Below are 144179 nucleotides of genomic sequence, written 5' to 3'. Positions count from 1 at the left end.
TGTGGTGCGTGGCACCAGTGTCAAGGACCCAGCTATTGTTGGAGGAGCTGGGCTCAGCAGTAACATTGTGTGCTTGTGGCCAAGAATGCTGGAAGTGTGGTTTGGGTTTAGATCGGCAGACTTTAGCACTATGACCGACTTTGTCACACAATTGACAAATTATTTTGGGTTGCCCATAATGGTGATTTGCACGACCAGTGTTGGAGAATGAATGTGTATGGTTGGGGTAGAAGTGTCCTTGGGAAACAGAGTTACGGTTTTGGCCTTGATTTCCCGGAAAATTTGGTTGGCCATAATTTTGGCTGATCCTATTGTTGGAATGAAAGTTTTTGTGGCGATTTCCATGGCCATTATTGTTGCCCCGTTGAGAGAGTTGAGCAGTGATTGGAGTTGCAGTCTTCTTGTGTTCACCATGACTAATAGTGAGCTCTTCATCCAGTAACTTGACATAGAGATCTTCAAAACTAATGGTGGAATCACGAACTCGGATTGCTGCAGTGAGTTCTTTGAATTCTCCATCAAGGCCATTAAGTGTATGTGCTATGACTTCCTCATTGCTCAAGTTGTGACCGATTAAGGCCAAATCATCAATGATACTTTTGATTTTTGTCATGTATTCAGCAACAGTAGAGCCAGCTTTTGTTGTCCGCATCAAGGTGGATAAAAGTGTGAGCATTCTGGTATTTGAACGATTAGCATAGCTTGTTTCAAGTGTTTTCCAAGCCTCTGCCGAAGTTTTGCAGTTGTTGATAATAAGACCGACGGAACTGTGAATGGTGGCTTGAATACCCAAGATCACAAGTCGATCCTGTCGAAGCCAATGTTTGTGACTTGCATCTGTTGATGGTGGACAGGGACGTGAGCCATCAACATATCCAAGAAGATCATAACCAAATAGTAAGTTGGTCATTTGAGACTTCCATGAGGAGTAATTTCCTCCTCCTTTGGATAATTTGAAGGGAATTTGGGATAAGGCATTGAGAGAGATCAACAGATCACCAGTGGCAACTGAGAAACTTGGTATTGTGGTGATTTGAGGAGGGGTCACTGAGTGATTTTCTGAGGTCATGATGTTCGAGTTTTTCGGTGAAGATGGGCTGGACATCGAGTTGAATATTGGAGAAGGGAGGTAAGATGGAGTGAGATAGTTGATAAACGGAGAAGAAATTGGGGGATCAGCTGTTCTAGAGACAGCCAGGCTTCGATACCATATAGAGAAAGATTATTTCGTATATTATGGACTTGATTTCATTCACAGGACATTTACATGAATATATACAGAGCTCATTGTCCTATAATTATGGACATAGATTTTGCCTATAAAAGTGATACAATCAGTATTGAATATGTGCTACAATCACGGTAGTTGACTTTGTTAGAGATGAGATATATCAGTTGCTTTGATACGCTTGATAGCAGCCTTCATTGACCACATTCATCACGGTCATCAATGTGCTTTAATATGCTTGATGGCAATCTCCATTAATCACGGTCTAACATACCATTCATCACGGTCATCAATGTGCTTTAGTATGCTTGATAGCAATCTCCATTAATCACGGTCTAACAATTACTAATTTCACCATCCTAGTTGAATAAATTTGTTGTTTTAATAAATAAAAACAAATTAATAAAAAAAAAAGAGGTAACAATATCTCGATCAGTACATATAGTTGGTGAGAGGGAGACACCTCCATGCGGATGTGGGACGTGAAACACACTGAGCCAGATAACCAGCTGAGCTAGGCCAAATCTAACCAAGTCAACTTTCTAGCGGCACCATTTGTGCTTCATTAAATAAAGGAAATATATCCCATAATTCCTTCAATAACATATTCCCTTTTAACCTAATTAGACTCCAATAATGCACTAGGTCACTTCCATAGTGAGTTCTAGAGCCAATAAAAGCAGTTGAATTATTTTGGAATCAATATTGTTATATTAACTTGTTAATTTACTCTATTAATTGTTTTTTCTTTTTTTTATTCCCTTCCTTTTTTAAAATTAAAAAAATCAAAAAGCGGATTCATTGTTTTAACAATTTTTGTGCACAAAACTCACTTAATGGGCGAAGTCAAGACAAGCATGATGTCAAGAGACCTGTCAAATAAATCATAATAGTTGTCGATGTAATTTTCTGCGCAACCTGACACGTCGACACCTGATCCCAAGGAGTGATGTGGATGACAAACCTCGGTATCTGCAACAACAAGAACAGGCGGCCCTTCGTGGCCCGAGGACGCTCCAACACTTAAGTAAAAAAATTTCAAAGAGGGAATCAAAGAGTTTAAGTAATGCATTTTCAGTGTGCAAGTAATGAATTTTCAGTGTGTAACTCGTTCAAGTCTGATATTTCTTTAATAGGTGTTGTGGAGTGTGTTAGTTGGGATCTCTTATATCCAATTTTGTTTGATCTCGTCATTTAAATTTGAATTGCATATAACAATTCTTCTTCATCTTTATTGGTTAATTTGAATCATTTGACTTTGAATCCTTTTGAATTTGAGTCCTCCTGGATTAAGACGAGGAAGTTTCTCGAGGCCAAGGACGGAGCCAAGAATTCATGTTAGGGGGACTGTTAAAAGTTGACGGGGATACGGGGGCAGCGCCTCCGGAATTTTGTTTAGACTACTTACATTATACCTATTTAATTGACAACATAGATTATTAAAATTAGTTGATTAGGCATTTAGGCTTACTGTTAGTTGAGAGTGTTGAGACGAACTTAAGAAGCAACACGGTTACACACTTGCACCAGCGAAGGAGAGTAGATACGAAGTGTGTTTTTATTTAGGTGGCTAAGTGTATATTTAAGTATGAACTTGAATATAATTGTATATAAGTGTATTTTTATTTATTTATGTATAATTATATAAGTATATATCTATATATGTATGCATGTATGCATGCATGGATGTATGTATATAGATGTGTGTGTATACGTGTGCGTGTATATATATGTATGTATATATACATAATTACTAAACATTTGAGGGGGACTACAGCCTAGTGTAGTCCCCCTAAATCCGCCCTTGCTCGAGGCTTTATTGTTCTCTTGCCACCTATTGTGTTGACAAAATATGGAATTTTTATCTATCCACAACAATTTTAATTTACAGGAACTTTCTAGTTCTCAAATAAATTATAGTCGTTTTTTTAAGCCAATCACAGATTCATAGGCTAATATAGGTTTCATTTTGTAATACAAAAATAGTTTCTGCATTCACATGGGATTTGACGAGATCGGATGTATAGATGAACCTTCTTTTATTGTGTAATTAGGGCCCGCAATGATTTTGAGAATTATCATGCTGGGTTCAGAAGTAACGTACTATACATGTCTAATTTGTCGAGTAATATTTTATGAAAGCATATATGGTAGAAGTGGACAAATTTTGGCTGTATATAATTTATTCCAATCTTTAATAGGATCTATGTTCAAATATTAATTAGATCCTGGTGTTTTTTATTTGTAATATCCTTCAATCCTTTCAAATCATTATAATATTATTTCTGTAATTGTTTGATTATATTATTTATGAATTAATTTGTTGAGTTTCATGATCATCATCAATTCATTAAATTGAGTAATAATCTAGATACTCTTCTCATCTTATGTTGCTTTTCAAGTGTTGTTGATATTTAGTGTATATATAGATTTTGTTCTCAATTCGGAGTGATTAAGATGTATTTGACACATTTTAAGTAAATTACGTGATGAACTTCTTCATGTGGAACTAAATTGTTAGGCTAAATTGTTAGGCGAGATGAACCATTTTACTCTTTTAAACCACTTTCTCATCATTTGTGATCACTCATTTGCCACCATCGTATAAGTAAACATTGATGAACTCTTTTGCCCAAATTTGATTATTATTGTAAAATATTGTCCGCTTTTTCCAAGTACAAGTCTAAGCCATCATAGAACTTCCAGGACCCTCCAGTGCTCATACTTTTAAAATGCGTCTTACTAAATCAAGAAAAGTACTCATGAACTTATAAACTGCACATTAGATCTTTATTTTATCAATGAGAAAATTTTCTCAATTGATCAATTATCATTGTCTAAAATATCATATATCTTAAAAATTTAAATTATTCATATGGATGGCTATGTGTGTGAATTGATCAATGCTAATACCATCCGGAAACATCATTAATTTATCTTAAAAACTAGTGGATTGGATATCTCCAATAGTGTCACCATGTTGAATTGGTTGGGTAGTCAAAAATATATTTTCCCAAATTGACTTTGATTTGTGCTCTAGTGGACAAGTGTTGATTATAGATAAACCAAACTCAATCTGGTCATATGGACTCCTTCATGCATAGCTTCATTACAAGTCTCAGTTGCGGCTACTGGTTTGAATTGAATGTGATCTCTCATTCAAAGATAAATATTGATGTAAAAGAGAAAAAAGAAAATCAACATATATAATAGAATCAACGTTGACCTTTCAAATGCCACCCTTTTGGACAGCTATGGAAAAGAAATCAATATCAATTTCATTCAACATGGTCCAGCAATAATATTGGCTTGCATCAAAATCATTTTCGGTATTTAAGGAAGCTGCTAGCTGGCTAACTTAATTCAAACAACACAGCTACACACACACATATATATATATATAGAGAGAGAGAGTTGTGTACCAAAGCAAGAAAGTTTTTGGTTAGGTTTGTAAATGGACCATTCTTTCTATAACTTTTAACATTTCTTGTTCAACTACGACTCTATTAAAAAATAGAAGGAGGAAGATTATAAGTAATTAGTTTCTCTTCAAACGATTTGACAATTAATCAGAAGCTGGGGTTCACATTCCTCAAACTTTGTGTTGGTTTTGTTTGAGAATATGAAGCGGAGTCTGTCAAATAAAGAGAAATCCTACGTTGACTTGTTGACCATTATGCGGAGTTGCGTGATTGGACTTGGACGTGGATTAAAAGTCAACTCAAAGGACCGAACAACGACACCGTCCGTGTTAACAGTCTGTCGTGTCATCAAATAACGGCTACACATGTTTTTTTTGGATACCTAAAATGTTGGGTGTTTGGTCACGGACGGATTGGATGTATGCGTGACCTGGGAGGGTTTATTCCAACAAACAAAAGCTCAGGTGCACCGACAAATGTGTATATATTGTAGGGACAAATTGCTACAATCGTTGAAATGTCAACTTTTATCTTCGTGGGCTCCGTCTGCAACTTTAAATCCTGCAAACGTCACAACAAGAACAACCGTAAAAACTCCCTAACCGGTTTGGGTGGTGCCGGTCGTGGAGGCTCCAACGATCAAGTTAGTGTTTATCGGAGATGGAAGACCGGCTATGGTTTTAGTGTTTTGTCTGAGTGTATTTAGTGAAGGTTTGGAAAAGTATTGTTCTTTCTATTCTCTAGGTTAGAAATTGTTTGATCCCCCGCATATGGGAGAAGGGGGTATTTATAAGAAAAGGAGGATCAACCTCGGGAATTGTGTGTTCATTCCACCTGTCCCATTGGACTAGATTGTATAGAATATATGTTCGAAAGTCCATTATCTCGGTTGTGACAGGGTCGATAGACAAATAATGAGATAAGGTTACAATATAAATGATTATGACAGGTGTCGATTGGGGTATGGATAAGATTGTAGGCGGTAATTAATGAATAGATATTTATACGAAAGAATGTCATACCTTGGGATTTGAAGTTGTCATATCCACAAATATCGGTGGTAACCTGAATTGGTTGGAACTCCTTTACAAAGGAAGTAGTTCATGAAGTGGCGCTCGGACGTGCGAACGCCCTCGCTATGTTGGTGCCACCATACAACTGCCAATACAGTAAAGATACCTTGAAACCTAGTTCCTGTTGTTAGGAAAAGATTACTGTGAACATGATAAAGTAAGTAGGCCAAAAGGCATTAGCCGCAAGTGTCAGATATGGTGTTAGACATGGTGTCAGACAAGTTGGCATGGCTATAACTTTACTTAGCTATGATGTAAATGTTATACATGGGCCTTATATTGGATAGGCCTAACTATAGCGGTTAGGCCTGTGGACTCAAATAGTCTAACTAAATTTGCCGTTACATGACTCAGTGGGGTCACACCATTTTTGGCAACTACAATTGTCCCCCCACTCTCTAAGCATGAAAACGACTTCATCTTGGAGAGTAGTGCGTGGTGTATTCCTGCAAAGAACAAGGAATGATTGAGTAAGTACAACCTGAAATGGAATGTGTAACACAGATAGCCCAACATGACGTATATATGAAACATATCATGAAGAGGCGTGTATAGCCTAGTACGACTTCGTTTGTTTGATGATGGTGAGATACAACTTCGTTTGTTTGAAGCTGGTGAGATACAACGTTGTTTGTTTGAAGTTGTATGGTGCACAACCTCGTTTGTTTGAGGTTGGCAAAGTACACAACCTCGTTTGTTTGAGGTTGGTAAGGCGCAACTTCGTTTGTTTGAAGTCGCGAGTAGCCAGCATGGGCGTTAGCGTAGAAGCTAGATTTGGAGTAATAGCTGTGGCCGGAATTGGCGTTAGCACAATGACTGAAATGAAGTTATAGTGGTGGCCCGAATAGGCGCTAGCATGTTAGCTATCTGATGAAACCGAACTTTGTTTGTCTAGAGATGACCATACATAACCTCATATGCTTGGAGGTATTCACAACTGAATGTAGGCGATTGTAATGTTCAATATATGCAAAGAAGGAAGACTCAATGATATATACATGAGTCACAGCATGATCAATTAATTAAGAAATTTATGAAAACGCAAGTGAATTAACAAACGTCTTTAGCTAAAATCAACTCCTTTGGCCATGTAAAGGCGTGCATAGCCCTGCTTTAAACTCAGAAAACATTAGTTCATTTCAAACAATAAAAAGGAATATAATAGATGGGTAGTCGTTTGTATACTTCCTTAAAAGAACGACTATTTATATCAAAGGTAACACTGTATAGACGCCATCTTACTGAGGTAAAAATGAATACTGAAGATAAATATTAAAGGGAATAATTCGTACCACGTGTCTAGGCGAAATGACAGGTATTTAATGCACCTGACGTACACAGTAATAATTTGAATTTTACAGCCAGCGTTTCTTGGGGAGCACATTTCGGAAATCGTGCGTCATGATGATTTAGGGGTATCCCGGGAAACGTGCAATTTTCAAATTGAAAAACTGAAAAATTTAATCCACGTCCAAACTACTTGAATAAGAAATTCTCAGTCATAATTCATCAAAAGCTTCCTAGATTTTACGAAGTCAAAGAGGGAAAAATCACCACGCGTGCCGTATCAACTGAAGGTAACCTTTGTTTCTTTTTGCTTCAGATTTAGATTTCTATAGAATGGCACGGTCTAGCAATCGCAAACCAGAGAATGAAGAAGTGTCCGGAAGAGGTAGGGTTTTCGCTAGGAAAGCAAGAGACAAAAGGGAAACTAGTGTAAATTACTCATAGACCGGATTAGAAGGACAAGGTTCAGGTGATGAAGAAAATGAATTCGTCGATCATGCAAGTAAAGTTAGAAGTTCAGAGAGGAATGGCCACATTAAAGGTCCTTTGATACCAAAAGCCTTAAACCCCAAATCGGTGTTAGCGTTGAGCGACGTGGATTTTCTTAGAAGAGAATACAAAATCCATCCATCTATTGAGATTAGGCCTGGGGCCAATACAGAAGGGGTGGATCATCTAGTCCTTGGATGGTCACCATTTTATCTACTATCGATCAAAATAAGGCTCAGATTTCCCATCCCAGGTTTACTTACAGATGCATGCAGAGTGTGGAGTATATCTCCAAGCCAATGGATGCCAAACAGCCTCAGAATTTTATTGAGCGCACAATGCTTGGCTGAAAAAGAAGGTCTGGAGTTCGGGACTAGAGAATTGGTGATAGTATACTATGCCAAAGAAAGTGGGCCTGGTAGATATTCCTTGGTGTGACGGAAAGGTAGACAAGACCTGATTCTTGAAACTGTCTCCAATGACCATATTGGTGGCTGGAAAGACAAATACATATTCTCTAGGGGCGCCCTGGTATATGGGCTCCATGGAGACATAAATTTGAATTGGACTAAAGCTGATAGCAAGTTTCCTTCCCCCCATATTTGTAAGTAAGTGTTACTGAATCTTATGCGTCGTTTCTCTGTAGTGTCACGAAAGTTTTTGACCAAGTGGGATACAAGTCTGGACGTGCTCAATCGAGATGGTACATTCTACAGCTTAGGTGAACAAGAGATTGTACAAGAATATCTTAACAGATTATAATTTGAAGAAATCTGTACTTTGGAGATATATATGTAAGTTCATTTGAATGCACAAAGAGATGCTTCATTGTCCCCTATTGGTATACTCAGTTCGTTTAAGCGTATTTTCCTCCTTCCTTATATACAGGTGATGAGATGTTTGATAAAGTGTTTGCTAATATTACTGATGCGGACGACCTATACGAGGCCCTGATGCAAGATGCTGAACAGATGAAGAAAAACCAAGGACCTTTGGAGGGGGATTTGCTGCAGCTAAACGTGCTGCTGAGGCATCGAAAGCTAAAAAGGCAGGTGCAAAAAGAAAATCAACAGAAGAACATTCGAAGCGGAGATCGAAAAGGAAGGAGGATTCCATCGACAAAGGAAAAGGAAAAATCATTGAAGTTAGTAAGAAGTCAACACTAGAAGTGGCGACTCCAAACGTTGGCACTGGAACAGAAGTTCTCAAAAAGCTCCTTCATGATGCAATAGCGTCTAGTCCGAGAGGCCGGGGTGGCGTTCCTACCATGACTGCCATGTCAACTTCTGCTGCAATAATTTTAGATGAGGAGACAGATGAAGACGAAGTGGTTGCAATCCCTTTGACCAGACTGTTTTCTAAAGTCGGAACTACAAGGGTAGTTTCTACTGAGCCAGAAGAGGTGATCGGGGTGGAAGATCGTGGGGATTTTGACCCAATAATCGCTGATGTTATTGAAACAGTCTTAGAGACGGGAGTTGCCCCAGGAGGAACTGTGGCCAGTGGCTCAAGGAGAACTACCGTCAATTCATAATCAAGAAGAGGATACTGGCAGAAGAGAAGAGGATATACAACCTAGGCTCAGGTTGGACGTCACGGGGAGTGAAATGGAAGAAATTTCTATGTGGGTCCACAAATCGTTGACGGTTACTTCTGCCCCTGTGCTGCCACATATGTATCAGGAAGTTTTTCTTCCCTGAAGACGCTAGGAAACTGGATGCCATGCCTTTGCCTAGTCAATTCAACTACGCAGTGGCGCATTGGTTTACTGTAAGTTTGGTTTATTTATTTTTAGTACTCTACATGTTTTAACGAAAACTTTTAAACAACTATACATCGTAAAGAACTTATTTTGCCTCTTCTGCCCTCTGATAGGCTCTGCATGGAGTATTGTGGTCAGCAGAGAATACAATTGACAATTTGGCCAGGGAAAGAGCTGAAAAGGAAAAGCTAGAGGGCATGGTAAAATCTCTAGAAACCAATATGTCCAGTGCCAATACCTCATATGAAGAACTGAGGCTTCAGCTGGTTGGAGAAAAAAATAAGAATTCGAACATGTCTGCTCAAATCATGAATCTGGAAGGGAAATTAAAAGAAGCAGATGAACAGCTATTGCACTCAACTGAGTCGTTGAGTGCACTAGAGAGGAAAATAAGTGATGATAAGTACAAGGCCAACCAGTTTGAATCAAGGATTACTCAGGCGACCAGAGAAGCACAGTACCTCAAAGAATGCTGGGAAGGAGTCACCAAGCAATTGGAAAGTGCTGAAAGCAAAGTAAAAACAATGGAATCTCAGATGCACAAACAGCCGAAAAGGTTGAGATGGCCAGAAAGATGAAAGAAAATTACATCATTAAAATAGGGGCCATGGGGGGTGTTGGATAGGCTATGGAAAGGTTCAAGTTATTAACCCAGTACAAAAATAATGAGCATCATAACTGGGATGTGGACTTGCTGCTCAAGAAGGCTGTAGTGGTGCTAGAAAACTATCAGCCTAACCAAAAGTGGGTTATTGATGAAGAAGAGCCTGAAGAGACTGATGAAGTAGAAGAATTGGCGCCACAAGAGATTGCACCTTTAGAGAGCAACATAACTCCTCCTGCAGAGCAACTGCCTGTAGATACCATTGAATCGCCAACACTGGGAAGCACTGACGCTCCTTCTGCCCCTAACGCCGTAAGAGGAGAATCTCCAACTGGACCCTTGATCCTCGGGATTGAAGCCCCAGCTCCTCAGCCAGAAACTACGGAAGAAACTGTTCATCCTTTGATTTAATTCCCAATTATTTGTAGCAACAGTCTGACATTTCGCACTTCACTTTATCTCAATTTTTCACTACAAACAATTATAGGTACTTTTTACTTTTGTTTGATCCTTTTTACGTATCTTAAAATTGCTTATAACTGCGATTTAGATGTTTACATATATTTTGCTAGACCACCCTATTCTTGTCCCCCAGTTTGAGTTGGATTTTTAGGACATAACTCTAAAAATCCAATTTAAACTTTTATAGTTTACTTGTGGGTATACTAGTTTTGTGAAGATGGGACGTTTACTTTCCATCATAACCAAGTTAATGTGTATGGCAGTGTGTATCTTCGAATACAGTATCAAATCTTGACTGATTTAGACTCTAAGAGTTGAATGTTAGTGCAATGTGGCATCGGGAAATTCGATAATAATGCCAAGTGGCCCCTAACACTATGGGTCGGACTTAAAAGGAAAATAAATCGCAAGACTTTCACAATTACAGTTACACAAGAATACTATATATATACGAGAAGGAATCCCTGCACGAACTACAAGGATGTCCAGGAAGTTCAAAAGCAAAAGTTCGTCATACTGATGCTTATGGTCAAGCCGCATTGTCAGACCAGGCAAACCCCATGCTGGTTGTCTATCACTGACAATGGACTTGCCCATGAGTGCCTGTATAACGATGCAAAAGACACCATAATTTCATTGCTGAAAATATATGGAGGGAACATTATGCCAGCTCTGTTGGTCTGGCTTCATTCCAAGTCCTGACATACCCCATGTTGGTGGCCTGCTACTGGAAATGAACCAGCCCAACCACACTTTTATAATGGAACAAGATCAACGCGGCCACACACGTTGGCATACTATGATTTGGCGGTGGTACACTGAAACTTTTTACATATCTTAGATATTTATTAACGTATATTAATTGTTGGTACGCTGGCATATCTTCGATTATTGCAATGAGTTAAATCCAGTTTTAATGTTGGTATTTTCGAGAAGACGGGAATGTGAGATTTTTCCCTATATAAAGACTCATTTAGATTGAAAAAGAGATCAATCCTACTGAAACTATATCTCTACTATCGCAGAATGGCAGCCTCTCAAAGTTTTGTTAACTCTCCATCAGACTCTGACGACTTCAAAGATGTGAGTTCTTATCTCCCTCTAGACTACTGGAATCCTCAAGAGTATATTGTTGATTTGAAGGGAGAATTGAAAGAAGTCTACAAAGATATGGAAGATCATGAAGATAAGATCACAGAGCTTATTAAAGCTCTGCAAACTGCAGGGAGCACTTTGTCAAAACTACATGAACTCGCAGAAACGCGAGCCATGGAGTAGGACATACCGAAACATCAAGACTCTCTCCTTAATCTCTCTGTTTTGATTAAGGAGACTGTAGAAAAAAATAAACGAAAGTCTAAATATATGGTCTTGAAAGTTTTATGTAATAAACTTTATTTTTAATAAAATTATAACTTTTGTTAACATTATTTTTATACTATTTATTGTCGTGCATACTGCTTTGCTACGATTATTTTTATTTAAACTCCACACTATGATGAAAAGTATAGCAAAATTCAAAGAGGATAACAATGAAATTTCATTAAATCACAATAATGAAAATTCATCAATTAAAAAAGACTTATCTGTAACGATGGCGCTTCTAAAGTTTTGGCGCCTAAATGCCTTGTTGAGTTGTGAAACTCTATTTTGCTCAAGTCCTGCACTCAAAAGAACAATCAAAGGTAGTCGATGGGACTCCCATCGACACTCCGATGCTTAAATTAGTCCATATATTATAAACACATATATTACGATGGATTGTACATTTAGAACATGAAAAGCATTTTAAAGAAAATCAAACAAAAGTCATAACAGCATGAAGACAAAAAGTCAGAGTTTTAGGAATCGTACAACTTTAAATGAATGGCGTTCCCAAGGATGCAAGATGGCTTCACGCTTTCCTTGCGTAGCTTATAGGCGCCATTTCCTAACACTCTGTCAATTTGGACCCAACTTCCCAGCGTTCAACTCCCTGGTATTCTCAAAAACCTTTCGAAGCACCCTATCTTCTTCTTTAAATGTCTGAGTTCGAACATTTTTATTGAAGTATCTTGATACTTTGTCATTATAAGCCGCTGTTCTTGTGAGCACCCGGTCTCTAAATTCATCAATTGTATCCAACTGATCATTTAACTCCTACCAATTCCACTATTCATTTGTCCACTGGAATCTTGCAGATGGAAGCCCAACTTCAACGGGTATAACTGCCTCAGATCCATAAGCAAGAGAAAAAGGCGTTTCTCCTGTAGGCATCCGCGAAGTTGTTCTGTAAGACCACAACACCCTAGGTGATTCATCAGCCCAAGCTCCTTTGGTTTTCTCCAAACGCTTCTCCAGGGTTTTGATCAAGGTTTTGTTGGATGTTTCCGCTTGATCGTTACACTGTGGATGTCTTCGTGTTGCGAAATCCACTCTTATTCCCCAATTTAAGCAGAACTCCTGAAATTTATGACTAGCGAACTGTGGCCCATTATCTGTGACAATCTCCTTGGGCACTCCAAATCTGCAAATGATATTCTTCCAGACAAACTTCTTGACGTCGACATCCTTAATCAATGAATAAGACTCAGCTTCTATCCATTTGGTGAAGTAGTCTGTCATTGCCAAAAAGTATTGTCGTTGACCTGACACTTTAGGTAAGGGGCCAACTATATCCATCCCCCGTTTCATGAAAGGCTAAGGCGCAACAATTGGAGTGAGTCCCTTGGGAGGCATATTAGGAATCTGAGCAAATCTATGGCATTTGTCGCATCGCTTCACATAATCAATTACGTCTGACCTCATCGTTGGCCAATAGTACCCAGTTGTTAATGCACGATGAGTCAAACTCCTACCACTAGAATGGTTGTCGCATTCCCCTTCGTGTAACTCTGTGAGTATATACTGAGCTTGCATTGGATCTACACACCGTAGTAAAGGACCTGAAAAGACCTTTTGTATAACAGCCCATCATACACTGTGTACCATGCTGCTTTAGCGACTAGGCGTCTTGATTCATTCTTCTCTATCGGTAGAATACCGTCAACCAGATACTGAATGAACGGAGTCATCCATGTTTGGTCCGAGCTAACTGGGAGGACTTCACTGTTGTTATGATCTTCTGAACCCTTCTGGCTTTTGATCAATGGCCATTTCAAATGTACCAGAGGAATCGTCTGTCCCTGCGTTGTTTGAATTGACGACCCCAGGTTGGCTAGAGCGTCTGCATACGAATTTTCCACACGCGGAATCTGAGTTATAAAAAACTCTACGAACGCCAATTGCAGTTCTTTCACTAACTTCAAGTAGCAAGTCATCGTGAGATCTTTGGCTTGGTAAGAACCAAGAGACTGATTCACTATCAGCTGTGAATCCGAGTGAACCTTCAAACTTGCTACTCCGAGCTCCTTAGCCAACATCAGGCCAATGATCAGAGCTTCATACTCTGCTTCATTGTTGGTTGCATGGAAGCCACATCTAACTGCTCGTTGAATCACACTTCCTTCTGGGGAAATCAACATAATTCCCAGACCATTGTCTCTTACATTACTAGAACCATCTACATATAGAGTCCAAACCTTGGCAGCTTACTTTGTCATGCAAAGTAGTTCTTTGTCTGCTTCTGGCTGTATCGATGGAGCAAAGTCGGCTATAAAGTCTGCCAATACCTATGACTTTATCTCTGTTCTTGGTTGATACGAAATTTCATACTCATTAAGCTCTACTGCCCACTTGATTATCCTTCCAGAAAGCTCAGGTTTGTGCAAAATGCTTCTTAGAGGGAAGTTACTCACCACTGTAATTGAGTGACATTGAAAATACGGCCTCAACTTCCTGGCTGCAACCACCAAAGCTAAAGCAAACTTCTCCAGTAGACCATACGGAGTCTCGACGTCCAGTAAACTCTTACTTACGCAATACACCGGTAATTGATTCTTTTCTTCTTCCCTGATCAAAACTGCACTAACTGCTACTTCAGAAACAGCCAAGTATATGTACAATTGCTCCTCGGTTTTTGGTTTAGACAATAAAGGAGGGGAAGTAAGATAGGCTTTCAACTGATTAAAGGCATTCTCGCACTCAGGCATCCATTCGTAGTTAACAGATTTCCTCAAGGTGGAGAAAAAATGACAACATTTATCAGATGACCTGGAGATAAAACGACTGAGCGCCGTTACCCTCCCATTAAGTCTCTGAATGTCCTTGATGCCAGTTGGAGAAGGGATATTCAGAATGGATCAAATCTGATTTGGGTTGGCCTCAATTCCTCGCTTCATGACCATGTACGCTAGAAACTTTCCAGATGTCATTCCAAAGGAACACTTGGTGGGGTTCAACTTCATATTATATTTGATCAGCAGATCAAATGCTTGTTGGAGATGTTCGAGATGTTGGTCAGCAACCAAGGACTTCACCAACATATCATCGATGTATACCTCCATAGTGTCCCCCAGATATTTTGAGAACATCTTGTTCACCAATTGTTGGTACGTTGCTCCGGCATTTTTCAATCGAAAGGGCATCACTTTATAGCAATAGATCCCCCTTTCAGTTATGAAGGTCGTCTTCTCTTGATCCTCCGGGTGCATCAAGATCTGGTTGTATCCTGAAAAAGTGTCCATAAAACTCAACAACTAGTGTCCAGCTGTCGCATGGACCATCATGTCAATATGTGGCAGCGGGAATGGATCTTTCGGGCAAGCTTTGTTCCAGTCTGTGAATTCGATGCAGACTCTCCACTTGTCATTCTTCTTTTTCACAACAACGACGTTGGCTAGCCAGTCAGGGTACTGTACCTCCACTACAGACCCATTGTCAAACAGTTTCTGAACTTCTTTGTTAATCACTATGTTTTGTGCAGCAGCGAATTTCCTTCTCTTCTGCTTAACAGGAGGATATTCAGGATTAACTTTAAGCTGATGCATTACGACCTCATGGTCTATCCTAGTCATATCAGCATGGCTCCATGCAAAACAATCGTAATATTGTGACAAAAACTGGATCAATCTTTCTCGTGGATGAACAGGCAGCTGCACTCTAATCAGGACTTTATGATCTGGAAAGTCAGGATGGATCTGTACCTCATCAAGCTTCTCCATCCCTGGCTCCTCTGGCTCCAAACCGGAAACCTGGTTCTGTAGCTGCTATGAGGACTCATTCTTGCTTCTTATAGTGGTTTTGTAGCAACTCCTAGAAGAGTGTTGATCCCAACGCTACCATTGGTGGGGTAACGTAGGACTTGGTGATAAGTGGAGGGTACGGCCCTTACGGCATGCAACCAAGGGCATCCCAGAATAGCATTATAGGCAGAAGGTGAATCCACAATTGAAAACTTAGTCTGTTTGTTTAACCCTAGGGCATAGATGGGTAACACAACCTCACCCAATGAATGGCTCACCTCACAATTGAACCCAATGAGTGTTGTCAACTTCCGCAGTATCAAGGTCTCATCTAGACCCATCCTTTTATTTGCGGCCACAAACAATACATTGGCTGAACTTCCTTTATCAATCAAAATTCGTTTCAGATTAATGTTAACAACCTGAAGCATAAGCACCAAAGCATCATAGTGCGGATGTAGGAGTTGGGTAGCCTCGTCATTAGCAAAGACCATCACTTGGTTAGTGAAAGTCCCTATAGATCGTGCCATTCTAGAGGCTGGATTCACCGCTTCTTTCTCATGCTTCTTAGCAGAGGTATGAGAAAGCCCACTTATCTCAGATCCTCCAGAGATTACACAGTAAGTTTGAGTGGCCAGTGGTGGCTGTGGTAAAGCCTCGAGTCATCAACTTTTCTCTTTTCCCAGATGGCCCTGCCTCATTCGGATAGTAACTCCCTCAGATGACCTTTCTTCAGTAGGTAATCCATCTCATACCTGAGGCCTTGGCAGTCAGGAGTGGTGTGCCCAATATCTTGGTGAAAATCGTACCACTTCTTAGGGTCTTTCCACCCTTCAATTTCCTTCTCAGGCGGCCACTTCACTTCATTGCCCATCTTCTTCAAGACTTGCACAACCTCGACTTAATGTATCCAAAGAGGATACTCAGGGTAATTTTTTGCATAATCTGATGGTCCCGACTTGCGGGGGTGCCAATGGCGGATTGCTCCTTCTTAAGGCGCTTATCTTCGCGCTTCTCTTCTCTAGGAGGATTGGATGGTTTTCTCCTTGCATCCTCCTGCCACCGAACAAGCACAGTGGCTTTAACAAGAGCTTCTTCATAGCTCCTTACGTCACACTTTGTGAGTTCTTCGTGAAACTCCCCATCTGGGAGTAGGCAACTCTGGAGTGCTTGAATAGCAGTCCCTGGATCACAGTAAGGTATGTATACCTTCTCCGTATTGAACCTAGCCAGGAAATCACGGAGAGATTCTCATACTCTTTGTGGCAGTCGATATAAGTCATTAGAACACTTATGGATCTTCCGACTGCTCAAGAACTGTATCATGAACGTCTCGATTAGCTTCTCGAAAGAAGCGATACTGTCGTTTGGTAGGTTGATGTACCAACGCAAAGCAGGACCAGTAAGAGTTTATCCGAAGCCTTTGCACATGCACGTCTCATGCATTCCATATGGTATAGCGATCACACCCATCTTTAATTTGTAATGGGCTACATGGTCCTTGGGGTCATCAATTCCATTGTACAACTTCATACTCGGCACACTGAACCTATGCGGTAAATCCGTTTGGTATATACTGTCAACAAACGGCGACCCCATATAGTAATTAGCGTTGATCTTGGCCAAGGTGGGAGGTGCTTTAGTTAACTTGTCTATATCTTCCCTCAACTCAATAATCTGTTTCGCCATAGTTGCCTGAGCAACAGAAGCTATAGTGGGACCTGTGAAAGGTGTGGCAGGAAAACGTGGTGGCTGTGGAGGCCTACTTCTTGGAGAATTTGTCAAATCTACGGAAGAATCCCTATCAACATTTTGCTGGATCTCTTCCGTCGCGGGATTTTTACCCTTTGAAGTGGAAACATCATATCCCCAGGGGGTGGTCTCGGGAATGGTCCCAGGAATGAATTGGGAATGAATTGGGTATTTAAAGGGTAGGCCAAAGGATTTCTAGGTGGTGTTAATTCAAGGTGGGGGAAAGGTGGAATTTGGACTGAAACAGGATCCTGACCTTGGGAAGTATTTTGATTTCTTAGTTGTAACATCTCTTCGAGTAGCGTTGCATTATCGTTAGCCATTTACTCTAAGCGCGCATCCATATGCTCTTTATTCTTAGAGATGTCTTCTCTCATAGCTTGCATGAATTCAATCAGTTGTTTGTTGGTGGCTTCATTGTTATCAGCCATAATTGGAACTTGTTGCGAAATCTTTTTGATTAAATGCTTGCAAAAGTCCCCCTATCTGGCCCGCCATGTTGTAGGGACAAATTGCTACAATCGTTGAAAGATCAACTTTTGTCTTCGTGGGGTCCGTTTGCAACTTTAAATCCTGCAAACGTCACAACAAGAACAATCGTAAAAGCTCCTAACCGGTTTGGGTGGTGCAGGTCGTGGAGGCTCCGATGATCAAGTTAGTATTTATCGGAGATGGAAGACCGGCTATGGTTTTAGTGTTTTGTCTGAGTGTATTTAGTGAAGGTTTGGAAAAGTATTGTTCTTTTTGTTCTCTAGGTAAGAAATTGCTCAATCCCCCCGCATATGGTAGAAGGGGGTATTTATAAGAAAAGGAGGATTGACCTCGGGAATTGTGTGTTCATTCCACTTGTCCCATTGGACTAGATTGTATAGAATATATGTACGAAAGTCTATTATCTCGGTTGTGTCAGGGTCGATAGACAAATAATGAGATTCGATTACAATATGAAATGATTACGACAGGTGTCGATTGGGGTATGGATAAGATTGTAGGCGGTAATTAATGAATAGATATTTATACGAAAGAATGTCACACCTTGGGATATGAAGTTGTCATATCCACAAATGTCGATGGTAACCTGAATTGATTGGAACTCCTTTACAAAGGAAGTAGTTCATGAAGTGGCGCTCGGACGTGCGAACGCCCTCGCTATGTTGGCGCCGCCATACAGTCGCCAATACAATAAAGATACCTTGAAACCTAGTTCCTGTTGTTAGGAAAAGGTTACTGTGAACATGATAAAGTAAGTAGGCCAAAAAGCATTAGCCGTAAGTGTCAGATATGGTGTCAGACAAGTTGGCATGGCTATAACTTTATTTAGCTATGATGTAAAGGTTATACATGGGCCTTATATTAGCTGGGCCTAACTGTAACGGTTAGGCCTGTGGACTCAAATAGTCTAACTAAATTTGTCGTTACATGACTCGGTGGGGTCACACCACTTTTGACAACTACATATATGATATATTGATATTAAGTATGGCATGTGCGAGGGATATCCTGACCAGTTATGAAATGCAGGGACCCAATTTTATTTTATGGGACCCAGTGAGATTGATGAATGAAAATATGATCATTGGGAGGGTCATTGATAATAAAAACATTATAGAGTAGAGTTTGCACTTGTACGAATTGATAATACCCAATTTTATTCTTAACTTCAACTCTACTCTTTGACCATCTTCAATAATGAGGAAACAAGACTGAAATCATAATCTTCACTCTTAATAAAATTAACAAATTCAATCTCACAGTTTGTAGGAATGATAATCTGATTGTGAGATTCTTCACCCGCATAATATTTAGTTGAACTTGAATCTTCCTCAAACAAAACTTGATTTTCAAGAGCAATAGTGTCAATGACCTCAACAATTCCAATATCAAGTTAAATAAAAAAAAAATTCTTGAATTTCATCAATAAATGCTCCTTTATCCTCCAAATTCTCAACTTGTTATGATTTTGTTGTCCACAGAATTATCATACTCTTCAATTTTAAAACCGTCTTCATGAATTGGATGCTCTTCAGATGCTTGTGAAATTGGATCGATGATAACTTCTTGAACTTGCAAAGTTTCTTGATTCGTTTCAAATAATTTCCCATTCTCATCAGACTTTGAGTAATAGTTATCAAGAATATCACATGTTTGACATTTTTCTCTTCCATGATTTTCAAATAATGAAAATATTTTTCCAAATCAAACAACCAATTCAAATAATACCCGATTTTTTGCTTTTTCAAGTAAGCGATATCATTGTAATTACGAACCTGAATCATATATATTCTTTGCTCCGAAACATATGAATCAACAGGTTGGTTTTGTGTAATATCACGAACAACGTACTCATTGATTGATTGATTCTGGTTGACTTTGAGTTGATTAAGCATATCTTTAATCTCCTCCAACGACTCCCGAAAATCATTCACCTCTCGTCTAACAACTATAGAGTTTCTTCCTCCTTTGTTGTTAGCCATCTTGAGAGGTGAAATCCAGCTTCGATACAAACTGACGTGATGCTGAAGAACTAATCGATTGACTAGCTAGTTCTTAACTAAACCAACATAACTTAACTTGGAATCCACCAAGAAAATTGAGAGAAATCTCAAAGATATTATTAATTCATTAATCATTCTTCCCTATAAGTAAACAATACGAATCATGTCCTACATCACTAAGTCCCATCTTTCTCCATTTGAGGTACATATACCCTTTTGAAGAAGCTCAATTCTTTTATAATCTTACATTGGCCCCCTCAAAAAAATAATTCTGAATTAAGCAAGGAAGATTGATTTAGAGATTGTTATTACTACACTTTATACGATTCTCTCACTCTTTTCTCCAAAGTATCAATCATTGCATGTGATCCTGTTAACATAAAACTAGCTTAGGTAGTAATGTGCTTTGCACTCATATACCTAGGCAGTGACTAGACACTTATATAGCTCATTTTGTACAAAACGCACGTTTTCAATATTTGATTCCTCCTTGTATTATTATTATTATCATATATTATAAAAACAAATCAAAACCTCTTTCTTACTGCTGAAATAATTTACAAAGCCCCAAGGCCCAATTATGTGTTTGGATTGGGCAACCAACTTAAAGGCCCAAGATGGGCCTCACCATCTGGACTGAGACCATGTCTACTTGGGTACACATAGTGTTTCCACACTAGTTTCGATTCATTACGCATAATTGGTTAATACACCTTATTTATTTTCTAATTTGAGTTTCCTAAAAAATCCTTTTATATATATTAATTATATAACATTAAATTTCCTAAACTACTCTTCCTCCACTCATATATATTTACCTTTAACAACCAATAAACAATTTATCTTTTTTTCTGTTCTCTTCCCTCACAGAAGAACAAAATTAATAGTAGATAAAAACTCCTATGAATCCCCCACCTCGCTACACCTCATCGATCATTTCCTTTTTCTATCATTCCCTACTAGACCAATCTTCTTAAAACTTTAAAATCTACTCCATCATATGACAATTATTGTTACAAGCCATAGATGAATATGATCATATTTAAACGGAATGACAAAGCAGATAAGAGATACAAGAGTCAGTTTTACTCATCACCCCAAGCATCATCTCTCAATTTTTGACTCGTAGTAATGCGATTCTTTCTTGTTTCTTCCTGGGTTTTTAGTTCTCGGGAGCCAAAAGGTGATAAGACAACTTCAATCGCATTCTTGGGCAATCAACCTTTGAGTAGTTGTCGTTTAGAATAAGAGAAGATGAGAGGGGAATAGAGGTGATGAGAGGATGACTAGTTCTATAAGAATTTAATTAAAATTATTAAAGTTATAGTGTTTAATTTAATCTAATTGTATTGAGCAAAAAATATGAGTATAAAAGAGTAAACAAGTTTAATTTTTAATCTAACCGTATTGAGCATAAAATATGGGTGTAAAGAGTAAACAGGTTTTTAGATAATTTCATATAAAGATATTTTGGTGAAGTTAAATATTTTTTAAAAAAGTATGTGTAGTGAGTCAAAACTCGTGTGCGAATAACAGTTCCCAAGAAAAAATTCACAAGGCCCAATGTCGTGATTGGATTCGGCAAACGCCAACCATTGGCCCTGCTGTCTGAACCAAGACCAATAGACCATGTCATAAGCCCTATTGTCTCCATTTTGTTTGAAGTTTTGCCCAATCTACAAGCCTAATGCGTGCTGCTACCTTCAGCGGGTTCAGTTGGTACTTGGTTGGGATGAAAGTTCGATTCAGCATAGTAACTCCCTTCATTTTTTTTTTTCCCTAAAAGCAAATGTGCTTTTAACAATTATGTGGTAACTGCCCATTTTCTGTATAAACAGCTATATGTCTATATAAACAATAGAATTAGAATTCTCGTCATATAAACAAAATAATATAATATTTTAATACCTTATAAAATTCAATTCAACTTATACTGTATGTCAAAAGAGATAAATACCGAATGACCTCTTTACTTTTAAAAATGGTCGATCAAACCCCTATACTTCGTTTCAGACTAAATAAACCCTTGTACTTTGAATGTTGGGCTAAACAAGACCCTCTAACTCATTTTCATTATAACGGCACTGATGTAGCAAATGTGACTTGTTTGATTATTTATGTTTGCTGACATAGATAACATGTGTCTTAAACCAATAAACTCATGACACCTCATTTTAAATTTTGACATAAAGTTAATAATAGATATACCACAACTTTTTTAATATTTTAATTCAATTATCTATTTCCTTTCTCTCTCATATGTAGTTTAAACCTCTTTCAACCTAACCATAGCACAGAGTAACAGAAATGGAGAAAGAGATCACAGGGAATACAGAAGGGAAATGGCGAAGAATGAGCTCTTCATTTGCATCAATCAATTCAAGTCTACCTACAGAATATGCAGAACAACTAATATGTACACTGATGATCACCAACTTAACTACTATCGACCAATCACACAATGACACGTATACTATTCTGTTATACTTAACAAACTAATACCATTGGCAATAAATGCCACTTAAGCACGTAATAGCACTTAACAGATTTAACTAACTCAAGGTTCATAACAATTCTTCCCCTCTTGAGAACTTCCTTATCCACAAGGAATTGATTCGTAAGATTCAAAGTGGAAAATCATGTAACTTGCTAGCAAATTCTTCGTAATCTTCCCTAGTAGCATTCTCCACTAACTGATCTTTCCAATCAACTAGTAATTGAGTTCCTACTACATTGCCTTTCTTGTACACACGTCATTGCAATATTTTCAGAGGAACCAAGACTAATTCTGTATCACTAACAGATAGTAAGGCAAATGTAGGAACGACAGTTGGACCCAATTGTTTCTTTGAACAGCTCACATGGAAGACATGATGAACTTTGGAACCATCTGGAAGCTTAATCTTTTAAGCAACTGAACCAATTCTTTCAAGCACCTCATAAGGTCCATAAAACCGTAGATGCAGCTTAGTGATAGAGTGAGATGCCAAAGACGAGATGTAGTAACCGGTTTTCGTCCGGCCAAAAAAAAATACAAAAATAAAAAAAATAAAAAATATATAAAATATATTAAAAAATAACAAAAAAATAACAAAAAAAATAAAAAAAGAAAAGTGGCCGAAAGTGGCCGAAAGTGGAAAAGAAAAAGGAGAAGAAATGAGAGAAAAGGTAGGGGAGAAAGAGAGAAAAAGTAGGGGGAAATTGGGTAAATAAAAAAGAAAAAAAGAAGAAAAGGAGGAGGAGGAGAGAAAAGGGGGGAGAGATCGGGAGAGAAGGGGGGGACGAAAGGAGCTAAGACGTAAATCGGGATTCATCCTCCTAAGAAGGTAGTTATCCATCCCTCTGAATCTGATTTCATTTCTTTGTGGTGCCTTGATTCTAGTTTATATTGGTTGGCTTCCATGACTGTGACAGTAAAAAAGCTTGCCCATATGTTCATCCTTCCTCAAACTCTATGTTTCTGATGATACCGTTTCTGAAGATACTTGTGAATCCATTTCTGCAAGTTTTTGAAAATATGTTTGTTATGCCCATGTGTGTGTAGTTCTATGTCATTATGCTTAGTTCGGGTTCATAGTGTGAGTACGTGCGTATGTGTTTATTATCTGGTGATGATGAATGATCGAAACTCTGTCTCATGTATGTGATATACTAATTTGAGTTTGATTTTAACTTGTCCGTGCGTTGCTAGAACATCTATGGCTAATCTTGAATGAAATATGGCCTTTGTTATTTTTTGATCTGAGCATGTATCTGTGAATGTATATATATATGGGTTTGTGTCCGTGTGTATGTATATATATATATATGGTGGGGGATGTATGAATTTGTTTGTTTGTGTGTATATATTATATGCCGTGTGTGGTGTATATATATATATTGTGTTTGAGTGTATATATTATATTTACGGTGTCTGTGTGTGTATATATATGTTGTATGTGTATATATGCATTTGTCAGTGTATGTATATGTGTAGATACCGTGGGTCTGTGTGTGCATATTTAATGTGTTATATATGTATGTATGAGCATGTATGTATATACTGTATATATGTTTATATGTATATAAATCTTCAAAATGGGCTTGGTTTGATATTATATTTGGATACTTATTGACCCATTTTTGTGTTTACTTGTTGGGCTTGGATCGGGCTTGTGACCGCATGGGCCGAAGGGCAACTTAGAGGATTTGGGCCGGATTTGAGCAATGGGTCTCGTGGGCAACATCCCAATTGTTGTATAATATTTTATATTTGTCTTGTGTACATAATTGTAAAGAGTAAGCCTTGTAATTGGATAAAAAATAGTGGATGTAAAAATAGAAATGCATACATAAATATGTTAGGGTGTTAGAAGCATATAGATATTAGGAGATGATTTTGTGAATGATGATTGCATTAGAATGCATGCTTAGGACTTTGATTTCTCACATTATGCCATGTCTTAGATGCATGTTAGGATTGTTTAAATGCCATGAAAATAAATGCAATGCGTTAGTCATTGGATTAATCCAAGCCGTCTCACATTAATAAAACACATCAAGATTAAATTATGGAATCCTTATGTTTTCTTTAAATACCAAAGAGCCTTCAAGATATTGGGGTTCCATTGGCATTCATTGAAAACATTTGGATTTCGTGGATCCTGAAAGCAAATGTGTTTTTAGGGATTAGGAGAATTTATTTACGGACTCAACGGTGGGTTTAAAGATATTTGACCCATTCAATGAGCCATAAATAGATTCTTTCTTTTCTCATGAAGAACATAATTGTGAGTAAGACTTAAATTGAATATTCCTTGATTGTGGGCCCTTTTGGTACATCAACCAAGTCCTCAAGAGTCCCTTCTTCCCCAAATATCCAAACCCACTCCAAGTGCTACCTTATCCAATCTTTGGCCAAGCCGGGAATGACCCCTATGATCCCGTGCACCTTGTTCTCCAAACCACTCCAAGTGGATTTTTCATTTACATTCCAATAAAGACCCATCAAAATGAGATTTTCAAAAACAAATTAGAGCCAAATAGGAAAACATTCAAAGGTAACCGTTTTCGGGAGTTGTGGGGTGCCTAACACCTTCCCCATGCTCAATAGACCCCCTTGCCCATTTTTCTCGTAGACCAGAACGGATGTCCAATTGCATCCTAAAAATCAATTGGTGGCGACTTCATTGTTTTTCAAGCCGGTTGCTTCAGCTGGCGACTTCACTGGGGACATCTGGTTGTTGTACCAAAGGGGTCGGGCCTTGTTGTCTTGTTGTTTTTCTATTTGGTTGATTTGTTTATTTTGTTGTACATGTTTCTTTCAACATTTTTGAAGAATCTAACGTGTTTGTTCATGATTGTAGATAAAATAACAGGTTTTTGGTTTCATAAAATTTGAGGGTTTGTTGAGGATATGGTATGATTCCCCCGCACACACATCACTATTCACATGCACACAAATGGCCCATAAAAACCGGGTCCTACTAGTGATTAGTGAGGGTTGATCTTTGCTTTTGATGGATTTTGTCCTCACGTAAGCAAGGAAAGACATCCTCCTGGATTGACGTCCCTTCAAGATATTGGGGGATGGGTTCCACTTCCAGATATGGGGTGTGAACTAACCTGATCCAGTGGCCTCTCGCGTAGCCGCGTTATAGTTAGATATGCCACCCAAATGCACATTACATAACCCTAGATCCGGTTCGAGACCTTCAGAAATTGGTAGGAACCTGATTTTGTTAGGAACAATGGGGGATTCTCCTATCCTTAACTCTATTTATTTCCTGTACATTTAAATACCATGTACCTTTATTCCTCATTTACATGTTTATATGTATTTGATACATACCTGTATGTATATATTCATCAAACCATACATGTACATGTCTTATACACTTGCCATGTATATATTAGCCTAGGTTATGGTACTTGTACACTTGTTAATTGCCATACGTGTCCATATATGCTTGCATGTTTGTTCATACATATCTTATATTCATCCTTTTCATGCCCCATGCATTCACTAGGCACATTCTTTGCAATTGGACAAGAGGATGTTTGCGGAAGCAGTGATAGGAACCAGTGACATAAGACGAGACAACCCGTGGGAAACTAGAGATGTGTTGGAAAAATTGCAGGCAGAACTCGGAGATAGTTTAAAAAACGATCTACCATTGGGAATTGTTCGGAAGACACAGTTTCAAGAACAGGCACCACCGGGGTTAGCACAGTTTTGGGAGGCACAAAGTAATGAAGCGCGCAATAATTTTGGGAAAATTTACGGACGTATTGGGCATCTATTAACTGTCAAAACACCGGTAACTCTTCTTCAGGCTGCTATGCATTTCTGGGACCCTGCATATCGCTGCTTTACTTTCAATACAACAGATTTGTCTCCTTTATTAGAAGAATATGGTCAGTTGTTGGGATATGATCCACATGTGAACAAGGTTTATAATCCGGAGGAAGTTACTGATGGAAGGAAGATTGTTCACCGTCTTTTACAGATAGAGCATACCAGGACTCCTGGAAAGGATAAAGGTAATATTTGGGTGTTTCCAATTGACAGGCTTATGGGTTTCGCTCAAGGGAGGTTTGCAACTCCAGAAGGGCAGATGGCTTTTGCCCTTGCAGTGTATGGAGCAGTGTTATTTCCTTGTGCAGGAGGATATGTAGAAAAGAACGTGATTAAATTGGTTCACCTTGTCAAGTATGGTACCAATCCAATACCTGCAATGTTATGCGAGACAATCCGGTCCCTTGATCATTGTCGCATTCAAGGAGAAGGCAGCTTTCGGGGGTGTTCGCAATTATTAGGACTCTGGTTGGTGAGTCACTTAAAATACCCAAAAAGAATTGGAGCTCCGATGATTGTATTTGAAGATCATACCCGGATGCTTAGAGATCCCATTCAGAATTTCAAGATGGCCGAGATGCAATCTAATGTACCAGCTGTTGACGTGTGGAGACAATTCCTAGAGGAGTTAGAACAGAAGGAGACATTTGATCGAGCAACATGGTACAAGCCCAAAGGTTTGCTTTACAGATGTGGTAATTACAACTGGGTGCCTTTGGTGGGACCATGGGGAGGCACCAGTCAAGCACCTGCAATGTTCTTGCGTCAAGAGGCTGGCAATTTATGTACACCAATTACACATGGCTTGTGGGAGTTTGAATTCGCGCATGGGGATGAGAAGGCGAAACGTATGTCTTACCAAGTGTTAGAAGCATGGAAAAGGACCCACATAATGGAGCGCGGAAGGCTTACTGCAGACCCGGAAGGGAAATATCGATATGTGCAATGGCTCCGAGGAAGGAAGAAGACTATCACCCAGTGTCATAGCTTTGTTAGCATGAAAAAGAAAGAGACGATACCTGGTGGAAATGAAAATTCAGGTCTGGAAATACCATCAAATGAGCTTGATGAAGCAGTAGACACCTTGATTGCCGAAGAGGTAGAAATAGCTCAGAATTCCTGGAGAGAAAAGTATAACAGATATAAGAACAAATGCAAAAAACTGAAAAAGAAGGTCCAGGGGGAGAGGGAAGCCCGAGAAGTGGAAAAAGGACAGTTTGATACACTGAAGGAAAAGATCTCGAAGCTACAGAAGAAAATGAAGAAAAGAAAAGAGAAAGATGCAGCAAAACATTGTAGGACACAAGCAGAATTTCAAGAAATGCAGGAGCATATTCAGAGGCTAAATGAAGAACTGGCATCTCGGAAGGAGGACGCTTATCAAATGTATGTAGACAGAGAAGAGCAAAGAAGAATAGAAGCTGAGAAGAATAGATTAACAGATCAGATGAATGAGATGCTTGAAGAGAACAGAATGATTATTTTCATTCAATGCTGGAGGAGGTCCAACAGGAGCAGACAAGTACCAAATTCAAAGTAAGGTTGATGATGAGTCGCTTGATGACCCTATCAGAATGGGCTGAGGTTTATGAACGACGTCTGCAGAAGTTGAGTTCCAATCCTATTTTGGAAATGCCAGAGTTGACACAGATATGGGCATTTTTGAAAAATTTGAAAAGTGACTTACAGGAGCTTCAGAGGAGGTTGAATGCAATCCAAGCAGGAGGTGCTGTTATGGTTGAAATTCCGGTTGTTCAAGTGGACTGAATCTGATGTTTCTTCTTGTATGCTTTGAATGAATGAAATGAATAAAAGAAGACAATCTTGTTCTCTTGTCCAATTACAAAGAAATCTAGGAAGCACATAAACTCACAATCATGCATATGCATAGTTAACAGATCTGATTAACTAATAAATGTTTCTTTCATCATGAAGGTGGCACATAAAAAAGAAAAAACACCAATTCATTCATATCACCGTCATCCTTATCGCACCAGATTACAGTTGCGAATTGCTAGAACAATGGAGAACGAACAGCAGAAAGAGCTGATCCAGAAGCAGAGCCAGGAAATTACAGATCTGAAAGAACAAATGGCTATGTTGATTACTCAGATGTCGCAGCTTATGAAAGGAAAAGCAGTTGCAGAAAGTTCAGCACAGAAAGGAGAGCCCATGCTTCAGCTTTATGACAACGCGGTAAAGAACTTCTCAGGAAGTGCGCCGGTAGTTGGGCCAGCCCGGGATGGTGGATTTCCATCACTGGATTGCCAGCAGAAAACATATGTCATGCCCGTAGAGGCTAAAGGGGAGCAAGGAAGAGGTCTTACTATGGAGCAATACAAAAAGATGGAAAAATGGATGAATTCAATGGAAGGATTTGGGCCTGTTGGCGCTTTAAGTCCCTATAAGTTATGTTTGGTGAAGGATTTGATCATTCCTCCTGATTTCAAGCTTCCGGCTTTTACTCTCTTTGATGGTACTGGAATCCCTCTAGATCATCTGACCATGTATTGTCGGAGGATGCAGCCATATGTTCATGATGAAAAGATATTGATTCACTTTTTCCAGGAAAGTTTGACGGGGAGTGCAACTCGGTGGTTTACAAGCTTAGATCCGTCTTCTGTTGAGACTTGGGAGGATCTGGCTAACTTATTCCTTAAGAAGTATGAGCATAACATGGAGAAGGTCCCTACCATCTATGATCTTCAGGGTACTGTCATGAAGGAAGGAGAAAGTTTTCGGGATTGGGCCCAGAGATGGAGAGACTTAGCATCCCAGATGCACCCTCCATTGGCGGAACAAGATCTGGTTAATGCATTCATTGACGCACTTCGAGAGCCTTATACTTCAAAAATTGCTGGAGGGGGGCATGCAGGTTTAGGAGAAATGATCCGAGCAGGGGAACGTATTGAGAGATGCATGCAAAGAGGAAATATTAGCGTTAGCGTCCCGATGCTTGAGAAGCCAGAGTATCAGAAGGGAGGGAAGATGAAGAAGAAGGAAAACGAGGTGCATACCGTTAATTATAGCAGCAATCCCACTTATGGGTCTCCCACTTCTGATTACAGGCCGCGAAGCAATGCTCCTAGGCTGTCGAGTCCATATAACCACTACCCAAACTCAAATTCCTACCTGCCACCTCAGTATTCTTATCGACCACCACAACAGACTTACCAACCACCACAACAGACTTACCAATCACCTCAACAAGCTTACCGGCCACCTCACCAAAATTACCAACCACCTCAGCAAGCGTACCAACCACCCCGCCAAAATTACCGAAACTTTGAAAATAATCCCAAGCCCCAAAGGCAGATAGAACAGTTCGCTTCGATACCGATGACTTATGCCCAATGTTATGACAAGTTATTGTCAAATGCAGCTATTGCACCTATCCCGGGAGGGAAACCCCAGAATCCACCTTACCCCCCTTGGTATAACCCTGAGGTGACATGTGCCTATCACGGAGAGTCGCCTGGACATTCAATTGAAAATTGTCTGGCCTTCAAGAAGATTGTGCAAAATATGGTCAATTCTGGATGGTTGAATTTTGATGGGATCAGGAAGCCCGATGTAACCACTAATCCTCTGCCAGACCATGGCAATGGAGGTACCAATGCTGTTGAGGATTCGGATGACTTTAGGAGGAAAATTGCGGAGGTAACTATGTCTCTGAGTTTGGTGCTGGGTGCTTTGGAAAATGAAGGACTTATTAAAAGAGAGGAGTTGGACTTGGCGTTAAGATACGATGGTTATGATGAGTTGAAGACTTGTGAATTTCACAAAGGAGTTGAGGGACATTCTCTGGAGAATTGTTTTCAATTTCAAGCAAAGGTGCAAGATTTGATTGATAGCAAGAAAGTAGTATTTGGTGTGAAGTCAGGGTGCCTGAATGCAGTCAATGTTATTAGGGATGAATTCTATAAAGGACCAAGGCCTGGTGGGAGGACGAAGCCAATTGTTTTGCAGTACTTTTTAGAAGATCAACCGTTTGTCAAAAGTCCACATTCTTCAAAGCCTTCTTACGTGAGTGATAAGGCTGTTCCGTGGGTATACGAGAAAAATGATCTTGAGGTTGCTGTGGATAACATCTCAGGGGTGAGTAGGATAACCCGAACTGGACGGGTTTATTCTCGAGAGGAGTCAGGTGACCCAATGTCAGGAGCGGAAGCTGAAAGGAAAAGGAAGGGCAAGGACGTTGTAGGAGCGGAAGAGAATTTGAAAGATTTGAAGAAAGATCATATTGTATGTGAGGAAATTAAGAAAGCAGTGACTGATGTAGAAATTCAGGAGTTTCTGAAGATTGTCCGTCAAAGCGAGTATATGATTGTAGACCAGTTGAAAAAGACCCCGGCAAAGATTTCCATCTTAGAATTAATCATGAGTTCGGAGCCACACCGTAAAGTGTTGTTGAGAATGTTGAATCAGGCCTATGTGCCAGAAAAGATACCAACAGAATCTTTTGACGGGATCATCGGAAATGTGCTCGCAACTCACTTATTATCATTTACTGAAGAGGAGATTCCAGATGAGGGGATGGGCCATAACAAAGCGTTGCACATTTCGGCCATGTGTAGGGGTTTTGAAGTGGCAAGTATTTTGATCGACAATGGATCGTCGTTGAATATCCTACCAAAGGAGACTTTTGATAGGCTGCCAATTGACAGATCATATTTGAAGCAAGTACTAGTGGTGGCTAAAGCCTTTGATGGAACCAAGAAGGAGATAATGGGGGAGATCGAGGTCCCTTTGGAGATCGCAAATGTTACATTCAATGTCCCCTTTATGGTGATGGATATATCGCCGACTTACAGTTGCCTATTAGGTAGGCCGTGGATCCATACTGCTGGTGCTGTACCATCGTCTTTACATCAGAATCTCAAATTTGCTCACGGAGGAAGAGTCTACATTGTTAAAGGCCAGTCGGAATGGATGGTGGCTAGCGTTTCAAACTCACTCCATATCGATGCGCCCCTGCAGGGGATTGAAAGCTCCTTCCAGTCCCTTGAAATTGCTACTGCCAGTTTTGTGAAGGAGGAGCAGCTTCTGATGCAGCCCCGTTTATCAAAAGTGGCTAAGTTTATTGGAAGAATTATGTTGAAGATGGGATTCCGACCAGGAGGAGGTTTAGGTAAAGAGGAGCAGGGGATAAAGAAGCCAATAGCTGTATTGAAACAGGCTGAGCGCTGGGGGCTTGGGTATAAGCCCAGTAGAACTGATAAGGTCCAGGCCCAAGCTGAGAAACAGGCAAGGCGGATCGCTCGTTTTGAGGGTCGAGAGCTGAATATTCTGAAAAGGTCAATTCCTTGGTTGTATGACAGTTTCGTGTTTGGAGATTTCTTGGAAAAGGTCAATCCGCTCAATGCAGGGGCAATTCTAGGAAAATTGACCCTTAATTTTCCCATTGATCAAGTTGAAAGGAGTCTAGCTGGGGCGAATTTTGAAGAGCTGTGTGAGCAGTTGGAAGATTTTCATGTTGCTGCTATAGAGGAAGATCCGAACTTTGCTGCTGAGCCTTATTTTGTCATTCCTCGGCCTCCAGGTTTTGGGCTCAACAACTGGACCAGTTTTGAACTGCCAGTCTCGATCAACAGCCTTCAAGAGTAATCTCCATATGCACTATGATCTGTGGTCTAGCTCACGGCCACTGATTGGGTTTTTGTAATGAGCATGCCTTTACTTTATCTTTTGATGAATTCGCATAGTATGGCCTTCGCATATTCTCATGTTTCGGATGATTCTGCTATGCTTATCATAAATAAAAATCTTTGTTCAAAATTCTCACATCTGTTCACCTTATTTCATACATCACTTCTAAAAATTCAAATCTCACACATTCCCTTTCAACAGGACTGAAATTGATGATAATAAAAAAGATGAACCGAATGAACCAGATTTTGGGGCACCCATTAACAATGTTGAATCTGATTCCGACACTGAGGATGAATTTGAGATATCGCCAGAAATGTCGAGACAAGTTAATCAAGAAGAAAAGATAATTCAGCCACACCAAGAAATTACTGAGGTTGTTAACTTGGGAACTGAAGATCAGGAAAAAGAGGCTAGGATCGGTGCAGCTTTTGAAGAAGGAGATAGAGACAAATTGATAGGTTTGCTACATGAATATCAGGGTGTTTTTGCATGGTCATATCAGGATATGCCAGGACTTGATACAAACATAGTGGTCCATAAATTGCCATTAAAACCCGATTGTCTGCCAGTGAAGCAAAAGTTGAGAAGATTGAAGCCGGAGATGCTTTTGAAGATTAGAGATGAAGTAAAAAAGTAGTTTGATGCAGGATTCCTTGCTGTAGCAAAATACCCCAAATGGGTCGCAAATATCGTACCAGTCCCGAAAAAGGATGGTAAAGTTCGGATGTGTGTGGATTACAGGGATCTTAATCGGGCGAGCCCGAAAGATAACTTTCCTTTACCCCAAATTGACATATTAGTAGACAATACTGCTAAACATTTCGCGTTCTCCTTCATGGATGGATTCTCAGGATATAACCAGATCAAGATGGCACCGGAAGATCAGGAGAAAACTACTTTCATCACTTTATGGGGTACCTTTTGTTACAAAGTCATGCCATTTGGTCTCAAAAATGCGGGAGCTACTTATCAGCGAGCAATGGTTACTCTGTTTCATGATATGATACATAAAGAGATTGAGGTGTATGTGGATGACATGATTGCTAAGTCAAAGGAGGATGAAGATCACGTGATTAACCTGGAGAAGTTGTTCAAGAGGTTGAGAAGGCACCAATTGAAGTTGAATCCCTCGAAATGCACATTTGGGGCAACCTCAGGGAAGTTGTTGGGTTTTATTGTCAGTAGGAGAGGTATTGAAGTAGACCCGGATAAAGTGAAGGCGATTATAGAGATGCCGGCCCCTCGTACCGAGAAAGAAGTCAGAGGTTTCTTGGGCAGACTCAATTACATTGCAAGATTCATTTCACAGTTGACAACTACGTGTGAGCCAATTTTTAAGTTACTTCGGAAGAATAACCCATCGGAATGGAATGATGAATGTCAAAGTGCCTTTGAGAGAATTAAACAGTATTTACAAAATCCACCGGTCTTGATGCCTCCGGTTGTTGGGAAACCACTTATTCTCTACCTGACTATATCGGACAATTCGATGGGGTGTATGTTAGGGCAGCACGATTCATCAGGGAGGATAGAGCATGCAATCTACTACTTGAGCAAGAAATTCACTAGTTGTGAGACAAACTACTCCATGTTGGAGAAGACTTGTTGTTCATTGGCATGGGTTGCGCATAGGCTCAGGCAATATATGTTGTATCACACTACTTGGTTGATCTCGAGGATGGACCCAATCAAGTATATTTTTGAAAAACCATCTCTTTCGGGGAGGATTGCAAAATGGCAGATGTTGTTGTCAGAATACGATATTTTGTATGTTGCTCAGAAGGCAGTGAAGGGAAGTGCAATAGCAGATTACTTAGCAGAACAGGCGATTGATGACTCTCAGCCTATGAATCCAGGGTTCCCAGATGGAGAAATCTTTTCCTTAGAAATGGAGAGCCGGAAAGATATGGACGGATGGGTTATGTTGTTTGATGGCGCTTCTAATATCGTTGGTAATGGGATTGGGGCTGTGCTTATTTCTCCAGAGGGAAAAGTTACCCCGTTTACTGCTAAGCTTTATTTCAACGGTACCAATAATGTGTCTGAGTATGAGGCCTGTGCCATGGGAATTCAAGCTGCTATTGATGTTGGGATTAAAAAGCTTCAGGTTTATGGTGACTCTCAATTGGTGATCAGGCAATTGTGTGACGAATGGGAAACCAGGGATGCCAAGTTAGTCCCGTATTATCAACACATCAAAAAGTTAATCAAATTTTTTGACTGTGTGGAATTTAATCATATTCCAAGAGAAGAAAACCAGATGGTAGATGCTTTGGCCACTTTGGCAGCCATGTTTGGTTTGGACCCTCGAGGAGAAGTGGAGGTTATCAAGATTGAGAAACGTGAAATTCAGGCGCACTGTTTGAATATAGTAGCAGAACCTGATGGCAAACCCTGGTATTATGATGTAAAACAGTATTTGGAGAAAGGAGAATACCCTCCAGAGGCCTCAGATAATGACAAATGCACCATCCGAAGACTCTCAAGCTCTTTTTTCTTGGATAAAAATGTATTGTATAAGAGAAGCTCGGGATTTGTGCTTCTTCGATGCGTGGATACTGATGAAGCCAAGCAGATTATGGAAGAGATTCATGAAGGAATATGTGGTACTCATTCAGGTGGGTATTCAATGGCCAGGAAGATATTGCGAGCAGGCTACTATTGGCTTACCATGGAAAGAGATTGTATTAACTATGCGATCAGATGCCATAAGTGCCAGATTTATGCTGATAAAACTCATGTCCCAGTGAACCCTCTGCGGGTATTAGCAGCACCTTGGCCCTTTTCAATGTGGGGTATCGATGTTATTGGCCCTATCGAGCCCAAAGCTTCCAACGGACATCGTTTCATCCTGGTTGCAATTGATTATTTTACAAAGTGGGTGGAAGCAAATTCTTATGCTAAAGTGACAAGTAACGTTATCGCCCGATTCTTGAGAAAAGATATTGTATGTCGCTATGGGGTTCCCGAAAGGATCATTACTGACAATGGCACGAATTTCAACAGCAAGATAGTAAATGGTTTATGCGAGCAGTTCAAGATCAAGCATCATAATTCATCTCCTTATCGTCCCAAGATGAACGGGGCTGTTGAGGCGGCTAACAAAAATATCAAGAAAATCATCCAGAAGATGACAGAGAATTACAAAGATTGGCATGAAAAACTTCCTTTCGCTTTATATGGGTACCGAACTTCGGTGCGTACATCCACTGGTGAAAGTCCTTTTGCTTTAGTATATGGGACAGAGGCGGTCCTTCCCATTGAAGTAGAAATCCCTTCGCTAAGAGTAGCGATGGAGGCCAACTTGGAGGAGACGGAGTGGGTCCGAGCCCGTTATGAACATCTAAATTTTATTGAGGAGAGAAGATTAGGGGCACTTTGTAGAGGACAACTTTATCAAAGACGAATGATAAGAGCACATCACAAGAGGGTGCGCCCTCGTTGTTTCAGAGAAGGGGATTTAGTGCTAAAGATGATTCAGCCACCTCAAAAAGATCACCGTGGAAAATGGACTCCTACCTACGAGGGACCATATGTGGTGAAGAAAACATTCTCTGGTGGAGCAGTAATTTTGACAAGGATGGATGGAGATGATTTGCCTCACCCAGTAAATGTTGAGGTTCTCAGGCAGTATTATGCTTAAAAAAAAAAAAAAAAAAAAAAAAAAAAAAAACCCGCTAGAGTGAAAACCCGAAAGGGCGCTCTAGGCAAAAATTAGGGACAAAATAAGAAAAATCCCGCTAGAGTGAAAGCCTGAAAAGGCGCTCTAGGCAAAAATTAGGGACAACAAGAACTTTTATTGGAGTGAAAACCCTCACGGGTACTCTAATTATGGCTGCAAGAAAGGAGGTCGAGACATGAGTCTGTTGGTTGTTAACTTGTCTTGCATTGACATTGGTGCGGAGTACAGAATCGACCTCGTAGTTGCCAGATTGGAGGACAGTTATTTGGGCAAGCACCCAAAACTGGGGCAGTTCTCGGGATGCTCTTTAGGCTATCATTTGTTTGTTCGTTAAACAGAATGAGAAGTTTGTTGGCAAAAATGGAGGACTCAGAGACAGTCTCAGACGAGTCAGATTTGATCATTGTTAATTGGGTGCACACCAAAACTGGGGCAGTTTTGGTGGAATCTTTGAATTATTACATATTTCATCTTGGAGAAGTTGGGTTTGTCCCTTCTTCCTTTGACTTCTCTACATTCTTGTACATACCTTTGTCAATCGGCACTCGTCCTTTCAATAAAAATGGTGAAGAAATTCATTTCTGTAGTTTTGTCACTTGTGGCATCTGTTTTCCATACCCCAACTCCATTCTCAATCCATGTTCCAAAAAGTTTATCACCTGCATTCATTAATTGACATGCATGGCTATACTATTGAATTTATCACTGATAAAGTTTTGACAGGAAATGTGGAATATGCATTAGGACATTACTCTTGCTAGGAATTTGATTGGATTTTGGCATCCTAAGTTGGAAAGGATTTGAATAAAAGATTTGAAGCCGAGGTAAGCATTAGCAGGAAAGGGAAGATCATAATCATGTGACGCGCACAACGAAATGAAAATAAATCCAGATGAATTGGCAGCCTTGAGCTCAAAAGTGGGCACACATGCAGAGAAGAAAAGAGATAGCTGAAGAGTTGAGTTTGGGAATGAGCGAGAGCCTTTGCTAATCAGCATAGAGAAGATACATCGAAAATCCAGAATCAGAAAATCAAACCCTACAAAGAAGCAGATTTGTTCTAGCAATTCGCAACTGTACGCGTGACTAAGGACGGCAAAGCCTTGAGAGAGCATGCATTCACTCATTAATGAGACATTCATATTTGAGCAAAATAGGTCATTACATGCATCATTTTTGCATATGGTTTGTCCTCTTTGTATTATGGCAGGTTTATGCAGAAGGTACAGCTTGGACGTAGTCATTCTCCTCAAATCAAAGCATATCATCTGCTCGAAACATCTTTCTGTCAAGGTGAGATTACAAAAACTCCCAAATACCTTTTCTCAAAAAAAAAAAAAACAAAAAAAAAAAAACAAAAAAAAAACAAAAAAAAAAAAAAAACAAAAATAGAAGATCCTTTTTCAGCCAAGCCGGGAATGGCTACAGTGATCCCGAGCAATTTTTCTCAAACAAAAAAGCATTGGCCAAGCCGGGGATGGCCCTATGATCCCGTGCACATTGTCTTTTTCAATTTACAAAACCCACTCCAAGTGGGATTTCATTCAAGCATTGGCCAAGCCGGGGATGGCCCTATGATCCCGTGCACACTGTTTTTTAAATTACAAAACCCACTCCAAGTGGGATTTCATTCAAGCATTGGCCAAGCCGGGGATGGCCCTATGATCCCGTGCACATTGTCTTTTTCAATTTACAAAACCCACTCCAGGTGGGATTTCATTCAAGCATTGGCCAAGCCGGGGATGGCCCTATGATCCCGTGCACATTGTCTTTTTCAATTTACAAAACCCACTCCAAGTGGGATTTCATTCAAGCATTGGCCAAGCCGGGGATGGCCCTATGATCCTGTGCACATTGTCTTTTTCAATTTACAACACCCACTCCAAGTGGGATTTCATTCAAGCATTGGCCAAGCCGGGAATGGCCCCAATGATCCCGAGCACATTGTCTTTTTTAATTTACAACACCCACTCCAAGTGGGATTTCATTCAAGCATTGGCCAAGCCGGGAATGGCCCCAATGATCCCGAGCACACTGTTTTTTCAATTTACAAAACCCACTCCAAGTGGGATTTCATTCAAGCATTGGCCAAGCCGGGGATGGCCCTATGATCCCGTGCACATTGTCTTTTTCAATTTACAAAACCCACTCCAAGTGGGATTTCATTCAAGCATTGGCCAAGCCGGGGATGGCCCTATGATCCCGTGCACATTGTCTTTTTCAATTTACAAAACTCACTCCAAGTGGGATTTCATTCAAGCATTGGCCAAGCCGGGGATGGCCCTATGATCCCGTGCACACTGTTTTTTTCAATTTACAAAACCCACTCCAAGTGGGATTTCATTCAAGTATCGGCCAAGCCGGGAATGGCCCCAATGATCCCGAGCACTTTTTCAGTCAAGCCGGGAATGGCTACAGTGATCCCGAGCATCTTTCCTTATCCTTTCCGTACGAAATTCGGTTAACTACACCTTTGTCTGCCTTTTATTTCATAAAAGACATACAAAGGGGGGCAGCTTTAGTAACCGGTTTTCGTCCGGCCAAAAAAAAATACAAAAATAAAAAAAATAAAAAATATATAAAATATATTAAAAAATAACAAAAAAATAACAAAAAAAATAAAAAAAGAAAAGTGGCCGAAAGTGGCCGAAAGTGGAAAAGAAAAAGGAGAAGAAATGAGAGAAAAGGTAGGGGAGAAAGAGAGAAAAAGTAGGGGGAAATTGGGTAAATAAAAAAGAAAAAAAGAAGAAAAGGAGGAGGAGGAGAGAAAAGGGGGGGGAGATCGGGAGAGAAGGGGGGGACGAAAGGAGCTAAGACGTAAATCGGGATTCATCCTCCTAAGAAGGTAGTTATCCATCCCTCTGAATCTGATTTCATTTATTTGTGGTGCCTTGATTCTAGTTTATATTGGTTGGCTTCCATGACTGTGACAGTAAAAAAGCTTGCCCATATGTTCATCCTTCCTCAAGCTCTATGTTTCTGATGATACCGTTTCTGAAGATACTTGTGAATCCATTTCTGCAAGTTTTTGAAAATATGTTTGTTATGCCCATGTGTGTGTAGTTCTATGTCATTATGCTTAGTTCAGGTTCATAGTGTGAGTACGTGCGTATGTGTTTATCATCTGGTGATGATGAATGATCGAAACTCTGTCTCCTGTATGTGATATACTAATTTGAGTTTGATTTTAACTTGTCCGTGCGTTGCTAGAACATCTATGGCTAATCTTGAATGAAATATGGCCTTTGTTATTTTTTGATCTGAGCATGTATCTGTGAATGTATATATATATGGGTTTGTGTCCGTGTGTATGTATATATATATATATGGTGGGGGATGTATGAATTTGTTTGTTTGTGTGTATATATTATATGCCGTGTGTGGTGTATATATATATATTGTGTTTGAGTGTATATATTATATTTACGGTGTCTGTGTGTGTATATATATGTTGTATGTGTATATATGCATTTGTCAGTGTATGTATATGTGTAGATACCGTGGGTCTGTGTGTGCATATTTAATGTGTTATATATGTATGTATGAGCATGTATGTATATACTGTATATATGTTTATATGTATATAAATCTTCAAAATGGGCTTGGTTTGATATTATATTTGGATACTTATTGACCCATTTTTGTGTTTACTTGTTGGGCTTGGATCGGGCTTGTGACCGCATGGGCCGAAGGGCAACTTAGAGGATTTGGGCCGGATTTGAGCAATGGGTCTCGTGGGCAACATCCCAATTGTTGTATAATATTTTATATTTGTCTTGTGTACATAATTGTAAAGAGTAAGCCTTGTAATTGGATAAAAAATAGTGGATGTAAAAATAGAAATGCATACATAAATATGTTAGGGTGTTAGAAGCATATAGATATTAGGAGATGATTTTGTGAATGATGATTGCATTAGAATGCATGCTTAGGACTTTGATTTCTCACATTATGCCATGTCTTAGATGCATGTTAGGATTGTTTAAATGCCATGAAAATAAATGCAATGCGTTAGTCATTGGATTAATCCAAGCCGTCTCACATTAATAAAACACATCAAGATTAAATTATGGAATCCTTATGTTTTCTTTAAATACCAAAGAGCCTTCAAGATATTGGGGTTCCATTGGCATTCATTGAAAACATTTGGATTTCGTGGATCCTGAAAGCAAATGTGTTTTTAGGGATTAGGAGAATTTATTTACGGACTCAACGGTGGGTTTAAAGATATTTGACCCATTCAATGAGCCATAAATAGATTCTTTCTTTTCTCATGAAGAACATAATTGTGAGTAAGACTTAAATTGAATATTCCTTGATTGTGGGCCCTTTTGGTACATCAACCAAGTCCTCAAGAGTCCCTTCTTCCCCAAATATCCAAACCCACTCCAAGTGCTACCTTATCCAATCTTTGGCCAAGCCGGGAATGACCCCTATGATCCCGTGCACCTTGTTCTCCAAACCACTCCAAGTGGATTTTTCATTTACATTCCAATAAAGACCCATCAAAATGAGATTTTCAAAAACAAATTAGAGCCAAATAGGAAAACATTCAAAGGTAACCGTTTTCGGGAGTTGTGGGGTGCCTAACACCTTCCCCATGCTCAATAGACCCCCTTGCCCATTTTTCTCGTAGACCAGAACGGATGTCCAATTGCATCCTAAAAATCAATTGGTGGCGACTTCATTGTTTTTCAAGCCGGTTGCTTCACGAGACTTGGTAAGGCAAGAGCTTCTGGTAAACTAATTACCCTTCTTAAGCTCTCTATCAGTGCAATGCTTGTTTGCCTGGTTAGGCATCCTTTCTCGAGATAACTGAAGCTTATGCTTTAATACAACAAGCGTATTATCCCTCTCCAATAGAGCATGCTCCAAGACAGCTAATTTTTGTTAATCCTAACTCATAACTAGAAATGTATGGTGGAGTATATCCATATAATAATTCAAAGGGTGAAACCTTGGTAGCTGTATGATAAGATGTATTTAAGCTCCATTTGCCCAAGGAAACCAATCCAACCATTTCTTAGGCCGAGAATCAGTGAAGCACCTCAAAATCAATGTTATCAAAACCGACCCAGGCTGTCGATCGGATCGGTTGAACCGGTGCTTTTTGGTGAGGTCGGGCCAATTCTGTTGTTTAACCGAGCAAACAATTGGACCATGAGAAATCATCCAAAACCGTATGGCCCGTAGGTTTAACCTCTAACCTGGAGGCCCACACGAGTCTACGAGCCTCATTTTTTACGGCTTCGTTTTAAGTGGCAAAGGTACGATACTCTCTTACTACTTTTATAACAAAACTTCCCATTTCAACTTTCAAGTTTCTTCGATGTGGATGTGGGATTTTTCCCCTTTTCAAATTCTTGTAAGTTGCAACATATCACGCCGCGGGTCCTATATAACTCTGCCATTTTTCAAACTTTCGAGGATTAACACTGTTAAAAGTTCCTATCCCTAATTTGATTAATCTATTTTTTCGGAAAATCTATTTTTTTTTCAAAATAATAACTTTCAGATGATCTCATAGATATTATTTATAATGCACATATGATCATACTTTGTTTACAATCTTTGATTACAATAGAAAAACTTTGTCTAGAATATAATGGTTACATATTTTAATAAATATATAAAAATAAATTAAATAATTTTTAAAAAATAAGTAGTTCAACCTTTGACCCTTCGGGCCAACTGGTTGAACCTTCAAAATTCATCCTCGCAGGTCGATGCACGGGTCGGTTCTGATAAGAGTGTCTCAAATAGGTCTCCAAGCACCTATTGACAACCTCAATCTATCCATCACTCTAGGGATGGTATCTAGAGCTCATGCATAACCTAATACCTTGCAATTTAAAGAACTCCTTTCAAAATGCACTCAAGAAAATATGATCTCTCTCATCAAACGAGATGTGTGTAGTTTGAGAGCACAAAATTACTAATTCGAGAGTGCCTTACTAAAAAAATACTTAAAATTTGTAGTGTCAAGTGAGAAAAACAAGAGATAGAAGACAAACACCATAATGAGAGTGTTTCTATTAGACATAATGAAAATAACACATCATTGGAATGCCATGGGATTTTTATTGGGAATACATCGTGAATCGTATGAAAGAACGTACTTTACAAGCTAAAATCAACTAATAGCTGCAGAGGCTACAATCATGGATGCTTGAAAAGGAAATAACTGGGCTAAAAACTAGTTGACTAGAGTCATGCTAATGTAAAGGATAAAGTTCAGAGACGTGGAATCTGTGTTTGACGCGGGGTGGCTGCAAATCTTGCTTCTTCTTCTCTTTATAGTTTTCTTGGTCTTCATGGTGGTCATCATCTCCTGTTCTTTAAGTATGATCTTGATACATCCTTTCATGATAGATCATAAGAAAATATCTGCTTGCTTGTTGTTTGGGTTACTATACCAAATTCCCTATAACCGTCATATCTTCAAGCTATGTGGATCATGGTGATGGATCGAGATCGTGGTCTTTCTTCTTGGAGACTGTTGCAGCATTGAGAATATGTAACTCATTCCACTTCCCTAGAATATAGGCTTCATACTTCTTGTTGATGAAAAGAGGCTAACAGGTGTCATTCTTGACCGCTTTTGGTTGCTAAACGTTTAAATATGGCTTGACCCTCAAATGTATGAAGAAGTCAGTTCTGGACTCTGTCGTCGTGCAATTGCTGAATATGTGTCTGAGATAATTTAGGAGCTTATGGGCTTTAACTCCGTAATTTCCTGAATGTCTTTGAACTTATTCAGCTAAAATATCTCTCGTTTGATAACAAACTACTTCAAAAATAGAAGAAACTATTTTGAGAATGAATCCCCTGAATTTTAGCGATTTCGGACAAAACTCCTTTAGAGAATCTTGATTTCCAACTATTGATCCTAGAATTTCAGCTCAAATAAAATCAAATTCTGTACAAAATGAACAAACGGTTAATGTAAAACCTCTTTGCCCTCACCACGTGTCCTCTAGTGATTGGATTATACTTTTCATTAATAGGCCCCATGCTGCCACTGTCAATTGATTACTAGAGGTTACTTTGGGTGCAAATAATAACATAAAATGGTTGGTGTACATGACAATTTGGGGGAGCACGATTCTACATCAAAATATATGTATTCTCATATATTCATGTTCATGAATCTATACGTCACAACTAATATAATAAAATAAAAAAATAATGATCACTAATTTCTTTCCAGTGTAGATAAATGTTCTACCATAATGAACCAGAAGTGATAGGGATCCCAGTAAAAAGTATCTCAGTCATCCGAGTTTTTTTTGGTTTTAGCATCCGTACTTTTTTTATTAGGTATTTGTCTCCGGTTTGTAATTTATTAGGGATATAGCACCGTGCCGCTGTTACAAACAGCGACAACTATTTGTCTTTAGTGATGCCGCTATTTCTAACAACGTCATATATTTGTTTTTAGTGGTGCCGCAGTTACAAACCACGGCACCCCTTTGTTTTTATAAAAGCTGCTTCTTTAAACAACGGCTGCATTTTAAGAACAAATAAGCCGCTGGTTTTAACAGCGCACTAGTGTGCTGCTATTGCAAACCGCGGCACACGTTTAAAACAAAATCATGCAAACAACGGCATTAGGGCTTCATTTTACCCAAAACCACCAGCACCAGCAGCCGCGCCGTACACCCACCGACTATCACTCCATCGTTGACTGCTTGTGCCGACCTCTCCACCGCTGCCGCCGTCGACCGCAGCTCCACCTCCGGACGTCTATTCCGCACTTCCAACTCTACCCAGGTAACATGATCTATATGTTCTCATCAAATGTATGGTATATGCACAAAATATTTTTATGGTTTCCTACATTGTTCATCTTATGGTTTTCCTCCATTTTTAGGGATATTGTTTTGATGGTAGTGAAAAATAATTTAGAAGAGGAGAATGTGTAATTGGTGGTATGTCTTTGTAGTTCTTGACATTTAACTTTCGAGCAATAATAATTTAGAACCTGAGAAAAGTCGAACACATGTGAAGTTATATAGTATTGGACACCAAATGAAGCTTTTGATTTGTATGGAGTCATTGATTTGTCTGAAAAATGTGTCAGGTCTCAATCACTGGAAGATTAAAACTTTGTATTTATGTGTGTATATGATGCTTGACAAAAGAAATGGTCATTTTTAATAATAATTATGTAGGGTGGTCGGTGGCATTGAAGACAAAATAGTATATATGTTGGAATCATAAGACAAAAGGAGGACAAGATTGGCCCACCAATTTCAAATGTTTTTTTTACCTGTAGTCCCTTATATTAGGCTGAAGTTAAAGGAATAACATAATTTAATAAATTTACATATGTTATTCTTATATAGTTGTTTTGTATGGCACGCACACGTGGAGGTCGTTCAACATCTCGAGCCATACCTACGGTCACGAGCAGCCATAATCCTGGCCCAGTAGATGGATCTGTTTTGTATATGCAGGCTGGTCATAGATCAAAGGATGTTTGGAATGGGCAGGTAAGAGGACTTGGAGCATAATGTTCATTTTTTTTATAATTTAACTCTATTATGATTTATTTAATTATATATATATATATATATTTAGGATGATGGTAGACGAGCTATCGCGTTTAGGCATTTGCTTTGGGATTTAGACGAACGTGTTAGGCAATTTGTGATCGAGGCAGGTTTTTATGGGATCACCCAGATTGGTCATATCAGGCTTGATCATGGACTACTTACGACATTAGTTGAACGATGGAGGCGCGAGACGCACACATTTCATCTTCGTTGTGGTGAGATGACAGTCACTCTTCAGGATGTAGGTTTGCTATTAGGGTTGAGAGTGGATGGTCGTGCTGTCATTGGACATGTGATTGAGCAATGGGATGACGTCATGCAGCGACTATTGGGTCCGGTCCCTCCACGTACGCAGCGACAGGGTGCCTCTGTTCGATTGTCGTGGCTTTCTGATAATGTTGGTCATCACAGTCCACCTTTCGATGGAGCTGGAGATGATGTATTACGACAGTATGCTCGCACCTATATTTGAGCCATGTTTGGGAGTTTGTTGTTCACGAGCACAAATGGCGATAGTGTTTCACTTCACTATCTACCGCTATTGGAGGACTTACAGCAAACTAGTACTTATAGCTGGGGAGCAGCCGTTGTAGCAGTTTTATATCGAGATCTTTGTCGAACTTCAATGAGTGGAGCAAGAGGGATGTGTGGATGTGCAATGTTACTACAGGTTAGTATTACTTATTACATTTCAAAGTTATTTTCATAATTTTATTTGTCGTTATGTTCGTAAATTTTATGCGTGACACTTTATATATTTTGTAGTTATGGTCGTGGGAGCGACTACATCTATGTTGTCCAGAGATTGTTAGGCATGTCGTACATGGACTCGACGAACCTTTGCCTCCTCTAGGTGCTATCTGGAGTGAGGACCGGACTTTCAAGAATAATCCCACCACTGTGGTTTTGTTTGCTAGGGTTAAACTTGATAGTCAGGGGCCTCATCAGGTAATATCCATAATTTATGATAATTGGTAAGTATATAAAAACTTGTGGGGTATATATCTTATTCTTATTTTATGTGACAGGTTGTCTGGATGCCATACACACAGGAACGACTTCCTACGGCGCCACAGGTGTGTGTTGAGGGATTTCATATTTGGGCGTCGGTCGTACCGCTCATATGCTATGAGATAGTTGAGCGTCATTTCCCTGATCGTGTCATGCGACAGTTTGGACTATTTCAGCATATTCCAGAGCAAGTGGATACGAGTGCTACTTTGCACGAGATGAGTAGGAGAGGGCGGAGCGATGTGAATTGGGCTGACGAGCATGCAGCGTGGGTACAACAGTGGGACCAGCGACATGACCTAGTCGTACAGGAGCACATCGCAAACTTAGGTTTGATGACTATATGCAGTGGTATATAGCTATCACACGCATATTCATCAGTCCTCCAACAGAAACTCCAGTAATTCCACGGCTAGAGTACGAGCCTCACATTAGTAGGCTACATCGAGTTGTAAGTATTTAAGGAATTTATTGTTTATGCATTTTTTCATATATTTTATGGTTTTCTAATTAACTATTATTCATATGTAGGCTCATTTTGCAGCGGAGAGGGCTAGGATTGCTAGTGCTGCTATGGCTAATGCTATTTCTGATGCCACTTCTGTTATAGCACATGGTTGGTTCACGACATGTCGAGATATTCTAGATGTGCTAGGAGAGGGACATCGTCTTCACCAGCCAGTAGATCCAGTAAAGCCTGCACGTTGTGCTAGAGTGAGAGGAGGACGGGCACGCAGACGAGGTCGGGCTCGGTCATCACAACACAGTCAATATGAGGTTGGTTCATATTCTGGTGCTGGTCCATCTTCTGCATCAGCTCCATCTTCCACCCCAACCATCTGGAGTCCGAGTACTAGGCGGAGGACGGGGCGCTAGAGTCATTATGTTTATATTACTACGTATTTTAGTTTGAAAAAATGTTAGCATAACAATATTATCTTAAAATGCTTAACTTCTAAACTAGTCATCCATTATGTTTATATTATTACATATTTTATTTCGACTCATTACAGACTATATGCATAAACATAGTGGTCTTTCCGACACATCAACCAATATTCTTCTTTCCTGATCGTTGCTTTGCCATTAGTTTCACAATCGCATCTCCTGATCATCCTCTTGCAGAAGATTCGACAACTTATAAGGAAAAAAAATTAATTATAAAATAAAATAATACACAACTAAAATCTCATATTTAATTACTTGTTACCTCAAAATGTTCCGTGTAGTCGTTGGGGATAATTGCAGGAGTACGATATGCATTGTCATCATTGTCTTCACTCAAGTCAACAGCATGGTGGCGCACATAAAGATGAACTTCTCCATGTGCTGCACCAACGATTGCCATATCATAATAGTCAACTTCATCTATAAGGTCAACAAGACCAGGCGAAATAGGTTGACCATGTCTAAGATATTTCGACTGCGAAAATACAATATTAATATTAAGCCCATTTTCCATATAATGTCAATAATCTACTTTGCTCCATTCCTCAATTTTATGAATCTTGATGATATCCACTGACCCAAATTTGTATTCGCGATTATTGTTGACCATGAAACCACCATGGTGAACAATAACTGTGAACGAGGTCGAAAAAATTCCATCCTACACAATACAAAGTACATAGTCAAATAGCTATCAAATTAAAAACATAACTACTTCAAATTACATTGTCAAATTACAAACATATTTTACACGTACATAGTCAAATAGCTATCAAATTAAAAACATAACTACTTCAACCCTTGGATTCGTGTGATTTCCTGTTATGTCCTATTTGACCACAGACACTACATTTGTAGTGTGAACTTCTTTCACGCATATCCATCTCATTAGTCAATCGTGTTGATCTTGGCCAACCCTTTGCTGATCGTCAAAGTTCCATGTCTGGTGTTAGCAATGGCCCATTATATATGGGCCACCCCATTTCATCTGGTATTGGATGGAGAGTCGGTGCATAGGAAGCCAGGTATGAAACGGAAGTGAAGTACACTCCACATACTGCTCATATTCTACGTGGTTTGCGTAACAACAATCAATAACATGCGAACATGGACGATGATACAACATCCACATGTTGCATGAACAACTCTGTTCTTCAGCTTGATCCCCAATTTGGACTGTATGACTTCGTGTACCTTGTAGATTAACTTCAGTTCGATGAACACTCGTGGAAACTTGAAATGTCGGCGAAGCATGATTGAATTGTCATACCTGATGCCGCTTGGATATGTGAACTTCTCGCAATATAGCTCTCATCATTTTCTCTAGTCATTCTTTACCTTCACACAAATTTTGATCTGCTGTGATCCTCCTTGTCACAAAGTAGTTATTTTATCGATAGAAAGTGAATTGCATAAGAGCAGTGACAGGTAAAAACCGACCTCCTTTTAAGACATTGTTAAAAATTTCTGACATGTTGGTAGTCATGTTACCATATCGATGTCCATCATCATATGATAATGCCCATCTTTCTTTCTCTTCTTTGTCGAGATAATGCCATGCTTCGGCATTTAGTTCTTTCAAGTTTGTCATCCAAAAATCAAACTTCTCTCGAGATTTCTCTCTACCCATAATATTCACGATGGATTTCAAATCAGAATATTTGAACTTTGTCATGACATTGCTGGCTAAATGTCGGATACAATATCTGTGGAATGCGAATGGCTCAGGCCATTGCTCTCGCATTGCGCGTTTGATACTGGGATGTCGATCGGACAACACGTATATACCTCGACGATCAGTAACATACGCACAGATACAATTTATGAACCATGGTCAGTTCCGATTATTTTCTGCATCGATTATTTTCTGCATCGACCAAAGCATAACATAATGGGAACAACCCATTATCTGCATCAAATGCAACTGCTATCAGCAACTTCCCCTTATACTTTCCATATAGGTGCGTGCCATCAATGCTGATCAATGGACGACACTACTGAAACCCTTCAATACATGGCCTAAAAGCCCAAAACACACGTCCAAATGTAGCTACTAAGTTGTTAGAATTCTTATGCTTGAACAAAACAACCGTGCCTGGATTCGACATCTTTAAAGCTTCAAAGAACTTAGGCAGTACAGCATAGGATGCCTCAAACGATCCAAATAACTTCTCCATTGCTTTCTGTTTTGCCATCCAAGCCTTGTAATAAGATACTTCATGCTTCAATTGTGTGGTTGCAAAGGCTTGTACATCAGCAACACTAATCTTCAAATCAGCTCGAACAATAGACAAAACCGCACTCCCCAAATAATCAGAATCCGGTTGTCGATGTCCTTGTGTTAAAGAGACATTTGTGCATGTATGTGGCTTTTTTAACACAGTTATCATCCACATTTTTATTGACTCCTTCGCCCTCGCTCGAAGATACCATCTGCAAGTCTTGTCCTTCACGCATTTTAATTGAATAATTTCTATATTAGAACGCTGAGTCTTATATTGGTAGTAGTTCTCTATATGCCACGCTTTCACCGCATTAAGCAGTTCTGCCTTATTCTCGAACACTTGCTTGACTTCTAAGTCACCTTCAGTCCCCTGATTAACATAATCCCAATCCGTGCATACTGCATCATCAAAATTAACATCTCCAAATTCAGGTATTTGTGGCACCATGTGAGTATGAAGACCAACATTTTCTGCAGTGTCACCAACAACATCATCATCCTCATTCTCAACGTCACTAGCATCAGATTCTATGTAACGTTCCTCATCTTCAACCTCAACATCGTTGTTCGCAACCGCCTCCTCAAAATGATCGGTGTTTTCACTACCACACATTTCTGGGATCAACGTGACATTAACATCCGGCAATTGATGTTGTGAAAAAGAACTTCCACCAGTTGTCTGGGTACAATCAACCCAAGGAGCAGATTGACTGTAATCGTACTCATATTCATATGGAAAATCTTGATTTCTCCGTGAAGTCATTAACACCTTCGTATTACAATATTTTTATACAAATTAAAATAATCAAGTTAATATTCCAATTAAAATAATTAATCAAGATAACAATAACAATTAATCAACAATATTTATAAACAAACTACACTAATAACAACATTAACAAAATAAAATAATCAAGTAAATATTTACAAAAATAAATAGTTTTAATATTGTAATTAAATTAATGACGACAACATTAACAAATCAAAACTATTTTTACATACAAAATACACTAATCAAGACAACATTAACAAATCAAAACTATTTTTACATACAAACTACACTAATCAAGTCAACATTAACAAATCAAAACTATTTTTACATAAAAACTACACTAATCAAAACTATTTTTACATAAAAACTACACTAATCAAGTCAACATTAACATATTTAAACAATTATATTATTCCAACTACACTAATGACGACAACATTAACAAATCAAATCTACTTTTACATACAAAATAAAATAATCAACTCAACATTAACAAATATTTTAATATACATAATTAAAAAATTTAAACATAATATAAGATAAGATATGTACCAAAAACCGATTGCAAGTATAAATCAACAAAAAATTATTACCGTTTAACTGCTCGACGGTTATTGAAAACCACTGAACTCAAACACTCCTTTCTTCTTTGTATGACTTCTTTTGTTTGTGCGTATCAGAGAGTGCCTCTGGTTTGGTTTATAGACAAAATAAGCCGCTGTTCAAAATTGCGTCATTTCTTAGGATTCCTTGATGCCGCTGTCTTCAACAGCGACATTTCCTTGGATTCTAGAAAACCGCTACTGCTAAAAGCAACACCTTGATGCCGTTGTTGAGATATGAGGTGCCGCTGTTCAGATCTCATTATGCCGTGGTTTTAAACAGCGGCTAAAGCTATTTACACAGTGCCGTTGTTAGAAATAGCGGCATCACTAAAGACAAATAGTTGCCGTTGTTTGTAACAGTGGCACGGTGCTATATCCCTAATAAATTACAAACCGGAGACAAATACCCAATAAAAAAAACGTACGGATGCTAAACCAAAAAAAGCTCCAGTCATCCCAGTAGTGGATGTGTCACTTTCTGAATCACCAGGTTTTGTGGGTCCTTACACTTACTTCAATTAAGGGACAAGATCCACTATTGGGATGATTGTGATGCTTTTTACTGGGATCCCTAACAAAATATTCTATGTAGATTTGTAGGGTGATTTAGTCGTTTGATCTAAAGATTTTTATAATTTTTATAATTTTGTTTTTATGTGAAAGGATTAGGGCACTCCACAATTAGTTTCAAATTGTAGAGTATACAATTGAAATCCAATGGCTTGAGAGATGTACCACATCACACCACATTTTTGTTTTTTCATTTTTAAAATTTGTATGACTTTTTATTCACCATTGGATATGAATTATAGACTCTAAGAAATTGTGGAGTCCCCAAATCCATGGATTTACCTCAAACGCATATTTTTTATGTTTGGCACATCCACAAGCAGCAATGACCCATCAAATCTCAAACATGATGGCCACATGAGTTTGATTTCTCGCAATACTTTGTGGTCATTCGTTGGATTTTGGCTAAACTTATAATGTCGTAATATCGTCAGGTGATAATTTTTATGCATCGAGATCTAAGTTTAGGCCCCTATAAGATGCTTAAGGAGTAAGTTTGCATAGTATCGTTCTCCGTGAAAAAAAATTACGGTGTTCACAAGACAACTGTATAAATGTACGCGTACACATATTTGACTCTCTTTTGGACTCATGCAATTCAACACATATGACTTCTCTCTAGAGGTATTGACTTATCCGTTTGGTTACCTCTAACCCTCATCAGCTGACCCTTTTTTGCCCTTATAGATATTCTTGCACGAGCTGAAGTGATTGTGGTCCCTGAATGGGCTTTCCATCCTCTCAAAGAGGTAGCCTGAGATTGGGAGCACAATGTATTTGACGATACATTCCGTACCTTGCTAAAAAACCGATCCTTGTTTACCAACCACACATTGTATAACCAAATCCAATTCTCTCTCGATATGTTCCTCAAAAAATCCGATTCGTGCGGATTCTTTCCCCAACTAACGAAGAGATCTTGGCGGAATTGCCACATATGAAATTGAGCACAATTTTTCAAAGAAATAGCCCACTTCTTTCTCGAGAAGAGATGGGAAACATGCTCAATCTCATTTGATTGAATAGTTAATGAAAAAGAGTAATTAAGGCTATTAATTATAGAAAGGGGAAACTGCATAGAAATATGGGGGGGGGGAGAGAAGAAGTGTATGAGCACAACATGAATATGAATTCAAAACATACATAAAAAATTGAGACGATGTCAGCTGCAGATCGTATACATGTATACAAACACACATATATATGAGGAATTCTCATATGCACATTGCACACTTAAAATACGTACTTATGTTTTCACTATTGATTTGAAATATATGGGTCTCATTTATCATTTCACTCATCCACACCCTTAAAAAGTGGTGCGTATTTTAAGTGTGCAAATTAGGTGCGTATAGGAGAATTCTCATATATATATATATATATATATATATATATATATATATATATATATAATCTTGATTGATAATGAGATATTGTCAGTCAACTATCTACTAATCAATCAATTTCATTTGCCAACCAATTAGCGCGTGGTGTTTGGGTAGCAAGATAGCAATAACTTAGCTCATCTTACTATGAAGATAAGAAGCATGTGCAAAGATCTTAGTGTATATATTGTGTTTTTTTCACATTATTAAAGTCTAGCTCCAATTTATAGCTCCTATATAGGCAATTGCACTTTGTGTCTTGTGAGAGTTCAATTTTTTTGTAGTGAGACAATCATATATAAAACACATGACTATAATTCATGTATGCACACCGAAAAATACACAATGGTTCTGAAATCATGCGTGTCAGCCATCAAGAATTACATAAAATCAAAATAAGAATCGAACTCATGACATTTAAAAATGTTGGACTCTCTATCAAACCTTAGGTCAAGTATGAGTAAATATTCCAAATATTTAAATATTAGCACTCTCTCCAACACCCTGATCAAGTAATAGGAAATCACTTTATTAAAAAATAATAGGAAATCAATACAATAATTAGCCTAATTTGGGCCCCCATCTCTTATGTTTTCAATTATGAGAACATTTAAAGCTTGGTCAATTACTACTACTTTCAACCCAATAGCGTAACATACCCTATATACATTTTTCGAATTAATGGGAAGCATTATACATCCATAAAATAAACATCCATAAACTTATATAAACATGTGGCATGCCTATGTGGCTTATTTAATAAAGTTTTTTTTTTTTTTTAATCTATGTGGTATGTCTTTTTTGCTTGCCACATAGATTATGTAAGTTTATGGATAAAAAAATTATGGATATATATCATTTTGGCGAATTAATTAGCACACTTTCAACAAAATCGCTCTTAATTTTTTTTTCTTTGTAATGAGGATATCTAAGAGTATCTGCACCAGTTTATCTATCACTATTCAAGTTAACTAAAATAAGTAACCTCTAGATAATTTTAGGTGATTTGATGTAGACCATATTTTTGATTAATTCTCCATATTTATACTCTATTTTAGGGGAAAAAAATGTTTAAATAATATGATGTGGATACTGGATTACCTTGACTATCCCCTTTTCAAGTACAACTCAATTTAACTTAATTCTTGAATCAAGATCCACTATGATTTTCTAGTAATCAAAATATACCCATTGCAGTTGAATACAGTAGTTTGGCTTTTGTCGTGTCATACGTTTGCAGATAGATTCCATCCTTCTTTGTCTTTGGAATAGTTACAATTCTGTTTGGTTGCCAAGAAACTATGACCAAAAAAAGAAAGTACAACGTAAAAAAAGAAAGAACAACATAAAATCCACTGTCTGACATTACCAAACATGTTGTTAACCCCACACAGCAGCTGAAGAAAATATATTCACACAACATATATATTTCTTTCTCTTACGTTTTCCATTACAGAACAAACCCAAATGAAGATCTAACAAAAAAAAATAGTACAAGAAGGAGGTGAAGGAGAGAGATCTTTTAATTTAATTTAAATGAAAATGGAGCGAGCGCGATTACAAGTACCCATGGAAGAGAAGCTATTGAAAGAGACACCCATAACAGGAACAGCAAAAGTGGACTCCGTAAACAATCTTTGATGGAATGTCTCAACACTTGCTCCAGCGGGCACCATGTCCTTGATAATTCCTTGATAATATTCCTTAATCTTCTTTACCATGCAATTGTACCTCAATTTCAACCACCTTAGCCTCAACCTCCTCAACACCCTTACCAAGATTGGACCCCTCCTCGCCTTTTGTCCACCTAGCCGCACCGTCTGTATTTTAGGCCGTCGGAGATGTACCCTCCGCCCTGTCGGCTGCCGGAAAGTGGTGATTAGTTGTTGGGTTTCCGGTGAAATTTTGGTTTTCAAACCCATGTGTATTTTATCGGACAAAGAGTAGGATAATGTGAAGATAAATGTGTTGGACACAAGTTGGAGGGTTATGGGGATTTATATAAGAGTTGAGTTGAGGCATCTTTGCGTATTTGGGCCCTCAATGAGAGTTTTGATGTGTTGGATCCAATAGAGTCCCACTACATACCTATGGTGTGTACGTGGCCATTGCACCGTCCATTAATTACATTTTTTTAAATCAAGAATGACACTGTAGTTTCTCATTTGATGAGAGGGTTAGTTGAGTCAAAATCCAGTGTATGCCCACAAAAATATTATTTTTCAGTGGAAATCGAATTCATGAACTTTCAAATCCATATAGTTTGATCTTATAGAGATCGACCATTCGTCTATCACTCAAATGATTGATTCAAAAATGGGTCCGTTAGTTAAACCAACAAGTGTCATATGCCCCCATATCTTATAAATTCCAATTCATTAATTAAAAGTGGGTGGCAAAATTAGTGGGATTTGCCACACAATAAGCATTGCAAAGTACATAGAAATAGGGACAAAATTGAATTATTGAACTTGTTTTGTTTGGGAGGATTCGGAGCAAGTGTTGGGAGGACGTTAATGAACATAAATGTTTTTGTAGATAAGAAAAAGACACATATGGCAATGCTTTAGATGATGTTCAAATTACTTTGAAAGCGCTGTACTTGACAGATAGGCTACTCTGTCTTCTTCCTTTGTGTTTAATGACCAGGCAGATGCTTGTGCTACACATGATCTATCCATGTGATATGCATCTTTTATTTCATTTTCACAAGATACAGACAGTATCTGCTGGGTCCACCTCTCAAGAAACTGGTTCTACAAATTTAGCAAACTAGTAAGCGTGTATTATTGAAGCTTGTTACATCAACAAAATGATTGCAGGTGCAGGGGTAGAAAAAATGTCTCGAGCATCAGGCGCTAAGGCGTTGAAGTAACCCATGTCATATTCTCAGGAAAACTCGAACGACCTTCAACAAAAGGGTATTTGCATATAAAATTGACATGAACAACAATTTTGCAGTTTTCCAGAACTTATTTGATATCGTTATTAGTTCCTACTCATGTATCCGACCCAACTCATGCCAAGTATTCATGTGTAACATATATAACTCCCATATCCTTTCGACTTACATTCATTTAAGGAAATGAGGACTAATCAACCCTGCAATCTCAAAAAACTTAACCCTATTTTCCGTCTAAAATCTTCTTCAGTTTCTCATCATAAATTAAATCTTCGTGTTTTCAGACAATTCTAGCCTGCAAAATGCCAAATAAAAAATCCAATTAGTTCTAAAATTTCCCATCATAACATAGCTAATCTATTTATTACATCACTAATGCAGAATAATTGAATAAAAAAACAAATTACAAATATATAGTGATGACATATAAAATCAGATGCCTCCTCGAGGGATCAAGAAGTCACCGTTATGTATCTGCACAAGAAAAAATGTAAGCTTTGAGGTTCTAGGGTGTACCTCAAGGGGATGCTCCGATGCTTACGTAAGCTTGGTGGATAATAAGACTATTGAGATTATTGGTACTTAGATCTCTCTCTTTAATTAGTAGTGAATGGTGAGAGTGTCAAAGAGATTTGCTTGGGTGGAGATCCATTTTATATAAATTTTGAATTATTGATTCTGTAATGCACCGTATTTTGTGGGTCCGTTAAAACGGACAAGTGTCTTTAGTAGTAATATCCATTTAGCCATATAGTATTATAGAGGTTATAATTGTAAACTTGGAAATATTAAAATAAAATAGATTTAATCATAAGAATATTCAATAGAATAAGTAATGGCAGAAATGTAATTATGCAAGTGGCAGAAATAGTAAATACTGAAAAGTAAGCGTCATAATAGTCTTTAAAAAAAAAATCAAAACCTAAACCTACAGTGCACGACCGGACCCCTCCCTCACTCTCTTTTCTTCTTTTCTTCTCAATTCCCTATGCAGCCGTGGCCCCTCTTCCCCACCATCACCACAATTGTTCAACTGCAGTCACCTTGCATGCTACCTCCGGTCACCGGACAACCACCGTCTTTCGGTAAGAAACAACCCACAACCTTTATTTACTTCAATGAGTTCTAAACCAAGAGACTTTCTTTGAACATTTTGGGTCTTGCAACAAAGGGGAATTTGACACTTGAATCTCTTTCTTTTTGTCTATTAGGAACTATTTTTGAAGGTCTCTACAAGTTGGTAAGAACTATGATCCAATTAGATACAAGTTTAATTGGAAATTTGTTAGATTACAATTTTAGGGTATTTGAACCAATTTGGGGCTTTTGTCAAATTGATACTAGCTTTGATAAATTAAGTTATGATATGTTATTTTTCATTAGGTTGGCTCATTGGATAGTACTTGGAGATTATTGCTTAATCTTATGAAGTTTATGTCTACAAGAGGTAGGGAAACTACCATCCTCTTGATAATTCTTTGTATGTCTTGTATTTAATCATTGTAGGGGAAACTTTTATCCTCTTTGATAATTTCTTCTATGCCTTGTGTTAATTCATTGTAGGAATTTTATAAATTCTTAAATTTCTTGTTCCTACAATTGTTTGATTGTTGTCCATGGATAATTGTTGGCCTCTATTATTCTTTGTCTTCCTCCATGGATATGTTCTTGTGGCCTAGTCCGTTATTGTGGCTTAGTCCGTTATTGTGGCTCTAGATCATCCTGCACTTATCATATTTTACAATGAGTTTTTGTAAGAAAGATATTGCATAAAGGATTTTAATTGCATTAATTTTTTTTGATGCATTAAAGGGGATTTTTTTTATTTCATTCAAAGCCACTAATTTATGGTAAATTGTTTGAGATACAATTTGTAGTTAAAGTAAGTTATTGTAATGATATAGAAATTATATCATTTGTTGAATTGTAAATGTTTTGAATTGTTTTGTAAATGTGACATATATTGAGCCAAGTTTTGTGGACAATTGTTGGTTGTGTTGTTGTATCACATTGTTTGGTGTGGGGTGTACAACCCACTACCGGTTTAGGTGTCCGAATATCCTTGTTGTTTGGGAGTACACTTTCCTTAAATGGATCCTCCCTTATGTGTGATTATGACCTTACGTGTACTGGTATACACTTGGTTAACAAGTGTTTCGGCATTCGGTGTGCCTCAATTGTTCCACTTCTTGTTTTAAATATATATGATATTTAAATGTATATATATGTTGTAAATTGCATTCAAATCATGATGCATATTGGTTATTGTACCTTGCAATTGTTTATCCATATTCTTATTTTTATGTGTCATGTTTATTTTCTATGGCACTTTGAGCGCTGTGAATCTTTATAGGGGTTCGAATCTAGTACGGTTCCTTCTGGTATTATAGTTCTATTTCTCATTGTTTATTGTTCTAATTTTATTTCCCTACTGAGCCTTCCGCTCATCCCTTTCTTTTCTTTTCCTTCTTTCCCCCTCAGGTTAGAAGGATGTTCAGGATTGATTGCCGGAGGCGTGACAGTGCAGTGTAGTCCGCGTCTATTAGATTTATATTTCGTGTCTTTATTAGGATTTAGACTTGTTAAACTATTGAAATTTGACATATTTCTCAGTCACCATTGACTTGAGCTATTTTGGTTCCGCCGAGGTCTAGTATTTTTATTTTATTGGATGTTTTGCTACTTTCTTTTGAGATTGACCATTGAGGTCTTTAATTATCTGATAGTATGAAACCGTATTTTCTGGAGGCTTAGTGTCTTTTGAGTCCACTTTAGGACAATTGTTGATTTGTGTGTAGGTTGACGCTCATCGTACTACAATGTTGCGCCACGTTCGTCAAATTTTGTACGTGTGTTTTCTATCTCACAACGATATATTCCCTTTGATTGCGAATGCAATTTGGGGGGGGGGGGGGGGTGAATCACATATAGATCTCGTATAGATTTCCTTCCTGTTTAATTGATTAGTACTCCTAGATATCCCAATGTCTTTTGGTCACCTGGGGATCTCGGGATCATGCCTGTTAAGCGTACCGAGGAGAGGAGTATGGGCGGATGTGACATTTGGGTTGGCAATGATGCTTCCCAATCCAATATCCACTTCTTCAGTCTATATGCTGACACGTGTCAGTATCTCATTGAAGGGGTATTTTTGGTATTATCATGTAATAAATATCAAAATCCAAGACCTACAAACCTACAACGTTAGAGCAATTGCGATGGTCCCATTTTGTTGGGCCAGTAAAAACCAATATTGGGTCCCACCTCTATTACATAAAAAGTCAAGTCAAACACGTCTCTCAATACAACCACATCAACAAAACACATCTCCCAATATAGCCACATCAACAAAACACAAATTCCTATACATTTTTCCTTCCCACCCAATATGGAGGCCTACAAATTCTCATTCCCTCCATATTGTCCACAATAAAACTACACCAAAACACAATCTTCCAATACAACCACATCAGCAAAACACATCTCCCAATACAGCCACATCAGCAAAACACAAAACCCCATACATATTTGTTGACCCAGACAAAATAATACCATTGCAAGTGCTCTTACTGTAGGTGCTATTGAAAGGTGCTATTAGAGGTTCTAACGCTATGTTTGGTTAGTCGTGGAAACGGAAACTGGAATGAGAACAGGAATGAGAATGGGAATGGGAATGGGAGTGGGAATTCCAAGAATTCCGATGTTTGGTTGGTGAAAGAATTGTGGCAAGAATACTATGTTCCATTGTTTGGTACGTAGGAATTCATTGAGGAATAGGAATGGGAATAATGGGCAAAATACCATATTATCCCTTATGTTTGTATCTCTACCGAGTCTATTTTACAACACCCAATTGCCTTAACAAAATAATGAAAGATTTATTTTTGTCTCTGATTTTATGTCATCTATAATATAGCAATCAAGTTTACAAAGACCAAATAAGCTATACTATTTAAACAAATATCACAATATCAAAGTAAATTAAACTGACACTATTTAAATCCATAAACTGAGATCCTTTAAGCTAAGTCATTGATATTTCATAAACAAACAACAATATATGAACCTGCAGACATCAAAAAAATTCATAAACTGAGTCACTTGGCCATAGCCAAGAACACATTCATTTCTAAAAATAGATAATCCTTCACAAAATAACATGTTTCTAGTGATATGTTAAAGGTACATCGATAGGAAATAGTTAAGAGCATAATGCTCTCATAAAATTACAACAAAAGGTAGTTTATCTCCATAATGATCTCATAACATCACCACACAAAAGCATTTTATCACAGCATCTCAATACAACTTTTAATAAATGCTCCTCTTTCTTCAATAGGCAGACTGAAGAACATTGACACCAGTGTCTTATCCCCTCCCATCTTAATTCCAACTGTGAAGCGTTCATGGCTGGATAGCCCCACCAAAGTACGTAGTTCATCAAAGAACTTATCTCTTCTATCCTCTGATCTCTTCTCAGTGCCAATTGCCTCACTAAGCTCATGAGTGGCCTTCTCTATCTGCTTTTCCAATGCATCAACAACCTCTCGTATCGCGTCAATAACATTTGTATTGTTATTGGATTTCCTTTTCTTGTTCCTCGTTGAGTTTCCATCACTTTGCATGCCAAACTCACTTGGAGAAGCATTTGTATCTCCTTGAGTCGCTGACATTCCCCCTGGTGAATGAGAGGCACCAGCCCTAGCAGCGGACATTGAGACATCCATTCCTTGCATCTCATTAAACCAAGACACATCAGGTACATACCCAGCATCATCATCATAGTGTAATGCCTCTTCAGCTCTTATGTCTTCAACCATATCTAAAGGATCTTGGGCGTTTCTTCCATTGACCCTATCTTTACCATAAATGGTGCATAGTGCTTCAAAATGGGGGATCTCCTTATTTCTGAAGTTAGCTGCCCTTTTGTGACGCTGCATATAAATGTCATATAAAAATTGTTAGAACACAGTTTTAAAGTAAATTTGTAAATTCATATAGTAGCATACTAACCTTTATATTCTCCTCCCAAACAGGAGCTTCAGCAACAATACACCTATTTATGGGATCCCAACCAAATCCATTAGTGTTGGGGCCATACACCATGTCATAAACTATTGAGAAGTCTTTCTTCAATGTTTTTAGCCTTGACTCGATGTGAGGCTTGGCCTTTATATCTGTTTCAGGTATCTTATCTTTTATGGCTTTCTCCAAAGCACCCAAGTAACCAGTCTTAAACTCATTATCAGCATTGTAAGTTCCACCATTGTAAATATCCAGCAAAGCATTGACAAGGATAGTATCCTCATCTTCAGTCCACATATGTTGTACTTTTGCTTTTTTAGACATAGCTTTAGATGCAGCCATTAAGGAAAAATTCATTAATAACTAACATAAAATGAACATAAGCATAATAATTAACAAAACCATATGAACAAGCTAACATTCAATACATTTAAACCAATATTTATACTAAACAGTAAACATATAATCTTCAACTCCCTTGCCTTGAGGTCATCCATTCATTAAACATTTGAGTAGCCATTGAATTTCTCCAATTGCTCCACTAGTCACTTGGTTCAATTGAAGAAATTGGTTGGCTAGAATGGTTTACTGTTGATGAGATTTGATCTAGCAATGGTTCCATTGGATCATCAATCATTTGTCTCCTAATTAGATTATGTAGGAGACAACATGCGATGATTATCCTATTTTGTATCTTAGTGGGATAGAAAGAGGGACTACGAAGAATTACCCAACGCAATTTCAGCAACCCAAAACACCTCTCAATTACATTCCTTGCGGATGCATGCTTCATGTTAAAAAGCTCTTGAGGTGTGACTGGTTGATGGCCATGTCTCCAATCATTGAGATGATATCTTTGCCCCCTAAATGGAGCTAAAAAGCCCTCACAGTTGGTATATCCAGCATCAACAAGGTAGTAAGAACCTAGGTATAAATGTTTACTGTTGTGAGATCTATAGAGTTTCTGATTTATTTAAGTAATTTGCAAACTTAATGCATTCTCACCGTGTGGTACTTTTAAACCATTGGGTCTGCTCACAGCATCACGAAGCACCCTACCATCAACTACAGAACCCTCCCAACCAGGGAGAACATAGATAAAATTCATATTGGATCCACACACACCAAGGACATTAGTCGCAATTTCACCTTTACGATTGCGGTACCTAGCTTTATCCTCTGTCGATACTCTTACCTTGATTATGTTCCGTCTAAAGCACCCAAACAATTCTACAAAGCAAAAAAAAAATCAAAAAAATTGCTAGGGATAAATTACTTGAGTAGGATTAAATGTGCTTATCATTTTAAATTACCTGAAACCATTTCCATTTTGAATCTGTTGAGTTTGGTAGCACAGATACAAGCTTTTTTAATAGCTCTCCATGTAGACAAATGCTAGCATCCAAAACCCTCTTAAAATACCTACTAATCGTCTCACTAGACCTCTTAAATCTAAATTGAATAATCCTATTCTTCACATGATGAGACAGGATGTGCAAAAAAATTGCAACTTGTTCATCTACCAACATGTTTTTTGTTGGTTTTAGACCTCCAAAATTCTCTAACATAGAACACAAATTTCCAAAAGCCTCCCTATTCATTCTTAGTTGTGCAATGCATGTATTGTCACTTTCGTAAACTAGATTTTTAAGGTGTTCCCTTTGAAATGCAAAACCCAATACATAAGACCTATCTCTTGGTCTTATGATATGGAGTGATGTTGCAATACAAAAAAGATAGAAAATTAGGTCAATCGAAGAAAGAATTTGGTTCCAAAGGGACAATGCAGCAACCAAGTTGTTCTTTCGCATCATACGAGCCATCACTGCATTATAATACATATAAGTATATATAATGAAGCCTAAACACTAGTATAGAAACAATAAACAAAAAGCTAATATTCACAACAATTTTGATATTTGGTATATATGTACTTGTTATACTAAACAGTCTAAAATAAACAAAACAAGAAGGCATATATACGAGAAACACAAAGACATATATACGAATAATGTTCAATCCTTCCATCATCCCTTTATTGAATACTCAACATAATCAAATCAAGTAAAGATCATGGCTTAGAATGAATTCCACACAAAACGATAAAAAATTAAATAGCAGAACACGAAGGCATATATACGATTGTCATAGAAAAATCATATTTGAGAAAGACAATCATACCTTAAGGGCGATATATGCACACGGATGGATTTCTCGATGGGTTTGTTGATCTACACAGATGGAAGGATTAGAATATTAGGACTCACAAATCGATAGATGATTACAAGTATAATTGCATGTGAAACCTTTTAACAATAGAGAAGAAGATCGAAAAGATAAAGAATCGATGAAGATCGAAGACATGGTTGTACCTGTGAGCAAGGATGAAGAGCGACCGTCTCTGTTCAAGGGTGAGGAGCGACTATCTCTGTTCTCAAAGGAAAATCACGATAGATACATTCCTAGGTTAAATGAATGGACGGTTGTGATTTCATCGATCCAAGGGTTACAAATTGTTCAAAGGGCCAAAATTGTCATTTTACTTACAAACTGAATTCCCATTTAGCCCGGAATTGTGGGTTCCTTACATAGAGGTGGGAACCTCAAGTTCCTGCTAGGAATGGAATATGGCATTCCATTCCAATATCTATTGTGTAACCAAAAACAGGAATTTGACTGGAATGGGAATTGAGCATTCCCGTTCCGGCAGGAACTGCCCAACCAAACATAGCGTAAGAGCATCATTAAAAGAGCATATGAACAAGGACTATAAACAAAAAATATCAAAACATCAATAGGAAAACTATATCAGTTGTCATCCCTGATAAAATTATCAAATTTCATTCACCTCGAAAAGGGAGGAGAAGAGGAGGATAAGAGATTATCGAGATGATGACATGGAAGAAAGGAAGGCAACGAGAAGAGAGGAATCTCCTCATGACCAAGAAAGAGAAGCTACTGGCATGATTAATGTCATCATAGAAGGACTGACAATTGGAAAAGAAATTGCCTTAGGCCGAAGAGCGTATGCTCGGATGACCCAACAAGAGAATCCCACAAGGCAAATACCTGAGAAAGAGAGAGGAGAACATCACTTTCTCAGAGAAGGATGCAGAGGATGTCTAGGTTCCCCATGATGATGCATTAGTAGTAGAAGTCAATATTGCCAACTTCAGCGTTTCAAGGATCTTTGTAGAAATAGTAGTGATACATACATCATTTTCTACAAAGTATTCAAGGAGATGAATATCTCTGAGACTCGCTATAATACCCAGATTTTTTCTGGGTCATTTTTGTTAAATATTATTTCTTTCTTCTTTACATGTATATACATTATCTTATTTCTATTTGATTCAATTTGTACACTCAAATTTTTATTGAATAAATTCAAAATCAATAAAAAATAAGTCTAAGCCCATTTAATTTTAAGCAAGCTCAATTCGCAAAGAAACCTACCCAAAGTCCAATCCTCAAACAAACTCCAATTCCTAAATAAAAAATACCACAGCCCAATTAAAAAAAATACCCAAAGCTCAATTTAACTCAACCCAACCCAACCTATGTCAAGAGCCCAAATCCTAGCATCTCACAAAAACCCAAGCCCAAAAAGTTCAAGAACTCGCAACCTAAAACCCTAGAAAAGTCTCCAACCAAAGATATAAAAGAGGGGTTGGGGTCAAAAAAGGTGGGGACAAAAAAATAGGAGAGGGTAGTGGCAGCACACAGGGAGCAATTAATTAGAGAGATAGATTTTTGGGAAAGAAAAGAAAAACTAGAAGAGAGGAGAGAAATGGCTGAGCAAAGGAGAGAAGAAAAGAAAAGAGAGAAAGAAGGAAAGAAAAGAGGAAGAAAGGAAGAAGGTAGAGATAATACTTTCTCTATCCTTATTTTAAACAAAGCCTTCCCCATTTCATTTTTGGTTCTTGCTAAAGGGTGTTCATCCAAGATAGAAAATCTCATAAACAAGTGCCTCCCCTCTTCGAGAGATTCTGTCTCCTTGTTGAGAGGAGATTCTAGGCTTTGATTTGGTGAACTCTATTGTTGGACATGTTGAGCTCCCTCTTATGCATATTGCCATTTCATTTCTTTTTTCGTTTCATTCTTCATAATTTTGTTATTGACAATTTTTGAGAATCACTCTATTTGCATTGGAAAACTATTCTTCCCCTTTTGATTTGTGAGAAAACACCATGAGCAAGGATTTTTTGAGCTGTTTCTAGGGTGTTTCTGGACATTTTCTGGGCACTTTCTGGGCATGTTTCTGGACTGTTTTTGGGCTATTTCTGGGATGTTTTTGGGCAATTTTCTTGGTAGTTTATTTGACTCATTTCTGGAATGTTTTTGGGCCCACTTTAGTCTTCATTTGGACTGCATTTTAGAGCTAATTTTAGACTGCTTTACAACCTGCTTTGGGTTGTTTTTTGAGCTGGATTTCATATCTATATTGGGGCAATTCCAGACCAATTTTGGGTAGGGGTGTCCATTCGGTTTTCGGTTCGATTTTTAATCATAACTGAAATGTCCGAATCGATTCGGTTATGATATTTTAGAATCCATAACAGAACCATATATGTTCAGATAACCAAACCATAATAACCATATTTTTCGGATCGGATATCGGTTTTCAGTTTTTGAAGAAATGAAAAAGGTATGAATAAATCTCAAATAGAGTAAGAAAATAAGTCATGATCCATTCCAACTCCATCTAACAAAGTTTAATAAAAATTCATGATAATGATAATAAATATATTATGTCATCATAATTAAAGAAAAATAAATTTACAAGACCGAGAGAAATAATATGATCAAGAAAAGAAAAGAAACATACGTGAAGATGTCTCCCCACTTTCGCTTTAGCAATAATCAATCTTAATTTATATAAATTTTAAAATGATAAAGTCACCATGAGTTTCAACTATCTTAATTTATAATTTGTGTAATGATTAGGTTAATTGATATCTAAATTTATAATTTGTTATGAAGATATAATCAGAATTTTACAAAAACTACTTTGTCTACCATAGTCTCATATTCCAATATGTAACTTATATATATATATATATAAAATCTAATTTAATATATATTTATATAATATATATAATATAATATATAATATATCATATATGATATATTAATATATTAATATTATTCGGTTTTTTCAATTATAACCACACCTTAACCAAAAAAACCATAACCATAAAAATATCCAAACATTTACTAAAATCATAACCATATCCGAAACCATAACCGAAAAACTAAATCCGAAAATCGAATAACCACAGTTACGGATCAGTTTCTCGGTTGCGGATCGATTGTGGACACCCCTAATTTTGGGCTTTTTCTGGGTAGCAATCTGGACTTTTTTTAATGCTGGTATTGGAACCAGTTTTGGACCTATTTTAGACTCTTTTTTGGGCTTGTGTTGGGTCTAAATTAACCTTACTAGCAAGTGTACTAGTCGGCGACTACAGCACAATGATAAGCAAGGGTCGAATCCACAGGGACGATGTTATGTTTAATCCAAATGTATATTTGTATGTATATATGGACAATGCAATCAAAAGTAAAATTCAACTCAAGATTGTTTGGTTTGGTAATTCAACTAAAACAAGCAAAGAGCAAAGTGTTTTTGGTATTTTCTTAGAATTAGGATGCAACTAATGCAAATGAGATGATTTAACAAATATGAGATGAACACCAAGGCTTCGGAATCCCCCTTGGGAAATGACTTGGAATGACATAAATTCACACACATATTTGCTAATTCGGGCATAACGAATCCGTACCTAAGTCGGTTTTAGCGCACTTAAGCCAAATCTCCCTAAAATCAATTACTAGCCATCTTATTGGTCTAGGTCGGATATTCCTAAATACATTCTAGCCATCTTATTGGTCTAAACATGCATAGGAATTTATGGAGTTCTATGGAGATTAGGATTCATACAAAATTGTCACCTAATTAAAGGGAGACACATTCATAATCAAGTGTTTCAAGAAGCATAATCTACTTGACATATTATTGTCTAAGCAAATTCTCCAAACAATTTCATCCAAAAACCTAAAGTGTTGGCCAAACACCACAAGCATGAAGAAATTGCAATCAAACATAGAAACACAAGATTTATACCCAAATCAACTCATATATATGTAAATCAAGTCATAAACAAAGTCATCAAACCCAAGGCTTCATCCTAGCCTTGGCACAAGAGATTTAGTTACACATAATGAGAGAAAAACACAAAAGGAGAGATGAGAAAATCATGAATAAACCCAATTAGTTGAGTAGATCCAAGTTGAGCTGAAGAATCTCTCCTCCTAGCTCCAATAATCGCCTTCCCCCTCTCGTTTCGCTCCCCAGAAAATCAGTTCTAGGTTAAAAAGTGTCCTGCGGCTCGGCAAGTTCGCGAATTAAAACATACCAAAAAACTGTCTTGTGCGCCTAGGCGCGTTGTTTCACGCCTAGGCGCACCACGCCTAGGCGCACGCCTAGGCGCAATCCTAGGCGTGCACAACTTCAAATTCACGCCCAACTCGCTGGACTGGGCGTGCACAAGTGATACTGGGCGTGCACAAATATTGCGCCTAGGCGTGGAATGATTCCAAAATCTCCATACGACGTCCGATTTGCACGATTTTAGCGTCTACGGAAAGCTTGAGATGTCTAGTTTCCAATGCCTTTTATTTCGCTTGATTCCGATAACGTGACAAAAAGTTATAAGTATTTGAACACACGAAGGTCGGTGGACATTTTCTTCAGTTCAGCCCTTTTTTCATCACTTTTCATCCAAACCGCAATCAACCTATCAGAAATACAAATCAAAATATAAATACACTCATTATTTATCAAAAGAAAGCTTAAGAGGGGGATATTTCTACCAAAAACAATAGGTATTATCATACCTATCAAACACCCCACACTTAAACCTTACTTGTCCTCAAGTAAAACTAAACAAAGTACATCTACCAACTAACATCCTAACTCACTAACGCAGGAATCGCGATTGCATTTAGCATATGCAACAAGCCGTTAAACCCCTAGGTGTCCCTAGTGGAGGAGTTTTGTCTCCTGAGGGCTTACAAGAACGACACCCACAAACGTTTCAAGATAACTCAAATCAAACATATGTGAGGGAAATTGCTAGAATCGAAACAATATACATCAATGCCATGCAATCAAAAAGATGTGGAGACCCCACACTTCATCCAAACATATACTCAGTGAAGATTATCCGTCTACTCAATCACTTCATCTAAATTAAGTGCATGCAAAGAAGAAATGTATAAATATTTGGCTTCCAAAAGTTCATAGGCGCCAAACATAGTCACATTCTAAGAATTCCAAGAACAGTCAAGTAGTAATACCAAGGCACTTTTATTTATGTACATACTTCTCTTCTTCTTCTTCTTCTTTTTTTTTTTTATTATTTTTTTTTTATTTATTTTTTTTTATTTTCATCTTACTAGGCCCGTGCAATGCTCACTCCTTTAAGCTTTCTAGTCAACCCATGTAACAAGTTCTCAACCAATGACTCCCAACCAGTTGGTTTAGGGCATTATGTGATAAAGCACACCTCGGATCAATCACTCGAGTTGAAAAGGCTTCGAAGTTAAGCTAGCCTAGTATGTTCATCAAGATTGTCTTACCTTTTTACGCGAAACTCGAGTTGGTTAGACAAGAGCCCCGGTTACTCAGCAAGATCACAAGAGCGGAACATGCTTTTATTCATCATCAATTTTATTTTTTTTTATTTATTTTTTTTTAACATGCATGTAATTAACTAGTGCCAAGAATATAACTAACATGGTGTTCTAGATCATCTTAGAGAAAGTCCACATCCAACATCTATTCACCCAAGTCATACCCCACAAGCACACATTCTTGTGCAGGTGAATTACAGTGATTGTGCAATAGAGTAGACGTCAAGCATATAGAAGGATATGATGGGTTCCACAAACCAAGATTAGCTGCATTTCAATATAGCACTCAATTCAACAGAAAATTCCCATAAATATGCAAGATTCAAGCACTAAAATTTTTTTTTTTAAAAATTTTCAATTTCTTTGTTTTTTTTTTTTTTTTTAAATTCAGCTACTACAAAAATCATGTGAAATTTTGCACAAGATAATCCATATGCAGTCCACCACCCCACACTTTAAAGAATGCATTGTCCTCAATGCAAAACATAACAATGTAATAATGCACTAAAAAGAGGACAAGTTGAAACAATACAACCTGGGGGTTGGAGTCATGCATCGAGTGGATTGGGGTGCTGGCCTGGCCACAATTCTTCAATGTCTATATGCACCCTCCTCTTGTCTTCAGCTAGACGAGATCCACCACTTTGCAGTGGCTCAATAAATAGGGCACAAACATCCTTCTTTGATGTGCCCATCAAAAAGATTCTATCTCTAAATTCCTTTGGCCCTCTTGGTTGAAATTGTAGTTTTCCATGCCAATGGAAGAGATATTTTGAGTAGAGGGGAAGCTTCTTCAATGATCTTGCAATGTAGCTCTCCATGCTTTGTTGAAGCTTCCATTTTTTCTTTGTTGGCAAAATTTCCTCCAGGATTTGCATTATGGAAGCACTGAGATTTACATTAGGCTCCTCAACTCCAATAAAGTCAATGAATTGTGCTTCAAATGGTGATAGCACCTGATTGTGGAGTATGTTATCCTCATGCCTCTCTACAAAGTTATCACATTCTTCCTCCACCTTATCATCATGCTTGTTCTCCAAATCTTCAGCTTTCAAATTTTTTTCAAAATCGACAAGAGCTTTCTCTTCTATATCTTGCTCAACCCATGTAGGTCCACTAATTTCTTGTTCGATTGAAACTATCTCACATTCTGCAGCTAATGGAGAATTTTTTGATTCTTCTAAATCCATGCCCTCCTTCATTGGTGGATCCATCTCCGAAAGTGAAGTGAGAAGCATTATCTCATACTCCTCTTCATCCACATAATTATACTCAACTTTTCCTCTAAGCTCCAACTCTTTGCCACTGCTTAATGTAACTGCTTGAGTTGTCTCACATATACATTCCCCCTCACTTGTTTTCATCATAGGTTGGTAAAGTTGATTCTTGCTTGATACCATCCTATGCGTTGCCTCTTCTAAAGTTTGGGTACTCGCATTTAAGGAATCGAGTATGTCATCCAAAGATGACTCATGTCTTTGCTCAAGCGGTGGTGGTGAAGCCCATTGACACATCTCCTCTCTACAAGCTTGAGTGTTTTCTTTCAACTTTTGGGTACTCGTAACCAATGCATTTAGTACGTCTTGTAGAGATGAGTCTTGTGCTTGCTCAAGCAATGGTGGTGGTCCTGCTTGTGTAGGAACAAATTGATGCTGGTAGTTGTTCCATAGGAATTGAGGTCGTTCACACCTTCCAGAGTTATAAGTGTTGGAGAAGGAGTTGCATGGTGGATATGGGGCATGGTTAGGAGGAGTTGTCCTTGCATTATATCCTTGCAAATATAAGCTCGACCCATAAAAACCTGCTCCCTGATAAGCACATGGTGGAGGATATTCCATCTCGAAGCATATGCCAACAAAAGCAAAATTAGTTAACAAATATTATGTACAAGTATTATGTACAAACAAAGGAAAAGAAAAAAAAAAATTATGGACAAATAATAAAAATGGATCAAACGTAAGCTACCATCCCCGGCAACGGCGCCATAAACTTGTTGGGTCTAAATTAACCTTACTAGCAAGTGTACTAGTCGGCGACTACAGCACAATGATAAGCAAGGGTCGAATCCACAGGGACGATGTTATGTTTAATCCAAATGTATATTTGTATGTATATATGGACAATGCAATCAAAAGTAAAATTCAACTCAAGATTGTTTGGTTTGGTAATTCAACTAAAACAAGCAAAGAGCAAAGTGTTTTTGGTATTTTCTTAGAATTAGGATGCAACTAATGCAAATGAGATGATTTAACAAATATGAGATGAACACCAAGGCTTCGGAATCCCCCTTGGGAAATGACTTGGAATGACATAAATTCACACACATATTTGCTAATTCGGGCATAACGAATCCGTACCTAAGTCGGTTTTAGCGCACTTAAGCCAAATCTCCCTAAAATCAATTACTAGCCATCTTATTGGTCTAGGTCGGATATTCCTAAATACATTCTAGCCATCTTATTGGTCTAAACATGCATAGGAATTTATGGAGTTCTATGGAGATTAGGATTCATACAAAATTGTCACCTAATTAAAGGGAGACACATTCATAATCAAGTGTTTCAAGAAGCATAATCTACTTGACATATTATTGTCTAAGCAAATTCTCCAAACAATTTCATCCAAAAACCTAAAGTGTTGGCCAAACACCACAAGCATGAAGAAATTGCAATCAAACATAGAAACACAAGATTTATACCCAAATCAACTCATATATATGTAAATCAAGTCATAAACAAAGTCATCAAACCCAAGGCTTCATCCTAGCCTTGGCACAAGAGATTTAGTTACACATAATGAGAGAAAAACACAAAAGGAGAGATGAGAAAATCATGAATAAACCCAATTAGTTGAGTAGATCCAAGTTGAGCTGAAGAATCTCTCCTCCTAGCTCCAATAATCGCCTTCCCCCTCTCGTTTCGCTCCCCAGAAAATCAGTTCTAGGTTAAAAAGTGTCCTGCGGCTCGGCAAGTTCGCGAATTAAAACATACCAAAAAACTATCTTGTGCGCCTAGGCGCGTTGTATTCACGCCTAGGCGCACCACGCCTAGGCGCACGCCTAGGCGCACGCCTAGGCGCAATCCTAGGCGTGCACAACTTCAAATTCACGCCCAACTCGCTGGACTGGGCGTGCACAAGTGATACTGGGCGTGCACAAATATTGCGCCTAGGCGTGGAATGATTCCAAAATCTCCATACGACGTCCGATTTGCACGATTTTAGCGTCTACGGAAAGCTTGAGATGTCTAGTTTCCAATGCCTTTTATTTCGCTTGATTCCGATAACGTGACAAAAAGTTATAAGTATTTGAACACACGAAGGTCGGTGGACATTTTCTTCAGTTCAGCCCTTTTTTCATCACTTTTCATCCAAACCGCAATCAACCTATCAGAAATACAAATCAAAACATAAATACACTCATTATTTATCAAAAGAAAGCTTAAGAGGGGGATATTTCTACCAAAAACAATAGGTATTATCATACCTATCAGCTTGCTTTTCATCTCCTATTTGTTTTTTTTTTTGGGCCAACACTTGATTTTATGTATTTGTTTTATTTTCTAAATCGGGATAGCTATCACCTCGAGACACAAATGGTTTTAACCACCCACTCGCGAAAAAAGGCTTTAATCTTAAAATTGTTATTGTTAATTTCAAAAGTGGGACATTAAATATTATTTTTGATCCTCCCCTTTTTCAATAAAATTACGCAACCCAGCGTACTTATTCTTCAAGGGATTATGTCCCCGTGTAGAAGGAACTGTCTTTTCTAAAAAACCCTCATTCTCAAAAAAATCAAAAATATCTTGTCGCAAGCTCGCGTACTCCTTCTTCGAGAGATTTTGTCCTCGTGTAGACAGAGTTCTTTCAAAAAATCATTTTTTCTTAAATTCTCATAAATATTTTCATTAGCCCTTGTTCAAGTTTTGGTAACCGTGCAAAAGGGTATCGTGGGGTGCTAACACCTTCCTTATGCACAATCGATCCTTGGACCCAATTCTCAAAATGGCATATCGATATTTTAATAGGTGACCAATTGTACCTCTAAAACAATTGGTGGCGACTTCATTGTTTTTTGTAAGTCTACACACGTCGCGATTTCGATTGCGACACTCGTCTCAATCCATCAATAACTCCACTATATGATTTCATAGCAGTTGATGTTATATATCAACCCATCACCTTGAAAAAAATTACCTAAAGACCAAGATGTTCATGATAGATCTTTTTGTGGTCAACGTCAAGACCCCATACAAGACCATCATCGGCAGGCCTCTCCTTCACAAGGCCCGAGTAGTGGTCTCGACTTACCATCTAAAGATGAAGTTCCCTATCGACAAGGGAGTGGAAGAAGTAAATGGTGATCAAAAGGAAGCCCCTCATGTTTACTTTAATGATCTCAAAAAAGACGAAGAGAGCCTTACATCCCTCCATCTCAGGCTTTGATCTCAGTAGCCAAAAAGACGCAATCATATTAAATACAAGCAATGATGACACCTTCACCTCCACCAATCATGACTAGGGTAAAAGGTGTTTGGGCATATGTTAGTATCCAAATAGCCTCCTCCAAGATCTTGACACGTGGCAAGTTATACCAAGCTCCCTCCAAGTCAATGGAGTATCTCAGTTACCGATCAAAGTGGAACCAAGGAGCCCAATCAAGGAGTAGACATCCAAAGAGATAACATAGGGCATGGTAACCGAGGAGAAAGCATCTCGACATGACTGAGAGATCCCCTCAATGTAATACCAAGCATAGCCCATTGATAATGCACGGTGATCAAACACTATCACTACAAGAAAGGGTCGATTTTGTGACAGAATTTAGTGACGAAATATTTTTCATCGCTAAATTAACTATTAGCGATGGATTTTAGACAAGGTCCGTCCTCCATCTCAAAAGTCAACTTAACAGCTGACCAAGTCAGCGACAAAATTAGAGATGAAAATTTCCGTGGCGAATACATTCTGTCTCGAATTTCGTGGCAAAATTAAGCACCAAATCCCGCTAATTTTTGTGATGGATTTGAGATGGATATTTTCCACGGATTAGTGATGGACAACATTCCTTCACTAAACATCCGTACATGATCTAAGTTTTTTGTTAGAGATGATACGATTTAGCGATGGAAAAGAAATTTCATTGCTAATTTAGTGACGGAAATATCTTTCTGTCACTAAATTAACTACGAAAATTTTTTTTGTCACTAAATCATATTTTCTCTGATAGGAGCCTTGTTTAGGTACGGATGTTAGCTATTCTGTCACTAAATTAGTGGCGGAATAGCTTTTCTGTCACTAAATCTCATTTACTAATAGGCTTGCCATGCTTTATGTCAACTAGGAGCCTAAATCACATACAGATGTTTAGTAACGAAAAAGTTTTTCTGTCACTAAATCTCGTTTACCAATAGGCTACCAAGCTTTATGTCAACTAGGAGCCTGATTCAGTTACGGATGTTTAGTGATGGAAAAAAATTTTCGTCCCTAAATTAGTGACAGAATAGCTTTTTCGGCACTAAATCTCGTTTACCAATAGACTACCAGGCTTTATGTCAACTAGGAGCCTGGTTCAAGTACGGATGTTTAGCGATGGAAAAGCTTTTTTGTCACTAAATTAGCGACGGAATAGCTTTTCCGTCACTAACTCGTTTACCAATAGGTCTGTCAGGCTTTATGTCAACTCATGGAAAGTTTTATATCATTGAAAATAGTGACGGAATTCCACTTTCATCGCTAGTTTACTACAAAAAAAGAGTTCTTCCTTATTTACCATCATTCTCGTCTTACCCATCTCTCGTTTATCATTCTCTCCTCTCCTTTTTTTGTTTCATCTGCTTCATTATCTCTTAATTTCCATTTTTTCCATTCACATTTGGTATTCTAGTTGTGATGGACGTACTTGAATCTCGTACATGGATGTACAAGAGAGTTGGACCCAATCGGATGGGAATAACTGAAGAGTTCTTGGCGGGGGTTGAGGAGTTCATTGCTTATGCAAGTGCAAATAATTCATAATTTCAAAATATAGGAACAATAAGGTGTCCATGTGCTAATTGCAAATGCACAAGATATCGGATGTTGAATGAAATAAGGATGCACTTATACAAAAAAGATTTTTAGCTTGGATATCACTGCTGGACAAGTCACAGTGAACAACTGTCGTACAATCCCACTATTGCAGCCAAAAAATGTTCAAGCGGATGCTACAAATTATTACTGGGAAGGCAATGATGTAACTGATTTCAATCAATACAAGAAAATGGTAATAGACGCTACTAGACCGTCAGTTGGGGATGAGATCGTACAAGGAGATAGTTGGAATCAACAGTTTGTGCCAGAACCTCCGAATTCAGTGGCTCAAAGTTTCTTTGACATGTTGTATGTTGCCCAAGCACCACTGTGGGACGGATGTAATTCACACTCAGAATTGTCAGCTTCTATGAGGCTTTTAAGCATTAAAGCTTACTACAATATACCGGGGTTGTTTCAATGAAGTCATTCATCTCATGAAAGAGACCATGCCTGCAGATAATAGGATGTCTGCAAATTTCTATCAAACCCAAAAGTTGATGTCCAAACTCAGACTTAGGTGTCAACGAATCGACTGTTCTACAAATGATTGTATGATGTACTATAAAGACGATGTGGTGCAGGTTTTACGAGGGGGATCGTTATGCAGCTCGGAGAATCAGATGTGAAAATTTCAAGGAGATTTTGGTTAACCGTATGTGGTACCTGCCACTGACTCCCAAGCTGTATAGGCTTTATAGTTTGACAGTTACAGTGAAGGAGATGTGGTGGCATTATGAGCATCGATATGAGCCTAAAATTATGTGTCATCCATATGATGGAGAAGCATGGAAAAACTTTGATCGAACATATCTAGATTTTGCCTCAGAATCGCGAAATATAAGATTGGGTCTCTGTGTAGATGGTTTTACCCCTTTCGATCAATCTGGCAAGAACTATTCTTATTGACCTATGATATTACCTCCTTGTAATTTATCTCATAGGATGTGCATGAAAAGGGAGTTTATGTTCCTAACAATAATCATTCCGGATCCTCATAATCCGAAGAGTAGGATAAATGTCTATCTCCAACCCTTGATTGACGAGCTCAATCACTTGTGGTCTGAGGATGCGATAACCTACGATGTCTCCATGAGAGACAATTTTGTTATGCGAGCTGTATTGATGTTGACTATCAATGACTTTTCTGCCTATGATCTGTTGTCCGGATGGATGACACAGGGGAAGTTGGCATGTCCTTACTGTATGGAGCGTTCAAAGGCGTTTACCTTGGAAAATGATAGGAAAAATTGATGGTTTGATTGTCACAAACAATTTTTTGAACATTCGTTTAGGCATAACAATGATGCATTTTCCAAGAATCTAGTGGAGATATCACAGCCTCCTCCACGTTTGTCTGGAGAAGAAGTGTTGGCACGAGTTTGGAACTTTCCAGAGATCACTAAGACAGGCCCATTAAAATTATCGGGATATGGCCAAGAACATAATTGGACCAAGAAGAACATCTTCTGGGACCTGCTTATTGGCACAACAATTTGATACGGCATAACCTCGATATCATGCATATTGAGAAGAATGTTTTCAATAACGTTTTCGATATATGTATGGACGTTAAGGGAAAGGCGAAAGATAATGCTAAGGCGTGACCGGATCTTCCTCAATATTATAAACGCAGAGCTTTAGAGTTGGTGGAGTATGGAAATGGAAAATTCTTCAAACCAAAAGCACAATATTGTCTCAACATGGAGCAAAAAATGGCTGTGTGTGCTTGGGTCTCCAGTTTAAGGTTGCCAAAAGATTATGGATCCAACCTAAGTAGGTGCGTGGACATGGGAAGGAAGTTGTTTGGGATGAAAAGTCACGACTGTCATGTTTTCATGCAGCGCCTACTTCCAATGGCATTTTGAACACTGTCCGAGCCTATTTGAGCTGCCCTTATTGAGCCTAGTAACTTTTTTAAAGATATATGCTCGACTAAGCTTTGAGGGAATCAATTGAGCATCATAGAGGATAACATTCATGTGATCCTTTGTAAATTGGAGCGTATATTCTCTCCATCTTTCTTCGACTTTTGGGAACATCTCCAGGTACATCTATCGTTCGAAACAAGGATGGGTGGGCCGGTGCAATATAGATGGATGTATCCTTTTGAAAGGTATTCTTTTCCGTGGCTATTCAAATTAGCCATGGAATTAGCCTTTGAGGTTGGCATTTTTATAAAACCAAGAGCCTTTGAGGTTGGCATTTTTGTTACTGGGTAAGGATGCTTTTCTTTTAGAGGATGCTGATGGCTTGGAATTCCCTTTGGCTATAGATGAGTTCTTGAAGATTGACTCACCAAAGGATTAAGGCAAACTATGTCTTTTACTATTTGTTTCTTTTGAATGCATTCCATGTCTATTATGATTTCTTTATTTCTTGGTTCTATTTATGTGACAATGGCTTTCACTGGGTGATTGATTCCACTTAGGGACTGATAGGTATGATAATACCTATTATTTTTGATAGAAATCTCCCCCTCTTAGGCTTCCTTTTGATAAATAATGAGTGTATTTATGTGTTGATTTGTATTTTGATAGGTTGATTGCGGTTTGGATGAAAAGCGACGAAAAAGGGGCTGAATTGAAGAAAATGTCCACCGACCTTCGTGTGTTCAAATAGTCATAACTTTCTACCAAGTTATTGGAATCGAGCGAAACAAAAGGCATTGGAAACGAGACATCTCAAGCTTTCCGTAGACTCTAAAATAACTCAAATCGGAGGTCATATGGAGAAGTTATGGTCATTTGAAGATTCCAAGGGCAGATCCAGAGATTTTGGTGAAGAAGTGTGCCTAGGTTCATGCCTAGCGCACTATTTATGCACGCCCAGAATCATTCCATCCGCCCAGTCCCGCAAGCATTGACTTGAAGGTAACCAAAAATATGAACTGCACGCCTAGGCGCACAAAACAGCTTTTGGGCCAGCTTTAATTCGCGATTTGCCCTAGCCGCACGGGACTTTGAACACTTCGAATAGACTTTCTGGAGAGCAAAAACAGATGGGAAAAGGGATTCTTGGAGCTTGGAGGAGGAATTCTTCAACCCAACTTGGATTATCTCAACATTTGGGGTTTATTCATGCCATTCTCTTCTCTCTATGTGTTTTTCTCTCTCTATGTGTAACTAAACCATTTTTGCCAAGGCTAGGATGAAGCCTTGGGTTTGATGACTTTGTGTATGACTTGATTTATATATATATGAGTTGATTTGGGTATAAATCATGTGTTTCTATGTTTGATTGCAATTTCTTCGCGCTTGTTGTGTTTGGCCAACACTTTAGGTTTTTGGATGAAATTGTTTGAAGAATTTGCTTAGACGGTAATATGTCAAGTAGATTATGCTTCTTGAAACTCTTGATTATGAATGTGTCTCCCTTTAATTAGGTGACAATTTATATGAATCCTAATCTCTATGGAACTTCATGAATTCCTTTGCATGTTTAGACCAATAAGATGGCTAGAATGTATTTAGGAATATCTGACCTAGACCAATAAGATGGCTAGTAATCAATTTTAGGGAGATTTGGCTTAAGTGCGCTAAAACCGACTTAGGTACGGATTCGTTATGCCCGAATTAGCAAATATGTGCGTGAATTTGTCTCCTTGCAAGTCATTTCCCAAGGGGGATTCCGAAGCCTTGGTGTTCATCTCATATTCATTAACTCATCTCATTCATATTAATTGCATTAGTGATAGTTTGCATTAGCGTAATTTGCATCCTTATTCCAAGAAAATACCAAAAACACTTTACTATTCGCTTGTCTTTAGTTTAATTACCACACCAAACAAACTTGAGGAGAATTTTACTCTTTTGCATTGTCCATACATACATACAAATATATACTTGGATTAGACATAACTCCGTCCCAGTGGATTCGACCCTTGCTTATCATTGTGCTGTAGTCGCCGACTAGTACACTTGCTAGTAAGGTTAATTTAGACCCAATAGGGACCACCATATTGATTCTGTAATGAGGTATACACAATAATAACGTAGCAATCTAGCTGGCCTAAAAAGTTATCACAAACAAATTTGTTTAAGGTCATTTCATTTGCTTTTGTTTATAGAGCTGCTCTTGCATTTGCGAGTAGTGATATCTCTTCAAGCGCACATATGTTGCTATGAGTAGATTATTCTTTGTAATACCCAACCTCTGCATATAATAGAGTAGATTATGCATTGGTGTCATGGTCTTCCTCTGGTTCGCACTTCGCCTCTTTTGATCTCTGGTTGAAGCCTTCTAGGTCTTTTCTCTATTTGGGGATGAAGAAGCTTGAATAGTCAACTAATTAGTTGACCAGATTGTTTTTACGATGACACACACCGTATGACTAAAGACTGTTGTCAAATGTACATGTAAATCAAATGCATCTAAAATGATATGAGAGAAATATTATTTGTTATTTTAATTGGTCATAACATTTGGCTGTTTATTGCCCCATATTTTTAAAAATTTATTACATCAGATTATATTTGTGAGGTTTTTAATGGAAACGTTATAGGTTGATCCATGTTTAGACTTTATGTTTTTGTACGTAGATTTTATTATAAATTTATTGATCTCTTTTAATATAAAATTTATGTTACTAAGCGTAAACTCGTCTACCACTTACTAAGTGATTTTGCAGATGTCGGGTGACAAATCGAGCACGTGCACTCGTACTCCCTCGAGTCGAGGGCGAATCATCAGACGTGGTGGCACTAGTAGAGTGCCATCAGAGGATACTTCTCTCCATGCCACAACTTCGTCACCATCTTCGATCAATTCCCTTTACCCTGCCAACCAGTCACAATGTCACATCCTCCCAGTTATATCCCCTCATGATACCACCCCCAAGTCATATCCCCCACACTCATATCCCCCTCAGACATATCCCCTGGCCAGTCAATTCTTGAGATATGGCCATCGGGTTCACCATCCCCCCTTTTTCCCATGTAGTAGGCTCCTCCTGAGATGGCCCCTGTATCACCTGCATCCAGCTCATAGGTCCCGTCAATGGACACGCAGGGGGCCGATTCTGGCTCCAAAAAGTTCATACGACCACATTTCGACTCATCGTAAGTGCATTTTCTTTTCATTACTTGTCATACATTAATTACATAAATATATGCTTATAAATATGTTCTTAATGATTTTTTTATTTTCATATTCGATCCTTATAGCGTTCACAGAAAGATGGGTATGATCCTCAGGAGCAAGTACGAATGGCTTACGAATACAGGGAAGGATATTCTTGATGAGGGAAAGAAGTTTTATTGCGAAGAGTTCTAGGTAAGTATAAGGTACCTGACAAATATTGTCTCTTTTAATTAATATATACACTTATCGTCGTTAGCTATTATTTTTTGAATCATTATATTTTGCAGAAAAGTTATACATGGGACCCTAACTATCAAGCTGAGATTTTGAATGTGTGGAACAAGAAGAACGCACAATTATTGAGGGGGATGATGCAGAAGGTGATAGGAGTGGAAGACGATGATACATGGATATCCGAGGGATCACGAAATACGCTTCGGAGAATGTGCGTGAGCAAGAGGGAGCAAGCGAAGCAGAATCAAGCATCTAAGATTGGCGGGTGCACCAATACTAGTTGTTCTGCTCCACACTGGAGCTATCGCAGCAAATTGGTAAATTTTATAATTTTAAATGAAGTTCACAATTATAATTATTTATCTGCTTCGAAATCAATATTAACTTGTCTTTCAAGCTATATTGTAGAGAGAAGAACTTGGTCGGGATCCTACCCAGCTCGAGATTTTTCATCGTACTCATCAGAAAAATGGTACTTGAGAATTTGTTAATGAACGGTCGACTAAAACATATGTAAGTAGTATGAATTTTATTAAATTTAAATCTTAATTTTTTATATGAAAGTCATTATTAATTTTTTAATATTTACACAGGCTGACTACAAGAAGATGAAAGAAGCCCAGTCCTCTCAAGCTTCGACCTCCGGAGGGTTGCCAATCAATGATCCATCTTCTTTCACAAGACTCAGGGAATCAATAAAAAAGGCCTTGCCTACGGTTATGGAGATGAGGCGCATTTTATACGGTATACATCTTCTTATAGTGGTAGATCCTCTAGATCGCAGTCTTAGTATATCAGTGGCGAATTTCTTGATGGAATATTCCGTCACTCATTAGCGACAGAATATTCTATCGTAAAAGTTTTCGTCACAAAACTTCCGTCACTAAATTTTGTCTTAAAGTTTTGTGACGGAATTTTTTGTCACAAAATCCGTCACAAAAGAATTTAGTGAAGGAATTCCATTGTCCTCAATGGAATATTTCGTCGCTAAATTCGTTGTTTCTTGTAGTGCATAAGGAAATCAAGAGTCCAAGAGGAGACAAACTCCACTTAGAAAAGGAATTAGGATATGATTCACCTTCCTATAAATCAACCTAAGATCAAGGATGAGATATCTATTCCTACCAAAACTAAAACCATACAACTCATATAAAAGGGAACTCCCTCAGGTTAACAATCACAACTTTGCGCTCCTGCACTTAATTAGCTGCTAGGGAGAGAGCTTTGATTGCTCTCATTTGTTAGCTTATTGATTTGAGCATCGGAGAGGGCCCCAGAGCTTATTCTCGGGCCCCCTTTAGCTTAAGTGTTCTCTTATGTAGGCCATCCTCATCAGTACTGACGATAACATCTGATATCATTCCTACTACCTGATATGTCATCAAGACCGACGACAATTTTGAACATCATCAATCTTCTTTTTTGCTTTTGAAATCTGGTTATTCTCTCTATTTCATTTTTTATAACAATTTTACATTGACAGATTGTACGAAGGTAATAATGTAACCTACTTTTAATGTCTTGGATGATGATAAAGTTTGAGTTTCTTCACCATAATAATAAGAAAATAGGCCTCATCAAACAAATTACAACTCTTTTATAGACGACATAAAAAATACATACAAATTTGTTCATTTATCTAACAAATCAAACTATTTTTTTAAAGGGCTTTTTACACATAATGACAAATTATGAGAGTTGTGTTCCAATAAGAACAAGTCAAAAAGACTTTAGTAAAAAGGACAAACATTACAAACTTACTAAAATGTCCTTCCTTCTTCTTCCTTGTGCCACTATAAGGGAAGATTGTCGTCCAGCCATCATTCTTGAAGAACTAAACACCAAAATGAAGCTCCATGTCAGCCTAACCAAAACCCAATCACCATCGATCGTCGATGATCACTTGAATTGTCGAAAAAGCTTAGTGAAATCACAAATCACTATTTGAAAAATAACCAGATTCGGCCAATTTGGCAAACGCCGACGACTATCATCAACACTAATCAACTCATTGGACCAAGGCGCATCAAATATGGAACTCAATATGGTAAAATAAGTGAAAATCGTTATGGTTTTTAGATCTAATTTTTCAGATCTACTGAAGTTATATCTATTTCAGATCTGTAGATATTATATTTGTTTTGATGATATTATATATGTTTTGGATATGATGATATTATAAATGTTTAAACAAAAATTTTTCGTGTTTCATCCTTCATTGCAACGACATTACCAAATGAAATTATCGTGTTTCAGTATTCAAACATATACAATAAAACATATATAGTAAAATAGATATAATGAAACAAATAACAAATTACTAGATTCGTGGATATGGTGGACCACCGTCATCCGGTCACCGATTAAGACCACTGACCAATCAAAAAGAAGCGTCGGAGCACTACGACCAACCCCTAGCCATCATTCGTCGCCGTCAGCTGCTGATTCCACCTGATTTTAACCTTGAAGTCTCACTCAACCGTGAAAAAAGTGTCTGATCTGGCCACTGGAGATGTCGCCTCCGCAAACCACCACCACGGGAGTTTAACCTAGACTTAGGTGCACCATTCTCACCTATTGGCTGGTCATAATAGTTTTTTTTTTTGGTAAGGCTGGTCATAATAGTTGGCTGAGGAGGAAACTCAGATTTGGGTGTCTATTGGGAAGATGAGGGTATTTTTGTCAATAAAATAAGTTTTATAATTTTTTATCATTTATGAAATAATTTTTAAATTTGATAGACTTTAAGGAACAAAACTTATTGGAATGTCCTTATTGAAACAAAACTTTTAGCGGAGGAACTCATCGCCAAATTCTTCTTTTTTAAATATGAGAATTCACAACCACTTTTTTTGTGTGTACATTGAATAGACTCATGCGTTCGTGCAATAACTCATAAACCATGCACCCTAGACAAAAAAAATATGTATACGAAATTTTTTTCAACAAATCAATACATGTTTATACTTTGGGAACCGTTATTTGCACACACACTTACTTAACATACCCCAAATTCCTTTTAATACACATTTTTAGTGTTCCAAATTAACCCGCTCTCTCTCACTCCCACACACCCAACATTCTTCCCATGCCTTGCACGTATTTGTTCGGTTTATTCAAAATTGAGTCAACTAAAAGATTAATTCTGTCATAATCTTATTCATGTTATCCATGAATATGTGATATACTAGGAGAAGATGGGAGGGGAGGAGAGAAGATGGTGATTATTTGTATACTAAATTAATTAAAATAATTAGGCTTACAAAGTTTTATTGTATTGAGAAAATATATGGGTGCAAAGAGTAAACATTTTAAGGTAATTTCATAGAATGATACTTCGGTAAATTTAATTTTTCTTAAAAAATACATGTACAATGAGTTGAAATATGTATGTAAATAACGGCTCCTTATACAATTATACTTTATATTTGATCCACTCCAGTATGTACTATTGTACTATGGACTAGTTAGTCCGATAGTTTGCAATGCCCGTGCAACTTTAACGAGCTTGGGATGGGAGCGTGCTGGCCCATTATGGCCCAAATTTGATGACCCAACCCGAATGGTGAGAGCAGTCGTTTGGATATGATAAATCGATGAAAGAGGAGAATATTGAGTTGTGGTCAATTTGTATCTAAACATGACAAAACTCATTCCTAAAATTGTACAAAATAAGGGGATTTTGATATATTCATTAAAATTTTGTATGTAGATAAAATTTCTCTTGATACTACTGTGACGCCCTCCAGTAGCCCAGAACCGCCACTTGCACGACCCATATAAACCCATGGCTGGGTCCCGACAACCGTGAAAATTCAGAATTATACTGTCCCCTTGTTGCCTCCAGCTTTGGACCTCTACAGAATTCATCTCTCTAGGCCACTCCATGCATTCCTACGCGGTAATTGTGAAGAGGGAAGCCAAGAGAAACTAGACACCCCCAGTCGAAGCAGCAAAATCATGGGCACTTCTATCCGGACCTTGGAAAAAACGTAGGTTTTGTGTTTAATCACTGCCTCTATCTCATCTTCTTAGACGCATCCCTTTGTCAGTTCCTCATTTTTTTTGGTTTGGTTTGATCATCTGGGTATTCCTAAAATTTTGTAATTCAGTAACAAAGTATGTAATTTGCTGTATGAAATGGAAAATCAATGTTGTAGAATTAAGATGGCCGTCGATGATGCTATTGTTGAAATTCTGTATTGAAGAATTTTAATGTTCACTCCACATTGATATTTATGTTACATACTTGATTCATTCTTTTTAAAGTGGTTAGTTCATCTTTGTGTTTTGATTATAGGTATATTAGTTCTTGCAAGAAGCACGGTGTCCTACCTAACGCCGCAATTTTGTCTGGTTTCTTCAAGGTTAGTAGATAATATGTTTGTCTAGCTTCTTCATCTTAATTTAAGCCAAGGTCGGTCTATCAAATTCATTGCGGGGATCAAATGTATTTTTTTTTATTGGCATTGGAAATTCATTTAAGGCCTATTCCTTATCAATCATTTAAAGTGGAACTTGAGATTGCAAATTTAATGGTATAATTGATTACAAGAGGTTTAATATGTTGTCGGCTATAAAAAGTTTGACATTTGTCAATTGAAGATGGCAAGAAACTTGCTGATTTTAAGTATGTGCTCTGTGCAATGTGATTGGCCAAGTGATGACTACATATTGGTTCTCTTTGCATTATTAACCTGGAGAAATAACAATTTAATGATTTTTCAGTACATATCATAGCAAATCCTTGCATACAAGTAAGTTGGGGCTTGGATCCCCATAGTTCTTCACTCTCTTGCTTTCTCCCGCTCTCTCTGTATAGCTTAAGTTTATGCATTGTACCGTGCGATTATCAATAACAGAACTGCAGTCTTTAAGTCTTTTGCCCATTATTACTTTCATTTGATTGACACATGATCACTGCATAGTTACTTAAGAGGTATGTCCTAGATGTTTAACAGTGGCTATGCAGGTGTTTTCACTCTCTCGCTACTTCTGTTTTTCAATAACACAGTTTTTGTAGGATTGGTCCTTTTCTGCATCCTCTTTCTTCTCCCTCTCTTTTCGGATCTCTTTCTTAATTGTTGGCATGGTAAAAGGGTCAATGATCATGAATAATGAAGTAGGCAACCTAACCAGAATTAGCTAGAAGCAAGGTTTTCGTACTGGACCATTGTGTTTCTCCACTCGATGTTATATATGTTTATCACTATCATGATCCGCATACTGACGTTAAATACATTGATTTATGACCATAGGCGCACAATGTGTTTTTTCTGCTAGTGATGGCTAAAGGAGTAAGTTGTGATTTATAGATGATGCTTCTGGTGATGGCTAGGTAGTTTGTGGAATAATTAGTTTGTGAATAAGGGTCCATTTTTCTGCAATCATAAAACCCTGTCAGTGGTCAAGCATGTGTGTGTGGTGTTATGTTGTAGGGATAAATTATACGGTCGCTGATCCGCTGAGGCGACTGGAAGACTTGTAATGTTGGCATATTTGAATAATAGGTAGAGTTCTCAAGTATTAATTGATGCAATCCATTTTTACCAAATCTGATCCCCTCGCTCTCCCCTTTTCCTTGCGCAATCCCTAGTTACATCTACACACTGCCCGGTTCAAGCCTTAAAAGGGGCCATTTCATGTGAAAATTATTGGCAGTGTTGACCTTTTCTACCATACATTTGAAGACTGCTTTAATGGGACAAATTGGATGAATGAATTCTAAAACAAGTGCTAAAACAGAAGAAGTTCCCAAACAATATCTGGGCTAGCACCACTTTTAACACAAACCAACTACAAAAGTCCTTGACATAGTTTTTTTTAACAACCATCCTTGACGTAGTTACTATTCATACCACTTGCATGGCTCACCCATTTCAATTTAAATTATCACATTAAAGTTGAGTTTAGGTGCCATGCCCTCTGGCTTTTACTTTTTGTTTCCCTTTGCAGACTAGATTAGTAGGCAATCCACATCTGTCATGTCTGGAATAACTTTCTCAACTATTTTCTCCTCACCACCATAGTCATTTTCTGCAGCATTTGCTGTAAAAAGATCAGCGAAAGAAGCTTCAGCATCATCTATAGTATCAATTTCATCTTTTCCCTCCTTCAATTTCCATCTTAATTTATTTTTGACCTCAATACTATACTGTTCATTGGCAAGAACTACTTTCTATGAGAGATTTTATTCTCTGGTTCTCTTTTTTCCTCTTCAATTTCTTTTCCACATCATTATCCTCCTCACAGTACACAACTTCGTTTTCTGAGAGTTCATCATTTGAGTGTTTCCTTTTAACCTTCAACGTCTTCTCTCATTCTCTGTATCATGGTCAAGTAGTCTCCATGTGGCCTAGCTCTTCTTTCTTCAAAATTTTGTTCAACTTTCCTCTTCATGTGCTTCAATTTCTTATTCATATTAAGCATGCTGGCATTGTCTTTAGAACCATTGTTGCCTTCAATCACCTCACATTTTTTGAATTTCTTCCCTTTGAGATGATACTATCTTTTCTTCATGTTAAAAATGTCTGCTTCATTACTAGCTTTAAGCGAAGAACTATCAACTCTACCATCATATCTTTCCCATCATTAAGAGATTTATTTATAGGTTAGGCTTTTAGTATCTAATACATTCAAGCCTGGCAATGAATTTTTGACCATTTTCGAAATTTATCACTCTCTGCAATAGAATTTCCATCATACCCGCTATGATCAAGTTATTTCCCAAGTTGAAATTGGGGATTTCTATTAGAAGCCAACTTTGCTGGGACAACCTTGGTGTCATTGTGAGCAAGTCAGAGCTCCTTCACTCCGTGAAAGACTTGAAACCAGATTTGATAGCTTCCAGTTGGCAATGAAAAAGAGAAACCTTCCTGACATATTTCACATTGGCAATAGCATCACAAATTTTATGGACTGGATTTTTAGAAAGCACTAGTGTGTTCGAAATGAGTGCATACAGAAACAATCTCATTATCATTCAAAATGAGTGCAAGCAAATGCAAGCTCACAAAAGATTTGACTTCTTCCATTCTTATTTTTGCCTGCTTTTAGTGCAAAAAATGCAGAAAGGCCTTCGATTCCTTTCAAACTCTGCAATTTGTTTTGAACAATTGACAACCACATCAAAGTGATGCATGACCTCAAACCCTCACAAGCAAGAAACATAACAAAGAGCTTTCCAATTCCAAACAAGACCAGTAATGGTATTATGATCACTGGCCTGTTTCTCCTTCAAGTCATGGTCCCGCTAAAACCCTAGTTCTGTCTGCAATGATGTTCAATTTTTAATTTCTGGTCATATTAATAGATTCTGTGTGAATATGTTGTCTGGTGTTCACTGAACACTGTTTGGTACAGTTTTCTTCATCTATAATTTCACATTCTCTTATGGGCATTTCTTAATATCTTCAAGTAGTCTTGGGAAGTGGGGGACTATTTTGTTGTCTACTTCTAATTTTTTTTCTAGTATTCTAGCAACAATTTGCTGTACAATTTCCTTAATTTTTTTGATTATATTCTTATCCTTTGGGGGAGGAGATAAGGAGGGGGCGGGGGGGGGGATCAAACCTTGCACCAAGTGTAAGGAGTTGGTACCACTAGGTCACAAGCTCTTTTCTTTAATTTCCTTCTTAACTTTGACTAATGGCGATATTTAGTTATGTCATCTGGGGCTTAAGTTGGACGTTCCATCACCTTAATGAAGAAAATTGTAAGTTGAATGCGATCTTCAACATTACTTTTATGTTTATTTTTTCAGGTTGAGGTTAAAAAATCTAAGCACGAGCTTTGTAGCATGGACATATTCTTGGAGGATCTCAAGGATATTGACTTTCTGCCTCTTCTTGATGTATGTTTTGAAATTGATACTTCTGAGATTGAAGCAGTGGATGTACGCAATGGATTATCATGTGTGTTGAATGGAGAGTACGCTTTGTCGCTGATGCGTGCTTTGAGGCAAAAGCTTCGAGTGGTTGATCTTCAGGATTTACCTCTTGGAAAGGACTTCTTGTGGTACATAATTATGTTTATAATGCATTTATGTTTGAGGCTATAAGTTTCTTTGCTAATTTGTTTTATTTTATGTACCTATGAATAATAGTAAATCCACCTCCATGTGAGAGTTTGGTTGCGCTCATTTCGTTGGCAAAAATCACAGGCTCGATGTTTGACTTTTTTTTCCTTACATATTTGGTTATAAGAGTTTACTTTTGGGTTTCTAGATGCTTCTTAGACGGTAAATCAATGGAGTGTTTTATTTAGCGACGTAGAAGAACAACAGATCATGAAATAATAGAGAGGAGAGAGTGGAAAATGTCTAAGGTGCTATTTTTTAATTGATTTTCATGATGCCATAAAGAACAGATAAAAAGTATTGTGCACAAAATGCCTTACAGACAGTAGTTCTCACTTCTCAACCCTTACCTTGGCACAGTGAGAATGCGATTGAGGATGATGAGAATGATAATCAAATATTGTATTCTAGTTGAACGTTATGTGCGGACCACATCTTATTTATGTGACCTAACCTTCTGTGAGTAGACCAAAATGTCCCCTTGACTTGTATAACATATATATCTAGCCTTTTCTTTGGCTTTCAAAGAGGTTGATCCTTTCTAATCATGAGATGGTTGTAAAGCCTAAAGCAGATTTTGAATTTGTCATTGCCTTTTCTTCTTTGTAGTTGGATTAAGCCCATGGTAGTGTACAGTTAGATCTCTTAAGCAGTTTGCTTATGATCCGTTGCTAGCATAGTTTGTTTTCTATATGTAGAATTTCATAGTTGTTCTATTTTGTTTTTGTTTTTTTGGTTTTTTTATCATTTGCTCCTTTTGCGTTTGAGGTTTATCTTTTGTTTTCTGGGGTGTATCCTTGGCTGGTATTCATACATTATTTTCTTAAAATAAAACAAAAGAAGCTAAATTTTTTTGTATACTTAATTTTCCAAATAGATATTTTTAGTGGAATATTCGTACGTGATGATTTGTCAACACATATACATTCTTACTGGAAAGTGATTGCAGCATTCATATTTTATTGTATTTTCTTATTAACCTTTAGTGATTTTATGCAATAAGCTTCCATTGGTTTAAGATGTTCTCACTAATATATCTCACCCTAGGGATCTCTGTCATAGAGGTTTGAAATGCCAAGTTCTTAACATGAGGTCTTCGCCTTTCCGAAAGCTCAACATGGGAGGCAAGTTTATGGGGATGCACACTCTCATTCTTGATTTCAGTCGCTTATTGACTAGCTTTCAAGAGGATTGCTTTACTTGCATGCCTCACCTTATGTTTCTCTCAATGTGTGAGACGAGAGTAACAAATCTTTGGACAACTATTGCAGCACTGTCCAAACTCCCCTCTTTAGTGGAACTTCGATTTCAGAATTGGTTATGCTGCACTAGCCAGTGTTCACCTACATCATCAGGCAAGACCTTGGACAGTCAAATGCATGTCAGTTCACCAAACACGGCTATTTCCTTTTCATATTCATCCATCGGTATTGGGGAACTCACATATCATAACTCAACTGCAGAAGAAAGTCTTGGTAGTGTGTTTCCACCTAATATTAGTGATATTGAGGATGAAGTTCAAAGCTCAAGTGAGGATTCATCCAATGATAGTGAAGCGGATTTTTTAAGTCACCAACAAGAAGACAATTGTGAGGATACATTGTCCAACACATCTCCAATATGGGATGGACATGTTCACATGCACAATGAGGTAAACCTTGAGATATTTTTTATTCAATACTATCTGGGGGTTCTTGATATGAGAATAACATGAGTTTGTGGAAACTGAAGGAATTGAAGTTATAACTTTCTTCATATTGGTGCAGTAATGTCTGATAAACTAAAGAAGATGAAATTATCCTTTATTTTCATGATGGATCATTGATGTTTGATATTTAGTCTTAAATGCATAAGAAGGATCTTTTTTAGTATTTTAGGATTTAAAACTTTCCATATATGACAGTATTTATGGTCAACCGTTGTGTTGTTTCCTTCTCAATCTGTTGATTATATTTATTGATTGCATCTAATTATAGAGTATAGATTTGTGCATCTGGATGTTTGGATTTTTTTTGTTTGTGATTGTAAAAGAAATTTATTGAAGCACCAAGGGGGTGGATCCCAGAGCTACCAAGAGTAGAGCATGAGGCCTTAACGTTGGCGCAGATTAAGGAACAATCAAATCTTAATACAGTCTGACCAACTATCAATAAAAGCATTAAAAGAAGTTTCCTTGGAGTTAAAGCTCCTATTGTTTCTCTCAAACCAGACCAACCACATGCTTCACAAGGGGGGACAAATTGGAATTCTCCTCAATCTTACAGATGAAGTTCTAATAAGAATATCCTTATTCATAGAGAGCTAGACACCCAATTTAAGCTATTACACTCAAAGCAATCAGGCAAACAAAGCCCAGGGGCAGTGAAGGCTAGAATATATAGAACAGGGAAAGCGCTCCTCAATGAAGTCTTCCCAAAACCTAATGCATTTGCCATTATCAACCTTAAAACGAGTAAGAGCAAACCACTCTGTCCACCCCTCCCTCATATTGTTTCAAAGAACAATGGCAAAAGCTTATTTTTTCTGTTTGGTCATACTAGCTACTAATTGGATGCAATACTTAGCAATGGCTACTGTCATCCGTAATTGTTCTCTGCCAAAACTGAACTTCCACAACCAATTTAACCAGTAGAGCTTTGTTGAAAATTGATAAAGAGATAATGCCAAGACCTCCCTGATCCTTAGAAAGATTGATAATGTTCCAAGTCACAAGGTGGAATTCCATGTTCCGTATATGCTTGTTTATTTATTTTTTATTTTTCATTTATGGTCCCAACATCCCTTTTGACTTGTTGATCCTGAAACATAAGATTGTAGGCCTATGATTGATTATGTATCTAAATGTCATGCAACTTGTCTCCCAAAAATATTTAATATTCAATCTCCAATTATTTGGCAGGTTTTTGGTATATTGTCGAGCCGAAATGAAGAACAAGCATATGACGGTCATTCTACAAGTCATGTTGCTGATGTTGCATTTCAGTATATTTCTTTTCATGCATCACCAATATGCTTTGTGAAGCATTATAGAGATTACATGATAGCTTCATTACCCAATTTGAAAGTTTTGGATAATTTATCCATCAGAAATACTGACAGGGAAAGGGCTACCGATATTTACTCACAGTACTTTGAATGCCTACCATACCGAAGGAAGTGTAAAGAAAGTGTGGTGAGTGTCTTGCATAAGCGTGAAATAAAAGCAAGTCATAGTTTTATGGGGTGTCCAAATCACGAGTCTGCATATCCTTACGGAGACTCTCCACACTCCTATACTAGGTCTCTTTGTGCTGCCAAATTGGGGTCTTCTGTCTTTTTGCATCCACTTTCAATATCAAATCAAAGCAAATCCTTTCGTCCAAGGCAGTTTGAGTACCATCCATCTGACTCTTGCCTTATGGTTTTTGGAACTTTAAATGGTGAAGTAGTTGTAGTCAACCATGAGAATGGGAACATTATTGGTGTTATCAACTCGCTTGGAGCAATGAACAGTGTGTTGGGGTTATGCTGGCTCAAGAGATATCCCTCGAAGGTAAGTGGTATATTTCATGGATCATTGTTATGTGTAAAAACAAACATCCCACATCGCCTAAGTGGGACTGTGGGAGTCTTCAAACTGGTTTATAAGTGGGGGACCAGCTCTAATTGGCATGATGTGTTTTAAAGTCGTGTGGGCCTTGGCCCAAAGCAAATAGTTTCATGCTAGTTGGGATGGTTGTGTTACATTATGTGTATCTTTTCTAATGTTTATGTTTTGAGTGATTGTCTCAATTATCATGGGTAAATTATATTCATACATGATAGGTATACATGTCCTGTTTGGATAGTCTGACATTATCTCAAAGTTGGGATGTTTTTGCTTTTTATTGTTTCCATTCTTTTATGGCCTTTTAGGCACCATGCATATATTTCGAAGATAATTTTGATTATAAGTTCTCCTTTTGGTCCATGACTTCACTACAGGCTCGTTTTGTGTTCCTTTTTTGGGTCAATTATGAAATATGATGTGCAACTATGACTACAAAGAGTTTATAATTGGGAGAGCACCAACTATATTGTCCAAGAAGATGACATTTGGTGAACTTTCTTCTTCTCAATAAGGTCTATAGATTGGAATTCATCTTATCATAACAGGGATAAGTATGGGGATGTAAATACCACAATATATTTCATAATTCATATTTATGCTGCAAAAAATAAATCTGATGTTGACACAAAAAAATTGTTAGTATATATCCTACTATATATAACATCTCCTTGACTTTGAAAACAATTTTTTTCCTGTACGCTGCTCCACAAGGGAGGCATACTCTTTTGACATATAATAACTCTATCTCATTGACATTCTTTTCTGCAGCATTCGCTTATGCTGATTAAAGCTTTACTAGCTGATTTTCCATTTTATTTCTCCCTATCTTTTTCAGCTCATATCAGGTGCAGATAATGGTTCAATAAAGTTGTATGACATCCAGCTTGTCTCCTCCCCATCAATAGGCACATCTAGTGGTGCTAGTTCCGTCAGTTTTGACGATTTTGATCAATTAACTTCTGTTCACGTTAACTCTACGGATGAACTATTTCTTGCAAGTGGATACTCAAAAGATGTAGCTTTATATGACATCAACAGTGGCAGTCGTCTACAGGTGTTCTCCAATATGCATCGGGAGCATATCAATGTTGTTAAGTTCGCAAACCACACTCCATCTATTTTTGCTACTTCGTCGTTTGATCATGATGTCAAGTTGTGGGATTTAAGACAGAAACCAATACAGCCATGCTATACTACTTCAAGCTCTAAAGGAAATGTGACGGTTTGCTTTTCGCCTGATGACCAATTTCTTCTTGTGTCAGCTGTTGACAATGAGGTAATTTTTGTATAAGTTTTATGCTTCTGTTGGCAGCATAATTGCATATTTGATAACTAAAATATCTGAATCATACTAGACTATTAGTAAAGTTTGGTCTTTTATTGGTAGAGTTAGCTATCAGAGATTTGAACTCATCATAAATGAGAATGGTGGATATTTTACGAATCTAGCTCAATTTTGATTGTCATAAGTATCTGATCATTCACGTACGGAAGGTTTGTATCTCTAAAAAACAACCTTTTTTTCATGCTTTTTGTCTTTGGGGAAAGTTTCCTCTACTTTATATCCTTAAAAAAAGTTTTAGTTCTTTTTTCAATGCTTTTGCAATATGCGACTGTTAGTAGTCAATGGTTCCTACTATGGGAATGCTCAGTCAATTATACATGGCCTTGATATGTCAGATCAAGACTTGGCTTTGGCGCCCGACTCATGTTGCGTAATTCTTGCAAGTGCACAAGTTGAACAAGTAATAAAGTTATGAGAAAAGTATCATTCCCACGAGGATTGATTGACAAACACTTGATGACCAATTGTGATTAATTCCTATGTTATTTGGAGAATCGATTAACTTGGTTGGTGATTTGAAAGATAAATAGCATAAAATAAAATGAAGTAAATTTAAGAGATTTAATTGTAGACACGAAAGTATAAATCAAGCACTAAAAACACTAGGATACCTAACTTCACTGTCACCTATCCGACGCAATTCCTTTGGCTCGCTAGCCCCTAATTACTACCTCTTGTCGACAATAGGTTTCCCAATCATATTTGATGCTCCATTCCTGGTTACACCAAAAGTGTCTATCCTTAACCCTTGTTATTCATAACATTTGGATTCAACAGACAAAGAGCCATTAAGATTTGTAGACTAACCTTGTAGCAATTGCATAGGCCATGCCTTTATATTCCTAAGGCTCATGCAACCTCTCTATGGTGAGAAGCAAACCCTAGATATCTCCTTTTGGTCTCAACATAGGTAATAAATCATTTGGATGGTGATCAAGCTCCCAATAACATTAAGCATAACGATAGATTTTCAATCATCATCATCATCATTTGAGCCTTTATCCCAAAAAGTTTGGGGTCGGCTACACGAGTCTATGAGAACATCATTGGAAATCCACCATATGTATTTGTTTTCTCCAGTCATTTTTATCGTAGATTATACATTCATCCACTCCTATTAAATTCATATCATTTCTTATTACTTCAAACCATGTCTTTTTAGGTCTACCTCGCTGCCTCCTACTCTCTCCTATAAAAATTAAAAGAAAGTAAAAGCCAAATTTATTGAATCATCAAGGCTTAGGTTCCATTAGGACCCTAGTTGGAGGATTAGTTCCTCATATTACAAAACAATAAACAAACAACATAAAAGAAACCCATGAATATATAGATAGAAAGAGTAGACCCAGAAAATCCATGAGAATCCCCTTCTTCCTCCTCTTCAATGTCGATGGTGGCTCCTCCAATGTTGAGAGAAATTGCTAGGTCAAAAGATCAACCTCCTAATATCCTAGAAAAATCCTTTTATACCCCCTAGTATATGTCATTTCTTCGGTGCTTACTGTTGTTTTGGCTTGAACCCACAAGATTTGAGAGTCTTTTTTCGCAAAACAGCACTAGGTTAAAATTGTTTTGGGCAAAAACCGCTCAATTGGCTGCGGGGCTGATCGATCACTTGAGTGGAGATTTGCCTCTCAGCTGCTGCAGCCGCTTGATCTCCTAAATGGGTTGCTCGATCGGCTAGCTCCCTGGAAAATTAGTGATGCTCATCCTGCTCAGGCACTCGATCTCCCTTGCATGGTGTTTGATCGGATCGGCTCCTGGAATTTAAGTGACGTTGCCCTGATGTTGGCTACTCGATCGGCTAGGAAAAAAATTTTAGGACGTTTACTGGAAAGTGATCAGGAACAAGTTATAATAACAACAAAAATTATAATAACAGGGAAAAACTTATAGTAAAAGTCTAAAATTTGATTGATAATTCATTGCACTACATTTTACAACTGCTCACGACATTTTGAATATAGATTCTTTAGAGAGGAAACTCATTTGGGCTAGATGTATATGGCTTTCCCTTTTGCTTGGGCTTATCATGGGGACCTTTCATTTGTGGGTTCCTCCCCCTATGGGTCTTGTCTCTATGTGGGCCTTGTTTTAATTTTCTATTTGTATTTTGTATGGCCTCTTTTTTTTTAAACACATATTAATATACATTTACAAAATACTATATATCAATAGATATAAAAAAAAAATTTAAATGTCAGTGGGGTCCAGGGCCCCCACTGGTCCCACTGTGGCTCGGCCCGTGGGTGCTAGCCGCTTGATCGGCTCATGTAGGAGATCCATCGCCCAACTCTCAAATCTGTATTCTTGCCCTTTTTGTTGCAATTTGTTCTTGATTGCTGAGATTCACACATTTGCGACAATTTAGGCAGTAACATTGTTCAAAGGAGGCAAGAACTAATGAAAAGAGGTGTAAAAATGCATGTAAATTCTCTACCGAACAACTCACTAGCTGCCTCATGTTTTTGCACAGATATTAGGTTTGAGTTGTATTTGGTAATTAGAAATTTCTTATTGCGATGTGAAGGGAAAAAACAAGGTGTAGTGATTGTGCAGAAATAAAACCTAGTGATTGAGCAGAAGTAAAACTAGACAGGGATCTTAAGATTACAAATGGAGCATCTTGTTGGAGGTTATGCAAACCTCAATTTTTTTGGGCTTTTATCGTTAATCTATTCGTGGGGTTCTTGTGTGTTCTGGATCTAGTTGCTTTTCATATTTTTCTTTTTGGCTTTTTTTTCTTTTTGGCTTTTTTTCCCTAATGATTTTCTTTAATAGTACAAGGGCTTGGGTTAAATCTTTTCTAAACAGTTTAGTGCTGGTCTTTATATTAACACATAGCTGTTATCAGGTTAGACAACTGTTGGCTGTTGATGGACGGCTCCACTTGGATTTTGATATAGCGTCTACAGGAAGCTCATCAAATTACACACGTTCCTACTACATGAATGGAAGAGACTATATTATAAGTGGGAGTTGTGATGAACATGTAGTTCGTATTTGCTGTGCTCAAACTGGAAGGCGTCTGAGAGACATATCATTGGAGGTAAACCAATGTTATTGTCTAATATTGAATTATTATGCATTATGATATGTGAAATCTAACTGTTGCTAGATATGGAAGCGACTCTCATATGCATTATTCACAATTAGTATGGAACTCCTCTTTTGTTTCTGGAAAATATTGATTTCCTTGTTATGGAACCAATCTTATTGTCTAATTATCGATGTACAAGCATAGTTTTACCTTGTGTTATTCAAAATTAGATCTCTAAGCTCTGGTTTGGTGTGGCTGTTCTTTGCTTTTGGTTTTCTATTATGATTTATGACTGGTGGCATTCCTATGGTTGGCATGGATTTACATCACATATTAATGATAAGCCATTGGTTTCAAATCTATCATGTGTTTCAACGTTTCTTATTTTAGTTATGTCACTACTTTTCTCATTCGATATATATTCATTTTGTTTTGTCACATTGGCATATCTCTTGAAGATTTTCATACTTTTCTTGAAAGATGCCCCATGTAAGAATGTCAGCATTAAAAGGTAATTAAGAAAATACGGGAAAATATTTGAGGGAAAAAGTAGAACTGTAGAACTAATTACATCAGTGCTGTATAGGAATATGAAAAGAGCATAAAGTCATATGGTGATATTACAGTTAGATATTGTCGTTATTCTGTGTTGATGGAAAGAGATGCATTATAAAAAAAGATTGTGGCATGGATGATGCGTATGAGCACACCCCCATCCAAGCTAGAAAAAGGGAGAAAAGAAAAAAAAAATATTAGAAGCGACATTTCAAACTTTTTAAATTGACAAATATTTATGCCTTAAACAAGTTATTTGGAAATGCCGAAATTTTTGAGGGATTGAACTTAAGTTGCTGTTGTTAAATTAGAATTTCTTTCCTTTGTTCGGCTTTGTATGCTCTGCTTATTGCTCCACTTTATATTTTTCCGACAGCTGCCCCTTGCCGACAAGATTATTTTTTCGTATTCCCAGAACTAGAGTATGAGCTATTAATACTATCGAAAACAAAATACTGAACATATAAAATGAGATCTTGATCTAGATGTAAACACTCCCTATACCCTAAACCTTTCCTTGTGGGAGTGGGATGCGATTCATTACTTTAGTAGTTCACCTATTTCCATGGGATGTCTCCTTTCCTACAAAATGACCCTTAGGATCCGAACAGGCGCAAGGTTCGAGTCCTCCTTCCTCACACTAAAAGCAATTAATAGTAAAAATAATGTTATTTATTAATCGAACTATTGAACGGGATAGCTCAAGGGGTTTCGCTAAAGATGAGCATATAAGAAAAGAGAGAGGATTGCACTATAACAATAAGAAGGGGCAGGTCACCTTGTCATTAGTTCTTCCAACTGTTTTTTTGGCGGTGTCCTATCACCGCCCTGTAGAAAAGAAAAACTTGAATATGAAATTTTCATATAATAGTGCACTTTATGTATAATTTGTAGGCTATTAAGTTTACCCAAAGTTTGGGACTGGGGTTTGATTATTCCCCAGATGCACGGTATTTTTTATTTTTGAAGTTTATCCAAAGTTTGGTTTTGGGATGTCTTGAAAGACCATAAAGATGTTTTTTTGTTTCGTTGCAGGGAAGTGGCTGGGGAAATTCAATGTATGTGCAGTCGTTGAGGGGTGATCCTTATAGGGTGAGAAATCTATTTTGCCAATGATATTTAACCATGTTTTTGGTAGGTGGTGTGTAGACTGCGAGCAGTTTCATTTTGTCTGGTGATTGTTTCCCAATCCGAACATAACTGTTTTGCATGCTTCCATGGATACGTTGTGGCTTTCTTCTTTACTAGTATAAGTATTTCATGAAAGTCACTTTTTAAGACACTGACTAGTTCTTTCAACATAGACGACCATGTGAATCCTCCCCAACAGGTTTGAGTGAAATTAGATTATGAGGATGCCTCATTCAATAGTTTCTTTCTTAATTTTTATTTAGTTTTGGCTAAAAGTTCTACCGTTGATCATGGAATTCTGTATTTTTTATGATGAGAGGAATCTAAACTATTCTGTTCTAATTTGCACTAGGATTTCAATATGAGCATCTTAGCAGCATATATGCGACCGGCCTCGAAATCTGAAATTGTCAAGGTGAACCATGTCTTCTCCAGATTTTCTGCTTCCCTCCTCCCCTTCCTCATTAATTATATCGTTTTTTCAAATGAATATCTTCTTTTATTATCTCCTACGTTTCAAAATGTCTAAGATTACTGAAATTTTTAGGATAAATGTGCAGGTCAATTTGTTGGCATCCAGTGACCATGAAAATGAATACTCTGACCATGGACATTCTCGTCCTTCCCATAGCAGGGGAGGTTGAAGCACACCACTTTTTTTGTACTGATGACTTGCAGAGATTGTTTGTCTTTAATCATAAGTGCATTTAGAATGATCCTTAGGTGACCTTTGTCTATGTTTTATTGAATTGTGAGTCTGTTATAAGCAATTTAAGGATTAATTGGTTGAGCTTCCTGGGTACACAATCTCAAAATCGAAGCGGAGCCTTCTATCAACAGACGCAAAAAGAAAGTGTTCTTCCGAAGAAAAGCAAACCATCACAATGAATTAAGTTGCAAAAATAGATATGATTGCTCTCTCTAAATCCTTGTTACCTCTATCCCTGTGTTCTCGTGACAAAGCAAAACCTACTTGCCTTTGCAATAAATACACAGTGACTTCACTGCTTTGCTTCAAAGTCAACACAAGGATGAACTTCTTTGTAACCTTGATTCACATCTCAGATCTTCAGTCTTTGAACCTGCCATGGCTCAGTCATGTAAGAGCTGCTTCCTTTCTTGTTTCAATCTTTATGTATGTACACCCTATATTGAAGTAACAAATATATTTCTTGATCTTTAAAATCTCTGTTAGTGTTTTGTGCTAGAAAGTGCAAGGCAAGATGCGCCAGAGCTGGCTTCCAGGATAGGTGCATCAAGTAAACTGCGGTATATATATGCTTTCAGTAGTGCATGTGTTCCTTTTGGGACCTGAACAAGAATCAGTGTACTTGTTATAGAGAGAAGAAATTCCAAAGGCAGACCCCAGTGTTGATTCATTAAGTAAATTAACTTGATCTCCAGTTCTAATAGGTTGTGTATCCATGCAAGTGCACTTATAGTAGAACTCATTGCTCTGTATATTGCCTCTACGCATGACCTAGAAACTGTCTTTTGTTTCTTAGATTTTCAGGCTATTAAGGTTTTACCAGTTTACCCAGCTTGATGCAATAGTCACTGACTGATCTTCTTGTATCCACGCAAGCTACCCAATCTGAATCACAAATTCCTTCAACCGACAAATTGTTACCTACAGGATATAGAAGACCCTGACCCAATGTGCCCTTGATGTATTTTAGGATTCTGTTAGCTGCAATTACATGTACATTTGTGGATGGGTAAGGTTGTGGAGAAGTGGCTCAAGTTGAAGAAGTTGAAGTTGTTGGAACGTTGTCAAATGCATGTGCGCGTGAGCGAAAAAATGCACTCGAGCGCAATGAGGTGTTGAGTAGACACGAGAGGGAGACTACTCGAGCAGAGCTATGGACCGCTCGAGCGGAATAAAAAACTGACGTTAATACAATTCGAATTAGGGTTGGAAACTGTATAAAAATCCTGTAAAATTGATATCTGTCATAGTTTGCGAAAGAGAGAAAGAGATAGAACTCCTTGTAAACTCATCTTGTAATCTCTTGTAAATTCATAGTAGACTGAAAAACACCATTCCTGGACGTAGGATCTCGTATTGAGTTAGAACCAGGGTAAATTATGTGGTCAGAACCAGGGTAAATTATGTGGTGTTCTTCTTTCTTTATTCTCTATTTCGTTGTTATACTTGTTTGGGTTCTCGTGTGTGCTTGATCTGATTAGCTTGTGTATATCAAATATGTGCTCGTGTGGGTTCATTTCACTAGAAATTGGTATTGGAGCTTAGTTGCTAGGTTGTTGTGGTTGATTTGGGGAGGGTTTGTCTACGAGTTGTTGGAGTTTATGTTAGTGCACTCTAGGTGTTCGTAAAATGTTTTGAGATGACGAATCTTTCTTTGAAAGTAGAGATTGAGAAGTTTGATGGGTCAAATGATTTTGGGTTATGGAAGATGAAGGTGTTATCTCATCTAGGGAACCTTGGTCTTGATACAATACTTGGTGGCGAATCAAAATGACCCACCACTATGGATGATGAGAAAAAGGAGGAGGTGCTCAAGCAGGCGTACAATACCTTGATTCTCAATCTTAGTGATAAGGTGTTAAGAGAGGTGCCTAAGAAGAAGTCGGCAACTGAGATATGACTCAGACTTGAAACTTTGTACATGACCAAGAATCTATCAAACAGATTGTCCCTCAAGGTAAAGTTTTTTACGTTCAAGATGATAGAGGATAAAGAACTGCAAGATCATATTGACAAGTTCAACAAGATGTGTTTTGTCGTGAGGAGAATGAGGAAATGACATAACAAACATAGAAACTTATAATAATCAAGCAGAAAATTGGACAGCATCTCCCCATAAATTGAAGAATGTCACTCTGCACGTAGACAGAAATCCAAGGATAACATAATATCCAAACATAATCCAAAACAATCGAAACCAAGACCCTCAGGGCCCACAACCACCTCCATACTACTTGACACAGCAGTCCTAATGATCCCAAGCAGCCTCCTGGTCCTCCAACATAAATCCAGAGAAACAATCTCATAATACATATATATATATATCCAAATCAAATAACAAACATCCAAAGTCTAAAACATAAGTCAATCATCCACCCAGGCCACCACGATCACGCCCTCTCCTGCTGATCTGGAGGACCTACATCAGAAGCAAACTCACCTAAAAGGATAAGAAAAAAGGGTATGAGCCGAATGCCCAGTAGGGATATAAATAGAATATAAATAAAGGCTAAAGTTTCAAGAAGGTAAATGCAGCAACATGTCAATGAGAAAATATGCACCCGATCCACCCATCCGAACCTCCAAACTCACCTCCAATGATCAACCATCAATATCTCATCATTCTCGAGCATTTACAAGCACCATATATCCAGAACACCAGTAAATGCTCAAGAACGTCAAATATCAGGCACAAGAGTCCCAATCACAGGGAACCTCATGTCCTAATATCCTCTAAAGAGTCCCAATCACAAGGCACCCTTTTGAGTCCATTATTACATATATCCGCACAAGAGACCCCCATTCACAGGGAACTCTTTTGGCCCAATATCACATAAAACCTCCAATCCACCAACACCTAACGTGAAACACCCGATTCCATACCCGGTGATTCATTATGCCGCTAAATAATGCACAAAAAGAATCCAATGTCCACATACATAAACATTTCATGAATAGCATTTGAGACATGTCAATCAAGCTTGACATTTCCAAGGTTTAATGTACAATGAATAATCAATTATAGATATAGCAAATATCATGAATAAAATAGGGGTTCGGCTCTTTTTGGAACAAACAAAGAGTAGCCCAAATGAACTTACCAAACCAAACAAATAATATGCGATAACCAAGAGAAGGAAATTCAAGGCACTTTTACGAAATTTGAAGAATCCAACAAAAATGGGGAAAATCCCTACATCAAAGCAAATTGGAAGTTCTTACCACAAAAGCAACGTATACTCCATGCAAATTCACTAACCTATTCAATGAAATAAGCTCCATCAATATTTTCATATTCACCAATCACTCAAGTCTCACATCCATACTCTAAAATCCAACCCATTTCTTAGAAATCCACATTCTACTTTAAATTCAAAGATTAAATAATCTAATCCCACCATATATTATTTATCATGTCAACCCAACCTTAATTAGAACAATTTGAGACAATAAATCTTACCTTGAAACTAGTTTAGTGGCACCAAATGAAGAAATCAAACTCTACTCTGGGATTGATTCACAACTCACACTTGAACCTAGCAGTAGAACATGATTAGAGTATAATTTGAGCTATTAGGTAAAGAAAAACTCAATTTGAATCAAAACCTCATGACCCATTTAATCCATAAACCCTAGGTTTAAAGACTTACCTTAATCCCTTCTCTTTCTATAAGCCAATGAAGTGGGGTGTAGACTCCAACCAAATAAAGCCTTGGCCGGCCGAAAAGTTCGCCAGAGTGGAGCTACCGAGTGGGTGGAGTGTGGGGAGGAAAAGAAGCCTTTTGGCTTCTTCAATTTTTTTTTAAAACTGCTTTTCAGGTGAAGGTCTGCGCCTTCACTCATTCTTATGTTTTTTTTATTTGTTTTAAAATAATTTATTTATCCTTTTATTTATTTGATCTCAAATATTCTTTTTGCCCTTCTAATAATTCTTTTTACCCCCACAATCTTACTCTTTTCATAACAAAGCCCTTTTTATTCTTTTTATTTTTATTTATTTATTTTTTTAGGACTTAAATTCATGTATGAGGTTGAGGATAAAGCTTTCGTATTGATACATTCATTGTCTAAGTCCCATGAGACGTTTGTAGACATTTTTGAAACATGGAACGATTACTCTAGAGGATGTTGTAGGTGTCCTAAACTCCAAAGAAAAAAATCAGAAGAGTGAAATCAATGAACAGATTGGTGAAGGTTTGATTGTTAGAGAAAGGTCTAGCACACAAAAATTGAAAGAAAGGTAAAAGGGGAGTCTATAAGTCTAAAGGTGGCAAGAAAGTGAAGTTTTTTCTATTGTCACGAGGAGGGTCACTTTCGGAGACTTTATCCCAAGAGAAAGCATAAAGGAAAAGAAACCAAAAGATGGTACTGGTGATGCGGCTATAGTTGAACAAGAGGGTTATGAGAGTTCTAATGTCCAGGTTGTTACAAAAAAGAATTTGGACAAATAGTAGATTTTGGACCAAGATGTTCATCCTACATGAAACCTAATCAAGGTTAGTTCGAAAACTACAAGGAGATTGACAGAGGTCAAGTGTTACTTGAAAATCATAAATTTGGTAAGGTGGTCGAGTTTGGATCGATAAGGATCAAGACACATGATGATGTGTTGAGAGAATCTTTTCAAAAGTTAAGCAGCCAAAACTCGAGAAATCTAATTCATTTTGGATTCTTGATCAACATGGATTTTGTTTCAAGGGTGAAAAGAAAACTTTGAAGATTTTGAAGTGGTCATTAGATTTTTAGGCTATTAAGGCTTTACCCAGCTTGATGCAATAGTCACTAACTGATCTTCCTGTATCCACGCAAGCTGTCCAATCCGAATCATAGAACCCTTCAATAGGCAAATTGTTACCTACATGACATAGTTTTCAGAACCAAACCGTGCATCAAACGTAGGTTGAAGGTTCAAGATTTTCGAGGTTCAAACAATACGATGAAGATCGAACCATTGATTTATTATACACGATAAATTAATGAAAAAATATATTTAAATATGGTATAAAACTATATACTAAATAAGTATATAATATATTATACATAACTCGAAAACAAAAAAAAATGGATCCATTTAAACTATGGATATAAATATATAGTAGTTATATATGGACATGATTAGGGAGAAGGGGTGTGAATATACAACAAGTAAAATGCTAGAAAAAGATTGTGTGGAAGCACTGAAAAGAAAGAATTATTGAAAGCATCTTAGGATGAATCAACGTGCAACTCATATATGTACAAAAAGCTACGAGTGTCTAGTTTCTATAGAATTTTATAATTTTTCAATCAGAGTTCTAATGAAAGAGAAATTGAGTATTTCATGAAGATTGCATAATGGTATAATGTGGAATTAAGTTAATTACTTTGGTTGTTTATTTGACTAAGAGATTAATTAAGCCTTAGTTTATATTTATTCATTACAAGGGTTATGAGAATATTTTGTAAGATTTCAAAAGAGAGTGGTGTATCTTAATTGGATTCGAACCAGCTCACATTCATAGTTGTCCGATCCTTTAAAATAGATATGACGACTGTGATTTATTTAAGTGAAATTAATTAATTTTAATTTTTTTAAAGACTAAAATTTATCCCCCTACCCGCCCAATGAGTTCCCAAAATTTTGAAATATACCTACGCACCACCTTTTCCATGGAGGAATGGTTGATGCTAAGCTAACAACAAATGTTGATTCGTCTCTTATTCTTCCACGTACGGGCTTGACATAGAAATTTTTTCACACGATTTTACATTTTCTGTAAGTCACTATTTTTAACCCTCATTTTTATGAAAATTGTTTGATTTAGGGCTTGCCATTTTCTTGTTATGCAATATGTAGTAGTTCTTGTTGTTGTTTAGTCGTACCTAATTAGATGTGCCAATGGCATTGATGTTGAGGTGGAAAAGAAATATGTCGTGAGTGATATTCTGGTTGTTCCGACTAAAACTCCGACTAGAATAGGGCATTCCCAACCTCTGGGTAATGTCCATATTATTTTTCTACAATGTTGACCTTGGATTGATCATATGACCTAGAGCCATGAGTTTTAATAGCTCAGTGTAGAGATAAATGTTCTCTGTTTTTTCCCCTGCATATCAAAGCCACACAATTGATTCTACAAACAAGTGTGCATAGAAAAACACAGAACTACATGAATTAATTGGCTTATACTCTGAACTATTGAATGTGTTGTACAATATTTAACCACACATTTTTTTGTTTGATCGTCTTTTTTCAGGAATTTTTTTAGCATGGATAGTTCTATTGGCACTTTTGATGATAGTCCTCCAATTATAGATGAGGAGAAAGATTGGATACCTAGGATAGGTATGGAGTTTGACACAGTAGATTGTGCATTTCAGTTTTGGAAAGCTTACTCGAAAAAATTTGGTTTTGGTGTTAGAAAAGAGAACGATAACAAGAATTGAAAAACTAGAGTTATTGTTAGTAAATTGGCTAGCCATGGTGCACTTGTAGTGGACAACCAAGATGGGTCAACCACTCTAAGGGAGGGGTTTCCAACTACCCATGACAGTTGGATTTGAACCAAGGGGGAGTCGAAACTCCCCAATGCAAGTTACAACCCCCTAAGATACACCATTGTTACCAACATCACAGGGGAAGACTATAATTTTTGTAGTAGTTGATCGCCTAACGAAATATGCACATTTTTGCCCAATATCCCATCCGTATACAGCGTCGATTGTTGCATAAGTCGTTGCATGGGCTACCGAAATCCATAGTTAGTGACGGAGGGAAGGTGTTTATTGGTAATTTTTGGAAAGAGCTTTTTCGCCTACAGGGAACTCACTTGAATTTGAGCACATCTTACCATCCCTAGACGAACGGCCAGACAGAGGTTGTTAATAGATGCTTGGAGAATTATTTACGTTGTTTCACTAGCGAGCGTCCGAAAGAATGGGTGCGCTGGCTCCCTTGGGCAGAATGGTGGTATAATACTACATACCACTCAGGAACAAAGCTCACTCCATTTGAAGCTGTATATGGTCGTGCTCCCCCCAGTACTTCCGACTTATCTTCAAGGTTCCTCAAATGTGCATTAGGTGGATCGTGCTCTATATGATAGGGGTCACGTGCTATTAACCCTCAAATGTAATGTGCAGGATTCCCAAGCTAGAATGAAACAACAAGCTGACAAGCATCACAGTGAAAGGAACTTTGAAGTGGGTGACTAGGTATTTCTTCGCCTCCAAGTCCAACCTTACCGGCAAGCTTTTATGAATATTCGAGCTTCCACAAAATTATCTCCACGGTTTTAATATGGACCTTATCAAGTTCTCAAACGTGTTGGTTCAGTTGCTTATCTACTTGCCTTACCCACTGAAGCTAAGGTTCACCCTGTTTTCCATGTGTCTTGTTTAAAGAAGGAACTTAGAGAGCATACTTTGGCGCAACAGCATTTACCAGATATCACTTCAAATGGAGAAATAAGGTTTTATTCGCAAGCTATTTTGGAGTGAAAGATGGTCAAATACAAGAATCATGCTGTGACCAAGGTGCTGGTTCAATGGGCCAATCTACCTCTTTGAAGATGCTACATCGGAATTTTACAAATCGATGGAGAGCGTTTCCCAGAATTTCTTATCAACCATGGGGACAAGGCTTGATTGAGAGTGGGGGAATGATAGAATTCCAAAATTAATTTTAGTAGTTCTATTATCTTACTTATTTATTTCTTTTGAATATTTTCCTAAAGGCCCTCAGAGGTTAAATAGGGTTGCCCTAGTTGTTTTGGACGGATTATGAATGATATTTTGCCTTTGGCATATTGGAGGCAGATCCCCTCGAAGTGATCTCGTTGTTCTCTTATCTATATTCTTGTTTCTTGCTATAACTGTGTGGTAGTAAAATCCTATCATGCAGATGCAAATCGCCTTTGCCCTTGCCCATCTTCTTGGGGGAGAAGAGTATGGTGAATAGGCAAACACCATACTGAAGCAATCGTTCCAATTGTAGCCCCCTCCCTCTCCTGAAGCAATCGTTGCAATCCTATGGCAGAGAATGAAGCAACACGCTTCTCGAAACCCCTCAAACCCACCCAACCAATCTAAGTCGTTGGATTAAAGTTAAACCAATGGTTAATATTTAAAAATTCTATGTATTTTCAACTATCGAAAATTGTAGCCCCCTCTTATGGCCTATAAAATGAAAATTCACTAATTTCCAATATCAAGTGGTAAAAAATAATTTCAAAATAAATAAATAAATAAATATTTTTTTTCTTATTTTTAAATTAATTATTAAAATTATGTTAATAAAAATTAGGTGCATTTGTTAGAATAAATTAGAGTTGAATGTAATTAAAGGTAGTTATGCCAAAAAATATCGAAATATTTGATGTGATGTTAAAAATGGATATGTGATTGGAAGGATGTTAAAAATCTCATAACGGAAAATAGTTTTTTAACTTAAAATAGGGGAAATCTATACTCTATTTGAAGTACCAGGTTGAATATGCTCTAACATTCCATTTCATTTCAAATTTGACAAAAATACACATTTCGTCCCTTAATTATATCACAGGTTTCAATTTCGTCCCTAATTTTTTTTGGTCTTAAAATTGTCTTTAAAATACCTGTTTTGTCCCTCAAATCTAACTGACACTGAAAATAGGCAAAAAGCCAAGCCTAATTGGTATACGGAAATAATCCCAATTGATAAATTCTGTTAAATCACAATGTTTTATCCTTAAAGCATTATTTCGTAACACTTTTCGTAGGGATAGTTTACTGTCCCGTCGGTATTCTAAATCCGTTCACATATTTAATTGACACATGACATTGATCAAAGTTAACTTCATGTATTTAATGGTTTATAGATGCATCTAACATTTATAGATGCACGATTTTTGGTCCCGTTTTTCACATGACGGGACCAGTAAAATATTCCTTTTCGTACTTCAAATTTGGATTGTCGAAGGGTTTTGGATCAACCCAACCCAGACTGGATAAATTCGGATCCGAAGTCGGAGAGAAAAAGTAACAGCAGCACCAAGACGACACATACGATTAACTTGCAAAATAGTCGATCAATGGAGGTGGAGGTGGGCTACAAGGATCTAAAAGTTGCCGGTGCCGAATTATTGGACGATGGACGCCATGGCATTCGCATCCGTGGGTGGGAAATCGAGTCCCGGAAGCTCTCAATACTCAAATCCTCCCCTGTTGAACAGTAATTCTCGTCCGCTCTGTCTTCTGTCACAAATTCGGTACATTTATATAAGAACTTGTCTTCTGATTAAAATTGAATGATTTTTGGGGCATGGTGTGGGTTGTTAGGTGGGAGCAGAAGCTAGGAACGTCTCATCTACCAGAAATGGTGTTTGGGGACAGTTGCTTAGAACTTAAACACATGAATAGCAGCATCAAGATACACTTCAACGCGTTTGATGCTCTAGCTGGTTGGAAGCAGGAAGCTCTGCCTCCAGTTGAAGTTCCTGCTGCCGCTCAATGGAAATTTAGGAGGTAATGTCCTCTGTACATAATCTTCTCTGGGAGTTGTTACTTTGCTTGTGAGGACTTTTCTTCTGTTTCAAATCTTAAGAATATTTTCAAAGCTTGTAATTGCATCGGGTTTTCTACTTGGGGTCTTCGATGTTTCTTTGAAGTGTGACAAAATAGATGACTTCCATCCATACCTATTAGTGTTGCACCATCCAATTCTTCTTGTAATTCAAATGAAATGCAGAAATACCTTCAAATGGGGCTGCAATCATAAAATTCCTAATTATTAATGAAACTTGATAAGTTCCTCTGTTTTAATATGTTCTGGTTAGTATGAAGTGTTACACCAAACCCGTGACAATCTAACTTAAAATTGGGGTTTTTTTTTCGGTGTCTTTAAGTTTTTACATTCAACATGTTGGATGTAGACTCATAGATCACTATAAAAGACTCCCATATCCCACATATGGCTGGCCCATTCATTAAAATGTTCCTATTAATTGCTCTATAAATAGATTCAATCTCCATTATTAATCTATGTCGTCATTAGCATAAAAAGTTTTGGGCGTTCAGGAAATTTATCATTGAACACTTTTTTGCTTCATATTGGTTTCTTTGCCTCACTATTGCAATGCCTCTATGCATATTTTACACTCTATAGGCAGTGTGTGCCTCCAATAGCATGTAATTGATCTTGAGTTTGATTCCCGTGGATAAATTGATAATAATTGATATGGTAGTTTGTACTGATTAAAAGAGATAATTATTGGGTCTCACATTAAAAGAGATAATTCTTGGGTCTCACAGTGCCAATGCAAATTTGCAGCAAACCCTTTCAGCAGGTGATACTAGATTACGACTACACGTTCACAACTCCATATCATGGAAGTGAAACAATTGAAGTAGAGGCTAAGAAGGTTTTGTAGTTCTGCCCTCTCTACTAACTAGTGACATTTTTAACTTTAGAATTGCGTTCCCTTCCGTATTGTATTGGCTATGCAGTTGCCGTAATTTTAGAGTTACATTGTTATATGATGTCGCATTCCCGTTCGGCAAGATACACTCTTTTTTTTTTCCTGGTGTCACATTGTTAGATATGCGGGAAGATTACTTTCTCATTGAGTAGAAAAATATATGTTTCTTTATGTAGATTTTTATATTTTGTTTGTACTACCGGATTAACTATTACAATGGCATTAGCATACTTGGTTTTGTAAATAGAAAGAAAGTGGAGAACTCTTGGAGCAAAGCTGCAACCTCTGTTGGGAGGACTGCAAGGAGCAAATTGACGTAGTTTCACTGGCATCAAAGGAGCCTATTTTATTTTGTGATGAGGTTTGCACCTTGGATTATTATTGCAATGTGTTCCATGGAGACCTTTCTGTACTTCGTAACGTGTCCACTGTGATAGAAATATAGAATTCATTTGCTCAACTTTACAGGTAGTGTTGTATGAAGATGAACTGGCTGATAATGGAGTGTCACTTTTAACTGTGAAAGTGGTAAATATTGAATACTTGAATCTTTACCTAGTTTTGTCCTGCATGGATTTAAAATTCCTTATGAGTTTTATTTTGATGCATAACAATTTGATGTTGTAGAGAGTCATGCCAAGTTCTTGGTTTCTTCTCTTGCGGTTCTGGGTGAGTAATTTTTCCTTGATTTTCCTATGTAATTTACGAACATAAGTTTTATGTTAAAAAATATTTTTTAGTCACAGACGAGCATGTAACCAAGTGGTAGAGTTAATGAGATGCAACCTAGAAATCACAGGTTCAATTCCTGGAAACTGTCTCTCCACATATTATGCGGGGTAAGGTCTGTGTAAATCCTGCCTGTCCCGAACCCCGCCCATTGCAAGAGCCTTGTGCGGGAGTTGTTTACCTTTTTTACCTCAGTGTAAGATGGGAGCCATTGGATTATTCCCTATGGTGAATGTGATCTATTCATCATGGTTGTTGACAAATGACAAGGATATTTGGGAACTCAAAAGTTTCAACTGAGAACATGCTCTTTTTTTTTTTGGGTATCAATAAATATTTTCCCTGAATTTTAGAGTACAATATCACTTGGGTGGCGTAAGAACGCCTTCAACTCCTTAGAAAAGGCGACACCTACAATCTGGGCAAACTTCATTTGTTGATATCTTTTATTCATTGTTATTATGTGCCCCTTCATTTCCAATCTTAGCCACTGATACGCTGTTCTTTGTCTTCAGCTCAGAGTTGATGGGGTCTTGATGAGATTGAGGGATACTCGTATGCACTGCATTTTTGGTGAAAGTGAGAGCCCTATCATTCTTCGGGAAAGCTGCTGGAGAGAAACTACCTTTCAAGCATTGTCTGCTGTAATCTCTCTCTCTCTCTCTCTCTCTGTACATGTAAAAATATTGCTGGTGTGCGTAGGTGCTTACAACACACTCCAGCAGTTTTATTGTTCTTTGCATGTGAAAGGGCCATAGGCGTAAGTTTTATTTCTTTCATCTCATTCCTGAAAGTTTTAACACATATTCCTTACATATTCAAGTAACCTACCTTCACATGTTACTCTGGATCATGGTTTGGAAGAGGCATGAGTTTTGAGGTTGAAAGTTCTGTAAAATGAATTCAGAGAAAATAACTGTAAGTGTAAGGTAAGTCGTTTTACGGCTTTTAAGGTAAAAGAAATAATTTTAGTACCAGTGAACTTCTAATTTGTCAGTGTGTTGTCACTCTCCCCTTTAGGTCTTTGAGAATATAAGAGAATGGAGCAAAAATATGTGTGTGTGTGTGTGTGAAAGAGAGAGAGAGAGAGAGAGAGAGAGAGAGAGAGGCCCACACACATTCATTTTAGTGAGCAAACTTCTGAATTCTTCATTGAAGTATAAAAATTTACAACTCCAACAAACTAGAATCTCCTGTCAAAAACCTATTCAATTGAGATGCTCTGACTATAATAACCACCAAAGCACCTAATAGTTGGTTAAGATCCACACTGTTACTCCTATTGTACCTTACCCTTTTTCTTTGGGTGAGAGGATTGGGATGGTCCAGTTGTTTGTATTTTATTTTTTTTTGTTTACTTCATATCATAGGTTGGGAAGCCAACCCCAAACTTTTTGGATAAAGACTTTGATGATGATGATTATCATAGGTTGGGGAGTGGGGAGAGTTGGGTTGTTTGTGAACTTTATTCTTTTTCTTTGGGGGTGGGGAAGTGGGGCAACGGTTGTGTTGTGTTTAAAATTTCCACTTCATCTCTTAGTTAATTGAGAAAAAGTCACGTAGTCCTCGACTCCCTTCCTTTGCGTCCCACCAGTAGAGGGGTGGTCATGCGGGTCTTTGACTAGGAAAGAAAAGAGGAAATGAAAATGCTTGGGCTATTGATTTGTTAAATTCAGTGCAGGGTGATTAGTGGCTAATTCTTGGACTATTCTTATCGTTTTGTTTTCTGAATAGTATAATAATGCTATTTTCTTCATTTTTTTGATCCACTAAACTGAAAGTATTTTCTCTGTCTAATTTTGGCACCGGATGATTTTTCTGTACTTGATGTATTGATGAGGCTGATTATGTGGTGTTGCAGAAAGGTTATCCCGTTGATTCTGCTTCATATAGTGATCCTAGCACCATCATCCAGAGGCTTGCTGTCATCATGAATAGGACCCAAAAGCTTAAGGTCCTTGGTAATCAATAAAGCTATAAATTATGCTCTTGCACAAGGATTCAAAGTTTCAAACTATTACTATGTCTATTTCTTTATGATGATTTTGTTAATAGATATATAGATTTTTGTTCCCGTATTTGCCAAGTCACTGTAGCAAGCTATAATTTGCTAGTTTATTTGGGATGGAGAAAATTAACAAATGTGCAAAATGTTTCATAGATTTCTGTAAGATGTCCTTTTTTTTTTCCCCCTGTTTCATTTGATCTCCATAGAAAATTGTGGAGCCTAGGAAGCTACGGCAGCTGCACGCCTGAAAGAGAGGAATTGTGATTTGTCCTGATGGAAATGACTTATAGACGGATATTCAAGCTCAAGCTAGAGCCGTGTAATGAGGTCCAGGAGCGTCAACCGAGAATGCATATAACCGGGCTGGTTGAGCTATGCTACATGGTGCCAAGACAGATGGGCATTCCATGGTCTAGGCACCGGGGCCGGCTTCACAAGCTGATAAAAGGGAGGCTGGTTTGGAGCCGTGAAGTGCACGATATGTCTGCTTAGAAGAGTCATTTAAGATTGTTTATATTAAGTGATTGATTTGCTTTCCTATATATGACTAGTTAGTGTAGTTGGCTTTATTTACAATAATACCAGTTAGTAGGATTGAAATCTGTCACATTATCCGAATTTGATGAAATTTGAATGGTTGAAGTGAAACGGCGTTCTGAGCAGAACTAGGGCCCCACCATCTTTTCACGATGTAGGGCTTCAAACGGGTCGTTTTATGTTTTAGGGACATTGTTTGTACCAAAAGTGACCTCCGATCACTTGTTGACATGTGGCGCCATGAGACCACCAATAGCAAAGAACATCCAATTACTAGTGGACACGTGACAATGATATTTTATATTAACTATTGTTCATTTTATAGATATTCTAGTATTTTTTGAGTTGAAATCCAGGGGTTTAGTTGCTGAAAATCAGGGCTGTTTGAAATGGGTTGTCCGAAAGGCTAAAATCAAGGGATTAATTGTCAAAATTGTTTTATTTTATTTTAAAATAGTTTGTTAGCTAAAGAATGAGATTTGAGATTTTAGCTAGATAAGTATGTAAGAGGAGATTTCAGAGTTTGTGGCCTACATTCCTAAAATGTCTCAAGACACATTTTCTGCAATTGCACGACAATCAAAGACCAAAACCACATTCGTCATGCACTTTGAGTAAGAAGAAACATTCGTACGTTCAAGCAAACAGTAGCAATAATAAAATGATAACTACTAGCATCTTTCCCTCAACAGTCTACATGAGGCCTATTTACTAGGAGAGTGGAGCAAGTTGTATGGTCCCAGTACTCTCATATTCACCGTGAAGAAGGGACATGACCAGGACCTTCACCATGATCCCCATCACTCTGAAGATGTTTCAAATTCAGTTTTAAAAGACTGCTCTTTTGACAATTTGAAATGACTTGCAAGTGATGTTTCAACCACTTTCGATTCTGACATACAAAATTTATCAACAATTCTCCGAAGATAATTGTACTGAGACACAAACAACTTACCTCGCTTTCTGTCTTTGACAATTTCCATCGCCAAAATCTTCTTGGATGCCCCCAAATCCTTCATATCAAATTCTCTATAACAAGCTTATGAATTTCCCTCATGCTCTTCAATGCTATTAGCATATCATCAACATAAAACAATAGGAAAACACACCCCTCAATACATTCAAGGATGTATTCTCAGTTTAAGATCTCAATGCATTCCAACGATGTGTTGTTTCTTTTTCATTTCATTAATAGAAGTACTTTCATTTTGACATGTCTTCTATCTCCTACTTTTCTCATTTGGCATAAGGTAAATTTTAAGTCTTTTTTTTCACAAGGCAATCTCGAACCAACAATTTTGTGTTCTCAAACTGCACACAACGTGTTTGGTGACAGATCAGATTTGGTGCAATCCCATGTCAAAATCTTTGGACTGACAGTCAGTTCTGACACACTTGAACACACACATCATCAACAATTCAAACAATCCTATCCCAAGCGGTCAGAATTCAGATATCTTATGTCCAACGTAGAAGAGACCAAGCAGCATTGCATATAAATTTACCTGTAAAGCATATAATTTATCTACACTGCATATAATTTTTTTGCAATCCATATAATTTTTATGCAGTACATAAAAACTATTTATCTATAGAGCATATAATTTATCTGTAGTGTATATAATTTATGTGCGCTATATAATTTATTTGCAACGTTTAATCAGTGGCGTACTTGAGTTTATGGGGGCCCTGGGCAAACTCTAAAAAAGGGGCCCCTTAATTTTTTTTCTCGTTATTATCATATAGTTCTTAAAAGTTTGACAATATTCTATATACAATCCAAACATTTGAAAAATCACCATCCATTGTTTGCGAATGATTTAGTATTTCAATAGACTTTTTTATTTCTTTAGGTAAAATGTTACACAAAACTTTGAATTCGAAAGCTAAATCTCTTCCATCAATATCATAAAAATTAAAAAATGTCACACTTCAAAAAGTCTTTTTATTTTTGAAGAGGCTTTTGATTTTTTTTTTCTTAATTTCTTTATGGATTGGTCTAACTTCTAAAGTCTAAAACCTAAAGTGATCTTTCTTACTTTCTAATTGGGTTGAGCCCCTACTTTTATTAGTTTGTTTTAATTCTCAATTCTTTTTGAGCTTTATAAGTAATATTTATGGGCTTTAAAATAGGCAGAGATTGGTTTTAAAATAAACTATCCAATAAAACTATAACTAAAAATTTTCAAAATTTGGGGCCCTAAAAAATTGGGAGCCCTGGACGAGGGCCCAGCTCGCCCAGGCCCAGGGCCGCCCCTGTGTTTAATGTAGATAAATTTATTGCAAATAAATTTTAATACATATTAATCATAACAAAACCATAACAGATAATGCAGATAAATTTATGTCTATACGATTCACAATCTGATGCACAAACGTTATGCCTTAATTTGACATCAAAACGTTTGAATCTTCAAAAATGTATTAGACACAATTCTTTGGGTCTTAGAGTTTTCTTTTGAACGTCTTAAAAATAATCTCAATCCGATCTCAAATGTGTGAGTTATGGCTGTCCAAACACACTGACGTCAAAAATACAGCTCCGATGTATAAACTTTGAGCCACAATTTGACATCTAAAATGTTCGAATCTTGAAATATATAATAGATATAATTATGTGGTTCTTAGAGTCTTCTTTTGAATGCCATAAAATAGTCTCAATCAGAACTCCAACGAGTAAATTATGACTGTCCGAACACACTGTCATCAACAAACATCCGATGCGCAAACTTTGAGACTCAATTTGACATTTAAAATGTATTAGACACAATTATATGGGTCTTTGAGTTTTCTTTCGAATGCCATAAAAATCTTCTCAATCGGATCTCAAACAAGGGAGTTTTGTCTGTCCAATCACACTGACGTCAGAAAACATAATTAATTGTTGAAATTTAGAAGTAAAACAATAGTTGGGGGTAGTATGGTCAATAACAAATATATTTTAAATAATTTATCCGTAATATAATAAATCTTATCCACTTATATATCTTATAGGTTGAAAAAAATTAGAATGGATTTATTGGAATAAAAGTTTGATTTCAAAAGCCTATTGCTAATTAACACTTGAGAAAATAACCAATTTCCTCACTTTTTTATTTTTAATATATAGCCATTCTTTCACTTAATTTTTTAAGGTTGTAACTCTGTCATCTTTTTTTATTTTTTTTATAGGAACTCATAGTACTGGCATGCATAATACCCTTCGAGCATTGCACTAGGTAAACTCGTAGACTTCCACTATACGAATTAAGAAATTAAACTAAACTCCAAATAATGAAGGCTCTATTCTAATCATAAACCATGAATAATTGTTTCTTAATATCATCTTATCTATTCAAACGTTGTTTCAATTTTCCACTATAACTGTGTGTTCCACTTGTCATCTCACCCTTATTTTACACCATTCCTTTAGACCTTTATGTAAGAATTCCTCGTCAAATATACTCATAACTCTATAAATATATATTTAACAAGTGAAAGTGCGGGAAATTAATTATTCTGTAAAGACTGTGCAGTGTAGTCGCTAGAGCGACTTTTCATATCAGGCAAATTTTCGATCGAGCAATTGGGATGCTGAGAAGACGGAATGACATCCGGGGCCTCTTCACTCAAGCGACTCTTCAAACACGAGCATGATGTTGAGATGCCGTTGAAATCACCCGACGCCTAGTAGCTTGAGCGACTTTTCCAGATCGTGATTTTTTTGAAGGAAATGACTAAAAATAAATGGGTCCAACCCAAAATGATAGGATCTTGCAAGGAAAACGACTTGGGATAGTTTAGGAGGTATAAAGAGATTCATTACATTATTTGAAGGAGCTCTCTTTTGGCGGAATGGAGGCTAGCCGCCAAGGGCATTGAGGAGGAAGAAGAAAGAGATTCTCCTGGGTTATGGGTGTTTTCTTCTCCATTTCGATAGTATGTTTTCAATGATTATGAGTGGCTAAACAGTGTTAACTAGTATTCTAATGTAGGCCCGACTGATTCTATTCAAGTCAATCAATTTGGCTTGTTTGTCTGAAATTTCTATGCTATGTTTGAGTCTTTATGATTGTGCTTCTCACCTTAAATGTCATATGAATATAAGAGTAGGACCTATGCAATCATTGTACGTACGGTTGTCCAACTAGAGTTTAAGGTTAATCATAATCAATTCTCACGGGATCAATACCTCACTTATCATCTTATGATCTGTGCGATTTGTGCACTTACAATATTTTCAGAACAGAAACTTCAACCAAATTTGCACAGTACATATAAATTTACTCTTCTTGAGCTTTAATAAACAGAATCTACAGGAACTTATTGGGGCATATACATCAAGTAGGTGGGAATTCAGTTTACTTTAACAGATTTGTGGAAAACTACACCCGGGCAGTCCAAAAACCCAAAATTATTCACATTGAAGGAAAAGAGACTTCAGCAAGAGAGTACATGTTTACACATTTTAACTGACTATCAAAAGTGTAAACTCCACCGGATGATATATTAGCAGTCACTATAGTTCCTCTATAATGCAATCTTTTAGAGGACTTGTGGTCCTTCGACCAGACACCGACTTCGTGAAGGTCTCCTTCTTTCCAAGATATGGAAACTGTCAACCCGCCCCGTGCCTTCAATCCTTTAACGCATCCATTGGGCCATTTTTCCCTAGGAAGGGCAGGAAGTATGAATATATCTTCCAAGGTACTTTGGACAAGCATTTCTGCAATTGCTGCCGAAAAACTGGCCAAAATTTGCAGCAAAAGAAAACACTGTCAATCAGCAATCTGTGTTATATAATCACATTCAGTAAAGATATGCAATTTTTAAACATGTTTCATGTCTATTTACATTTATATTCAAAGAGGAATTTCTTTTAATCAGGAATTAAACTTATTGTAGAACAGTAGATAAATAAATTTGATGCATGACAGATAGAAAATGGTGCTTACCCGAAGTTGGCATCAATCTGAAAAGGAGGGTGAGCTGCAAATAAGTTGCTGTAGAGTCCACCTTCAAAAGCTACCTCATGATCTGGATCTACCAATTTAAACAAATGCTTAACCATGTGATATGCATGCTCGCTACTGCGTAGACGTGCCCATAAAGCAATTTTCCATGAGGTTGACCATCCGGGGCCATCCTCTCCTGTTTTGCAATAATAAAAAAAGCAAGAAAAATAAAGTTGATTGTTCCTGCGACTATAAGCAAAAAAGTACTAGGTAAAACAACATTCAAGATAAATTGCTTCTAAGTTTGTGCCTGGCTAGGCATTACTAAGATGAATTCTTGAGCATGTTTAACCACAACTGACCAGGCACATAGTAGTGCATCAAATTTACCACACAGATGGGAACACATATCGAACGGTCAAACATTGCAGTATAGACACTCAAAAATAGAAAAACCTCGTTTGTAGAGTGTATTCTCTGCGGCCTTACAAAGGGCTGGAGTCTTCTCAACCGTTATAGTGTGCCCAGGAAACAGGCCAAAGAGGTGGGAAAGATGTCGATGATGCACATCTGGGTCCCCAAAATCTTGTGCCTGTCCTAGCACAACAGAATTCTTAGGTCATATGAAGTTCAACAATTCCATTGAATAGACACAAAAATAAGACCTTTAATCTGGGAATTTATATTCAAGCTACTCACCCATTCCATAATAGAACCGTCTTTAGCAATTTTGGTAGGATAAAGCCTTTGTTGAGCTTTACACACTTTGCCAATGAGAGCATCCTCCATTTTTCCCAGAACCTGTTCTTCAAATATTTAGTAAGATTGTTGAGATAAAAAAAATATGAAAAAAAACCAGGCTGACTAATGAGAACACAACTCACCTCCGCAGCAGAAACAATGGCAGAAAATACTTCTTTTATGATTGACATGTCCATGGTTGATGAGTAGCTGACACAAGCAGGCTTACCGTCTGGAGCAATAAACACGTGCTCTGGAGAAGTTGATGGATTGGTTTCCAGATATCCGCTGGGACCTTCAATCAACCAGTCCAACAAAAATGATGCACATCCTTCCAACAAAGGGTATGCCTTATCTTTCAGAAAATCCTAATTGGATAGAAAAGTATTAGCATTCAATTTATACAAGCATATGCGAGCAATATCATAACAACTTCTAAATAGTACTTCTCTTAGAGAAATATACAATAAAATTGCTGATGGTCTATGAAGTAGATCTCATATGTACCCAAGGAATAAGAATTTTTATGGTACCTATTTTCTTCTGGACACATAACCCAACATTCCTCAGTAGCATTATCCATTCAATTTGTTCATCTTTAATGTTAACACTTGACACGAGTCAGCAATTTATTCATTCAATTTGTCTAAATTATGTGAATAAGAATGGGCAAAACTCAAACTTTAAAAGGAAGTCAACTAAACAATTAGGTTTTCTGAAACATCTAAATTGAAGTTGAAGTAAATTTGCACCAAAGATCCCATGGCCAACATATATAATTTGTTTTCTGATAGAAATTACCGAGGTATCATGTTCAGTTATGTGGAAGGACTTCATTCAATTACTTTTTCAGGTGATTTACTTTAGCTGTTTCTATTTCTCAGCCGTGTAGGCATGAGAATCGTTATCCGATGGAAAAGGTTAAGGCAGTAACATAAAGGCTTGAGAACTGGTCTATAAGCACGCACATCCTTCAAATAATTATGTCCTACCCGCTGTCCACCCAGTTTAAGGTTTCAAACATACTTTGCTAAGTAGAGCCAAGAGAAAGGAAAATCGAAGTTGATTACACTACCAACTTAACTACCACAAACCAACAGTACCTGAATTCAGACATGTTGGCCTACCTGATCTTTCCATCAATAGTAATCTCTCCACCAAATGGACTGCCACTCATACACAAACATTAGCCTACCTAATGCTGACTTTGCTCACCTTTTTATACTCATTTTCTTTTTATTTGTTTCATTTTCATTTTAAATAAAAGAATGATAGATGGTGTAATTACTGAATATTCCACTTGTAACATGGTCCATGACAACCAGCTCTCTATAGGCTATGTTCAAGTAGGACAGTAAAGCAACAAGGACTGATGGTAAGGCAAAGTACAAAAATAACATTTAAAGTTCAATTTCGAGAGGAAAAATATAGCTTGAATTAAGTTGCACTAGAAAAAGGACTCACTTGAAAACTATAAAAATTGCTTTGCCTTAGAACTTAATCGAGGTTTAGGAAATGGACAGAGATAATATATGCAGATGATGATCTCATGACTTAGGACATGAAATCACAAATAAATGGGACTTTTGTATCTTATTCCCTGTTGTTATTAGCATTTAAACTAAAGCGCAATTTAGTTCAAAACCTGAGGAAGGGCTCCAAGGCTCAGATAAAATATGGGAAATCAGAATCTTACCTTCTCTAATGTAAAAGTATAGTGCTCCCAGAGATGGGTGCAAAGCCATGCTCCACCCATTGGCCACAAAGCCCACAGAACCTCACCATAATCTGCAGACGATTTTGCCCATATATCAGACTTATGATGCACAACCCAACCACTTGCTTCATAGTTCACCTGCAACAATCTGTGACTGCATAAGAATTGCTCATTTAGTAAGACAAGTAGAATAGATAGAGAAAACAGTGGTCATAAATAATCCACAAAATCAACGAGTTAACAAGGTGCTGGAAAGAGATGTAGCTGGCTTCAGGCATGTCATGAGAGAATAACTTGCAGATATGTGCAATGAATTGTTCTTATTATAATAAAACTACAAAAGTATGGTATCAAAGCATTGGTTTTGAAACAATTGCCCCTGCTAAGGGGAAACCTGAGTATTCTGAAAAGAGGAACCCATACAATGTTTGAACACAGCACGTATGCATTTTCAAATGAAAAGTTAAGAATGAAACATATTATTATTTTCCCAGCTAATCGTAGTACTTTAGGTGGAGAACTTCATCAACACAAAGGGAAAAAACCACGTATAACCAATCAAAAACTATTATAAACAAATTAAAAGATTCTTTTAGTTACAGCCAATCATTTGGTCTCGCACAATCCTACAATAGTCATGCTAAAATCACCCTTCAAGCACCATATCGAAAGTTAGATTAGCAGCCCACTTTAAATACCAACATGGCTGAATAAACCGACGAAGAACAATAACAGACAAACTGTCTCAAATATGGTTTGAAATATGAAAAAAAAAAAAACTCATAGAATTCTCCTTATCTATGTCTTTTGTAGACTTGTAGGATGACTGTTTTACGATAGAGAGTAGGTATATTCCAAAATACTTCAGGATTGCAAGAATAATCCAAACAGTAAAAAACTTCTGTATTGATGTCAGACAACCAATAAACCAGCTTTAATCATCTATCAAACATGGATTTCTGTAGTTCTTCTTCAAGCACGTCGTCCATCAGTTCAGACACTATGTACTGTTCTGTTCCCACATGATTCGCCGGGTTGTCTTCATGATGTGTTCACTACTTCACTGTTGTCATTAGTTTCAAATATAATCCTAAGATGCTAAAACCAAAACATTTATATCGAAATTGCCTTTGCTCATGAATTTTTCACAAGTACTAATTTGAATCCTAACATCAGATATCTGTTTTTCCATTCAAGAACACGAGCTATAGGATTTAGTAGGAACTTACTCTTCTCCCTGGATATCCTCTTAAAGTTTCAGCAGCTCAAAAATTTTGTAAAGGAATTCGCGATAGTTAATAAACAATTCTAAACATGTAGAAGACGAAGTATTCCTTACATGTGCAGTCTTTTTTCCATTGACTGATAGAGCAGCAATAAAATCAAATAAAGGCTCCTGGCACTCGCGAAGGTTGCAAGGCAGGGAAAGCCAATAATTCATTTCAAGATTGATGTTTAAGTGAGGAGCACAACTGAAAGAAGAGGGTAAAAAAGGTTCAGTAACGACTCAGATATATGGCAATCAAGGAGCCTAATAGAAAGTCAAAGCAGAAGTGAGAAAAAATATTAGTAGATAAAGTGAAATAAATAAAGAGAACAGAAGCATACTCCCATTTTGGCTGAATATCCTTGTTCCATATTCCCTGCAGGTTGGCCACCTGAGTTCCAGGCCGTGAACAAGAAATAAGCAAATATCGGCCAAACTGGAATAGAAGCTCGACCAAAGATGGATCTTCGTTTCTTTTAAAAGATTGTATCCGTTCAGCAGTTGAAACTGTGTAATCTTCACTTCCTTCAGGAAAATTCGTACTTCCTGCAGAGACATTTCTTGTCATGTTTTTGGAGTTTGTTGAGAGAACCAGTGAAACACGATGGAAAAGATTCTGATAGTCATCTAAGTGGCGTGCATATAGATCAGAGTACGACAGATTCATCAGCGACTGTAACACACTGAGACAGTCTGATGTAGGATCCTTTCGAGATTCTGAAGGCTGAGAGAATGACCCTTCAAAAGAAGACGAAGCCACTAAAAGTAGAACAGCCCAATCTGAACCTTCCACTATCAACTTCTTGTCATCCAAAACACGAATCACACCTCTGTCTTTGCTGATCTGTATGTCAAGAACAGCAGAAAACTGAATGCCCCTTGGATTGCCATTTGGCTTCAGTGTAGGCGGTATCCTTTTTTCTGGGCAACTCCCTTCCATTATAATCTTAGTTTTCCCATTTATGTAAGAGTGGTGATCTAACTTGCAGTCAAAAGATACTGCAAAGGTTAAAGAACCTGATTTACTTCCAGATATTTTTGTAGCAATCACTTTATCAGGTCTCGAAGCAAAATGTTCCCTCAGAAATTCTACCTCGCCTACAGTATACTTCACTTGTACTGTTGCAGTATCCAAGTTTAGCTCTCTGTGATACGTGTCTCTACCATAAGCAACATGGGAATCATCAAATTCTAGCTTGATATCACCAAGAAGTTGGTAAACCTTAAATCATAAAAAGACACTCGTCAGCAGAAGGTTCAAAATATCATTTAAGCTTTCTCCATAGATTGAATTCATAAACAATGAAATCAAAGGACATGGAATGTCAATGGTTACCAGACTGCCAGGTAAATGTACCACCCCAATGACACACACACATATATTCATAGCCTCAAAGGGGGAAGGTACATAAGATTATAAAAACAAATAACTAATACACAAAGATTTTATTTAAAAATATAACCTACATCTGCAGGTTTTGCAGTCAATTTGATGGCCGCTTCCGTAGCTTCAGCATATTGACCATCATCAACAAGTTTTCTGACTTCTGATAGTGCCTCAGGAGCTTCTGGGTTAGTATAGTTTCCCGGAGATCCAGTCCACAATGTGTCTTCTACAAAAGATTAATATACCAAAACAGTTAATTTGAAATTGTTTGCTCTTAACTATGGACAGAAACATGGGATGTATTTTCCAGAGTTCATGAGATGTGATAATTTGAACTTGGCAGCATCCAAAGTTCTTATGGGAAGTGTTTTCCCGAATTCATGTGTGCACCACACCTACATTTGAATGTTTGAATGCAAAAGTAAGAGGAAAATAATAACAGGTACGGGAGTAATGATCATGCATGTGTTTCATAAGAAAGGGTAAAGCGTGCTCTTAATCCTTCATTCCTTTTTTCTTTCCAGGTAATTGGTACATAACAATAGATTTTTTCTTTATTCCATGAAATATTTGGTGACATTTTCTCACCAACCAAACGGCCTCTTAATTCAAACGACAAAACAATAACGTAATCCAAAGAGGCATTCGATCTAATAGTTACCGTTGAGCTGGATAATTTCGGATCCAACGCCGCCCCAGACCATGGCTCCGAGTCGTCCACAACCTATTGGTATCGCGTCGGTCCAGTACTTTGCAGGGTCAGTAAACGTGACCTTCAACGGCTTTGACCTCTTTGTGTCCTTCTCAGAGTCGGCGTCCTCTGCACGAGGACTCCACCAATCTTTCTCTTTTGGTCGCCGAACCAGAACCCACTGATCGTCTTCCATAGACCAAATAAGAGTAAAATTGCGGACAAGCTCAAGCTCTAGAACTGTGATGGTTTGAAGGAGAAGTCCGTTCTATAATCCCGGCCACAATTTTTTCCTGTTCTACAATGTACTGACTACTGCTTACTGTAGGTACTCCATCTACAAGGGTGTTAAGGTTGACACCTACCCTATCTGGCTATGCCTATGTAATCTAATCATACACATACAATAAACTCATGTGTTACCTTATCCAAGGTTTTGAAAACCGGATTGATTCTTGAATCAGAAAATCTTTGGATTCACGGTTTAAATGGTAAAGCGAGATCAAAATTGGGTTCAACCAACTGGTTCTATCAAATTTACCATATCGAATAAATACCCAGTCATCAATTGACCCAGTTCGATCAACCGATCCAGTTTTCAAAAGCTTGACCTTATCATGTCTTATCTTGTCTATATATATATATATAAAAGTAGGATACACTTAAGCTTTTTTTCCCTCCCAAACTTCCAACATTTTAGTCTTAATTAATTTATTAATTTATTCTTCCTAAACCAATAATAAAATATTTTTAAATCAAAAATATAGTGGATAATAGGATATCTCCTAAACTTTCAAGCTTTTTTTCAAATATTTTAAAGATATTCAAAAAATGTTTTGATAACCAATATTTCAAAGATTTTTCAAATATTTATAACTATATTTAAAAATTAGTTTCTCCACTCTCCCTCTCCCACTCCCACTCCCACTCCCACTCCCACTCCCACTAATATTTATATATTTAGCTCTCTCATGAGGAGCTTTGGTTAACTCAATTGTTTTTTCAACTTGATTATGGTTTTACACCTCATTCATATGGCTTGCCCTCTCACAATTCAGTGTGCATCGATCTCTTTTAATATTCATAAATATTCTAATTACAATGAGTCTAAACATAATTTTATTGATTTTTTTTTCAGAAATATCCTTCAAGGGCTGCTATGGATTCAGTCAATTTCACTTACAAAATTGAAGGTTAAGATTGTACAATATTTCTTTTCTTTTTCATAATTGTGTTTTCAATAGGTTCAAAATCAACATTTGTACACTATTTCTTTTTCTTTTTCATAATTGTGTTTTCAATAGGTTCAAAATCAACATTTTTTTTTCTTTTATCAGGGTTTGACAAGTGACAACATTCTTGGAACTGAAAATCAAAAGAAAATTTTATGTTGAAAATAAAAAATAAATCGAAAAATTGATAGAGAAGAAGAATCGAAACCCGATTCCTTTTGTTCCACCAGTGACTAGAGCAGTCATTCCGCGATAAGATGTTATAATTTCCATTACTTTTCATTGCTGTTGGAGAGAGTGATAATTTGTGGCCATATAATTTTGATATTCACGCAGTGAAATAGACCATGTTAACTTAATTAGAAACAATGAATTCGTTAGCAAAGTTATATGTATTATGATAATTCTATCATGAATGAATATATAAATTATAAAAAATACACATAAATATTAAATATTATGAAACAAGCAATATTTCTCACTTGGATTTGATTAATTCTAAGAATTGTAGAATTAAGCTATTAATTTATTAGAGAATTAATCTATTAATTTATTCTCTCAACCAAAAATAATAAGTTATTATCCTTATTACTTTACCCATATTTGAATAATGATACTAATTGTATTTGAAATTTTAATTGTCAATTATATTTTTAGTTGTTATATATCCTTATAACTTTACCCATGTTTGAATATAATTTCAATTAATACGAAAATTTTGAAAATTTCACAATATTGTTTTTATCCTTATCACTTTACCCATGATTTTAATCCTTAATAATTTTCTCAGGATTTGAAACATATTTGAATTTGCTTTTTTTTATTCTTCTAACAACCATTTATAAATACCCTTTATTATCATATAAATTATAATTTAATTATTTAACTATTATCTTTTATCACTACTTAATTATAAATATGATTATCTTTAATCACTATGTAAATTATTAATTGATAATTTTTATTATTTAAATATTTGTTCACAAGGATGTTAAATACTATAACTACATCACGTTTCACCTCTATGATTACACCGTGACATTGATGAATAAAAACATTTATAAGTTGTATTATTTATTCAATTTATATATACATTATAGTTGCCCCGCAGACCATGAGCCATCTTTGTGAACAAATATTTTATTCACTTAAATAAATAATGATACTAATTGTATTTAAAATTTTAATCCTCAATCATTTTTTAGTTATTATCTTTATCACTTTATTGCTATTTGAATATAATTTTGATTAATATGAAATTGTTGAAAATTTCCCAATATAATAATTATAGTCGTAATAATTATTTTTTTGAAATTTTGCACATAACAAGTTTTATGATTATGATTATCTTTATCAGCATTAAAAATTTTGCCACCTTTTTACAATTTTAAATGAAAATTCTACAATAATAAATCATAATTTTATAATTTTGCCGCCTTGTATTTTACTTTGATAAATTAAATTAAATTTATAAAAAATATAAATGTTAGATGGCTAGAATTTAAAATAATAAACTCAAATTAAATAAGTAAATTAGTTAATAAGTTTTAAATATTTGTTAACAAAGTAATTTAAATATTTATATTAAATAGTTTAAATCATATCCAAACAACTTACAGCCACTTTTTAATTGGAAATAAATATAATACGCAAAATTAAATTTTGTGATATCTATGAAAAGTAATTATTAAATTTAATATTAATTTTGAAATTTCATTTTATTATGAATTATAACATTTAATCATTTAAATTAAATTTAACTTAAGACTTTAACTAGCACTAAAAGTGTTGACTTTTGACTATATAAATCCATAGCAACACGAGAACTCGATTTCATTGTTTGGGGTAAGTATTCAAAATATATTTTTATTTTTCATTTATTTGTAAGTTATTGGAAATTATTATATTTAGTTTAATAATGTTAAATTATAATATATATTTTAAAATTCTACATGATAATAATAGTCACACTCAAATTTGAATTTTTCATTATCTTAGATATAAGATACACATATTTGAATTTTTTTTTATCTTTCAGTCTTTTAAAAATTTATTTAAATGGACATAAGTTTTTCACTATATTGTTCAAACTCTACTCACTTACCAAAAAAATTCAGACTCTTCTCACGATCCACCTTTGTTTGATCAAGATGAGTAAATACCCCTCAGACAAACGTATGAGAATATCACAATACACATATTTGCAGGAGGTCTTAGGGACGCAACTGGATTTCATTACACCATATCACCCGTAGAGTGATGGGCAAAGTGAGAGAACTATCCAGATTTTAAAGGATATGTTACGTGCTTGTGTGGTAGATTTTGGTGGTAATTGGGAGAAATACCTACGTTTGACAGAGTTTGTGTACAACAACTCATACCAGAGTAGCATCGGGATAGCACCATTTGAAGCACTTTATGGGAGGCCTTGTAGGTCACCATTGTGTTGGGCGGAGGTTGGAGAGAAAGTAGTATCGGGACCCGAAATAGTGAAGGAGGCGAGAGACGAAATTGAAAAGATTAGAAAAAGATTGATCACGGCTCAAAGTAGGCAAAAGTCCTATGCGGATAAGAGGAGAAGGCCATTGGAATTTGCGGTTGGGGACAAGGTATTTTTGAAGATTAGTCCATGACGAGGCATTCAAAGGTATAGCAAGCAAGGGAAGTTGGCACCGCGGTTTGTGGGTCCTTTTGAAATTCTTAAGCTAGTTGGACCAGTAGCCTATCGTTTAGCGCTTCCACCAAAATTGGCTAAAGTTCATAATGTGTTCCATGTTTCTATGCTACAAAAATATGAGCCGGATCCATCACATGTTTTAGATTGGACTACATTGGAAGTGGAGGAAGATGGGAGCTACACTCTTCAACCAATGAGGATCTTGGATCGAAAGGACAAGGTCACACGATCAAGTACCATACCGTTGGTAAAGGTTTTGTGGATGCATGATGACACGGAAAAGGAGACTTGGGAGCTTGAGTCGAAGACAAAGGAGAAATATCCGCATTTATTCACAAGTCTAGGTACATTTTAAATTTCGGGTACAAAATTTCTTTAAGGGGGAAATGATGTAATACCCCAAACTTCTTTTTCTTTAGAAATTACGTAGGATCAACATGTGTTGAGTATATCTATATGTATAAAATCATTAGAAATTAATACCAGGTGATTTGGGGGTGTACGAGTGGTTTTAAAACTAAAATTTTTGACTACAGAGGTAACCGTCCGGACAGTTTTTAAAAGCTGTCCAGACAGTTATAGAAGAAACTGGAACAGGGTGATTTTAGGCATAGGTGTCCAGACACCTCCCTAAAATATGCACCCCGAGGATTGTTTAAAACACCCATTTCACGAATCCTCTTAACATACCCGACCTAGACAAGCCCTAAACCCCATTTTCTTTCAAATTTCCTTCCTCTCGTCAACCTAAGATCATCAATCAAGGTCAGATTGTTCTCTTTCAAGTTGTTTCAAGTTGGATTCATGACTTCTCTCTCTAGCTTACATATTCTTAAATTCCTCTCTTTGTTCCAATCTTTCAAGGTTTGAACCCAAACTCAAATCCATGAGTTCCTACATCATTTGAGGCATAAAGGAAGCTTGAATCCCTTCCTTCTACTTGTTTCTACAACCTTGGTAAGTCTCTTAAACCTAAAAGCTAGTATTTAGAGATTGGGTGATTTGGGATTCTAGGGTTTTATGGGTTTTGTAGATTTGGGGGAAAATATTTAAATTAGATGAAATTAGTGATTTAATAGGTTGATTTAGACTTGTTTATGGTTGTATTGCTAGATTCTATTGTTGAATGGAGTAACAAGCTTGAGTAGGAGAAGTTCAAGAGCTTGGAAAGTTTTGGGTAAGAGAAGGTAATGGGTTCTTGACTTATTGGATTAATTTGTGTTAGATATGTGAAATTGAAGTTGTTTGTATATTGATTGGAGGATGGGTTTACCGAATAATAGGTTGGTTGAGGCCGGGAAAAGTCAAGGTTGAGTATTGATTTACATAGCTAATTTTTGGAGTGCGAGGTAGGGAAATTCCACCTTCTTTATTCTCTTGAATATGTTATCCTATTACGAATGTTTCTCTTTCCCAATGTTCATCAAAATTGGTTCTCGCCTTAATTGCACCTAAGGGAGAACAACCCCACTTTGTGATATCCTTATTGTTTGATGTGAATTATATTGCATACCCTACTTGTTCAATCTTCCATTAAGCATGATTTACTCTTGAACATGCATCATGTAGTAGTATATATATATATATTTAGGTTGTATGTATACCCTATTGCATAACCATGTTGGACATGCATTGTAATTGCATGGAAGATGTCGGGTATGGACCTGTATATCTCCTAGTTGTGATTGATGTGAAATGTGGAATGTCGTTGGGCCGTTCAGGGTTCCCATGACTACGGGAATGCCGGTGGGCCGGATCAGGATTCCATATGTGCTCGAAACACCATGCGATAATGTCGTTGGGCTGTTCAGGGTCCCGATATGTGTAGGGATGCCGGTGGGCCAAGTTAGGATCTCATATGGTGTGGTTATCTACTTGTGTTTGGTGTACATGATGTTAGCTATCATATTGTTGCATTTGTGCATTTCTTTAAAATTTCAGCCTTATGTTATTCACTTACTCTTTATTATTCCCTACTGGGCCTTTCGCTCACCCTTTTCTTTCTCTTATTTCCTCCTCGCAGGTGAGTCTAGTTCCGGTACCAGGGTCGTGGATCAGGAGGAGGGTGCGTGACATGGATGGACCCTTGAAGAGTGATAGGACTAGATAGTTCTAAACTTGATTTATGTTATTACTATTTTGGTCGTATCTATATTTCTTAGTTGAGAAGTTGTGTGATATCCCTAATTTTGACTGGGGGATGGACGGTAGGGAGGGTACTTCGTGTGATCGGGACTCCCAAACTGGGTTTGTGGACTTTGTGTCCTGACGATTTATTTGTTTTGCTGGATTGCTATTTGCGTTGGATGCTGATTATATATGTTGTTGTGTGGAGAAATTATGTGAGATTGTTAGGTGGCCTGAGGCCCTGCTTAGATGTGAGAATTTGATTGATTGTATGATTTGTTAGGTGGCCTGAGGCCCTGCTTAGAATTGAGAATTTAACTGTGATATGAATTGTTAGATGGCCGGAGGCCTGCCTAGGTTGTGATTATATTAGTGACTTTGCTGTGTGTTTACTCCAGGTTGGCATCTTCCGTATTATGGGGAGGTGCTGTCGAAATTTCCGGTGGTGTGATGATTGAATTTATTATGGTTTGATTTAGATGGTATCAAAAGTAACGCATTCTGGGTCGGGGCGTTACAATATACATAGCATTCGATCGTATGTCAATGCCCTTTATCAAGGTATGACTGGGGTCGAGGGCCTTGGGTATGACTGGATGGTTCATGGTTTCTCACCTACGACAAAAAGCTAGAGGAATCAACATAGTGCCGCTAGGTTAGAGGAACTAGACCATTGGCTAAATAAGAACGAAAGGCCTTCGATAATGCTGTGTGACTGGACTTGATTCCTATCCGATGATTGCCAAGAAGAGGATAGAACATTTTTTTACTGTCTCTTGAACCCTCTCATCCATTGCACATTATTTAAGTTCTCTAACTAAACAGTTCAAGACTATCTCCTTTATAGGAAAACTCACATTAAATGGGATTCAGAAGCACAAAGGGTCACCATTAATACCTATTTACCTTAGAACCAAAGACACGTCTCTTCATCCTCCCCACGCTTATAGAAAGATCGGACTCTTGATTGGAGTTTCAAGAGTCAAAGAAGGCTCTTCGCTGACTTCTCTAAACCGAATCCATCTCAAAGCCCATGCCATTTAAGAGGACACATGATTAGGTACAGTGGTGTAGGACAGGCGACTGTCTGACAAAATGTAGACAATAAAGAGAAAATGGAGGTCCTCGGATTTGCACAAGAATATATGTGATAATAGACCAAAAAAATAGGAAAAAGAAAAAGAAGAAAAACATCGAAGAAAAAAAAGAAAAAGAAAGGGAAGAGTACAAAGGAAAAAAAGGGACTTTTGGCATGAGAGAAATGAGAGGATGGAAAATCTTATTAGGGAGGGGAAGGAGAAAAGAAGAGAGAAAAAAGGGTTTCGAAAGGATGAGGAGAGAAAAAAGCTTAAAAAGAGAGAGGACTACGACATAAATTCAAGGCCACCAAGTTCAGACCTACACTCAGGTATATTCCTCACATTGGCCAAATGTAGCATTTGAAAGAAAAAAAAAAGAGAGAGAATATTCCAACGACCATTGGATGTCACCATGAAAGTAGGAGTTAGAAGAAACCATAAGATCATCCAAATCAAGAGTGGTAATCTTTACTAATTCATTTCACAGGATACTTTTTGCAACTTATCTCGGTATTATCACATAGTTATTCTTGGTCACATCATGAATCATTTTTACTAAACTTTCTTCTCCAAAGTCATTTCATCCTTCCCAAGAAGCTTTTCTCATACATCATGATTTACAAAATAACCCCCCACACAGCCATGGAGATTCATGTTCAATAATGGTAATGGTCGCATTTCGGTGACATTCACTCAGAATGGGCAGTGTTTCATGCGAAATATCTATGTCCCTGTCCCCTATCTCATCATTCACTCATAATGGACTTTGTTTCACACGACATATCTCTGTCCATGTTGTTGCATCCCCCATCCAAGTCCAAAACAATGATTGAGAATCAAAACAAAGCAGAAAAAAACACAAGAGATTTATATGGTTCGACAATAGCCTACGTCTATGGGCGAGCATCACATATCACTATTCATGATATTAGAGAAGATTACAATGAGTGAAACTCACATCTTATAAGAGGACCAATGGTTCTCTCTTCTCCTTCACGGCTGTAAAATGTTTTTTTTTATAAAAAAAAACCCTTAAAACTTCTTTTATAGCATACCTAAAATTCGTGTCAGTTATAATTTTGCCCAACTTATTTTTGAGTTAATTTCTACACTTTTAACATATGGTAGGGTATTTTTTTTTTCATATCACATTCAACAGATTTGACGCTAGCTCGATCATTGTGCACCACGTGCATCATTGTGCACCACGTGCGCATACTGTCTGAATGTTGGCTAACCCATGCGTAAGCGCTCACGTTTGTCCTAATTCCTCAAGTGCGGCTTGATTTAGAATTATTCATCTCCTCGATCTCTTTTCAATCCCCATGTATTCATCATTCTTACTTTTACAAGTTTGTTGATTCAAACTTGTATAGTCAAATATTCAGCTTTCTTTTCTTGTAATAAATTTTAAAGGGCCCTAATTCTGTGAATTATTGTGTTTGTAGATTGTATGGGGCTGCTACGTCAATATACATATATATATGCGTGTGTGACGTAATCCTATTTGATTTTTGGGAAAATTTCAAACCGGTACCACTTGTGAAACTTTTGGACATTTAGATCCAGTCCAAAAAACTTTATCTCTTTAAAGTACCACTAGATGCTAATTACTTTATTATCATTGTCTTTTTCGTCCCACAACAGCTACTCTTCTCTTCTCTTTCTCCCTCCTCTCTCCTTATTATCGCCCATTGGTATCCAACCTAAACTGCAGCTCACATCAACACGTACATATTCCGACCTTCCACTACCACCAACAACAATCCATTTGGCCAAAAAACAATTGGAAAGCAGCGACCACCGCAAGAAAAAAGCCTCAGATCCGACCTATTTTGGCGACAGTTGCCTACATGACCACTATCGTTGAACTCCCCTCACTGAGACGCACAATGCCCTGCCAAAAATGACCCAAAACAGCCATCGAAAATGGCCATTTTGAAACAGTAACATTGGTCGGCCAATGTTACTGTTTGGAAAAAACTTTAGATTCGGCCGATTCCGACAGCGGTTCTCCATACCACTATCACCGTTGGAGTACTCCTCTCATTGAAGCACACAATGCCCAGCCATATAAGGTCAAAACGACCATTGGATATATTTGTTTTGAAATAGTAACATTAGTTGGCTAATGTTACTAAATGTTACTGTTTTGAAATAGTAACATTGATCGAATAATGTTACTGTTTTAAAACAGTAACATTGGTCGGTTAACTTTATTGTTTTGAAAAAAAACTTAAGATCCGGCTGATTTTGATGGCGGTTCGCCCCACCACCACCACCATTGGACCCCTCTTAAGGAGACGCACAATGCTCAATCATATTTGGACCAAAACTGCAGACAGAAAAAGAGATTAGAGAGAGAGAGAGAAAGATGTAATAATAAGAGAGATATGCAGTCGGAGAGAGAAAGATGCAACGATGAGAGAGAGAGATGTAGTAGAGAGAGAAGATGTAGTGACATGTAGCATAGAGAGAAAGTACCAAGAGAGAAAACATATTAGATCTAATCCTCTTTGAAAAAAGGACAAAAAAGAAATTTGATAAAATTTAAATGATTTAAATAATTGTAAAAAATAAAAATAGACTTTTGAGGGATAAAGTTTTTTGGAGTGGACCTAGATCTCCAACTGTTTTGAAAGTAGTATTAATATGTCATTTTCCATTGATTTTTCTCTTACATTTTTTTTACAGTAATGTTACGTAACCCATATAGTGGTAGCCCATAGAAGCTCAAATCTTTTAAATGAAATTTTAAAACGTTTTAACTCTCAAAATACATGTTAGATTTTTAAAGAAATTACATATTCAGAATCAACGCATAAAACTCTTTCTAACAAGATCCATTGTCGATGAGTTTTATCGGGTAAATCTTAATTACATTATTTTTTTAATGGAATTTCAAAAACAAATGAATTCAAAACTAAAATAATGAATTCTAGACCGTGCTTTAAAAAACAATAGAATCTATATTACAACAATAAATTTTGGATAATGAATTCTGGAATAAAAGAGTGGAAATAAAAATATTTCATTAATTAAATCAATGGAATAAACCTATTGGGCTCCCAAATTGATGGACTACATGTCATTTTTGTTTTTTCTTTTTATGTTTATTCGCTTTGTTTGGATAAATTCACAACAAAGTCTATCCCTACCACGGAATATTAGTTAAATTTTATTATAGATAATATAGATATTGTAAACATATTCAGAGATCATTTAACATCCTTACCTTATGGCATGCCATTAAAAAAGAACTTCACAAAATACTCTTCACAAAAAGAACTACAAGGAGAAACTAAATCTTCTTAGTTAGGAAACTAAATCACTTTAGGTATGATGAATATAATCAAGGAGATACAATTGACTTGTATATGTACGGTGATTACGAGATCCCTAATTTTATGCTCTATCAGAGACTCTTCTCAACACAACATTAAATAAACAAGTATTTAGTTCCATTCAAGAAACTTATGTGAAAGATTAAAGATCCATTCACAAAGAGAGAGAGAGAGACTTTGACATTTTGACTGCTTTGTGATCTTAGAATATATATATATATATATATATGTGTATATATATATATGTGTATGTATGTATATACTGGGAAGTAGGGAGCATGCATTCTCATTATATGTGTGTGTGGATTCGGTCTATACTGTGAAGTGGTCACATTAGGTAACATAAAAAGGGGACAGGAGTTAAAAATTTAGTAGCCGAAATCACCCACAAAACTTAAAATATATTATTTGCCCGACGAATTAGGGTGGCTGGGATCTGCTGTAAATTTTTTATAATAGGGTCCGTTGTAATGGCTCTAAGACCATTATAAAATTTTATTTTTTATAACAATTATGGATATGTTTTGATCGGGATTACGAGTCCAATGGTATGTTTTTTATCCCAAAAAAAATTAAAACGAACATGAAAACTGTGAACCGTTGAATATAGATCCGAAACATCCTATGTCTATTTTGTGATAAATTTGATTTTGTTTGGGACAAAAAAAAATACCGTTAGAGTCATAAACACGAACAAAACTCATTTATAATTTTATTTTATTTTTTGAAAATATTTAAGTGATTTATATTTATTAAAATGGACTCTGTTATAAAACAAATTACAGCACATCCCGACACCGACGTATTGACTCCATCATGTTTAATTCTTTGAAGTCGCACAAAATATTTTCAATAGTCAAACCATGACTTTCACATTTTGAAGCACACCAATCGATTCAAATATCCATGTGAAAAGGACATCAATTTTCTTCCTTATACCTCAAGCTAGCCAGCCCTACAAAAAAAGTCATATTTCTTATTCTTTTTTCGGATTTCTGACTCCATTTATATATATATATGTGTACATATATACACACAGATTTGGAGAAATATTGCAGTACATATCTAAAGGTAGCTCTAAAACCATACCAAACACGTACGGTCAGGACTTAGAAGCCAACAATATAAAAATTATGAAGTCTCATTCTTCTCTTGTATTAGCTTTCAATGTCATTTGTGTTATTATCTTGTTTGCCTTGATTTCATGCTCTGTGAACGTTGAGGGTTTGAGGTCTCTCAGAGATGATTCTGATGCTTCGACCTTGATGAAGGGTGTGATCTCTATCAACCGAGCTTATTCCGGGCCGAGCCACCGTGGACGCGGCCATTGAGGGACTGAGGGGAAGCTCTGATATGTATCTTAATTTAATTTTCTACAGTTTTGATAGTACACCACAGTGAGTTCAATGTAATTTTATTTTGTTCCTTATACACTGATCATATACACAGATTCTTCAGTATAAAAAGTTATCCAGCCTCACTTCTATATAATAATAGGACTGTGAATCTTAGGTTATATTAGCTGATGTGAACCATATATATGATATGAACCTTAGGTTATATTAGCTGATGTGGCTTGTTTAAGTCGGTTAAGTTGATATATACACTTGCATTAGTACTATATTGAAACAATTTATGAATGAATGAAATGAAGAGTTTCTCTTCACGTGTGTTTCCTTATGTTGCTTCCTCTGCAAATCTTCTCCTTCTTCCTTTGTCCACCACCATAACCATTCTTGCTAGGTCTAAGTTGAAAGGAGTGTATCAACATATAGGAGTACCGGGCGGTTGAGTTGAATATGAATGAATCGTTCTAGTTTGGGAACTCAATTTCAACTCTCCTACTTCCACAACCTATGACTCGTCAAAATACTTAATATAAGTGAGGCAATTCAAGTAGGCGGAATTTATTTAATTAGGCCAAAGTATATAGTTTGCTTTTACATTATAGTCGTGTTATTGGTTTTGGATCACTTTGCTATTCTTGTTTTTTGTTTGACTATAATACATTGCATTGTGTATAAACCTAAACAAATTTACTTAATATAAATATTTATAATTTATTTCAACCCGTACGTGGAAATTGATAGCACTGTTGAATGATTCAACAAAGTCATGTACGGAAATTGTTGTGCTTTCTGTCCAAACAGATTTCGGACTCATTAAATGCGCTCCTTTTCTTCCATGCACGTGGATTCATTCTTCAACATCTTTATAATTATCAAAAAATTAAAACAACCATGGATGAATTAACTAATTGGATTGAGAATTGAGATGTAAGAAAACACACAAATTCGTAGGCTCAAACAACACAGGTAAATCAATTATTTAAAAAAAAAATGTGATTAGTTAGAACTTGTCATTTTGAATTCAAGAACTTGTCATTTTGAATATTTTCAATGTGAAAGGGATAAATAAAGCAATTGATCACTTTTAGATATAAATATCGATCGCAAAACCCTATATTTTAAAGGGGTAAAGCACATATATCACCCCTCATGACTTTTGATCTATATAAAAGACAAATACCCCTCACATTTGCAGGGTCGAGGAAAACAGTCGCTGCCAAAAGTCTTGGCGCACATGCGACACTGGAATGGCAATGGAACGAACATCATTAAAGGACTGATTACTGTAGGCATCTGAACGTACAATCTTTGAATAGTCACCTTTTGATCACGTAGGGTCGTCTGCAACCTTTGGTTCCTGCAACACTTCGAAGAGCAAAGCCGTTAGAACCTCTCAGACCATACTGCGGATTGTCAGTCTGAGAGACTCCGACGGTCAAGTCAATAATAGGAATGAGAAGGAAGGTGATCGTGGATGGAAACCGGTAATGGAATGTGTTTGGGCTGAGTATTTTGGTAGAGAATTTGGATAGAGTGTTTAGGTTTATTTGTGCATGCATTTTCCAAAGATGGGGAAGGACTATTTATAGATTCGTTTGTAATAAGTGGCATTTTACTCTTTGATAAAAGTAATGTCTACAAACCTGGGATTGTGCAAGTGCGTTATTTGACAGGTAAAGGTGATCTTTAAAAAGTGGTAAAGCAAGATTTATAGAGTAGTGAAAAGATGAGAATAGACAAGCCTGGAGGAATGATAGACCTACCACATGCTACAAGAAGATAGGAAGGAAGTGCCTTAATGGGAAATACTCACGCATGCTTTAATTGACAATATAAAGAAAGAACGATTAACCTTGAGGTCATCATACATGTCAAGTGGGGTCATGATGGAGCAGTCATGTCATTCACACCTAAGAAACTAGTTTGTAATTGATCTGTAAGTAGGGACAAGTCACAAGTTGGGTTGGCGCCTGGTGGGTTGCTGATTGATGCAATGTTGGGCGGCTGTCAAGGGAGTGTTAGAATATGACATTCTATTGTAGGTGGATGTTAGTCTTGTAGGTTGGTGTAAAGTCTGTTGTGGGCAGCAAGCATAATGTAAGTTGTCATTACGTCTGATGGTATTAAGCTACATGACGTATAACATGGGCGATTGGTGATGGAACTAGAAAATAGGTAGAAGATTGGGCTTGATCCCAAGTTTTTACGGTTAGTGGGCCCTCAAACCTTTGTGGACTTGTTTAAATATATTGGGCTTGGGCCCATGTTTTGGAGACTAGTGGGACCCAATCGAATTTTGGCCACCATAATTACCGATTTTGTGAGGTTGAAGGTGGGTTACGAGCCATATTGGGTGAAGCCTGGGGAAGGGTGTTGAGGTGTGGAGTAAATTCCACCTCGGTGCACTTGTGTCAGAGTTGGCCGCTTGAGTGGGTCACTCTGCACTTGTTTCAAAGTTCACACCTGACGCTATATAAGTTGCTAAAAGCAAAAAAATTTAAGGTTTGATAAAATACACTTAAGAGAAAAAGAGAGGGAGGAGGCTACCTCTAAGAGAAGAGTGAGAGGCAACTTGTAATCTTGATCTTTGTGATAGTGAAGCCTAACAACCACAGTGGACGTAGTCTGTAGGTCAAATTGACCGGGTGAACCCAGGGGGTAGATTTACGTGAGTGATAAAGAGGGCAATTGCCCCCTTAGGTTTTTGAAAAATACCCATATACTATTAATTTTTTCCAATTTGCCCCCTTTTGTTTTTTGAAAAATACCATTATACTACCAATTTTTTCTAATTTGCCCCCTTTAATTTTTTTAAAATATCATATATACTATTTATTTTCCAATCTTCCCCTTTAAAAAATATTGTTTTTCCAAATGCATCCCATTATTCTTTTATTCTAAATTCATTAAACTTAGTCTTAAACCCCACTTTGACCTCTTTACAAAATCCACAAAAATAAAAGGTGCAAACCCACTTAACTTTGCTAAATTGCTCTCTCTCTCTCTCTCTCTCTCTCTCCTCTCAACACTCAAGTCTCAAATACAACAAACTAACAAAGTGAGACAAATGACTGTGACGGCCTGAGTTCATAACGGATGAATTGTGAGTTTGTTAAACAACATTTAGTCCTAAAACAATTTTTTGGGGACAGCAAAAAATTTCAGAGGCGCTGCCCCCGAACCCTTACATAAATTGTTTTGCCCCCATTTGTCTGAAATCCTGACTCTGCCCTTGGGTGAACCACTATAATTTCTGTGTTCTTTCTTTATTGTTGTTGTGGTCTTTCTTTATTCTCTGGTTGTCTGCCATTGGTTGGTTATTATCTCATACTATTCTTGCTTGGATTAATTGGGATAGTAATATAATCCTACCAAATGGTATCAGAGCATGAGTTGTTTGTTCAAGGAATGTGAACTATAGTAGATTTGTGTTGAGTGACAACAATGGGTAGATATAGTGCCAAGAATGTCGATAAGTTTGATATGACTCATTTCCATCATTGGAGTATTAGGGATTTAAAAGTACCCTTTGGCATGAGTTATGGAGATGTCAAGAATTCTTTATACGACTTTGAATTCTGAGAATCTTGTGAGTACTATTGAAGACAAAGAGGCGTGGGCTCATTAATAAGAAGATGTTGAAAGTCTTGCGGTCAAAGGGCAAGCTACGTGGTGTGAAGTTAGTGAAGATTGGACTTTGTGAAAACTATATATTTGGGAAGCAAAAGCTTGTTAGTTTCTCAAAGTCACATAGAGCACCTAACTACCAAGTTGCAGTTGGTTTATACTAATGTGTGAGGACCTTCACCAGTTATATCTCCTGGAGCTTCCAAGTACTACGTGACCTTTATTGGTGCGCATCAACTAAGGTTTGAGTCTATTTTTTAAAGAATAATTTGGATATTTATGACACCTTCAAGAAGTGGAGAACCTTGGTTGAAAATGAGATATGCTTAAGGTCAAGTGTCTGAGGTTAGATAATGGAGGTCAGTACACTAACAAGAAATTTATTGAGTGGTGTGCACATAATGGGATTAGAATGGAGAAGATAATTCCTGAAACTCCACAACGGAATAGTGGTTGAATGCATAAACAGAAATATGAATGAGCGCAAAAGATAAATATGAACACATGCATGTTTAGCAAACATGATGTGGGCCGATGCGATTAACACTACTACTTACCTAATTAATTGTAGACCTTCAGTTCCATTAGGAGAACTACTACCTGAGGAGGAACGATGTGGCAAGAAGATAGATCTATCACATTTGAGGGTGATTAGTTGCATGGCATATGTACACATTGAGTCATATGCGAGGAGCAAGTATATCCCAACTTTTGAAGAGATATTTTTATTGGCTATGGTGGTGATGAATTTGACTACAGATTAATAAAAATTTTATTCTGTGCCAATTATAGACATTTAATTATACATTCTTTTACATGAAATCTTGCTTTGTTTAGAGTAGTTTTGGAATTAATTCTGCCTAAAGAGTTGTTATTTGCTTATTTCAGGTGTTGGAGCGAAATGGATGGAAATAATCAAATTTGGAACCAGAGAAGAAATCCGATCGATCGGCCCATTGTCCGATCGATCGGAAAGCTTTGAAATTGAGAAGACCCGAGAGAAAATCCGATCGATCGGGCTTGGTGTCCGATCGATCGGCCAATCCCAGTTCGCGATATTGAAGATGTTTAATTGTGAAATTACCCTACAATCAAGTGGGTCCATTTCAAAACGACATAGACTTGTTAGAAAAATGACTTTAAGGTTTTTGAGAGTATAAAAGCATAGATTTTTAGGGTTTTAGGGACTTTTGGACTTGGAAGCAAAATCAAGGGTTTTGGAGACTTGTCTACGGCAGCCATTGAAGCTTGAGCAAGGGGATCCAGGGGTTTCTCTTTATTTCTTACTTGTTCTTGTATTTAATGACTGTCATTTTGGATCTTGATTTGTATTCCTTGGTTATGAGGAACTAATCCTCTAACTAGGGGTCCTAATGGAACCCCTCTTTGAAGATTGAATGAGATTGATTTATTATTCTTGAATCTCTCTTTGTATTGTTGATTCTCTATGGATATGCTTATTGCTTTCAAATGCTTGATCACCATTTGGATGATTTTGAGCCTAGGTTGAGACCGAAAGGATATGCATAGGGTTGCAAGAGTCCATAGAGAACATAGGTTGCATGAACTATAGGAATATAGGTTTATGACTTATGCAATTGTTACATGATTTCCATTGTTCTTAACGGGTTTTCAATAAATGAATCCGAGTGTTAGGAATAACAGGGATTTATATTGAAAACACTTTTGATGTATCTAGGAATAGAACATTGAATATGTTGGGAAATCGATTGTCAACAATTAAATTGAGAATTGAGAATTAATGAATCAATGGAGTTCAATTGGAAAAGAGGTGGTGATATTAGGAACCCTAGTGTTTACTTCTCTTGAAAACTTAATTTCTTGTTGTTGTTTGGTTAATTACTCAATTTGTCATTTATTTAGTGATCTCTTAATTACTTGTTTAGCATTAGATAAAATACAACCAACAATTCGCATTTCCATCTTAGTGTGATAATTTCTTGGATTGACATTGAATTGAAATTGCCAATATATCTTCGTGGGAACGATACTCTATTCACTCTTTATTACTTGTGCGACTTGTACGCTTACGAATAATTCACATCAAGTTTTTGCCGCCGTTGCCGGGGATTGAGACAATTTTATTTTTTGTGTCAATTTAGGTTATTTTTTGTGCTAATTTGGTTTTAAATTTTCTGCAGAAGTTCTTTCTCTTGTATGAGCTTAGGAAGATGTGCTCTTAGCTCGAATGTGATTGGTTTGGATCCAGAGATTGAGAGGACGTTTCGTATGCTTAGATGGGAGCAAAATAATAACCAGGTCGAAGGCATGGGAGACAATTTGGAGGGAAGGAATGGTGCGGGGCCCATTGGTGGCAATGGTTTGAATGAGAGAAATGATAATATGGTGGAGGTGCTAATAATGCAAATGGTGGAAATGGAGCTAATGAGGTAGATGGGCCACCAAGGCAATTTGACCCTCGGTCTTTGGAGGAATGCGCTCGACCGACTTGGGATACCACTCCTTCTAGTATCCGGTATCCACCTATCAACTCCAATCACTTTGAGATCAAGCCGGCTATTATCACCATGATCTCCAACTCCGTTGTGTTCCATGGTTTTCCTCACGAAGAGCCAAATGTGCACATTGCTTCATTCTTGCACATTTGTGCTACTTTTGATATTCATGGTGCTTCACGTGATGCAATTCTCTTGAGGTTATTTCCATTCTCTTTGAGGGATAAAGCTAAAGCATGGTTGATGTCACTTCCCCCCAACTCCATCACTATATGGGAGGAGCTCTCGAAGCAATTTCTATCTAAATTTTTCCCTCCGACGAAAGCGGTTTAAATCCGGAATGATATCATGACTTTTTCCCAATTTGATCTTGAATCTTTCCATAAAGCTTGGGAGAGGTTCAATGCTATCTTGAGGAGTTGTCCTAATCATCGACTTGCGGAGTAGATTGTTTATCAAGCCTTTTATTCTGGATTGAGTACGTCAATGAGGCAAATGTTAGATGCAGCCGCGGGTGGTTCTTTTATGACTAAATCTCAGGAGGAGGCCCGAACTTTGCTTGAGAAGGTTGCCAAGACAAATACTTCTTGGCCTACGGAGAGGCCACCACAAAGGCAAGGCAATCCAAGAAATGCCGACGTGATGACCGCCTTGGCCGCTATGGCTAAAAAGATTGATGCTTTAACGATGAATTCTCCTCAAGGAGTGCATGCGGTTCAAGGAATGCCTATAGTGTCTTGTGATTATTGTGGTGCTAGCCATCAAACCGGAGAATGCTTGATTACTAATGCATCTTCTTCTCAAAGTGAGCAAGCTAATGCTATTGGAGGTGGGCATTACAATCGGCCAAGAAATTATCCATATTCCAATTTCTACAATCCGAGATTTAGGAATCATCCCAATTTTTCTTGGAGCAATACTCAGAATGTGCAAAACCCTCCTCCTCAACAAATTCAACCCCAAGAGAAGAAGAGGGACATTGATGAAATGTTTGCCAAGATGGCCGGGAGTATGGAGGCATTAGCCAATAACACAAACAACTTCATTAGCAAGATCGATTCCGCATTACAAACTCAAGCATCATTGATTCAGAATCAAGGGGCTTCCATTAGAAATCTTGAGATACAAGTGGGGCAACTAGATAATGCTTTATCATCCAGAGAAAAAGGGGGACTCCCTAGCCAAACGAAAGTGAATTCGAAAGGGAAAGATCATTGTTATGCTATTACTTTACGGAATGTGAATCTAGTGAAAACTGCTACTGATCTAGATGCTGAAAAAATGAAAAAAACTAAAAAATGTAGAATTGTAGGAAAATGCAGCTGAGAAGGCACAGAGCCCAGCTCCGATCGATCAGACATCATCCCCGATCGATCGAACACCAATCCCAGCTAAAGTTGAAATGGAGTCAGAGCCAAATTTCGATCGATCGGACCACTGCAGATCAAGCTGAAAACTCTGAAAAGTTGCACCAGAGTAGGAACGTGCAACCCCGATTTGCAGTTGAGTTGGATTGGCCTGATAGCTCACTGCCAGCACCTCCAGTTAAAGCATATGTACCTCCAATTCCCTTCCCACAAAGGTTGAAAAACACCAAGAAGGAGTCTCAATTCTCAAAATTCCTCGAGGTGTTCAAGAAGTTACAGATAAACATACCTTTTGCAGAGGCTTTGGAGCAAATGCCTAGCTACGCAAAGTTTATGAAGGGAATTCTTTCTAAAAAGCGGAGGTTGAAGGACTATGAGAGTGTCCAATTGACGGAGGAGTGTAGCGCGATAGTGCAGCAAAAACTTCCAATTAAGAAGAAAGATCCGAAAAGTTTCACCATTCCTTGTACTATTGGTAGTACGTTGATTGAAAGGGCGTTATGTGATTTGGGAGCGAGTATTAATTTAATGCCACTATCAATAGCCAAGCTCATTGGTTTGCATGAAATCAGCCCCACTACAATGTTTCTTGTCATGGCGGATCGATCTATTAAATATCCCCATGATATCATTAAGGATGTTCTTATCAAGGTGGACGAATTGGTTTTTCCAGTGGATTTCGTTATTCTTGATATGGAGGAGGATTCTAATACTCTAATTATTTTGGAGAGACCTTTCTTGCGTACGGGGAGAACTCTCATTGATGTGGAAAAAGGCACTTTGGTGTTGAGAATTGCGGATGAACAAGTCACATTCAAAGTGTTTGAAACCACCAAATACCCGGAAGACGGAGAATCTTGTTTTCGCATAGACACCGTGGATCATATCTTGACTCACACTTATGCTATAACTTCTTGCCAAGACCCTTTTGAGACTTGTTTGGTGAATGAGGATGCTCTAGAGTGTGGTGATGATGATGCGGTGGAGCTTATGCATTGCTTAGAATCTATGAAAGAGCCTAAACCGAGAAGGTTCCAGAAATTTGAACCTCTTGGTGTCTTGCCTTCTAGACCACAACCAAGTATTGTGGAAGCTCCTACACTTACATTGAAACCTCTCCCGTCCCATCTTCGATATGCTTACTTGGGTAGTTCTAATACTCTACCGGTTATTATTTCTTCGAATTTGAATCCGGAGGAAGAGGACAAGCTTTTAAGAGTGTTGAGAGAGCACAAAATGGCTTTGGGGTGGACAATAGAGGATATTCAGGGAATTATCCCCACTATGTGTATGCACCGTATTTTAATGGAGGAGGACTATAAGTCTTCGGTGGAACATCAACGACGATTAAATCCCAATATGAAAGATGTGGTGAAAGCTGAAATTTTAGAACTTATTGATGCGGGAATTATTTACCCCATTTCGGATAGTTCTTGGGTAAGTCCGGTGCAAGTTGTCCCCAAAAAGGGTGGAATCACGGTGGTGAAAAGTGAGAAGAATGAATTGATTCCCACCCGGACTACTACCGGTTGGAGAGTTTGAATTAACTATAGGAAGCTCAACAATGCCACTAGGAAAGATTACTTTCCTTTGCCTTTTATTGATCAAATGCTAGAGAGGCTTGCAGGGCACTCTTATTATTGCTTCTTGGATGGTTATTCAGGGTACAATCAAATCCCCATTGCTCCGGAGGACCAAGAAAAGACTACCTTCACTTGTCCTTTTGACACTTTTGCTTATAAAAGGACGCCCTTCGACTTATGCAATACACCAGCCACTTTTCAAAGGTGTATGATGAGTATTTTTAGTGATATGGTGGAGCGCACAATTGAGGTATTTATGGATGACTTTTCTGTTTTTGGTTCATCAATTGATTCTTGTTTAAAAAATTTATCCATGGTGCTTCAAAGATGTGAAGAAACCAATCTACAACTTAATTGGGAGAATTGTCATTTCATGGTGCAAGAAGGGATAGTCTTGGGACACCGAATTTCACAAAATGGCATTGAAGTGGATAGAGCTAAAATTGAGACTATTGAGAAACTCCCTCCACCAACTTCGATTAAAGAGGTGAGAAGTTTCTTGGGGCATGCGGGTTTCTATAGGCGTTTCATAAAGGATTTTTCCAAAATCACAAAGCCTTTGTGTGAACAACTGTTGAAAGATGTCAAGTTTCATTTCACCAAGGAATGCTTGGAAGCTTTTACTACTCTCAAGGAGAGACTTACTACAGCTCCTCTCATCACTTCTCCGGATTGGAACATTCCTTTTGAGCTCGTGTGTGATGCTAGTGATTATGCGATGGGAGCGATTCTTGGTCAAAGGAAGAATAAAATTCTGCATGTAATCTACTATGCTAGTCGCACTCTCAATGATGCTCGACTTAACTACACAACAACGGAGAAAGAACTCTTGGCAGTTGTCTTTGCTCTGGACAAGTTTCGATCATACTTGATTGGTTCCAAAGTCAATGTTTATACCGATCATGCAGCCTTGCGTTATTTATTGAAAAAAGGAAGCCAAGCCAAGGTTGATTCGATGGATTCTTCTTTTACAAGAATTTGACTTGGAAATTTGGGACAAAAAGGGATCCGAGAATGTGGTGGCGGACCATTTGTCTAGATTATTGGAAGGCCGGGAAGAAGTCAATATTCCTATCAAAGAAACATTCCCGGATGAACAATTGTTCGCTAATCATTCCTCTCCAACTCCTTGGTATGCTGATTTTGTGAACTTTTTGGCCAAGGAGATTTTTCCTCCGGACTTATCTCACCATCAACGAAAGAGATTCCTTCATCTTGTTCATTTCTATTATTGGGAAGAACCTTTCTTGTGGAAGCAATGTGCTGACCAAGTTATTCGGAGGTGTGTTCCGGAGGAAGAGATGATTAGTATCTTAAGACATTGTCACTCATTTCCGTGTGGTGGTCATTTTGGTGGTAACAAGACCGCCGCTAAAGTCTTGCAATTCGGCTTCTATTGGCCTACCTTGTTTAAGGATGCCCATTCATTTGTTCTTTCATGTGATGAATGTCAACGCACGGGGAACATTTCAAATAGAAATCAAATGCCCTTAACCAATATCCTTGAGGTGGAGCTTTTTGATGTATAGGGCATAGATTTTATGGGGCCATTCCCTAACTCTTTGGGAAATCACTACATCCTTATGGCAGTTGACTATGTTTCCAAATGGGTGGAGGCCATGGCGTTACCCACACCAATGATTCAAAAGGGGTTTTGAAGAAGAACATTTTTACAAGATTTGGCACCCCGAGCGCAATTATTAGTGATGGCGGTACCCATTTTTGCGACCGGCAATTCAATTCCTTGCTTGCCAAATATGGCATTACTCACTAGGTGACAACTCCTTATCATCCTCAAACAAGTGGCTAAGTGGAGATTTCTAATAGAGAGTTGAAGAAAATTCTTGAAAAAACGATGAATGCGTCAAGGAAGGATTGGTCTTTGAAGCTAGATGATGCCTTGTGGGCTTACCGTACAGCTTTTAAAACTCCTATTGGCATGTCTCCTTTCTGCTTGGTATTTGGGAAAGCTTGTCACCTCCCGGTTGAAT

The 144179-nt window shown here is 37.4% G+C and overlaps 7 protein-coding genes, 2 long non-coding RNA genes and 1 pseudogene across 11 annotated transcripts; 6 read left to right on the top strand and 4 right to left on the bottom strand.

Annotated features, from left to right (window-relative positions):
- Nucleotides 1-15476: 15476 nt before the first annotated feature.
- On the bottom strand, nucleotides 15477-16303 carry LOC119991479. Its single transcript, XM_038837826.1, has 2 exons — nucleotides 16156-16303; nucleotides 15477-16033 (listed from the first exon to the last, which is right to left on the bottom strand). Exons 1-2 carry the CDS (start codon nucleotides 16301-16303, stop codon nucleotides 15477-15479), a joined length of 705 nt encoding a protein of 234 aa, XP_038693754.1.
- Nucleotides 16304-44380: 28077 nt separating this feature from the next.
- LOC119991478 (serine/threonine-protein phosphatase 7 long form homolog) lies at nucleotides 44381-45792 on the top strand. Its single transcript, XM_038837824.1, has 5 exons — nucleotides 44381-44575; nucleotides 44671-44853; nucleotides 44934-45188; nucleotides 45266-45367; nucleotides 45448-45792. The coding sequence occupies exons 1-5, from the start codon at nucleotides 44381-44383 to the stop codon at nucleotides 45790-45792; spliced, it is 1080 nt and encodes a 359-aa protein (XP_038693752.1).
- A 7083-nt stretch (nucleotides 45793-52875) lies between these two features.
- On the bottom strand, nucleotides 52876-53342 carry LOC119991477. The gene has a single exon (XM_038837823.1). It carries the CDS (start codon nucleotides 53340-53342, stop codon nucleotides 52953-52955), a length of 390 nt encoding a protein of 129 aa, XP_038693751.1. The 3' UTR covers nucleotides 52876-52952.
- A 1904-nt stretch (nucleotides 53343-55246) lies between these two features.
- On the top strand, nucleotides 55247-57075 carry LOC119992066. Its single transcript, XR_005466312.1, has 4 exons — nucleotides 55247-55407; nucleotides 55534-55562; nucleotides 55706-55769; nucleotides 56804-57075. It is a non-coding gene; the product is annotated as an uncharacterized LOC119992066 (long non-coding RNA).
- A 25078-nt stretch (nucleotides 57076-82153) lies between these two features.
- Nucleotides 82154-96960, top strand: LOC119991261. Its single transcript, XM_038837566.1, has 10 exons — nucleotides 82154-82425; nucleotides 82734-82800; nucleotides 86196-86449; nucleotides 87558-88161; nucleotides 89410-90042; nucleotides 90935-91375; nucleotides 94299-94493; nucleotides 96075-96131; nucleotides 96523-96585; nucleotides 96731-96960. The coding sequence occupies exons 1-10, from the start codon at nucleotides 82394-82396 to the stop codon at nucleotides 96812-96814; spliced, it is 2430 nt and encodes an 809-aa protein (XP_038693494.1). The 5' UTR covers nucleotides 82154-82393; the 3' UTR covers nucleotides 96815-96960.
- Nucleotides 96961-98940: 1980 nt separating this feature from the next.
- Nucleotides 98941-100713, bottom strand: LOC119991263. Its single transcript, XR_005466196.1, has 3 exons — nucleotides 100530-100713; nucleotides 100340-100415; nucleotides 98941-99319 (listed from the first exon to the last, which is right to left on the bottom strand). It is a non-coding gene; the product is annotated as an uncharacterized LOC119991263 (long non-coding RNA).
- Nucleotides 100714-105914: 5201 nt separating this feature from the next.
- LOC119991262 (TIP41-like protein) lies at nucleotides 105915-110692 on the top strand. The gene is made up of 8 exons (XM_038837568.1): nucleotides 105915-106069; nucleotides 106177-106362; nucleotides 107168-107258; nucleotides 107563-107676; nucleotides 107784-107843; nucleotides 107943-107984; nucleotides 108560-108688; nucleotides 109906-110692. Exons 1-8 carry the CDS (start codon nucleotides 105930-105932, stop codon nucleotides 110014-110016), a joined length of 873 nt encoding a protein of 290 aa, XP_038693496.1. The 5' UTR covers nucleotides 105915-105929; the 3' UTR covers nucleotides 110017-110692.
- A 4102-nt stretch (nucleotides 110693-114794) lies between these two features.
- Nucleotides 114795-121859, bottom strand: LOC119991260 (alpha-L-fucosidase 2-like). Of its 3 annotated transcripts, XM_038837563.1 has the most exons (10): nucleotides 121297-121859; nucleotides 120716-120861; nucleotides 119590-120470; nucleotides 119321-119453; nucleotides 117961-118119; nucleotides 116408-116632; nucleotides 116223-116324; nucleotides 115980-116115; nucleotides 115524-115719; nucleotides 114795-115314 (listed from the first exon to the last, which is right to left on the bottom strand). In XM_038837563.1, the coding sequence occupies exons 1-10, from the start codon at nucleotides 121520-121522 to the stop codon at nucleotides 114987-114989; spliced, it is 2532 nt and encodes an 843-aa protein (XP_038693491.1). In that variant the 5' UTR covers nucleotides 121523-121859; the 3' UTR covers nucleotides 114795-114986. The 3 variants fall into 3 exon arrangements, with proteins under 3 accessions (XP_038693491.1, XP_038693492.1, XP_038693493.1); XM_038837564.1 differs by lacking the exon at nucleotides 119321-119453 and having other exon boundaries at nucleotides 117961-118135; XM_038837565.1 differs by lacking the exon at nucleotides 119321-119453 and having other exon boundaries at nucleotides 117961-118129.
- A 17904-nt stretch (nucleotides 121860-139763) lies between these two features.
- On the top strand, nucleotides 139764-143717 carry LOC119991476. Its single transcript, XM_038837822.1, has 6 exons — nucleotides 139764-139952; nucleotides 140561-140794; nucleotides 140885-142133; nucleotides 142269-142392; nucleotides 142711-143063; nucleotides 143164-143717. The coding sequence occupies exons 1-6, from the start codon at nucleotides 139764-139766 to the stop codon at nucleotides 143715-143717; spliced, it is 2703 nt and encodes a 900-aa protein (XP_038693750.1).
- A 77-nt stretch (nucleotides 143718-143794) lies between these two features.
- Nucleotides 143795-144179, top strand: part of LOC119991474 — a 2402-nt pseudogene continuing 2017 nt past the window's right edge.

The sequence above is a fragment of the Tripterygium wilfordii genome, chromosome 22 (genome assembly GCF_013401445.1).
Source record: "Tripterygium wilfordii isolate XIE 37 chromosome 22, ASM1340144v1, whole genome shotgun sequence".
Classification (NCBI taxonomy): domain Eukaryota; kingdom Viridiplantae; phylum Streptophyta; class Magnoliopsida; order Celastrales; family Celastraceae; genus Tripterygium; species Tripterygium wilfordii.
This window is presented reverse-complemented; position numbering and strand designations above follow the sequence as displayed.

Bases quoted from the DNA above. Each gene is read 5' to 3' on its own strand.
- LOC119991477 (XM_038837823.1), bottom strand. From the start codon at position 53,342: ATGGGTTTGAAAACCAAAATTTCACCGGAAACCCAACAACTAATCACC.
- LOC119991260 (XM_038837563.1), bottom strand. From the start codon at position 121,522: ATGGAAGACGATCAGTGGGTTCTGGTTCGGCGACCAAAAGAGAAAGAT. The intron at 119,454-119,589 runs GTATGCTTCTGT...CTCTTCTTTCAG, and splicing joins GATATTCAGCCAAAATGGGA to TTGTGCTCCTCACTTAAACA. The intron at 115,315-115,523 runs GTAAGCACCATT...AATTTTGGCCAG, and splicing joins CAGATTGATGCCAACTTCGG to TTTTTCGGCAGCAATTGCAG.
- LOC119991479 (XM_038837826.1), bottom strand. From the start codon at position 16,303: ATGGGCAATGAAGTGAAGTGGCCGCCTGAGAAGGAAATTGAAGGGTGG. The intron at 16,034-16,155 runs GTCATCTGAGGG...TAATCTCTGGAG, and splicing joins GGATTACCTACTGAAGAAAG to GATCTGAGATAAGTGGGCTT.
- LOC119991262 (XM_038837568.1), top strand. From the start codon at position 105,930: ATGGAGGTGGAGGTGGGCTACAAGGATCTAAAAGTTGCCGGTGCCGAA. The intron at 106,070-106,176 runs GTAATTCTCGTC...GTGGGTTGTTAG, and splicing joins AAATCCTCCCCTGTTGAACA to GTGGGAGCAGAAGCTAGGAA. The intron at 106,363-107,167 runs GTAATGTCCTCT...GCAAATTTGCAG, and splicing joins GCTCAATGGAAATTTAGGAG to CAAACCCTTTCAGCAGGTGA.
- LOC119991478 (XM_038837824.1), top strand. From the start codon at position 44,381: ATGTTTGGGAGTTTGTTGTTCACGAGCACAAATGGCGATAGTGTTTCA. The intron at 44,576-44,670 runs GTTAGTATTACT...TATATTTTGTAG, and splicing joins GATGTGCAATGTTACTACAG to TTATGGTCGTGGGAGCGACT. The intron at 45,368-45,447 runs GTAAGTATTTAA...ATTCATATGTAG, and splicing joins TTAGTAGGCTACATCGAGTT to GCTCATTTTGCAGCGGAGAG.
- LOC119991261 (XM_038837566.1), top strand. From the start codon at position 82,394: ATGGGCACTTCTATCCGGACCTTGGAAAAAAC. The intron at 86,450-87,557 runs GTACATAATTAT...ATCTCACCCTAG, and splicing joins CTTGGAAAGGACTTCTTGTG to GGATCTCTGTCATAGAGGTT. The intron at 88,162-89,409 runs GTAAACCTTGAG...ATTATTTGGCAG, and splicing joins ATGTTCACATGCACAATGAG to GTTTTTGGTATATTGTCGAG.
- LOC119991476 (XM_038837822.1), top strand. From the start codon at position 139,764: ATGACTAAATCTCAGGAGGAGGCCCGAACTTTGCTTGAGAAGGTTGCC. The intron at 142,134-142,268 runs GTTGGAGAGTTT...ATGGTTATTCAG, and splicing joins TCCCACCCGGACTACTACCG to GGTACAATCAAATCCCCATT. The intron at 143,064-143,163 runs GTTCCAAAGTCA...TTCTTTTACAAG, and splicing joins GTTTCGATCATACTTGATTG to AATTTGACTTGGAAATTTGG.